This window comes from Cuculus canorus, chromosome 16 (genome assembly GCF_017976375.1).
Source record: "Cuculus canorus isolate bCucCan1 chromosome 16, bCucCan1.pri, whole genome shotgun sequence".
NCBI classification, from domain to species: Eukaryota; Metazoa; Chordata; class Aves; order Cuculiformes; family Cuculidae; genus Cuculus; species Cuculus canorus.
In genome coordinates this window covers 10002031-10123926 of record NC_071416.1, presented here as the reverse complement: position 1 = coordinate 10123926, position 121896 = coordinate 10002031, and the positions used below count along the sequence as shown (strand labels likewise).

At 42.9% G+C, this 121896-nt stretch overlaps 4 protein-coding genes across 21 annotated transcripts; 2 read left to right on the top strand and 2 right to left on the bottom strand.

The window, feature by feature from the left end:
- Window positions 1–382: 382 nt before the first annotated feature.
- Window positions 383–15540, bottom strand: YTHDF1 (YTH N6-methyladenosine RNA binding protein F1). Of its 4 annotated transcripts, XR_008452610.1 has the most exons (7): window positions 15213–15540; window positions 14560–14584; window positions 13023–13102; window positions 7882–9408; window positions 4176–4382; window positions 3898–4067; window positions 383–1880 (listed from the first exon to the last, which is right to left on the bottom strand). XR_008452610.1 is itself a non-coding variant. In XM_054081588.1 (5 exons), the coding sequence occupies exons 1-5, from the start codon at window positions 15237–15239 to the stop codon at window positions 1854–1856; spliced, it is 1686 nt and encodes a 561-aa protein (XP_053937563.1). In that variant the 5' UTR covers window positions 15240–15540; the 3' UTR covers window positions 383–1853. The 4 variants fall into 4 exon arrangements, 1 of the variants encoding a protein (XP_053937563.1); XR_008452609.1 differs by having other exon boundaries at window positions 3898–4382; XR_008452611.1 differs by lacking the exon at window positions 14560–14584 and having other exon boundaries at window positions 3898–4382.
- Window positions 15541–21811: 6271 nt separating this feature from the next.
- On the top strand, window positions 21812–30756 carry BIRC7 (baculoviral IAP repeat containing 7). 2 transcript variants are annotated; one of them, XM_054081342.1, is made up of 7 exons: window positions 21812–22641; window positions 24202–24730; window positions 26277–26376; window positions 27641–27722; window positions 27824–27869; window positions 29985–30056; window positions 30546–30756. In XM_054081342.1, exons 2-7 carry the CDS (start codon window positions 24211–24213, stop codon window positions 30746–30748), a joined length of 1023 nt encoding a protein of 340 aa, XP_053937317.1. In that variant the 5' UTR covers window positions 21812–22641; window positions 24202–24210; the 3' UTR covers window positions 30749–30756. The 2 variants fall into 2 exon arrangements, with proteins under 2 accessions (XP_053937317.1, XP_053937318.1); XM_054081343.1 differs by lacking the exon at window positions 21812–22641 and adding an exon at window positions 22663–22677.
- Window positions 30757–33139: 2383 nt separating this feature from the next.
- NKAIN4 (sodium/potassium transporting ATPase interacting 4) lies at window positions 33140–87698 on the bottom strand. 6 transcript variants are annotated; one of them, XR_008452573.1, is made up of 8 exons: window positions 86806–87126; window positions 60706–60843; window positions 60110–60190; window positions 50984–51181; window positions 43261–43321; window positions 39956–40040; window positions 35986–36069; window positions 33144–35507 (listed from the first exon to the last, which is right to left on the bottom strand). XR_008452573.1 is itself a non-coding variant. In XM_054081344.1 (7 exons), exons 1-7 carry the CDS (start codon window positions 87681–87683, stop codon window positions 35498–35500), a joined length of 585 nt encoding a protein of 194 aa, XP_053937319.1. In that variant the 5' UTR covers window positions 87684–87698; the 3' UTR covers window positions 33143–35497. The 6 variants fall into 6 exon arrangements, 5 of the variants coding, with proteins under 5 accessions (XP_053937322.1, XP_053937319.1, XP_053937320.1 ...); XM_054081344.1 differs by lacking the exons at window positions 35986–36069; window positions 86806–87126 and adding an exon at window positions 87672–87698 and having other exon boundaries at window positions 33143–35507; XM_054081345.1 differs by lacking the exons at window positions 35986–36069; window positions 86806–87126 and adding an exon at window positions 67928–67954 and having other exon boundaries at window positions 33143–35507.
- A 9130-nt stretch (window positions 87699–96828) lies between these two features.
- Window positions 96829–118540, top strand: ARFGAP1 (ADP ribosylation factor GTPase activating protein 1). Of its 9 annotated transcripts, none has more exons than XM_054081464.1 (18): window positions 96829–96951; window positions 97055–97174; window positions 97801–97919; window positions 98329–98460; window positions 98882–98966; window positions 99670–99733; window positions 100603–100712; window positions 102026–102197; window positions 103385–103485; window positions 104209–104298; window positions 104963–105059; window positions 106065–106121; window positions 106952–106984; window positions 108180–108209; window positions 110095–110151; window positions 112048–112107; window positions 113272–113348; window positions 113801–118540. In XM_054081464.1, the coding sequence occupies exons 6-18, from the start codon at window positions 99674–99676 to the stop codon at window positions 114153–114155; spliced, it is 1299 nt and encodes a 432-aa protein (XP_053937439.1). In that variant the 5' UTR covers window positions 96829–96951; window positions 97055–97174; window positions 97801–97919; window positions 98329–98460; window positions 98882–98966; window positions 99670–99673; the 3' UTR covers window positions 114156–118540. The 9 variants fall into 9 exon arrangements, with proteins under 9 accessions (XP_053937439.1, XP_053937437.1, XP_053937438.1 ...); XM_054081462.1 differs by having other exon boundaries at window positions 98882–99013; XM_054081463.1 differs by having other exon boundaries at window positions 97055–97277; window positions 98882–99013.
- The last annotated feature ends 3356 nt before the right edge of the window (window positions 118541–121896 follow it).

The following is a 121896-nucleotide window of genomic DNA, read 5'->3' as shown; positions in this document are numbered from 1 at the left end:
GGGACCTCAAAGTCCATCCAGTTCCAGTCCCCTTCCATGGGCAGGGACACCGCCCACCCGCCAGGCTGCTCCAAGCCCCATCCAACCCGGCCTTGAACACCTCCAGGGATGGGGCAGCCACAACTTCTCTGGGCAACCTGGGCTAGCGTCACCCCATCCTATCAGGAAGAATTTCTTCCTAACATCTAATTGAAATCTTCCTCCTTCCAATATAGAGCTATTCTTGCTCATCCTGTCACTACATACCCTTGTAAAAAGTCCAATTACCATGCTATTCAATCAAAACACTTCTCAAATCAGACTTAATTCATAAGCATATGCACATAGGAAAACAACTGAAAGTAGGAGGTAAAAAAATGAAAATGACATCAAACTTGCTAAATATGTATTGTTTATTAAGGCTTGTATTCTCCTAGAGGAAAAAGTTAATCTGATGCTGTCCATTACCCCTTACAGGCAGTAACAGTCCAGAGACAGAGTTATACGTTCTAAATACAAGTCTAAATGATACAGATTAAACTTTATTTAAATTGGAGGTCCTTTTGGAGTAAATAGTATTCAGAAGATACTTGCTTTCTAATATAGTAAAAGATCCTCTACAATAAACACGTGCAGATTCAGTGTGCTAGAGCAGCGGACATGAGCACCATTTCCATGCTTAATTGGAACTCCAGTTGGTGACAGATTCTCCGACGGTCCCCTCACTCCACAAAAACATGACAGCAAATTCAGTTTCTTAAAACAGGTTTTTTTACTCATCCAACAGAAAAAAATTAGACATACACACTGTCAATTTTAAACATCTGAGGCATAATCCATCATATTATCCGTACTATTAGTTCCTACGTTAAAGCTCAGCATTATTGGTATAAAAACTTTAAATGGCATAAGGATTTGGGGGGTGGGAGGGAGTAATGAAGGGAAGGATTAAAAATGATCTGCAATTAACTAATAACACCTGAAAGCTGAAACAGGTTTAAACACATTGTCCAAAACCCCTGCAATGTTGATAGCATCACATTATTATTTAATTAAGCTACAAAAACTGTAAAGCAGAATCATGGCTGAGAGAAAGCACCTCGCTCACTCCCGGCAGGATATGGTATAACAAATGCACACTGAAGCACTGGTTAACAGAATGTGAAAGGGAAAGGGTTTCCAGAGAAACAATTTCACTGACAATTTGATTCTCTACTAGACAGAAAAAAACATGGCGCATTAGCAGTTTTAAAAGTGTAATTGTACAGATCAAGAAAGAGGCAGAGCAGCTGCACAGAGTGATCCAAAATTTAGGGGTTTCATTTTAAAACTCTGAAGTGCAGTATCTTAAAAGTTTTTTAAATGACAAAAAGAAAAAAATAAAAAAAGGATAAATCAAGGCATAGTTTCCTATTTCCACCATGAGAAAAAGGGGTTGGGAGGAGGATAAAGGAAGATTTGTCATGTATTCTCCATAATCTCTATACCTGGCTAGGAACATAATTTGTGCCAAAATGAACTCTTTGGGAAGCATTGACACTTGAGTATGCTCATGGATAGGTTGACATTAGGTTAACATAACTGTTTACCAACTTAAAAAAATAAAACCAGACACACCTTTATTCATGATTTCTACAGAATTTTACATAGAAAAAAAAGATACAAATTAATGCAGATCCATCTGGGCAAAAATAAACTACAATGTACTTAAAGATGCAACAACTTAATTTCCCCTGCACGAGAAGATACATTGGAGCTGAAAGCTTTAGTTTGTCCTGATGCCAGGATAAAGCACCAGTATACTTAAATTTCGTTTCTCATAGTCGAATTTAGTATCAGTTCTAGCATATATATCAAACTGTATATGTTTATTCTTATTGTTTGTTTCGATTCTGACGTTCCTGCAAAGAGAAAAAAGTTAAAAGTTAAGAAAGATTTTAGTCAAATGAACAAGCAAAAAGTTTTTAGCAGTATAACATCACTGAAGCCATCCTAGACAATTATACACACCATCAGAACATCACTGCTACATTTTATAAACATACTGTATGTATCTGACAAGTCCAAGGACCTGATATCTTAATATGAAGTACAGCTTCAGGTGGAACAGCTGAATGAATACCTGCACAGTCATTTCAAAGACTGAGATCTGATCATGAGAGCAGATCAAAGTCACAGTCAGAAAGGTATGGAATATCAACATTCCTAAGCAGAAACAGCACCTACCATATTCTACTTTCTGTATTATCATAGTTACTGCAGTAGTAGCATAACCAACACGAGAGCAGAAAGGAGATGCTGGATTAGTGAGCTTCACAGACCTGGTATCATTCTGAAGCACTTGGATGACTTCAGAGTTTAGGCACACTGAATAAAAGTAGGACTTGAAGTCTTTAGAATTTCTGTTCCTAATTCTTCCTACCTGCTCTGGGAGGCACTTTGAAACACCTGGCAAGTCAGGGAAAAGGTACATCAGCTGGAAGAAGTTACATGCTTTTCTGAGTCTGATAAAACCCAGCACAGGCAGACTGAACAACCCACAAATTTCCAAAAGCACCCTATCACTGTAGGCTCTCTCAAAAGTCCCTGCTAGCCACAAATACTGAGAGCAGACTAAACTAACCCAAGGGGTACCTGCAGGCATCCCTCAATCTCCATCTAACTACCTGGTGCTCTCCCAGCAGCAGATGCTCTGATCCAGAGCAGCTCCGCACAGGGTGTACAGGGGCAAGTGAAGCAACCCAGTAACACAAAATGGGGGGGCACTGTCAGTTAACTGTTTCAGGAGCCTCATGAGTTGCAGAACACACAGAAGACAGCAAGACAAGCTGAATAAAATATGCTGTTTCTTTAGACCACTGCATTTTTCCAGCTAAGCCACCATGCAGACTGAACAGAAAGGGTTCAGCCTTAGTGTTTCCATCCCATCAAAAGACCGCTTTGCGTGCTGTACTTGAATACATCAATATAGCACCAAATCCCGTTTCAAGCAAGAAAATTGTGAAATGCCTCAAGCATAAACAAGTCAACTCCTGAATTAATGCCTTCAGATTTTACTTGTTTTGTGGAATCTTTCTCTACAAAATTCATCTCAATTGTTTCTGTTGTGATGTAGAGCTTATTTGCAAATACACCAAACATTATAAATATAACATGGTCTATTTGCTACTTCAGCTGTTCACAGCATAAAATCAGATGAGGATTTTTTAAAATGGAATACATTGATTTCTGCCTCTAGGCAGAATAATATTAATATTTCAATGTTCATAAAGAAATTACATCAACAAAGTCTAGCATAAATTCTTAATCTATGATTGAAGACAGAAGTAAGAGATAGCAAAACTCTTCTACTAAATCAACAAAACAGACCATGTGAAGTGGTATAATTTTTAAAAAATCTATATTTCCCCATTCTTTCAGCTCCTGACTTATGGTGAACTGTCAATGAAGGAATTTTTTTAGTGGTAGAGCATCAGAACATATTGGGTGTTGGAATTCTTAATGAAAAGAACTTACAGCTGCCTGACATTTCAAACAAAAGGCACTTAAAAAGAATCTAAATCTGAATCATATCAACCCCACTTTAGGCTCCCCAAAAAGCCATTGTCCCATCCTACTTTCAGTTTTAAAGTGGCAAACCCCGTCTACTCTGCTGCACTGTCCCACCACACTCACCAGCCCGTCCTTTCCCATTGCCTCCCTACATAACTTTTAGGTCTCTATGCTGTCACCCACTGACCCTCGTGACTCCACTTTTCTTCTTTCATTCTCATGGACTGGTCTCATATAAACAGAGAACAGGCTACTTTGACTCAGTACCTACAAAGTACACTCACAGCATTCAGAGACTCAGCTCACGAGTTACAATTCAGTACAATGTACTCTTTATTGAGCAACTTATTAGGCAGTTCCTCATACCTTGCTGCTTGCTTTCTCTCTCTGGGCCTAATCTGAGTCTTCCTTTTAAGAAGTGTTTGATATAAACTGATGCGGAGGAAACTGATGCAATAAATTCTTTGTGCTCTTGAGCATGGCTGCTTTTTAGAAGCTTTAATTCTCATTCTCTTCCTTACTGCTATTTAGCACTCCTGCAAGCAAGAACAAGCAGTTCTGTAAGCAACTAAAAAAGCTTTGCTCATTTTGGTTCTGAAGACCTTAAGGTCTTCACAGTCTCTCCCCTAGAAGGATTCCGATACCTCAGAGATGAGCTCCTGTCGATACTTCTTTGTGACATTAATATGTCTAGTCTTCAGACACAGGAAAACAAAACCTGCAGAAGCTTCCATTTTGAAGAGACTCATCCACGTGAAACTTCTGTACCCTTCATCTCAGTTACAGAGTAGCTGTCAACTTTCCAGCTAAACTTCAGTTGTTAAGGTCAGTGGGATGAAAGCATTCATCTTCTGACACAAAAATAGAAATGTTTTCTTTATAGCAGGAAACACAGTGTTAATCTTAAAAAAGAAATGTTTAACTACAGTTTTGGAGGAAGGATAATATTCCATTCTTAAAAGTTGTGTGTCAATGGATGTGTTCACAGAAAGCATACTGAAAGGAAATACACAATGCTAGAAGGACTATTTCCAAATGCCAATGCGCACTAGCTAATAGTTCACAACATTTAATGACCCAAACAGAACTGGTAACCTTAGTGACTCAGATCTTATCCTGAGATAAGATTATGCAGCTTTTCCAACACAGTACCAAGGTGTAGACCTTGGAAGTGTGCGTAGACCTAGCCAAGTGCCTGGACACAGGTCAGAGACAGCAGCACAGCAGTGCAGTAACTACGACCATCTAATTAAATACACATGAACTGCTGACAGTAGATCGACATACCTGTCCTACCACAAGATGCAAATAAAACCACCAGAATCTGCAACAAGCTAATTTTCTTACATTTTTTCAATTGAAGATTGTACAAGCATGCTTCTAGGGAATGTTAATAACTAGTACAACATTATATTCTAGTCTCTTTTTCAAGAGGCTCTCTTGCATGTGGTGCACCTTTTTCATGTTTTAGGAGCCTGAGATACCATCACATAAGTTGCTTTCTTTGCGGACACTGTAGTGGCCCTGGAAACAGACTGAAAAATGCCAGGAAGGTAAGGCAGGATTCCATGCCACTCACTATATTGCTATTTCATTCCAGGCACCAATATGCTTCTACTACTGGTTTCCCAGGTTTTGGGTCACCAGAATGGTCTTGTATTGTTTATTACTATGGCACAGTAAAAGCTGGACTCAAAACCCAGCACGAACAAATCTTCCCTCAAGTCCAGATGATGATATGGTCCTTAAACAATGCTGGTGTTACTGACGAGCCTTTGGCACTCCGATAAATTTTATCCAGCATTATACCCGCCAAATCCTCATTTGATGATTTGGTGTTAACTTGGAGAGCACACACCAGAGCTTACTCTGCACACAGTGGTTAAGGAAACACTGGCTAGCAACAGCCTGTAACCATCTAAAGAGAAGGGAAATGCTACTGGTTTGTATTGTACAGATTACATGACATTATTCTTCTCTACTAAATATTTGTGGATAAAGGAAATTAAAGCATTCAAGCTCTCCATGTGCAAGGTTTTAAGAATTCTGGCCCTTTGCAACCATAACAGTGGTGAAATCGAACCACAAAATTTCAACAAGTAATTTTACAGCTAAACCACACAGTATAATGAATAAAAAACATAGCAACTTGAAAACCAGTTAGGACGGTACATACACAAATAACCATTTGAAAGTGTCAATTAGATCACAGGATACCTTAACTGGTAATGAATAATAACTGGTTCAAAAGTTATTGTCATAGGAAGGTAAATTTTGCATAATAGAAGGCTTCAGCTTCAACAGCACAAACTTCAACAATAAGAGGTTTAAGTATGTGCATATCCTGCAAAAAAACCTCTCTAGTAATCAGCTGGACTTCTAAAACTCTAGTCAATGAAAGTGAAAATATTCACTATCCAGACAACAGTTTTATAGGACCCTACCCGACAAGCAGGATACTATACTTCATTTCCTCACCGTTGATCTGCTTTGCATCTCTAGCACTATTATTTTCAACTGTCTGTAAATTGTCCAATTTTCCAAGCTATCTGGAGGAAACGTTCAAAGAGACTTCATAGTTTATGTTCTGAATGCATTTTACAAGCTAGAGCCTAAGTTTTAAGTAAGGCAGAAAAATACACGGTTCTGAAAAAATGATCCTGTTACAAAGCAGCGACCCAGGTAATAATATTGTATCAGCACTTGAAAGTGGGAAATAGTTGTGTACACTAAGACAACCCAAAGTGAGATCAGCCCCATAGCTGAACATTAGCCCCCCAAGCTATTACAGAGCAAAGCAAGCTTGGTGTTCAGTGCACAGCCATCCAGATCTCCCTCAAGCCAGTAAGCTAACTGCTATCACCTTCTCAGTACTCTCACTCCTTAAACACTCACCTTATTCTCCCCTCCAAACCTGGCACTAAATCATAGGGAGACTCAGCATAATGCCCCCCCTCAAACAATCACACCCCCTCCCACTCTAAGTGCCAGACCAAGGAACCAGAGCCTTTTGACTTATTCAGGATTCTCTCCTACGAAACAGAAGAGCTCTCCAAGATACAGGTTGCATTAAATATTGAATTGCTAATTGTTTACTGAAGGAATGGAGTGTTGAGGTAAAGGCTTTTAGGTTTTAGCTTGTGGAACCCCACAAGGAGTACACAAGAAAACCTCCCAATCTTAAGCTTTCCTTCCCTACTGTGCTGAGGTATGCTCTGCTCATCTGACGGCTACAAAAAGTTGAGCTGAAAAGTTTAAGACACTGATCTCCTTTTCTTTTATAGTTTAAGGATACATTCTATGAAGATGCTTTAAAGCAATTTCATCTGCACTTCTAAATGGTAATAAAATTTTTAAAATGGCAACTTCAATTCAAACTTCAGGAACACGCATTTCCTCGTTGCTCCAAAAACATTTTGAAGCAAGTGTGAGCTGCACTGAACCAGCCTGTCAAAATACATGCTTTACTTGAAATGCTATATGAAAAAAAAAAGTGTACGAAACACTATCAATATCAAGCAAGTTTGTATTACTTGGCTGGTAACTACACAACCCAATGCCTAGTATTTCGTCAGTCCATTACACCTAGAATACCAAATTAGAAAAAGGCATTCTAAGAACTGAGATCAGAAACAGATGTCTCTTGAAGCAGGCTGAGCACCATGGAAGGTTATACAAGTTTGTACTATACTTTCCCAGTTACTGCCCAAATTTTTCTTACTACATCTTCACTCAAAACTTTTCACAAATTAGTAGATAGCCTAGACTTGGGCAGTGAAACACTTTATTTATCCAAATACTAATACACGTGACTTCAGCAGAAACACAATCTTTCTAACACTATTCCAGCAATTTTCCACAACTTTCATTTCCAGAAAGATCAACTGAACAAACAAGATCAGGACTCATGCTCTTAAAGGTGATGTACAAATTTCAAATGCCATCACAGGCATCAGTTCTGATAGCCCAGTTCCAGTCAAACAGTGTCAAAACACCTTATATTTATAAAGAAATAAACTTAAGAGGCAATCATTGGCAGAATCAAATTAGGGAACAAACTATTTTCTCGTTTATTAACCGTTTTAAGATAAATTAAATCAAACTCATAAGGACATGATGTTCTTTTCCTGCATTACTGCTTAGCTTTCTGCTTTGAAACTAATTAACTATGAAACTGTCACAGACAAATAAGGACCAGTTTGTTTTTTGTGTTGTTAAACACACAAAACCATCAACTTCAGATGAAGTAAAAACATTTCGAATTCCTACTTAAATTTTTTCCACCATAGCAGCCTTCACATTTCATTTTCCCCATATCTATGTATAAAACAAATTTTTTAATAAGTTTACCTTCCGTACCACCTCCTCCTCTTCTTGGCGCTTTTCATAATGAGAAAAGTCATCGAAGATGGAGGTCGTGTGCTTGTAAGTAGCAATAATTTTAAGCACTTGTTTTGCTTTTTCTAAGGGCACCTCCTGTGTATCACGGGAGTTTGTAACGGGTTTGTTGTCATTGTTCTCCAGCCTGATGTGTCGGAGCTGGTTGTTGGGCACATCCTTCACAAAGATCCACTTGACATCAAATTTCCCCTTCCACTTGTCCTGAGACCAGACACCCGCACTGGTGCCATAGTCCACAGGTGATTTCATCTCTGCTACTCCACAGAAGTGCCCACTGCCATTGACACTGAATAGCAGGTAGACTGGACCCTTGTTGTTCATGGACCGAAAAGCACTGTCCAGGCGTTTGTTGCCATGTTCCGTACTACACCAAATAGAATACTTAATGGAACGATGAATATCATCCTCAGAATAGCTCTTTATTATGAACACACGTCCATTTTTAAGGTTCCATTCAAAATCTTTAGGGTTATAGCTGTGAGCAGCTTTCAGTTTTTCAAGGACAGGATGGGATTCGCCACTTGGAAGAGGGTTAGGCTGGGTACTGCCAGCTGAGTTGCTGTCATTACCAGTTCCTCCACTTTGGCCAAAAGCTGCATTTCTGTTGCGAGGAGCTACCCAGCGATTTTGGGGTGGCTGCTGAGGGGTCTGATACTGCGGCTGAGTCAATGGAGGAGGCTGAGTTGGAACAGGCTGAACAATTTGTTGCTGTGGCTGTGGAACAGACTGAGGAGAAGGTATCTGTTGGGGGGCAGGAACTTTTGCCACAGGACCCTTGTTGTCCCAAGTACCTATGTCCATATTATGCTTTATAGGTGGAGGAGGTAATGCTCCTCCAATTACAGGTCCACTTTTTGTTTTCATTTTAGGCTGCGGTTTCGCAGGCTTGCTAGCTATAGCAGCCCAGGAGGTTGGTTTAGATACTGACAAGTTTACATTAGATCCACCGTTACCAGAGAGGGCACCCGTCATCCCAGCACTGTTGACCACAGAACCTACTGTTTTCACCGCAGAAGTTGTAACATCTCCACCAATCTTAAGTCCAACCATTCCCTGTTCAATACTGTTCATTCCAGGAGCTTTATTTAATGTATCATTATGAAATCCTGTCTGTCCATCCACAATGGTGCCACCCAGGGAACTAGGTGGGTAGCTGTAACTGCTCCCATATGCTGAACTTTGAGTCTGCTGTCCTTGGGATCCGCTTGTTCCCCAAGCTGAGAAGGCAGGATTTTCAGGGAAAAAGTTAAACCGGTGTTGATAGATATTATTTCCCAGACCGCCAGGCTGTCCAAAAACAGCATCATGCATAAAATGATGATCTCCGTTACTGAGCTGTCCATAGGTGGTGAGATACGGGATAGGAGGATCTCCTCCTGTAGACCACGGTGCTTCACTGAGAGAATAGGGGAAGCCAATAGATGGTGGATAATAACTGGATAGATAAGGATCAGTCATTGATGGATAGCTACTGTTCTGTTAAAGAAAAAGAAAGGTAACTTCAGATGCAAAACCTCCCTTCATTTATAAATAGCCTTAACACTGTTCATCGAACATAAAAGAATAATAGAGACAAAGTAATTTTAACTTCTAATTACACATCTTAGTTCACATTACCAGAAAGATTCAGGGCTAAAATGCAGTATCTGGGTATTTATAATAGATCCCAGGACTAGTGGCTCACAATGAGGTTAGTACTCCAGATTTTGAGACCACATAAGCTTAGTTACATTAGTAAGGAAGGTCAACATCTCCTGTTACCGAGTCAAACAGTAGCCAGCCTTTTTCTACTCATGAAGAAAGATTATTTTAAGAAAACAATTAAGATTTCCTTCAGACTACAAGATTTCAAACTTCAAAAAAGTATATCTGCAGAATGAGCAAAACTGCACTGGAATGTCAGTCATTTTTAAAAAAAAAATCAGGGTTTTCTTCCTCATTATAAAAATGAAGTAAAAAACCTCCTTGATGAAGAGAAACATAATACTCAACTTATAAACACTGTCATTTAAACTGTGTCATTTTTACTGCTCATTTTTCAATGACTCGCTTCCATGACATCCCAAAGCCAGAGTAATTCAATTTCCTTACTCTCCGCATACAGAGTGACACCATAAAACACATCAAAGACTTACATACCACTTCTGAAATTTAAACAGTCTAAATCTAGTGTTATTGATTCAAAAGAAATAATCCCTGACACTGTCCTTGCTGCCTTTATTTGTGTTCAAATTCTATCACTTAACAAGAGGTATACAATCCCCCTTTCTATGAGAAGATCCTCTAAAACGCATTAAATTTTCTGAGACTCCCAAGCTAAAATAATCAATATTTAGCACAAAAGACATCACTTTTATGAAAGACTTTGAGAACGCTGCTATATCTTACAGTGCTAATGTCAAGAAAATGTAAAAACAAATGCAGATGGAAGGGAAGAGACATAAATAGTTTTTTGGAGATACTTATGTTCATATATTCTACAGACAGAATTTAAGTCCAAAAAGAATAAGCCTGGAAAAAGCAGATGTTTTGTCCTAAAACATTTCTGCTGAAGGATTCTAGGCAGTTATGGAGACTGTCATTTCTATCACGCAGCCTGTGAAGTTTTCACAAGGATTCTAGCAGGATTAAAGGAAAGTGTCAGCAGACATCCTTATAAAAACATTCGATCTATTTTGACTGGCTTTTTGCCAGAGCGGGTAAAAGAAACCCTAACAGAAGTCCTTCACTGCAACAGCAGCACATTTATCTCAACAAACTTATCCTTGACCTTTCTGCATCCTTCTCTATCTTCTCTTTTTCCTTAATTAATAAAAAAGATCCAACCACTCTGTTAATTAGGAAGGGAATCCTCCTTTCTTCCAAAGTATGCTCTTGCTAGTAACTCCCTGTAATCAATAATCTTTCAGTTCTCCCTGACATTACACAGGGGATGCTTTTCTTGCCGAGAGTAACTTTGTAGATACTCTACTCCACTTAGTTCCCTTTGCACTTAAGAGTACTTTTAGTGTGCTTTATAACAGAAAGCTACCACACCTCAAACTTGATCTGTAATAACGAGGAAACTAGAACCTTTACGGAAAGGAAAGAAGGCACTACTACTTCGGTGTAGTTTTCAACAGAAAGATGGCAGACAACTATATTCCATTTGATTATATAATATACTCAATATTCATTTTAAAGACTAATTTGTATTTTTTAAAATATGAAATTAACACAATGCCACCAACCTATATTTGATCTTTGATGTCAAATATTGCTGCGTCAGCAGGGCTTTTCATTTCTTGAATTTTTTTAATTTCTTAAGTATTTGTTTAAAATATCTCATCAGTTTCAAATCTTTCTTGTAGGGCACAGACTTCATAGTAATTAACAGGCTGAATAAATCTGACTGAATAACTAGATAACAGGGCTTTGTTCAGAAACATGGTTGCCTTCAGTACAAAACCTCAGAGTCCTAATTAGTACTACTGTCACTTTCCACTTAAAATTGTGAGACAACTTACACAATTGTTTCTTGTGGAATGCCAATTTCTTACTGCAGCATAAATAAATCCTTCAACAGAGCTACACTTTGACCTAAGAAAACTTTTTTAGAACTATGGCAATTCTAATGGTCATAGCAATTTTTCTGTTTAAACCCAGTAACTGGGCTTGTTGACAGTTATGACACATTTCCGACAACTAAAATAATAGATGGTTCCACATTTCTTCTACATGAAGTTTAATATTCAGTATATTTCACATTAGAAAAACCTATCTTGGTTTTAAATAATTAAAAATAACACAAAAATGTGATGAAGTGAAATTTCAAAAACAGAGAGAAAGGTAAAAACTTCAACTCTTCCAAAACAGGTTTTGCATTAAAAAATTTTTTACTTCCCTTTTTGCACAAGTTTCCTGCTTTGATACTTACTACAATACATTAATTCTAGAGGAGAGGAAATGCTTTCCATTAAATAATTCACACTAAGTCTGGAGGACATATCTATGCTGCAGAGGACTAAGAAGCTTAGCTGAGGAGACTGTTCGCACCCAGAGCAGAGCTCAGGAGACAATTCACATCGTTGTATATACACTTGTCCTGACTTTCAGAGTGATGTCTCTCAATAACTTCCAGAATGAAAAAGAGCTCAAGTATATTGTGTTAAAGTCAGCTGCTACAATCCAAAACAAACTTGTAAGAGGATTCCATCTATTCAACTGCCCTAACAAAAATGTTTAGCAGACTGAATATAACTAATACACAGCACTTGGATGTTTTGCAAGTGATGCCACTAATACTAACACTGGCACCTGTCAGCTTCAGGTTGAATTAGAGATTTCCCTTTTTAAACATAACACTTAGCCAAGAAATATCAGCATTGCTCCAGTAGGTCTCTCTCTGAAATGGTATGTTACACTCATAGAAAAAAAACTTTTTGCATCTCCAGTTTCTACGCATTTTGCTCACTCTAAAAATTTGAATGTTAAGTCCAAAATTACTTTAACTAGAAGGTATTTTCAAGTACAATGGCATTTAAGTCATGGATGTTACTTTAATGTACCTTATAATGAACTGGATTACATTGAGAGTTTACATTACAGTGCCTTACTCTTAAAATAAGACTTTTAAAATCCTTAACATATTTCAGAGGACATGCCAAAAATATTTGCTGAAGTGTAAAGAGCAAGCAGGACAACTCTACAAGCCATCTAGAAAGCTTTGAAACCAGATTTCAATTATGCTAATTCCTAAAATTATACAACTTACACAAATCACGGGAGCCCAAAGAAGAACCTTCAGACTCCCACAGGCAACTCCCCTATCAAGAATAGTCACAGTCCAATCTACCAACAACCTGCAATGTGAGGAGCGATCAGCAGACACTAGCTGGAGCATTAACTTCATTTTCACTTGTGGCCATCTGGGTATGCAGAGTAATATTAGCTTTGTGAGCACAAATGCTAGTCGTATTACCAAGTAACACAATATGCTAGTCATTTCTTTTTCCATTTCTATTTAAGGAATTTGCTCCCTCAACACAATCCTATGAATTGAACGCAAACACCATGCCTAAGAAAACAAACCAAGTTAAAAATACACTAACCTGATTTGACTGCCCAGAAAGGTAAGGTTCAAAATCGTTGTCATGAACTGTATCCTTCTGATGTAACGAACCATTTTGTACTAGGAGAAAAAGGTTACAAGATATTAGGATGCTGCTTAGTAGCATTTTACTAAAGAGTTCTAAACTATTATCTTATAAGAAGCTGCACTTTGAGTCTTACGCTGAGTAAAAAAAAGACCAAGAGATGACGTTTCCCTTCAAATCCAGTTTCTCTTTCTATTGTTTACAAAGCTAAATTTGACTCAATTTTTAAATAAACAAATTATACAGTGAAGAGCAAACAGAACTCACATGAGTTACCTCTGAACACAAGAATAAAGCTACTAACAAAAATTCTGCGAAGCCACACCTGTTATTCTGGTCTATAAGCAGAACTCTCCAAAACCAATGCACTGTCCTCCCAGCATGTGTTATTTACTGCTTAATTTAAGTTGGCTAAAATAAGATGAGATGAAGTTATATTTAATCATGAAACAATGACTAAGTGCCTTGATATCCTGACTTTTTAAGTCTCAACTTCCCGTACATAAAAGAGATTATCTACCATAACTAAAGGCCTACTTCAGCATAAATTCATATGTGCAAAGTATTCAAACCCCATTATTAAAAGACAAAACTAAAACTGCTATTAGGTCACTTCAAATAATTTCTGTTCTTTGCTTTAAACTTAAGAAAGCACGTTAACGCATTACATGATCAGTAAATGAAGCAACTGTTTCATGGAATGGCTCAGCTGAATCAAATGCAATGCCACATAAAATAGGATGCCTAGCAAATAAGTTTGGGAATTTACCAAACTATTTCTGCAAAGTTTGTCAAGGATAATAGAGATAAAGAAGTATTTACAAACGCAGGAAAGTCTCTAACTTTCCATAACTAGAAGCAGATGGATTTTTAAGGCACATCAAGATATATAAAAAACATTTATGAGTTGAATACTGTTAAGTTTCTAAGCCTAAAGAGTTACACACTTACCAACAATCACAGTAACAAACAAGGTATTATCTCAGACACGTTACTGGATTTCAAATGAAGTACAGCAGTTATCATAAGAAGCTTTTTACCTCATCAGAAGTTAACTCTTTTTTATTTAACATTTCTTAAATAATTAAGTTTGTAGGCTTATATATAACAGCTGGTGCATATATCAATCAACAGCAAACCAGGAACACAACTGTATTCATAGAACAGGAAGAGACTACAAAGCACTAGGGAGAAAATACATATGGAATAAGCAAATCCTTGTGACTTTATATAGAAGCCTGCTTTATTTTCTGGAAATGAAGAGTACAAACACATAGTCCTTCCCACTACAGCTCAGTGGCATTAAGCGGGATGTGAGCAAGCTTGTATGAGTAACAATTCATGTTATTTTTGAGACAAAGCACAACTTCCTTTGCTCCAGATATTATCCGTAGGCACTAAGAGCAATACCTCTCTGCTCATCTACAGGTACCTGCATAATTCATCTATTACAGTAACAATTTAAACGACCAGACTTCAGCATGATCCTCACCCTTATTATCCTGTCCTTTCGGTCTCTGGAAAGCCACAGCACACGATTGGGTAATGGAAAAGAGAGAAAAAAAAAAGAAAGAAGAGAAATATAAAAAGTTAATTTTAGAAAACTGCTTAGTTTGTCACTACAAAGCATACAACTTTTGAGAAGGGGTAACAGGCTGATAAAATGGCCAATAACGCAGCAGGGTTTGTCTGAACTGGGTCTGAGAAGTGCATGTGATATTATCACAGATTGGTTTGGGTTAGGGTTAGAAGAGACCTTAAAGCCCATCCAGTTCCACCCCGTGCCATGGGCACGGACATCTCCCACTGAATCAAAGCCCCATCCAGCCTGGCCTTGAACACCTCCAGGGATGGGGCAGCCACCGCTGCTCTGGGGAACCCGAGCCAGGGCCTCCCCACCCTCATGGTGAAGAATTTCTTCCAAATGCCTAATCTGAATCTTCCCCTTTCCAATTTCAAGCATTCCTTAGCCATGCCAACAAACTCCGAAAGAGAACGTGCCGCGCCCACGGGGGCGGTAGCGAAGCTCCAGAGAGGCCGGGAGGGCGAGGAAAAGCCTTTCCCAAGCAGCCGCAGGCCCCGGCCAGGGAAACCCCCGCCCGGGGCGCAGTGGCGGCCGTCCCCGCGCTCCTCTCCAACGCTTACCTGAGGGTCAACGCTTGTGGCAGACATAATTCATGTAGGGTCCGCCGTGGCGCGGCAGCGAGGCCGGGCGGGCGCGGCGGGGCCTGGCGGCGCCTCCCCCTCAGGGGCCGAGGGAGGGAAAGGGGCCGCTGGCGTCTCTTACAGAGGGCCCGGGGGGCGTTCGGGCGGCGCCGGTACCCGCGGCTGGGCTCGCCCTGTGGGCCCCGACCCTTCACATGCCCGCCCGGGCCTGCCCGCCGCGCTGGGGCCACAGCAAGGGTCGGAGCCGGAGCCTCCCGCTCCAATGGCGGCGGGCGCGGGGCTGCGGTGACGTCAGCGCCGGCAGCGCGCGGGGCACGCCGGGAGCGAGGGGCGGGGCCGAGCAGCCAGGCGCGCGCGGAGGGGCCGCGAGACTGCGCATGCGCGGGGAGGGGGCGGCCCCTCCCACAGCACAGAGCGGGTGAGGTGGAAAGTACGTGAAAGCGTGGGATGTTCCACCCGCACCCACAGTATCAGGGGCTCCAGGAACCATCCAACCTGACCTTGGACACCTCCAGGGCTGGGGCAGCCACCACTGCTCTGGGCAATCTGATCTAGAGCCTCATTGCCCTCACAGGAAAACATTCCTTCCTAATGTCCAGTCTAAATCTTCCCCCTCCTATTTAAAGCCATTCCCCCTCATCCTATCATTCCGTACCCTTGTAAAAAGTCATAGAATCATAGAGTCATCGAATTAGAATCACAGTATCACAGAATGGGTTGGGGTGGAAGGGGTCTCAAAGCACAGCCAGTTCCACCACCTCCCACTGTGGGGTTGTTCCAAGTTGATCCGGTTGTTCCAAGCCCCATCCAACCTGGTCTTGAACACATCCAGGGATGGGGCAGCCACAGCTTCCCTGGGCAACCTGGGCCAGGGCCTCCCCACCCTCACAGGAAAACATTTCTTCCTAGTGTCCAATCTAAATTTTCCCCCTTCCAATCTTAGGCCATTCCAACCTCATCCTATCACCCCATGCCCTTGTAAAAAGTCATAGAATCATAGAGTCATCGAATCAGAATCACAGAATTATGGAATGGTTTGGGTTAGAAGGGAACTCAAAGCCCATCCAGTTCCACCCCCTGCCACGGGCAGGGGCACCGCCCGTTGAATCAGGCTGCTCCAAGCCCCATCCAACCTTCTCTCTCCTTTCACATATCCCTGCCATTTAATAGGTTTGTGTGCATGAATGCTTGGCTAGTGCCCTCAAAAACAAACGTGAGGAAAAAATGAGCACCATGGCTACAGAGCAGAACATCTGCTTGTAAGGAAGAGGGAAAGGCTTGTCGTGGATACTTGGGTGATGTGCGCTGCTCTTAGGTCCATGTGATTGTGATTGTTCACTACTCTTGATATAGAAAGTATGTGACTATGAATCATCCAGCCAGGAGTGTATGTAGGCAGAATATTAGAACTGTATTTGCAGGATACAGGGGACTGAAGCTATGAGGCTATACCTGCTATTTCAGATTTAAAGACAGAGCATGTCCAGCACACATACATATGTGTGTGCTTAAGTCTGTATTTGTGGGAATATTTTTTTTCTTTTGCATTATTTATTGCTTCTTCCTGGCAATTTTAAGAATGATCTTGGCTATCCATTGAGAAGTACACAATTTTTATAAACAAAACCAGTAAGACAAGAAGTCTCTCTTGAAGCACATAGATAAGACACAATACGCAGAATTATATCAACTCAGGGGACTCTTGGAGCGTAACACTTTAAACCAAGGGGTAACACAAGTTTTTGTTTGGCTTTGGCTTTGTTGAGAGAAACATGGTGGTATGTTCTTCTGGTATAAGAAAAAGTTAAGGGAATCTTCTTCCTTTGTTAACACTCTCTGAAATCTCAGAAGAGTTCATGTGCAAATTACAGAATGCTTTGTCTGTTTGAAGTCAGATTTTACAGGCATTTCCTGCAGCCCCCTCTGCTATGAGCAGGGAGGTAAAATCAAACATTGCTATGCTGGAATCATCTTCCTCCTGCACTCCCCACTCCCGTGGAATGTAACCAAAGCATGGATCCATCCTTAATTTCCCTGATTTTAGGGTAAAAAGATAAAAGCAGACACAGAGAAACAGTATCTGTGCTTCTCTCCTATTTTTCATGTCACTGACACATCATTTGTGAAACATGAAAAAGGAAATCATATGCAAAGATTGTGGCCCATGCACAGATGTCTTCTGACATCACCGTTGCACAACAACTTCATTGGACAGCTGTAGCAAAGGGCTGATGAGGGCTCTCCCATGTCTTCCTCTTGGTTTTCACCATCAGCCATTCTTTGTTACTGTCGTCTTGTAGTTTTCTTTAAATTGTAAGGTCAGTCTGTCTTTATTGCTTTTTAGAGTGTGGTCACCCAATATCAGATTTTTGCAGTGTCCTTCAGGTTGATCTGTTATCTTTCTTCTTCACCCTCCAATCTTGCCATTGATTATCTATACAGGGACGAAATAAACCTAATCCAAGTCAATTTGCATGGAGAAAAACAGATGATTTCCAGCATGAATAGTGCAAGAACAGATCTTTCTGTATGTCGTCCAAGCAGCGTTCAGGCAGCTAGGCACATCTCTCTGCAATAAAAATGCGTTCCAAACTATAGCAGATTTTATTTGGAAAATCAGATGTTCCTTGTTTTTTTGATAGCTGATTTTCCATCAATTAAAAAGTAGGATGAGCTCCATTAGAGTCATGACAATGCCTGACAAATCCTTCTTGAAAGGTAATTAATGGCTGAATGGTGGAACGTGCATCAGTCACAAGCTGATAGCAATCTGAAGAGCTGCTAGTTTTATTTGTAAACAACTCAGAATAGCAATGCCACCCAGCTTGTGAAGCTACCTGTCTTCTGCTCACGTACCTCCTGTCAGGCTTTGAGTAAGTGGAGGGAATAGAGCACAAGTGTGAGACCCTGTGTCAGAATAAGAAGGAATCTGGAAATCATAGAATCATAGAATCGCTTGGTTGGAAAAGACCTTTGAGATCATCAAGGCCAACCATCCCTGTCCACTATTAAATCAGATCCCTGACTACTTCATTTACCCATCTTTTGAACATCTCCAGGGATGGTGACTCAACCACTTCGCTGGGCAGCCTCTGCCAGCGCCTGAGAACCCTTTAGGTGAGGAAGTTTTTCCTGATGTCTAATCTGAACCCGCCCTGGTGCAACTTGAGGCCATTTGCTCTTGTCCTATCGCCTGTCACCTGGGAGAAGAGACCAACATCCACCTTGTTACAACCTCCTTTCAGGCTGTTTTAGACAGTGATAAGGTCTCCCCGCAGCGTCCTTTTCTCCAGGCTGCACAACCCCAGTTCCCCTTTTTTTCCCCATGATATTTTGTGTCCAGTGGCAAAGGGAAGAAAGGAAAGAAAACCAAATAAAGAGAAAAACACCCTTGAAAAAGAAGCTCAATTTTTTTCAGCACAAAAGCTGTTTAGAACACAAAAATAGGAGCAATGATCTCTAAATGGTTACCTTTTGAAAAAGCATTGAACAGTTTTCAGCCCACTCTATCTTCTATAGCAGAAATATTTTTTTCTAATGATCTGGACACTGGAATAATCAAATTATGAAACAATATAAAGCACAGTAATGGCTTGTGACAGAAACACTTTCCTTGTTCCAAGGAACTACCATGCTAGTTTGCTTTCCTTTCAAATCACATTAGGATTTTAAGGTCTCTTCTTCTTGATTTCTTGAGTATCTGCTGCACGTTGCAGATTTTTCTTTCAATATGTGCGGTGTTCTGTTCCTGTAGGCTGGTATATTAATAGTATTTGATTCTAAGCATGTCCATGAATCATATTGCAAGCTACATTTAGCTATTACTAAGTATTACAATATAGAAGGTTTTGAGGAAATCAGATGCTGTGGTAGTGGAGGCCAGAAGAAAGAGTTAGGGAAAGAAATTAAAAGGCTTAAATCCTTAGGAAATCACTTCACAAAACAAATACCTGTTACTCCCCTGTGCATTGGTTCTGGCAATGTACAGTTATCCTGTGGGTATTTATAGCAACATTTTTCAGGCTTCCTGAATTAACGAATTAATGATTGTTAATATTTAGGGGAATACATAGTTGTTTATTATTATTATTATTATTAATGTGTTAATTTGTTCTTTATTATCAAAAAATCCACAGAGGAAAGTACAGTGAGGGGAACGTTGATAGGCAGAGAAGATCCTTTTAATCCCATAGCAGTGCTCCTTATTGTAAAAGAAAGAACCATGAGCTGGAGGAAAGAGCAAAGTGAGACTTCTGAGCTCTGCCCTAAGGGAAAGACGTTATGTTTGTCTCTGGTGTGTCCAGTCACTTCTCAGTGTGTCTCCTCATTATTCACTGGGTTGGATCATGCTGCCTGTCCATAGTGCGTTTGTTTTATGGATGCCTTGGAGTCTTGTGTCAACAGACAGTGATGTGATTTGGTCCCTCAGTGGTGCCCTGGAAGGCAGCTGGACAGGCACCCACACAGATGTTACGGCTGCAGGAAACACAGTGCCAGCAACCCTTAGGAGAACAGCAAAGCGCAGGTGTTCTGCTGCAGGATGGTACCTGCTGGCCATTCTGCATGAAAGGCAATGGACAAGGAAGAGGCATCCAGAAAAGGAAAAGCAAGGCCCTCAATGGAGAAACAGAAGCAGTCTCTTACTTCTATGGCTACAAATCTAATGATTTTATCTGCTCTACTTCATTCTGGAAAGCAGTTGTATCACAAGGTCTGAATGTTTTATTCTAAAAAATGAATCCATGGAATGATGCCATGAATTTCCTTGATGTGCAGCCCCATTACACATGAGTTGCAGTGGCACTGATAGATTTCCCCCCTGTTAAAAAAGCCTTGTTTATTAACTTTTAATTTACTGATGAAAGCACAGTAGTCTTCCTTGAGCTAAACCACACAAAATTTGTCCCCTTACAGCTATGCAGAACCTCAAGGTTAGAGATGCTGAACTCTGCAGGTGTGTTTCCAGGAGCTCCAGTCACTTCAGACCTTTTGAGCTCTTTACCATGCTGTCTCCAGCTACACTCTGGCCCTTGTATTTCTTGATTGCTTTCCTTCCAAAACAGGCTGATATTAGCAAACATAGTTTTGATTATATATGTTACATTCCTTTATTCTTAGAACGTTTCAACTCACTGCCTGCTATTGGTTGCCAGTTATGCTTGAAACGATATAGGAGCTCGTATATTTCCGGACACGGTGATGGTGCTGTTGATTGTTATCACTGATCTCTCCTGGGCTGCTGGTTGATGCATACCAATTACATTTGTTTGTAATTAAAGGGATAATACTTCCTGCAATTCTTTAATGAAGAAGCTGCAGGGCAGGGTTCTTCCCACAAGCAGGCACAACTATTTCTTTCTCCCTCTGTTGTTTTGGAGCAAAGGTATTTCCAGCCTCTGTTTGTCATTAGCTCATTAAACTCTTCATTTTAAGAATGGTTCAGAAGTTCAGTAGGACATCTTAATTCTCTGAAATGGTGGTAAAATTGTATATGAATTTCTAAAAAAGATGACTATTTTTTTGTATACGACACATTTCTGAGTATGTTGTTTGCTTTCAACGTTTTGGTGTACTAAAATAAAACCCTACCATTTTTCTATGGTGACTTATTTCTAATTGCTGTCAGCACCAGGCTTGGTGTCACTACATCTTCTTCTGCTACAATCATCTCATTAGTCCTTCTGAGCTTCCCTTTGTTGGTGAAATGTTTCCCCCTAAGATCACGAGTGTATCCCCAATGGAAAAGCAACCTTAAACTTGACTTGAGGCTTGCATGATGAAAGATGCAAACAAACCCCTCTCTAATAATCACTGGCAGAATCAGCCAGATTTTGTAGATGAGCTGAGAACCTACTTTTCAGCTCTCTTGAGCTTTTATAGAGCTTTTCCCTCTATAACAGTCACCCTGGGCTCCTCTAGAAGTGGAACTGTACAGGCTTGGCAGTTGAGTGCACCTTTCCCACACCTCAGTGCATCAGTGCTCTCCTGTGCCATAAGCAGATTCCTAAGCGTGGCATGATACCACCCCTGAGAGCGGCATTCAGACTGCTGGTGAGGCCAGGGCATGGCTGGGAGGAGGGCGGACTGAGGAGCCAACCACATTCCCAACATCTCCCAACATCTCATTTAAGAAGCAAGGTGGTTAGAAGCAGTACAAGATTAGGTCATTGCTTGTCAAATGCTTCAGAATATCAGAACTATTGATCTTTCTTATCTATTAACAAGTGATTCACTACAACCCATCAGCAGAGACCCCCCCCAGCCAGTGTAAGAGAGATTTGGGTAACTCTGTATCTTATATTTTTAGGATACATTTTCCAAAAATCAATGTAGTCTTAAAAAGAACAGGATCTGTGGAGCACAAGATAATGTGCAATTACAAATAAATTCATTACAGACAAAAAACCAACACAAGAACCACATTCCCTTGGTAGGAGATTCCGTAAATTCCATACATAAGCACTGCCCTCTGCTGCTCAGGGGTTTTCGTTAGTGCATATGTAATTAAAAACAAAAAAAGTTTAAACACTGTTCTTTTTAATTAAAACATTTGTATAGGTTTGCATGTAAGAAAATGATTCTGGATCTTTTATCTTAAAAGAAAAGTGCTAATTTATCCTTTTTTTCACAAACATAAAACATCCATATTCCTGTGATAACACAGAACTACCATTTTTTCAGGCACATAGTTTAGAATGAGCTGCCTGCATCTTCTCAGTTGTAGAGGAAAACACATTTGCATATGATTACACCTTTCAAAACTAGTCTTAAAATCCTTCATTCTGAATTGTGACCACAGGAAGGTGAAGGACTAGTAAGATTTCCAATTGTGAAGATGCAATGGTAGCAAGAGAGTCAGTGTTCATCCCCAGAGAAAGGCCACTATAATCCATTCAAGATGTCTTGAGGAAATTCGTGGTGCCGCTGTCTGCTTCTCTTATAGCACAGTGCAAAAAATTAATGTGTGCCAGCAATTTGAGAAAAACACAGTGATACTGTTAGTAGAGTCTCAACAGGATTGCAAAGGCTCTTTATAGGGTGTAGTAGCAAAGGCGCTGTAGCAGAATAAAAGAATTGCAAGCATGATGTCATAGGAGCCAAGACATCATGGTTGGTACTAGGCTAGTTTTAATAAGACCACAAGGCTTTTGCTTTGAGGCTCCCAAACCTTATTTTCTGCAGAAATCTGAGCTTAACTTCGTATCTTACCCTGGTAACTCCCACTCACAAAGCCTGGAGGTAATTTCAGCACAAAGCCAACCAACTGGGAAAACGAAGCATTAGAAATAGCCTCTGTCAGGTGGCGTTCTTACACCTCAAGGGCTTCTACTTCTTTAAGAATACCTCTGTGCTGCTTGGAAGAGAAGAGGGTAGTTTGAAGATTGTGGAGTTCAGCGTCTTAGTTCTTGTAAGTGTTTTGTTGGGGATTTTTAGCATATTGCAGGTAAACTTCTGTCTGTTTTTTCTTGGTTTTTATTGTGCTGATTGCAGGGAATTGTTGATATCAGCTGTAATGTTACTTTGGAAGGGTGTCACTATGTCATGTAAATAGTGGGTAGTGGGAGAATATTGCTTTTTAGTAGTGTTTGAACTATTTAAAACATCAATTTGGTTTAGAGAGCCTTGTTAGCCAGGTTAATGGGTTTTCTACAGGGAAAATAAATGTCTTTAATGTGGGTAAACCTTGATGGGTTTCTTCATAACAAAAGATAAATATGTTTGTTCTCCACTGTTGCATCCCTTATTTAAAAAGAGGCTTGATTAAGCTCTTAAGTCTGTGTGGAAGAAATAATTTTCTTTCTTGGCGTTTTGCTGTGAAGCATTCTCTGATATGCTCCCCAAGTGGAAGCAGGCTGAGAGAACTCTGTCACTTTCTGGGTGGAAAGCTGTTGGCTGTAGTTCAAGAATAATCACTTTTACTTTATTAGGACCCAAGATGAGAGCAACACTGCTATTATGGAGCTGTGCCTGATGAACAAGTGTCTGTTGCTTCTCTGTGTTCTGAGAACAAAATCTGCTGTGCAGGCTAAAAAATTGCATGCTCATAAATTTGCTTATGTTGTGAATTCTACTGTGTATCAGTGACTAATGGGCTTTTTTTCCCTTTCTGTATGGATTTTTCTTTATACCAGCAACATGGTTCTTAAGTGTTGTATTGAATAAAGCACAGTTTCTAAACTGAACTTTAGAGCCTTCATTTCCTGCAACTCTTGTTTCTGTGATAATGATTATAGAGGAAAATTCTAGTTGCTAATGAACTTTCTCTTCCTCCCAACCTTTTACTGCGAGGTAAAGGTAACTTTTGCACCAAACTACCGTAAGCAGAAAGTGTCTCATCATTGATTCAAGGACACCTCCTTATTGAAACTGGACCTAACTATTTTAGATTTTATAGAGCTATTTCTATATATTCACTGTTTAATTAGCATAATAAGGCTGTAAAAAATATACTGATGTTCTGTGTAAAATGAATGCTATGAGACACCACTTGTTTGGGTATGGCTGTTCTCTGCTTTGTTATGGCACACCTTCTTAAATCTGTTTTTAGGAAGAAAAAGCAGAGCCTTTTTAATGTCAGTTTAAAAGCTGAGCAGAATGACTGGGGTTTTATCACACAGATCAGATGCTGAAAGCTGGATTGGCTTAACCAGGGAGGCAGCACAAGTTTTGCACTCCTCCTCCCCTTTCTGTTCCCCACAGGTGTCTCTCTTGTAAATTGGCAGAGGGGCTTGGAAAGTGCCAGTCTCTTCCCTTCAGACACTGGTGAGGACTCAGCAGAAGTTCAACAGCAAAGTACAGAAGCACCAGATCTCTGATTGGGCTGCAATTCTGAAACAAGCTCAATTCTGTCAATACCAAGAGCTTTCTGGAATATGCATGGGGATGAGGAACAAATAATGCAGGGTGGGTGCTGCCTGATGCCAGGAATCCAGCTGACTGCTCTGGGTTATCTCATCCTCTCTTTCAGAACAAGAACATGGGGGATGCTACACCAGCAGGGGAGGCTGAGCTCAGAGCAGCTCACTGTGAGCTGTTTGAATCCAGCATGAGGTCTGAAGCAGGAAGACTGATGACTTTTCAGCAATGGCCAGACAACTCACCCGTGTCTCCTCAAGATTTGGCCAAGGCTGGCTTTTTCTTTGTGGGTCCAAGAGATATCGTGCAGTGTTTCTGCTGTGGTGGCGTCCTGCAGGACTGGGAACCTGGTAACTGCCCAACAGCAATGCACCTGGAGTTCTTTCCTTCCTGTAAATTCATTTGTGGTGAGGATGTTGGGAACCAAGAGCTGCCTCCTCTTCGGCAAATCTTTGACACTGTGGATGGGCAGTTCCTCAGCCTCTTGCAGGGGATAGACAGTGAGGAGCCAGCCCTGCCCAACGAACCAGAATACCCAGAGATGATAAGAGAGGAGATGAGGCTATCTACATTTCAGAACTGGCCGCGATATACTGACATGCACCCTGAACAACTGGCTAGAGCAGGATTCTTTTACACAGGTAGGTACGCCAGGGAAATGTTTAACTCTTACTCAAGTTACTATGTTTTATTGCTTGCACAAATACTTGCAAACATAGTAGTGTAGTTAGAAACCACATCCTTCCTTCAGGAAGCCTGTGCTGTTTCTCCTGCTGCTTGTGCAGAATTCACTTCTATTGAACTCCTGTTTGGGTACTGAGGGGACCACTAGGGTCTCAGTTCCTTTACCAGCAGGACTGGAAAAAGTGTTGTGCTTGAAACGGAAGTTTTACTGGCAGAAAAGTGTGTGCTTTAAGATCCATTGACCCTTTCTTGTACTTGTACATCTAAAGGGACTTGAGGCACACACTTGGTATGTCATGTTCTGTCTAAGCTCTGTCTTGAGCTTGTCTTTTCTCAAAGCCCAAAACTGAATGAAACCTGTACGCAGTTGACCCACTTGGCTGTCACTGCCTTGGAAAGTCTGTGTAAGTGACTGATCTGTTCTTTTAACTTGCGTTAAAGGATGTGACTGGTTCATTTGCTAGTATGTCTCTTCTGCAAGATTTTCACTCAAGCTAAATAACCTGGATTTTGTTATAAATACAGTTAATATTAGGAATCTGTACCTCTCTACTCGGAGCACAGTAGCAGGAGCTGGACAGAATGCATGCCTATATAGAAGAGCATTATAAGCATAGTAGATTATCTGCCGCTATTGTCTTTTTATCATTTTTTAAAGCACATAAAAGACCAGTATGGCCAGAAACACAGAATAAAGCTGAGTCTGCTGCTACAAACCTGTGGTTTGTGTTGTTCTTGATTTATCACTTGCAGAGCAGCTGTTTGAGAGCCCAGCACAGAGTTGCTTTGGGGACTCATTAGGCAGCAGCAGTCTGTGCCACTCCCCTGCGGTCACTTAAGCAGGAAAACTCTGGAACTGAGCACTCGAGTTAAGCCAAACAGTAGGCTGAGATGAGAGTGTTAGGAAGACTTTGTTGATGACCCAAACTCACTGGCAGCTTTTACAGACATTATTTCATTGCCCTGAGGGCAGGGTGTTTGTAGACAGTTCTTCTGAGCTGTGTTTGGCTTTAATTATTTTCCCCTGTGGTTTCTGAAGGGAAAGTACAGTAGCAGAACAGAAAGCCTGGGACTGTGTTGTGGCAAATTCTCGTACCTGTGAGGAAGAAACAGTGCATGTGATTTGACTGCTGCTGCACATGGCCAATTGTGGTGAGGAAATTAAGTATGTTTATAGGTGTAATTAATTACAACTTTACTCTAAAGGCAGGCAACAGGGGCTCGGGTAGGTATGTGCATCCATGGGAGCAATGGTGCTCACATGCATGCTGCCTGTTAGCTTGTGACCAGTTCTGGAATCATCTCAACCAGCCGCAGCTTTGGGATTTCAAACTCTCATTGGATTTTCTGCCCCTATACAACTTGCACAGGGTTGGTAAATTGTCATGTGCTTATCTGTTCTCTCCAGTAGCCTGTGTTTTGTGCTGCATCACTCCCTAGGTTCTCATCTGGGCCTGCTAGAGCGTACAGTGTCTCAGATGTCAAATAATCTCTTTTTTTCAGGACAAGGTGATGTAGTGAGGTGCTTTCACTGTGATGGAAGAATAAGGAACTGGCTGCTTGGAGATGATCCTTGGAGGGAACATGCCAAATGGTATCCCGAGTAAGTCAGTCTTGGTTGACAAATATCCCTTTTAGCAAGACCAAAAGATATTGTCTATATCCTACACTGATTTCTTCTTTTATAAGATAGAAGTACCCCCAGCTGAGAGACAAATGAGTCTTGGGTGCACTGGTAGTAAGTGCTGCTTCCAGGCTCTGTTATTAGCTTAGTTCTAGATTTCTCCACGTAGCTGGAGCAGGTTAAGAGCTAGTCAGGTGTGTTCAATCCTATTTAAATGCATAAACTGTTGCATTAGTCTGTAACCTTCTGGAAATCCCCAGAATCTCAAGAAACAGCTTCTGAATCCTCAAAGTTAAAGTTGCACAGCAAAGAACCATCTTCAGATAGATTGTAGTAGTGGGTCAAGGTAGAAAGCTTGTTTCTCGCTGTGCCACTTACTCTGTGCTGTCTTCTGAAAATGTCCTCCTCTTACTCTTCTGTCATGTAAAAGAATCAAAGATTGGCCTGCAAACCTAATTGTGGTATCTTCAACTACCTCTCCTCTCCTGTTTCTCCCTTTTCTACCCTCCCCAAATAGCAGCTGGTGTATTTGGTATCTCTATGCGCACATTATCCCTTACAATTTTGCTGACTGCAGAACAGTCTGCTTCAGTCTCTTTAGTCTTGAGCATTGCCACATTTTCTGTCCTAAAGGTGGATTTAATGCTGGCATGTTCTTTGTTAATGATGAGATCTACTGGATGATGGCTCTCTAAGCTGTAACTAGTTTTTTTTTAACAAGAACTGTACAAATAGATATGACAAACCCTAAGTATTTAGACCCTCTCACTTTTAAAAGCAAAATCCAAGTTTCAAGCTCAGGTAGAATGGTGCAGTTCAGACCTGAGGTTTTCTAATTTGACCTAGAGTTCACCATCTAAAAGTTCAATTAATCACTTTCTTTGTCAAAGAACAGCTTTAGTTTCTACTACTCTGAGGTACCAAAAGAAAGATATTGTAAACCTTGTTTTTCTGTAGCAGTTCTCCATGTTTCTCTGTGAATTGGTCTATTATCATGATTTCTGTGATCTATTCCAAAGGACTTTGCAACTGAGCTCATCTTGAGTCAAACATGAAGACTGAACTAAGGGTAGGGGGATTCTGAGCCTCTTAATTTTGCCTTCATGCAGAGTGGAGGGGGAAAGACCATGAATATAACAGTCTGCTCCAAATCTGATAGTGCGCTTTGGTCCTAAAATTCTGACTACAATTGCTACTTTCACGCCAATCCTGTACTAATGTATTTCAATCTGTTTGCTTATAGATGTGAATTTTTGTTGCGGTCGAAAGGGAGAGAATTTGTTAATCATGTTCAGGAGTCCTTTGCCAATACTCCACTAAGTCCAGTGAGTAATGAATATTTTTTGTATAGTGGATGGGGGCTTGGTGCATAGCAGGGGTTTTGACCACATACTTCTCTTCTGTCACTGTCTTGTGACCATTTCAGAGGCATTCCTGGTATCGGACCGAACAAGATTCCTCTGCTTCCCGAGGTCAGTGCTGTAATTACATGGTGTTCTGCCTTCTGTTGAAGGTGATGTGGTCTTACTTCTACCCACCTAGCTACTGTGCACTCTGTAGACATGGTGTTTGAGAGGTGTTTTGATATTCTGAGAACTGTTTCACTTTATCTTTAGGAAATGGTCTCTAGCACAAGAAACAGCACTGCTTGCCTTTGTGAGACCTCTTGCTTTAAGACCAGAGATGTTTAGCTAGTCTGGATAATAATGTGACCTCTGGTGTATGCCTTTATTTCCTTTGACTTATCCATGCTCTTGATGTTCCATCTGAGGAGTCTTTCAGGCTACAGCACTTTACACGTACTTTGTAGGAGACCAGCTGAAGGGTCTAGTTGTTCATGAAAGGGCTGATCCTGGGGATCTGTTTCCATTTATCAGTTCTTCCTGGAAATTTAAGTCAGTGAAATTTGGTTCCTATAACTGTAGGAAACTGATTTTTTTCATTTTCTTGAAGAGCCCATCAGACAGGATGAGCTTAAAGCCTTGAGCCTTTGAATGGGCTGCCAGCTGAATTTAGCACTGCTGTCTGTACTGCTGAATGGTTGAGTTAGATTATAAGGTACGAGAAACTTCAGTTGAGATGTTCCACTTGATCTTCGTGAAGGCAGTTTTGAGACTTCCAGAATCTGGAAACAAAGATAAGGATTCTGGACTGGGACCAAACATGGGAGTCTTGGTTCACTACTATGGTAGAATAAAGAATCCAAAATTAGTCTCTTGGCTTTTATGAAATTGCTTTTGATTACTTTCCTGTGAACTACGATTGAAAGTAAAAGCTGTAAATCTGGATGTTGATCAAGTTATCTGTATAGTTTGAGGAATGTTCTAGAATGTATTAATGCCATTTCATATATAACAGCTTCAAGAAGTGGCATACTACTTGCCCAAAGTTCTGCCTTTTTGATAAAGTACCTGCTCACTGCTTTACAGATCCTCTGTGGAACTGGGAATTGCAGGCTCTTCGTCCTCTGCATCTGTTTGGCATAGTGCAGGAAGGCTTTGCCCGCACCCGGGTGGCTGACGTGAGACTGATTAGTTACATGATAATTTTGGATTTCTACCTGTCTATATTTGAACTGATTTTTGATCCGCTTCAGCCAGAGTGGGGAGAGGGCAGCAGTGCAGAGGAAAGCAGAAGTATGTCTGACTTGAGCACTCACATTCTTGGTGGAGGTTTAACCTCTTGCCTCGTCTTGAGCACTGGTGTGAGTGTCTTGCAGGTTTGCCTTCTGTCTTCCTATGCTGCAATTGAGTAGTAATATGCCCAAGTGTGCCTTTCTTTGAGTGGCTAAAGAATGAGGTTCTCCTCCAAAGACACCTGAAGAAGCTATGGTTACTGGGGCATTAGTAACTGTATCTGCCTCCACTAAGCTATGGTGTAGATACCTTTGATATTTTCTGCTGCCCTTAGACCTGCAGTAGCAGAAAGCTGCATGATGTGGAGGCTTGTGCACAAATTCACATCTGCAGAGACAGTTGTCTGAAACAAGCCTTTAGGATGGATGACTACTCAAAGCCTATTAAAAATTGAATCAATGACTTGGTTAGAAATAGCCATACTTTTTTTTTTTTTTGGATAATATACATTGTCAATTTCTCTGTCTGCCTTGTCTGTCTTGTGGAGTCTGTTTGCCAAATGAAGTTTATTTGAAGATGCAGTTCCACACAGGCTTTCTCTGGGAGCAAGCCTGCTTTCCAAAGCTCATTCTCCATATTGTGGTCTGCAACTGCCTTAGTTAAGGCAAAAAATAAAAGATTTCCACAAAACGGTGTGATTAAATAGTAGCATGGGAGCAGGAATGAGCAGCTGTTGTCTCCTGCTGTCTAATAAGTAGACCAGCTTGGAGGAGATGCTGTGATGTGAACGTCTTGGTACAGAGGTTAACATACATAGTGACTACAGTGCCCAGAGAACATCAGCTTCACCAAGCTAAGCGTGTGAACGTAACAGTAGAGTAAACAGGTGTTTAACCCAAGGCAGGTTAAAAAAGTACTGAAATCCAGGCTATTTCATCTTTTTAAACACCACTGTTTGAAGAGGGAGGAAAGGACTAGCATTTAATGCCATCTTCTCTCCTGGTTCAACAGATATTGCTCAGAGAGAGACAGAAACATCGAGTTCAAGAGAAGAAATGGAATCTCTGCAACAGAAGGAATCAGGTGCACTGGGCTGACAGTGGTAGTGAAAGTGAGGCTAGGTGTAATTGGGATGGTTTATAGTAATGGTATTGGTGGTCATTGTTTTAATTAACTTTTTAATCTTTAAGGGGATGTGTGATAGCTTGAATGGTAACTGAACATAAAGACTCTTATTCAGGAATTACAGTTCCACTGTAAAGCAGACTGTTATACGAAAAAATCCTTGCTTTGTCAGGGATAACATACATTTTACAGTAAAAAGAGGTTCCTGCTCAGTCCAGCATGTGTAGATAGCCTGGATCTTGTATAGATAAGCCAGAGTCTGTAACAGCTGTAGTTCTTCAGCTTCTGATATCTGCCTTAGAGGTAGTTTCGCCATCTTCACAAGCAATCTTCAAGCAAAATTACAAGCAAGTTGCAGTGTGCCTTTCTAAGATGACAGGAGTGGCACCCTGGGGCTGTTTATAATAATAACTGGGTTTTTTTTTTTTTTTGTCTTTTTTGGTAAAGAAGAATCTCAGGTGAGCACAGAAGAACAACTCCGACGCCTGCGAGAGGAAAGGATCTGCAAAGTGTGCATGGACAGAGATGTGTCTGTTGTGTTTGTTCCTTGTGGCCACCTGGTAGCTTGTGAAGAGTGTGCTTCCAATTTGAGATCGTGTCCTATCTGCAGAGCAGTCATCCGGGGATGCGTGAGGACTTTCATGTCCTAAACCTTGATAATACTAAGAGGAAAGATAAGTCTATACAACTCATTCATAACACAGCAATGACAGAAAATAAGTAGCTTGATTGATGCTGGAGCAATCTTATTTGCAGGGTAGCTTGGCATAAGTGTAAAAACTCACTAAATGTCCCTCCCATGCATGGTGTTTCTAGTAAGAGTTGCTGGTTTGCTGTATTCCTGCTGACCTTGCTGTAGAGCCGCTCCAGGAGAAATGCTGCTAGTTTCTTTCATCCTCCAAAAATGGAGATTCTCCTTCAAATCATTGTATTCTCAAATGAGTCTCTGCTCTGAAATCAAGGGCTGTTTTCAGTAACCTGTCTCTGGTTCTTTTTCTCTTATTTAGCAGTTGTTCAGAGATTATTCTGCTAGGGGTGATGACTTCCTTCAGTAGGCCCAAGTCAAAATGGGAGTATTTATACAAAATGCATTCTGTTGACAGTACAATTCTCAGCAGTGGTGTATAGTGGGGAAGAGAGAATCTAGCTTTTTCTTCTGAGCTCTTTTCTGTCTTCCCCATCCTTACCCTTTTTGAATTGTCAACAATTGGTGCAATATTTCAGTAATACTCAAATCCACGTAACTAAGTGAAAAACCTGGCCTGTTGGAGACTCTCCAGCCTCTTTGCTCTCAGCTGCCATCCCTAGACAGAAGGTGAAAGGCTCTTTGATGGTCAGGGTCACTAGATGAGGTCATGGAAGCTTCTTACAGACCCCCTTCCCTGGCTGCTGTGTACTATCCTACTAGATAATAACTATGGAAACTTACTTTTTGGGGAGTTCTGTTTGCTGGTTACACTGATTGTTCCATTTTAAATAAGAATTTTTTATTATGTAGCCGAAAAGAAAGTTTGTCAGTTCTATAGCTTGTTGACTACGGGGGGAAAGAAATGTTTTTTAAAAAATTAACTCTTCTTTTTCGTATAATAAAAAAATTTTCTTTTGTTTATCCTGCAGAGGTCCAAGTATCTGATTTTAGTATAAAGCTGTACTGGGGGAGCAGGTGTGTGGTGGTTGTGTCCTAAGAGTGGCATCAGGTTGTATATTACTTGAACTCCTGTCCTTCAGTACTACATGGGCACAAGTGAGAGAAGCAACTGTTGCTACCATCCTTTAGCTTCCTTTGGAATCCACAAGAGAGCAAGTGGATCCTCCAGACTCTGAACTGCAAAAGAAGGGGTAAGGATGCAGGAGGTTGAGGACTCGATATGTGAAGCTGTGTAAGAGTGGAATAATTCTACATCTGGACTTGATGCAGAGTTTTGATATGTAGGCTCCACAGATGTTTAAGAGCTGGAGCACTGGCTCCAGGGTTGGTTCTGTTTCGTTCCAGCCCTGGACACTGAATAGGATTATAGGCTCATCTTAGAGTAACTTTACGGTGTCAGTTATGCCATGTGGGAAGGGAGATCTCTTCATCCCTGCCTTCAGAAGAAGGTAGTATTAATGCATCTCTTGGCAAAGATGAGAGAAAGCACTAGCTGAGCAGTTTAAGCTCTCCATCTCTTAGAGGAACTGGTGGGTCTTTGCCAGGTAGCAGCTTTCACAGGGAACAGAACTGCACCACCATGCCAAATTAGGTGTTGTGTTTGGGTTCAAGCTATAATTGGCTTTATTTTGCCTCTAAATTACAGTGAAAGCTTGCAGTTTAAGTGGATGTGCTAATCTGAGAAGGGAAAACAAAACCAGCTCAGTGAGGGAATGGTGTTATTTCCTCCTAAACTTTAGCTCAGTGTGGCTGGAACCTTGCCTGAACATCAACAGGACTGCAAGGCTGTAAATACAGCAGCTATTTGAGGCTTGTTTTATTTAACACTTTGGAAATAGTGGCTTTTCCACATCTGGAAAGGTGGAGCTGTTTTTCCTATGAGAAGGTGTACTTCAGGAACAGGAATATGGATTTTTTCGAAGAGCAGTATCTCAAGTGATGCCTGTCCCCAACAGAGGGCACTCCTAACCTGGAGATAAGGAAAGCCAGTGGAGCAAAGCCTGCAGGAGCTCCTGACTCCTACAGCATATTGGAGAGGCAAACAACTGGGAGTGTCTACCTTAACAGGACAAGGCAATTCCACGGCCTTGCTGTACTTTAAGTAGGTCTAGAGAAAGCAGACGGGGAGAAAGGGTGGTCAGAGCATGAAGGATGAATGGCTCTGCTAAGGAGAACTAGAGAGGTAATTAAGTGTGGAATACTATCATTGGTAGCTTGTCTTATTTTCTTTCTTCTGAAACTGTTTTTTTTATGATTGTTAGTCATTGATACTAAAATATTATAGTAAATATTATAGACTTACCTGAATCTTTATTTTACTTCTATTAAAAGATATTGCATTACCTGTCTTAATTATAACAGAGAGTGGCAGTTATGGAGCTACTCAGTCATCACACTTGTCTTTATTTAATTGATCTTTACCAGTGTGTATTACAGTCAAGAGGCATGCTGCTAAGTGCATAGTTTGATGCTTAGAGTCTTTAGCGTACTTGGCAAGTGGTTTTGATCAGTTTTCTTAGTAGATGTGGCCTCGAGGCTTGGTCAGTTTGAGATGCATAGCATTAAAAACATACAGACCTCAAAATATTTCAGAGTTCCTTCTGATTCCATACTACCATCTAGAAGAGTTCCTTCCTGAACCTACTAGTGAAATGTTTCAGCTGTTAAAAGCTGAAACTGTGCTTTCTCCACCATCTGTGCTGGATTTTGGTTGCACTCAAACAAGGCCAATGGAGAATGCTGGTGTCTGAACAACAGTTCTCTCTGAGGCGGGGGGAAATTATATTAAACCGGAAAGTGTAAAGTCAGTGTTTTCTGATGAGGAAAGGGAACATTAATTTCAAAAGCGCCATCTAAATGAAAGCTTTAATAGAATGATCTCATTGACTAGAGGATATTTATTCTTCCATTCCTTTTTCTGCACCTCCAGGAAAAAAGTAGGAATAAGTGCAATACAGAAATGAACTGAATCAAAGAACAGGTGGACAAAGGACTAAGATTGTGTATGCACAGTTACATGTGCTGTCTAAATGGTGTAGTAGCCTGTGCTCCACTGATCTTTGCTTTAACTTGGTAGTGGCGCAGTATTGACTAAAACAGGAGGTGGTTATGTTTTGTCAGGCAGAGCCATTTTATAAGAGGTTGAGCTTTTTCTTCCTCAAATGATGACACTAGCATCAAACCAGCAACTGCCAGCTCTGTTCGGCTCAGTCAGAAGCTGTGGCTTCTACTGGCTGAGAGAAGGTAAAATCCCTACAGAAGAAAACTCAGAGCTGCACCTGGTCAGAACTCAAGATGTTGGGTTGCTGTGGGCACCTGGAATGGAAGTGGCACCAAAACAAAAAGTGTTCTCCTGGTGCTTACACTTCTGGGTTTATAGAAGAGGATTTTGCTTCCTGGGCCCTTTGGAATGGGACAAAGAAAGGTACATCATTCTGTCTTTGCCTTAGCACTTAATGATTTTATTTCTTTTAATTCTTCCCTTACGCTTCCCCTCCCTAGCGTGGCTTCTAGCTTGACGTTTCTGAAAAGCATTACTCAAAATGCCAAGTAATCTCAAGCAGATCAGGCCAGACAATGAAGAATTACTTGGCACGTAGCAGCCACGGATTGCTGCACATGGCTGACAAGTGCTCTTTTCTCTGCTTGACACATAACATGCTGGGGAGACATAGCTAATAAAACTCACATTGTAATTTTTTTGTTCTGTAATTTCTGCAGCTCATTAATGCAACTTAATTACAATTATATTCCCCCTTTCCTTGAACCCGTTCCCTCCTCTCAAAATTATCTTCTCGCATAAAAACCCTTCCATCAGGATATTGCCAGGCTGGAATAAGTGTGGCCTCTTGGTGAAGAAGGCAGGTAGAAAAAACATCCGCGATCCATGAAGAACTAGGCATTTTCTAGTGTCCTGCTGCAGGTTTCAGCTGCATATATGGCTACACCAGTGTTAATTTAATGCAGATGGGGAAACCCAGAGAAAACTACAGCTGCTCTGAGAATGGATTGGCATGTTGAAATGCAGCTAAGCTCCATGCTGAGTAAAGGTTTGGTGCTGGTACTAGTTTTTAGTTGTTCAGTGTTGTAGGAGTTGTCACGGAACACTGAAATCCAGGACAAATGCCTACTGCTAAGGTGCTGATCACGCCTAAAGAATACAGGATGAGGAAGGAAGATGTGGATGGGAAGAAGGGAAGAGCTCTCATCTATAACTTAAAAAAAAATAAAAAGCCTAAATAACTCAAATGTAGATCCCCCCCTAGTTCTATACAAGGAGGGAGGAGGTGAGGTGGTATTAGGGGATTTAGGTGCTCTCAGAACAAGGGAAAGGAGAAAGGGAAGGAAACTAATGACAAAACATGAAATGTCCCAGGATGTTAGGCAGTGCTTCCTTCTTTATGGATCCACGGTGCAAGGAAGCCACTCTGACGTCAACTGTATCTCTTGAGCGAGGCTCTCAGTGAACTTGTTCTGCCCGAGGTCTTCAGGCCCATGTTATTTATTGGCGAGTACCACCAGGCTATGGTAGGAATGGTTCTTCAGGGCACTTGGAGAATTAAAAACCAACCACGTGGCCATTCTTCTATGTACATTCATTGCATTTGTAAAGAAGACAAGGAACAAAAAATGGAATGGAGTTCACCAGCCTGCATTTCCTCTGCCAAAGATCCAGGCCACGGGGCATTGTTTCCTGCAGCACCTTTGATGGTGGAGTGCAAGGTTTATCCATCCTCTGGCTCCTCTTCATTTACGCAGGCCTGTAGGGGGAGAAAGTGGAGGCACAGCATCAGTAAAGGAACAGGTACTAAGTTGCTTGCTTAAGGTAACAGAAATGGTGTGGAAATAATGAGGACAAAATTGTTTGGTGGCGTTTTCTTTCCTGTTCTGAGCTTATAAATATGATTTGACTACAGATGAGGAATAGGATTGAGAGCTCAGAGGGAGCATTGTTAAGTAGTATTCAAGTCTGGAAAGAGTGTTATGAATATTCCAGACCTGAATACACTGCAGTTAGACTAAGGAACAGACATGAGCTGATGTTAGATCTATATATCCTCAGCATTTGGAGCTGCATAAAACTTGGTTAGGAATTTTAAAAGCTTGGGGCCATCTCTAGCATAAAATAGCTTCTTGAAATTGCGGTGATGTGCTTTTTGTGTAGATGCAGCAGTAGAAGCAGATCTACTTTTGTAGCCAGCAGTAAAGATGAATGAATGTTTTCAGCTGAAATATCACCTCTTAAACATGCAGTTTCAGGTTGATCAAAACAGTTTGTAAATTCATGTTGATGCTCAGCAAATTGTTTGGTAAAAAGTCTACCTAGAAAGGAAAGCAGAAGCATTTTGTTGTGTGTTTTTTCTCCCCTCAAAACAAAGTGGCGCTTTCTTCCTGTTTCAGTATAAGTTTCCTTTATAAAGTATTCTGGTCATCAAACAAAGTTTGAAGGTGGTGGTGGGGAAAACAATCTTAAAGGCATTTAGTTTCTTCACCCTCCCCTGAGTGTTTCAGTCTGGATTTTGATATTTTTTTAACTGAAGGTTGTTATTTGCCTACTTGTAGCTGTCAGTTGATGTACTGAAGAACTGACTTTCAACCTATAAGTGGATGACTGTTCCATGAGGCTTTAAGGCTGCATGGTCACAACTGCCTCAGGCCTGTGGCCAACAGACAGACTGCATCACAAAGGAATTGATTAGGAAGTAAAGTGAGCAATTGCCAATTGGAGCCTTAGATCATTCAATTAACCCATGCCTCCTGTTGCTACCTTGTCAATATCTAAGTCTACATCTGATAAAAGTCACACCCTATCTTACCCTATGGCCTTCCCAGTGGTAGGTTTTGAGGAAAGCAGGCAGTGAAATCTGGCTACACAACTAAAATCAAATTAAAGCTCTTTAGCCGTTAATGTCATGTAGTGTGTAGTGAGTGTTATAGACAGGAGCCTCACAACTGTGCAATTCACTGCTTTGCCTTATAAATACAGTCTTAAAAGGCAGGGAGACCTATTGCCCATCTCTCTACCCTTCAAAGAAATAGAGGCTACCTCTCATAATCCAGTGGGTTCTTGGTTTAGTACTAGATCACGTACCAAATCATGCTTTGCAACTTTCTGCTTTGTGATTGATATTGCACAGTGTTGCTTTGTAAAGCAAATTCAGAGAACGATGTCAAAAGACTGAATGGAAGCAGCAGGCAGAAAGTGCTGACAAACCCTGCTGATGATCTGGGCCTCCTGCTGTCCTGGCAGGACTTGCAGGGTGCTTGATGATAAGGGCTTTAGTCAGAAACTTCAAAGCTGTCTTGGTTAACCCTTCCACAGTTATCAGGGCAAGACTGTTTCCTCACCTCAAAGGATGAGAATTTGGTTACTAGAAGTGTAGGAGAAGAAAAGCAATCCTGAGCTCGTGTCCTTTCCTGTGCAGTCTAAGAAGAGAGGCACAGCCTGAGTTTGAGCTTTTGCTAAGAAGGGGGGAGAGGTCAACCTTTCCTTCCTGAAAACTCATTGGAAATGTTCTCTTTTGGCCTCAGGAGGATAACTTTGGTTTTCAGTAAGTGACTTACTCTCCTTTGGTTAAGTACTTTGACCCAGAAACTCACATACTGAAGACTTCAATGTATTGTTAAATAATTGGAGCAGTGCCTTGATTGGTAAGCAGTGCTGAGATTAAGGGTAATTCTATTACACAGTAAAACTTCCAGAACATTTTTTTCATGATAATTTGAGTCTCCTTTACTTAAGCTTGTGACTTGAAATAGGAACTATGACAACCAAAACCTCCTAGAGTCAATGAAATGTAGAAAGAAAGAGGCTGTGGAATCTGAAATAGAAATAACTGTACTTATAGAACATTGTTGTTGTGGCTGTATGAGTGTTGGAGATGCCAATTAAGATGAAGCACATTTAAATCATGCCTTTGTAGGTAGCACTGCAAAACTGTCGGTCAATTTTGTTACTGTTGTTGGCTTTTTTTGAAAAAGAAAAGTAACACTTGACTTGATAATTTGTGAGTTTTTCCACTAACTGGAGACTTGTAACTGATGCCAAGGAAGTCAGTAGATACCATGGTAAATCTGGGAGATAATAGGTACTTCCCAAACACAAACCAGTTATCAGTAGTAGTCAGGGGTGATGTTTTTTCCACCTAGAAGGAGGCAAAGGAGTCGTCAGGAAATGACTTGCACAGCATGACATGGGCATCTGGGACTCGGTGCCCCAGAGTGCAAAACTCCATGTCATCATTAGTTGAGAGTCAAGTGACCATTCCTCTGCTGACTCCCATTCATACACGTGGAAGAAAAGCAGGAGCTAGACTGAAGTAAATAAACAAAAATTGCTATTTCGTGGCTGCTGTGAAATTTATAGAGCATCACTTTATCTACTGCTCAGCAGCTGCTTTCGCCTCCCCTTGACCAGAAATAAATATTATATTCTGCTGGCAGAAGTTATCAATACCTAAGTGAGCATCTGAAGAATAGGACTGAAAAATGACAAAATTATCTGTGTACTTCATTAGTAATTTACAATCTTACTGAGACCCTTGTAAGGAAGACTTACAGTGCCAGCTTCTGTTCGTATTACAGTCTCCCCACACAGAAAATGTCATTTATGAGCCCTATCTTTTTTCACAAGCCGAATTTGTCATTTTAAGGAAAAAGCAGCCCCAATCCCATACTATGTGTGGTGTTTCTTCGGCACGTTGCTGGATCAGGCTTGTAAATCAGGGAGCTGCTTAAAGCTCCACAGCTTCTGCAGACTGGAAAATTCCATCCTACTGACAGAATGAGAGGGAAATCAATATTTAATCTCCTGTATCATCCTTTCTAGTAACGCTATAGAACCCCCAAAGTTACAGGGAATTTAACTGCTTTGCAAAAAATGACCTGTTCTCCTGGTCTTGTGGTGCAGGGACCAAGTGAGGAGTAAGTCCGTGCTCTGTTAGAGGAGCACATCCACAAATCTATTTGGGAGCACTTTTTCTTGTCTCTGCTTTGCTTTTTTTTCTCCTGTCCACACATCCTTCTTTCTGGCAGGACTGTCTCAGAACATTACTCCCCCCCACACACCACCAAAACATCCTTCCTTAGCAGCTGCTTTAAAATTCTGCACATTGAATTGCCTTCTTGCAGCTTGATTTAGGGAGTATCAACTTTGCTTTGAACAGATAATACTGGCCTTTATTGTTTGAGAACCTCATTAAGAACAAGCTTTTACGTGGAGTGTGTGGCAATGTGATCTTGTGCCTTCAGCAGCGGGAAGGGATTATCAGAGGGCAGAAGCTGGCGTTCAACAATGGATTTCTATGGATTTCTATTAGTGTTATGAGAGGACCTGCTGTGGACAACACCCCTTTCTGCTCCCTGCTCTCAGCTGAACTTTTGGGATGCCTCACATATAGAAGCCTCTGTTCTTGTAGGCAACAATTGAAACAAATATGAAACCTTAAGAACAAGCCCGTGCCATCCTGCATACAATCCATCTAATGTTTAGTTGAATGTAATTCACTTGGGCAAATTAGCTTTGTACAGTACAGGTTCTCTCCAAGTGCAAGCAGCTACAGAGAGACCTGTACTTTTTAAAAATAGAGTCAAATTTTGCAGTGCCAACATGAGAAGATTGTTGGAAGATGACAGAGACACGGCCAGTGATGAATACTGCATGGATGTATCCAGGTCAGTTCAGATATTGACTAGCCACAGAGCTAAAATATGGTTTAAATAAGTAGATGTTGCATAGATTTTACCCCAGTAAAGGTCTTTAATTAAGGCTCTGCCTGACAGACTGGAATATAACCTTGAGATTAAGGACTGTATTCTGCTATCACTATGGTTTACTCTATGTCCACCCACTGAGGCTGACCCTTCCTCGCAGCTCCCACCTTTACCCTTCACTGCTGAAAAGCCCCTCTTTGCTTTCTTCAAGGATAAAGCATCCCATAGTTTGTTTACGATAACATCCTATAGCTGGCCCTGCTGCTTCCTATCAAACAGCACTGCCACAAGCAAGTACAGCAACACCAGCTCCAGTCTGGGGTTGAGCAGAGACACTTTCACCACCTTTTGGTGTCCACTCATTTGTTCCTTCCATGTCTAAAAAGCCTGCTGGAGAAATCAGCCTGCAAGGAGGAGAAAACCCAAACCTGTGGCACCCTTGAGCCATCAATCTGAGAGGCATGCATCGCCTCTTAGCACAGGAGATGATACTTACAGGTATGTCTGCTTGAACAAAAGGTTTGTGGGTTTTTCATTGACATGGTAGAGAGGAAATGGATCAAATCCACCAATGAAATCAACTGAAAAAAATCAAAACTCAAATAAATAAACAAACATGGCCAGAAAGTTGAAAAGAAATGAAAAGTTGGTGCTTGTCATGGCATAAAACAAAAATTAGTGAGAGAACAGAAAAATGATTTTCCAGCTATGGAGTGCCTGGTGGAAATCTCTGCCTGTATAGACTTCTTTTCTAGGATCTCCTGGAATAGGCAAGTGTGCCAGGGAGGAGAGACTCAGCTAGTAAGACTCTAGGAAAACAAGAGAGCCTGACTCGTCCTCCTTGGACATTGCCACTGTGCTGTGGCTCCACATGGGAACAGAGCTGGTGATGCCTCAGCCCATCAGCGATGTTCTGAAAGACAGAAGCTGGGGAACAGCTCCGCTCATGAGTGAATGTCATCAGAGAAGCTGACAGCACAGTAATACCCATGAAGGTTACATAGTCAAGTGAGAATTTTCCTGCCTCACTTGTCTTCCCTGCAAGACAAGACAACAGCAGCTTTCGAAAACTGCAAAGACCTCATTATCTTCAGCTCGGATATTTTTCATATCCTCTCTGCCAACTCAATTTCTTTTAATTGTAGACAAATAGGAACAATGCTTCCCTTCTCCAGCACTCGCATAAGGGCAATGCAGCTAAACAAGGAAAGCTTTAAGTGACAATTCCCTTAGTGACCACAGAAGAATTTCCCATGTCTCTCTCAGTTCCCCTGAAATCAGGCCAAGTCTGTGCTCCTGAGCTGGCCAGGTCGGCAGGGTACTACACGGTGTGATTCGTGACCGACCTAGCAGGCTTTGCAAAAACCTTTACAACAGATCCAGCTTAGACCACTGTTTGGTGCCAAGTTAGTGCATTTGGTTTGGAAGTGTGAAAGCTATCCAGTCCAAATTCCATTCAAAAATAACAGGGAAGTCTTATTAACTATATAAATGCCTACTTATTTTTCTTTCCTGAAGGTGGCACTATCATTTTAAATTTAGGAAAAGAATGTTGCTGTTTTCTTAGAGAACGACAGAAAAAATATTTACAAAATATACTGGAAGTTCAAAAAAAAACCCTCTTAAAATACTTTTAGAAATCCAAGGACAATATATTCCATCTCAATGGATTGCTTCATGTTGCCACTGTGATTTTGGAACAACTCTCAGTTAATGAGCAAAATCTGTAGAGGTTCTAAGTTAATTAGGGGAAATAATTCCCGGTAGTTCCAGAGAGACTTGACCTTTTCTCAGCCACTTGTGAAAATGTTGGAGTATTTTACAATCAAGTCAGTCTGCAGTTTTAAAAACCAGATACTAACTGTATTACCTCTGTTGTGGAATGTCTGAATTAGGAAACCTTAAACAATTGTATGGGGTGTTGAACAACCAGATCCAGTGGGAGGTGTCCCTGCCCATGGCAGGGGTTGGAACTGGATGGGCTTTGAGGTTCCTTCCAACCCAAACCATCCTGCGATAACTGCAGTTCTCAGTAACTCTCTAGTACCTTGAACAAACAAAAGTCCTCTATCTGAGAACTCAACCATGGAAGCACTCAAATCCAAGTCACTTAAACAATATCTTAACCATGATTCATTGTTGCAATATATTACGCTGCATTAGCACATCTAAAATATTCTTGCCCACAATTCAGCATTAGTAGATCCCCACTGCTGTGTTTTCTCATGAAAATCACGTTAGCACGAGCTTCCTGATTAATGTGCCTCAGCACTCGTAATTACTTCATGCTGCATATCAAAGCAACATTTAAAGGAAACCACAAATGGAAGAGAAAATTAAAACGCAGCTCAAATTTGTTCGGGTCACTGGAAGGATCTACCACTGTGAGTGTGAAATATTGATGGTTTGTCATTGTTAATTATTCAAGCTGGCATTTTACATCCAAGCTGGGAAACTAGGAGGGAAAAGAAATTTGTTAGTGGAAAAAAACATACATATCCTGAAATTAACAGCTCTATGCTTCTAGATAATGCTTCCTTCCTTGTGGCTGCCTCTCCTAACACATCCCTGCTATAGTAATGAGCTCTGTCAAGTTATTACTTTACAGTATTCAAAAGGGGCTCAGAACTCAAACTACTCAGCTAATAGAAGAGCTGTAGTGTAATTTAAAATTATTACTTAGAAGGTAGCACTTCTGCTAAGTGCGCTGCCAAGCTTTAAACAAATGATCAATAAAGTCAGTAGAATGAGTTCAGCCACACAGGAAGCAAGAGAAAAACATGAGGACAAGTCAGACAAGCAATGCATCTCATCTCGCTCCTATGAAACCAACATTCTTCACATGATTTCAAATATTCCATTCAAAGCTGTTGCTTTTCAGCTGAAATCCCTGCCAGTCGCTCTTCAAAACAACAGAGCTACTTGCAAAGCCTAATGAACATACTAAAGAAATGATACTTGGATACTAAGCCTTTGGATCAGATCCTTACCCGGAGTGAAACTGCCCTAGAACCACTGATATCAGTAAAACCTTACTGATGAAAACATGTCAAGGATTCAAACACACAAAGGCAAAATATTGCTAAAGAAGTAAAACATCACATTATTTGGACCCTATGTGTCCATTATTTTGTTTGCAAAATTATCGCTCTCAAAGGGACTTTCAGAAGGGCAAAGTAGTCCAGAACCAGGGTATAGATACCTGGATAGATCCCACAGATCCCGCCACCTGTGTAATTTCTCTGAGTCTTTGCTCTTCTCTGACACATCTTGACACTTAAGATATTTGTATACCAAACACGAGAGAGTCAGCTCACTCTTCCTTCTTGTAATTCAGATACAGTACTTTCTTTGCTTTTAAATTGAGTGGTCAGGTTGGTTCTTGGCAAGAAATCTCACGCTCTGGTTCATCCTTGCCTTGTGGCGTATGATACTCAGCAGGCAGCCTACTTGAGTACCGGGCTGTGTTCCTTGTTCGTATTCCTAATTACAATGGTAATATTGCAGTGGTGTTAAGCTATGTTAGCTTGAAACAGTTTCTCTAAAGCCCAGCCTGAGCAGGTAGCCAGCACAAAGCATTTTTGGGCTGAAAGAGTAGCAGAATTACATCATCTAACATGTGGTGACATGGGCTAAAAAAAACCCTTACAGTAAAAATAGCTGATCCTTGAGAGGTAGGTAGTGCCATATCATCTGGATGGAAAGAAGTCTGATTGCAACTCAGTCCTGATAGACAAATACATGAGAAAGAAATAAAATGTAATAAAATCTTTCCCAAAGGATCTGTTGGTAAATACTTACAGCTGTCTTCTTCTTCTGTAAAAACACTAACAACGTAACAGGCGTAGACAAAGCCCACCAGCTGGAAAACAGAGAGAATAAATCACTTTAACATTGATCTTACAGGAATGGTCAAAACCCACTTGGCAGCACTTCAAGAGCCAACATTTACTGTCAAGTAGCATTACTGCAACGGTGGACCCAAGTCATATTTGCTGTAAGGCAGGGAGTGCAGGTGTACGCTTGGGGGAAGACATTGTTGGGAGCATACTCAAAGGTCCAAGCAAAAAACTTGGAAGACCCATCCTCACCTTCAGAGCAGGAGCATGATGTTGCTAGAATGATTGGCAAGAACAGAGGCTCACTTTGTTGACAATGAAACTATGGTGCCAAGTTTACTCTGTGAGGATGCAGGAGAGCACTTTACATGACATTTTAGACAACTTCATATGGGACAGAAACACAGAGGTAGGTTTATTAACAGAGGTCCAGGAATAAGAACTTATCAGCTCTTATTCCTGTCACAAGGGTTGTGCAAAGGAAGGGAAATTACTTTGGTATAGGAGCTACCAATAAGATGCGAATAGTTATTATGCAGATGGGGTGGAAGGTTAGTTAACCATAAAAATGGTGATGAACTGCAGCAACTTTCAGAGATACTGAAATCTTTCGTAACTTAGGCTTGGAGGTGAAAAATTAGTTGGAAAGAAATGCCAGTCTTACACTAGTTCTACAAGTTCAAAAGTCTTTCTGTCTTTGGATAATAAACACTCCTGCATGGACTAATGAAGCATCAGACTTGCAAAGTAAACAGGCCGAGCACGGTGAGAAACAGACAAGATGATAGCAATGGTCTTGATTCACAAATTGCATAGGTTAGCAGTAAATTGCCACCTCCTGGGAATCAGTAAAACAACAGGATGCTCCTCAAATAACAGCCATCCTGTCATGGTATAGCCCCCACATCAACCCACTGCCCAGAGCAGTCTTTAGAGCAGAAAACTAGAGTGAACATTAAAAAAGCAATTTAAACTAGTCTGCTGGGTCTGTCCTTAGTTGGCAGTTTGTAGCACGTCTAGAGCATCAGAACTGCCTCATTCAGTTTCAGTAGCAAGTCATTACCCAGCCTGAATAGAGAAATAAACTTCTAATACTATGGGAGTTAAGCATTCTAGATCCAGCAGGGGTTTATTTTGTTTTGCCTCCTTCCAGTTAATTAAATATCATCTCCATCCTTCATTTTGCATCTTTACATAACACCCCACTTAGTGAGATCTTGGTTGACAGTAACTGTATTAGTAAAGTTATTGTGAGACATAATTGTTTTCCACTGTGAACTCAATTCTCCTAAACAAGAGTTAGAATGTAACATACAGTGACTCACTGTAAGGGAAGACAGAATGATGCATGGTAGGGCTTGAAAAGTAGAGTCCATTCATTTTTAATATGACAGAAAAATACATCACACGAGAAAACAAAAGGCAAGATAATGAGATTTCTACTGGGAGGTTATAAGGCATTTGTGATTTCTCCAGCTCTCCCGACAAAACACACTTTGTTGGAAAGAAATGGACTGTTTTTGTAGCATCAGTAAACCTTGTCTTTCCTCTACAATTTTATATAATTGTCTGAAAGACAAGCCATCTCTTTCCTTTCCTCTTGGGTGAGCCTTACGGACGCATGTGCCAGGACCTCCGTGGAGGACAGGTAACTCTATGGACTCACTCATTCCCCTGCTGTGCATTTTTGAAACCAGGGCTGCTTCGTGCTAAGTTTCTCTGAGCCACCGAGGACTTCATGCAGAAAATTAATATCCTCCTGGGCATGATGGTAGCTGCAAAGCCACATGCAATGACCCATCTAATTTTACCTGCTGATGTTTAGAATTGCCTCTGAGTAGAGCCATTGCTTTTTAATGGCAAATACCCAACCCAACCCAACCAACCCTGAATAATCAGAGATTTTTCTTCTCTTCTATTGCTTGTAGGGTGCTAAGAGAAAATCTGGGGGATTTTTTTTCATTTACTGAAGTTTGTGGCCATCTGGGGGTGGTTTTGGTGGCCGGGAGAGGACTAAATGACCATGGCCCAGGAACTGGCCGTGTGCTGATGCAGCCCCGAAGCTGCCCCCATTGCCTTGCATCACGAGTAGGGTTGACAGCGAAATCACCAATTAGTGCTCATCAGCTGGGCTGTGGTAGCTAAGGACGTGAACACTGGTAGATGCTCTTGGGAAAACAGAGTGCTTCAGCTTAAAGCCATCCCAGCACTCAGTGAGATGTCCAACCACTCATCTGTACGCTCTGGTCTCCAGTGCAAGCACGTTTGTGCTCATCCTAGGATCAAATTAGGAGTGTAGTCACACACATTCTTTGTACTTGCACTATCATTTTTATAGCTTAAAAATCCAACCTTTTATATTTTACAGGATATACGGTCAAATCATGCAATTTACATCCACACGAATATCCAAATAGGAAAGATTCATCCTGAATATGCTCTCTGATTACAAGGGAACTCTAGGAAGGTTTTCTCTTTCCCTAGGATTTCCATCATGCCTCAGACAAGGAACTTTGGGCTAATAGCCATGCAAAGCGGTGGCCCAAAATCCTTTAACTGTTTTTATACTGTATAATGTACACACAAACCTTATGTCATATCTGAGTCAGGGAACTCCTGATAGTACTAACAATGAAAATTACTTACCTGCCCAGTTTATGGGCAGAGTGCACGAACAATTATCAGCTGTGCCATCACAGGGAACCTGTTAAACCTCTGAAAGTTGTTCATGGTTCAGGAGCACCAAGCAGGCAGTAAGATTAACATGCGAAGTTTGTTTTGTACAGAAATTAGTGCCTTATAACCCTCAGCCATAATTCCTCACAACTCATATATTTGTTCCTTTTATGACTAAGGTGAACTTTTGTATTCAGAAAAACAAATCAACCAACGAACAGCTAGGAATTAAGTGACCTTTCCTAAATCTCTACTTCCAGCTCTACTGGAGTGGATGTTTTTCTTTTTAATTTCTTCTGCCTCCTGCCTTTGTTTCAGAATTACCTGCTTCGTGTCTAAATTTTACTTTTTGACTTCATAATCCACTCCCTCCTTACAGAAGTTTCATCAATAAAAAAATTGTTTATTTAATGGCACTTCTTATTCAAAAGAGCTTTGTTAGTTTTGTGACCTGTCCGGAATAGGAGAGTTTCAGTGGCAAAGAAGGAAAGGATGTACAACATAAACATGAATAGCATTTTTATATGGGCTTACCTAAACTATAATTAAATATATCACCTCAGGGATGAAATGGACTCCTGGGACTCCCTATGTCTCACCTTCTCCGTGACTTATGAATGAAATATAGTGGCATTTCTCCTCTGTAGCTCCTATTGTCCAGTCCTTTTCACTGGAAGAGTCTGCAAGAATGTAGGAAGAGCAGACTCCGAGAGACACCAACAGTTGGTTCCCTTTTGACTACATTCTTGATGAAGATGTATCGAGCCCTAATACTTTACTAATTTTCACAACAATTAATGTAGAACAGAAAACTTCACGGAGACCAAGAATTCAGAAGTAGTCTCACTCTTGCTCAAAGTTCAATACAAAAGGGGTTTTAGAGCTCCACTGACTCGGGGAAGTAGCAATAATTCTTAGATGTTTGCAAATTATGTAGGAGAGGGAAAATAGTGATGTAAAATGACTCTAAGCTATTGCTCTAATTCCCCAAAGAATGTTCTTGGGCTTTAGCCTCTGCTGCCGTTTCTCTGCTTGTTCTGCATGTTCAGTACCAGCTTCCTCCAGGCTGCAGGAGTATCCGATTAAGCTTTTTATTAGGAACACATGTTGTAGGCAGGTGTGTGCACTCAGCCTGTCAGACAGCCTGGGAACACACATGCTGCTCAATAAAAGAGGATGCAGATGGGATGTCCCAAGCATTCTGCAGGCAAATGAACAGACAGGAAGAGACAAGTGTGCCCAAAAGGAACGAGGAAAACATAAGTCCGTACATCCCTCAGTCATCTGAAGTTAACTTTTTAATAGCAAGTTGAAAAGTGTTCACAAAACAGCAGCATTGAACTAAAGTGCTGGAGCCAGAAAGACTGAATTATAACAAAATCTACAGAAAGGAACCAGCTGGCTGTGCGTGTAAAGTACGTGAAAGATGGGAAGTCAAGTTTTAGGAAGCGTTACTGTTGCTTATGTAAGATCTTAGCTTTAGTCTGCATCTGTCCTAGTGAAGATTTGGGGCTCTTCAACTCTTCTCTAGACACAAAAACTTGCCATTGATTTTTCCACGACAGAGAATGTGCAGAGTCTCCCCTTCTGGGCAGATGTATTCTAGGTCTCACTCCTAATCAGAGCTAATGAAGTGTATATGCTCTCATCAGTGCAAGAGGGGGGGAAATGAAGAGATCTCTTACAAGAAAGCAAAAAGCCAGTTAGTGAAAGAGTTATTGTGACCATATACCCCAAAAGAGGCAATCGGAATCCTTTGATTCCTTGACTTTTACTCTTTGGATGCAGTTACAACCACTGAAAATCTAGCTTCTGCCAACAGCAAAGCATCTCTTGTGTGTTGCTTCTCACATAACATCTGCTGTCAAGGCTTGCACTGCTGCCTTCCTGGGAACTTTCCAACCTGTCAGTCTGAGTGAAAACAGCAGACAGGCAGGCAACGAGTGCTCTCGGTTGGGAAGACATTTCCCATTTCCATCCCATTCAATGGTGCCTCAGGAAAAGCCTAACCCTCCCCACTCCCAGAACTACCATATGGACAGCCCAGAGCTATGCCAGGTATTTCAAAACTAGAAATCACTCCTTTCCTTGCTGGCTGGCAAGTTGGGGAGATGGAAGATGAATCCTTGCTAAGATAAAACCAGAGCAGATTTGATTTCTTGACAAACCAGTTGCTGTTACATTTCCTAATTGGACTGGTAGCATTAGTTTTACAGTGACATTTTTATAGCAGAATATACTTTAAGATGTTGTTACAATAAGCTTTTTTTATCCAACATGTTCTGTGCTAAAGCATTGAGACAGATTTTCATGCTGGGCCCTACAGCTACTTCTGTCATGCATGGCAACTGATATGCTCAAGTTTGATCCCATTCCAGATTAAAGGAGTTGCTTTTGCCTTCAAGGAGTACAGACAAGCTCGGAGCAAAAACAGACTGAGACCTTCTGTATCTTCAAATGTATGCCCAGGAGCAGGATGATAAAGTCAGCAGGAGTCAAGTCGACAGCCAACACTGCACTCACCATATGGGCTCAGGTTTGCTTTCCCTCTCCTTTGGCATGCAAGATCAAATTCAGTCAGGGGAACTCAGCCTTCCCCCAGGTACACCATACGCTGCACTGCAGTTCCTCACTGGTCTCAAAGAATTGGTATTTCCAGAAAACAATCAAGATTTCCACAGCTGGGAACTGAACAGTTAAAGAACATGGATTTCACAGTACCATATCTGGAATAAACCCTTCCCAAACACAAGACTCCTACCCCAGAGCTTCTAAAAGCCATTAAACGAAGCAGAAAACTATAGAACACACAATTTTGCCCGTCCCTTGCCCTTCATAACAGGGAACAGACTATTCCAGTCTCAAGTGTGTGGCAGACAAAGAGGGAACTAGGTCATGTCCCTTGCTGTGTCCCCTGAGCCTTCAAGTTCCCAGTCATGTTTTTTGTACTATTGATCCAGTCTCCCTGCCTGTCTGCAGTACAGAACCTGCCAGGCGCTCTGGGAAGGACAGCAGCCTGTAATAAAATCTGCCTTAAAGCGAGATAAAGAGGACAGAAAAAGACACTGGCAGAGATCAAAGTGTTTGACCCTCAGAGACTAAAAAGGGAGAGAACTGGCTGACTGTTTTCAGGCAAGGTCTGAATGAGAAAGTGAAAAGGCTTGCTTTGTGCCTTACCTCAGCAAAGCAGAAAGGAAAAGCTCTATTTCTCCCAGTACATGACACAGTTCTATGAGCATTTCAGAGCTGGCAGGAGTTACAGTACTGGGGCTTCTATACTCTATGCCTTTATTGCAGGACAAGTAGAAATTCAGTTCGCTCTGCTCAGCCCATGTGGCTTTCTTGCATACAAGTATTCTAGCCTCATTTCCAGGGTTTAGGATTCAAAAAAACATTGCAAATTAAACCTCAGGGAGAAGAAGGGAGAAAATATTTACCTAAATCCTATTTTATCTTACAGTTCCCTCCTTGTCTCCCCATCTGGCTCTTTGTGGTGTTTTGCAGATGTACAGAGAATATTGTCATGTGCCTTTGGGAAGAAACAAAGGAGAAAACATTCCCAGAGACAGACTTCTATATATCAGTCTGATCACTTAGCTCAAGGCCACGGCCCTAAGTTAAAAAGCTGCCATAAACCAAAGGTCTATTCCAAACAAACTCAGGACCAATTGTTGGCTGAAGTTCTAGCCATGGGCACAGGGGCTCATGCCAGCTGAGGTGTTTAGGAAGGATGCTGACAGTGACACACTTCTGTGCTTTAAAAGTCTAGGATATTCTGACTTCAACGACTGTGGATTGTTTCACCAACCTTAGGAATGGCACCAGCTCAGCAGCATCGATCCTGTCCCAGCTAAGAGCCCTTTAGAAGAGGCAACACCTCTTTTCTTCTGGACACGTAGCTATGCTTTACTCATATACATGCATCAAAGCAACTCTCGGGCAGTTTAATGCAGATCATTTTCCCTGAAGGAGAACTAAGCAAATATTAACAGCCAGCACACGCGCCAGGGCATCCGTCCAGCTCAGGAAACAGGAGCTTCTCTGTCTGCCTCTTTATTGGGACATGGCAAGAAAGGAGTCAGTCTTATCCCTCCTTGCAGTTCACTGGGTCACACAGATCATCTCAGCTAATGGGAAATGCAGGATCCAGACGGTGGAAAGTTGTACCAAAAATGTGCAGAGAGGTACTTGGTACCCCAGAAGCTTCGAGTTTATTTGTTATCCTGTAGCATTAACTCAGGACAAGTTACCCTTCTTTTCTAAGGCAAAGCTGAAATGTGAAGGTTTTACCAGTGCACATCCATTTGTACTTAAAGCCATTAACCACAATGTAACAAACAGAAGCAGATTAGAAAGATGCGGCTGCTAACTTTAGCAAAGCTACAAAATGCAAGAGTAAGGAGGACAATGGACATTTTGTTTCAGTTAATTTCACAGACAAGTGAGACACAATTAATGAACAGCAGACATTAAGCACTTTGAATTACTGCAGAGCACTTTAAAAAGCCTGTGGGAGACTCTGATGAAGAAAGAGTTGATGAAAACATTTAGCATATACATCTTAGGTGTCAGCAGAAAGAAAACATGCTGCTTTCTGCTCCCTTTGTTTTCTGGAGATAAGGATCTTCTCACTTTTATTTCTTCATGACAAATGTGCACATAGTGCTCTGCCACCCATCACTGAGTCACCTGGAACAAGAGAAATCCTTCTTCAGAAGGGTCTCTGTCCTTGGCAAAACATGACTTCCCACACCATTATTGATTCCCAAACCACTATTATATGGTTGCATGTGATGCATTACTCTGAGTGTTAGATTGTTGGTATCTACTTCCAATTCTTTCAAGCAATATTGTTCATAAAAGAACAGGAGAACAAACAAACAAACAAAAAACATTTACAGAGGCTTCTGGAATCCGATGATAGAAAACGTGGTGGAAAATACAGGCCAGCCTGAAAATAACCAAACAGCATCCCCTCAACAATCACCGCTGCATGGTGAGGTACTCACTGCGATCAGGATCTGGAAGGAGCTGTGCATGACCTCTATGTACCGATACTCCAGGGCACAGCCTATCACAGAGATGTAGGAATGACTGTCCAGCCCTTTGATGCCAGACATTGAAGCTTCCTTCCTTACACAACCAGGACCATTTTCACTCCACCATGACTGGTGCCGGGAGATGTTAAATGTCAGGAGTTCACTGTCCTAAAGACAAAAGTTTCAGAGAGATCACAGTTTACTATAAAAACATCGGATGCACTGTCAGATGGAGGTCATATTAAATTAATGGAAAGCCTGAAGTTTCTGAGACTCCACTCTCAAGAAAGACTAGCATAGGTCAAAGTACATTGGCTTTATACCCATTATTAATAGCACAGGTCAAAGTACATTGGCTTTATACCCATTATTAATGAGCGTTTCACAGCCAGGCTTCTGTGGTGGGAACCATTTCAGTCCTGCAGCACTCCAACAAACCTATTTCACCAGCATGTAGCACATTTCGGAAGCAGGTCTGAACAGCTTCTAAAGCAGAAAAGCATTTTCTAGACTGCAGACCCGAGAACACTTTGCTAGTGGTTCCTGCACCCAGAAAAGAACCTTCATGTTTTGGGTTTAAGGTTAACCTTACAGATGTAGGAGAAAAAGGTAAACGAGGCATCGCTAAGCATACTGTCACAGAACCATGTGTTATGGGTAGCCTCTTCCCAGCACAGAGAGCTAAGAAATATGAACTTCATAACCCCAAAGTGAGTTTCAAAATCCAACAGATCTTCCTCTATTCTAGCTTTTAACACATCTAGCAAGTTCTCTTACCATTTCTGTCTGATTTCCTTCCACATTCTTCACATTTGGAGCTTCTGCATCTTCCTTTGACCTGACACACTGTCAGCCTCAGGTCAGATTACCCAGCTGAGCTGACCTCAAGATGATGATTGAAGCTTCTTGCAAACACTTCCCCTGCAATTCCTTCTCATCTGTGCCCCAGGAGAGGCTTTATGTTTTTCTCTTCTCATCTCTGCTAGTTCCATAATTCAAACCATGTGTTTGTGGAGGTTACAGAGCAAGATGCATAAAAGTAGCGCAGGAGTTTTCTATGCAAACTCTCACACTTGAGAAAAGAGTGGTACTCGCTAGAATACCCTGGAGAACTTTGGGATTTTGAGCTTAGAGGATATAGTAAAGCCCTCCCTACAGACTGGCAAAACCAAACTCAGGGCTGGGTGAATAGATCAGCTGCATCACATGATGGATGAATGCCAAGTGCTGGGTGCCCCAGCAGCCCTCCTGCATCACTTTGATGTGGAATCAACAACCCCTCTGACCACAACACGGGGAAAGGGGTTGGAAGTTTTATTCTGAAGCATAGATTATAAAATGGACCAGATAGAGAATCTATGTGTTTCTCCAGGGTAGACATAAATATTGAATATACACACCACACCTAACCATTATGAAAGATTTTAGCATGTTCTGCATCCCACTGCTCCTGCCAGAGTCTTACACGATCCCTGGTGGTGGGGGGGGGGGGGGGGGGGGGGGGGGAGGAAAAGTGACTCCCAAACCAGCAGCAGTCAGAGCTTGGGGTATTCACACTTCCTAACATGGAAAACCTCACATGGCAGCTCCTCTGCCTCAGCTCCCAGTAGAGTCAAGAGGGAAAATCAGATTCAGGGATGCTAATCCAGGCTCCTGCTCTGAATTAGAAGGTTTGTCTCCACAGCCTGTCCAGGGGACCTAGCCAGGTAGTTCTGCCGATACAAACATGGGCACAGAAAAGCGTGTTCAGGGGCAAACTTGAGTTACAGGAGCAGAAAATTTGAATGCCAGCCAGATAACCTGTCAACAGAAACCAACCGCCCAGCTACGCACGTTCAGTAGGTGCCCTGCACTCCACCACAGACCCCCAACAACAGTTCGCAGAGCTGTTATTCGAATACGCTGTAGGAAACGCATGTTAAGAAATGGGGACAATTAAGTGAGGAGAAAGCTGCCAAACTTCTGACAGAATCACCACAACAGATGGGATGTGTTTTACAGTAGATGGAGGAGGGCAGGGAGGTGAAGTGTGGCACCGGTGCAAAGGCAGCCTCAACAGCAAAGACAATGGGGGAAACTCTGTTAACAGTTGGGAGTTAAAGGGAGCTGCCTGCATTTTAAAGGCTATAGGGAATAATTACTAGATTGGCAGCTACAGGATAATGCTGACAGAGCAAGGTGCTGTGCTGTCTCCATTACTAGAGTTTCCTCTCCCAGCTTCTCTCAGTTTTGGCGGGAGAGCCTTTGGCTTGCTCCCTCTGCTGGGCGTTGCTCTCCCGTGGCCGCAGACATCCCACACATCCACCAAACCGCATCTTTTCTGCAAAGCTGGCTCTTTCTCTCCCAGGTTTGCATGTTCTGAGACACATGGATCTTCCTCAGCAAGAGCTTTTCCTCCTGCAGACAGACAGCCCTCCAAGCTGCTCTGCTCTTCTCCCTCTCACAAGCCACCCGCCACTTTGGGTAGGGAGGGAAAGAATCATGCTTCTCAAAAGAAAAAAGGACTCGATTTCTGTTTCTTTGCCTGCAGCTTCCTCCAGTTAACACAGAAACAAAGCTTTTCCACAGGGCACTGCAGGATCTACTCTTAACCTCGGTCCCCAGGGCTTCCCTCCCCCACCTCACAGATGGTGCCTTCCCAAACCTTCTGCCTCCCTGGTGCGAAGAGCCCAGTCAGTGCCTCCTCTGCTCCTCACAGAGGCAACTACGCATCCCTGGCCAAGTAAGAAACAGGCGGCTTTCCTTCTTGAATCTGCCTTTTGTCAGTCCTTATAGAATTGGTTCTGGCTTAAACTTTGCTGCAGAAGCTGAACTGGCTTGCGAATTAAGCCTGAAAAAGCAGAGCAGGTGCTGGGCTGGAGGCAGGCAGGTGGAGGAACAGGAGGCCCTAACCAGCACTCGCTGATTCCTGCCCGCAATCGCACCCCGGCTCCGTGCAAAAAAAATTAAAAAAAAAAAAACCAAAAAAAACAGACTTCAGTTAAGAACAGATTGGGAAAACTGAGCACATTTGGATTCTAAAAGCAACACAACGACTCGCACACATGAGCCATCCATCTCACAGATGTAAAATGAATACTGATGGCACACGGGGACTGTGGATGCCCTCACGTTCACAGAGACACCTTTCTGAACAGGCATCTGTCTGGAGCAGCGCAGGGCATGAGGGCAGCATGAAAGAAAGGGTCTCAAGATGCAAAACAATGCCTTTCCTTGGCTTGTGTCCCCAGCTGGATGTCCTTGGAGGGTACCTGCTCTGATGGGGCACAATAAAAGACCATTCAAGAAAATCACTTAATTGACCTTCAGTTGCTCAGTGCTTGCTAGAACACCAGGGAAAAAAAATCTCAGGATGTCTCCTGTGGTTTGCCAGCTTCCTCTGTGAGGAGGTGGTTGAAGAGAAAGGAAACCATGAAATAGGAACAGCACATTAATATCAGGAGAAGGGAACCGGTTACAAGGAAGCCGAGGGAAGACTTGCCTCACAAAACCTTTTTGCAACGCATTTGAATCTAAACAGACTGAAACACTCCCAGAAATGGGATGCAGGTTGTAAGATACTAATCAGTCCTAGAAGTGAGCAAGCCCTGCTGTACGGAGAGAGTACTCTCACTTGTTTTGGGACAGGCTGTTCTTTGAAGGGCTGTGGCTTCCTCTTTAACCTTCAGCCTGAAGGGAAATATGAGCAAAGAGTTACATGAGCTCCTTCTCAGGAGCATGTTGAAGGCCAGCAAAAAAATCACGCATCCCTCTGAATGGTTGTAGCACCTGGTTGCCAAGCATTTGCTATGACTGTGAGAAGGAAGACAACAGCATTAAAACTGTAAGACCTACACTTTACAGAGTCTATTTTCTTCTGCCAGCCTTAGCCCACTGTGTCCCACGGGAAGCTCACACCTACCTCTGACACCCACAGAGCCAGCTGTGTTCCTTTCCTAAAATGATTTTCTGAAAGCTGTTCTGAAATGATTTTCTAAGGGATGTTATCAGAGATGGTTTTATTTCTTGTTTTTAACAGCCTCTGGAAGCACCTCCCCACAAATTTCCTTAATTATCAAGCAAGCCAGCAATCTAACGGCTCTGGAAACAAACTGAACCCTGTATGGGAGCTCCCAGAGCTTACAAACAGAATAATTTCAAGTCTTCTCAGTTGGAAACATTTCTTATCAAAGTAGGAAATATAACGTTTCTCATTTAGTTGAGTGTGCTGAATAGCTGCATCGCTCCGAGACCACAGAAAAACCCGTCCATTGTCAACAAGACTGCTGAGAAACAATGCCACAGCATTTAAAGGTCAAATCACAGGCTTCCAGTTTCTAAGTTTAGATGGAGTTGTGGGGCACTTGTGACTATGCATGCATTTATCCATCTGCCTCACAGTATTTTTTCCAGGTACAAAGTCATCCCAAGGTGCCATCCAGATTCTGTGGAATACAAATAACCCCCATCTGACTAATAAGGGCTGCTGCCATTTCGAGAGGAGATTTAGACCACCATAGCTCTGGATTCACATCAAAGTGCCACATAGACAAGAGAGAATATAAAGGAAGGGTAAAAGATGAATAATTCCACAGGGAAAAGACAAAGGAATACATTGAAATACACAATACCGATTCCTCAAGACTCTCTGAGCGTTTCTTAAGTACAAGATGAAGAGTCAATCAGCATGGCAGCTGGATAGACAGATGCTCATGCATCTTACCAGCAGGATTTTAATAATTAACTCAGACAAGGGGGTGCAGGAGGGAGTACGTTTCACACTTGAGTAGAGAGGGAGAAGCTTAACATGTGGTTTCAAGCACAGTCTAGAAACTTCAGAGACAGCTCCCAGCAATTCACCTAACCAAACAGATGGACAAAGAGAAAAGGAGGAGATGGAACAGAAACAGGCCAGAGGAGGAGGAACAAAGTGGAAATTCAGCTGTGAGCCTCAGCCAGAGCAGTAGTACAGCCCTGTTGGAAAGGCTGTATTTCCCCCTAGATGCTGCAGTTATGCTCAGAACTATGAGCACAGAAAGGCAGGAAGGTAATGCTGCCAAAAGTAACTCAGAGACACATCACCACCTCACTGCCAGTGCTGAGAAGCATCCCTCCAGATTGCTGTATCTCTTGCCTGCTCATTGCCAGAGCACTTCCAGGAAAGCTGGCATAGGCTACACACTTCAGGAGGCGCTTGCAGCAACAAAGGCAGGGCTTTCTTAGGCACTTCTGCTGTTCTATTTGGGTCTGGCTATCTAATGAAGTTCTGCTATGCCATATTTCACACCCTTATTCCTACTAAGAAGAGACTGCAAGATAAAAAGTGACATGATAGAAAAACAGAAGTCAGCCCAGTTGAGTTCTTCCAAGATGTAGAGAATAGATTCACAGAGTGGGAAAGAGCATTTTCCTTTTCAATAAAAATTACTCAGCATAGTTATAAGTAGTGATAAGGAGGTAGAAGGTTCCTGAGTAGTTATAACTACTCTGAGTGGGGCTGGCCAGAATAGCCATTTGCAGGGTTTCCATAGCCTGGTGAGAGCAGGTACTGCTGAAGGAACCTGGAAGATCAATCACAGAATCATAAAGTGGTTTGGGTTAGAAGGGATCTTAAAGATCATCTGGTTCCAATCCTCTGCCGTGGGCAGGGACACTTTCCTCTAGATCAGATTGCTCAAAGCCTCATCCAACCTGGCCTCTTGTAAGAGGTGCTTCAGCCCTTGGATCATCTTCATGGCCTCATCTGGACTTGCTCTAATAGATCCTTGTCCTTCCTATACTGAGGACTCCAGAACTGACTTCAAGAAATGATGTGAAAGACAGAAGAAAAGAGGGTAAGAGGCAGCAGGTAGACAACCCAAAGGAGGAAAGAGGCAGTGAAGGAGGAATTGATGGTAAAGAAAGGCAGAACCAGCCCTCAAGGTCCAATTCAACAACGATGCATTTACCAGTCCATATTGACAGAGTTTATATCTGGCAGGTAGTCCCTTAACTCCTTTGCTAAGTAGCTTATGGGCTGACTTTGGACCTTGCCCCACAGCCGTGGTGCTTCTAGTTTCTGTTTTTCAGATCAGCTGGGCACCTTAAGCAGGTGTGCACAAGAACCAGTCTCTGTGCTCAGCTCAGCCCTGGACTGCACAGCGCTTCCCTGCTGGTGTACTGTACTCCCTTTACCACTGTGAAATCAGATCTAGGCACCAGAGGACAAGGAATTATTTGCAATAATTGCACATAATTGTTTCCTCATTTTCTTCAATTCTCCAGGCTTTTCCTATACTTGTTACAGCAGAAACACTTGGATCCTTCCTCACCCTACCTGAGTTATCATCTCTCTCACTTGCACTGAGCTGTCATTACCAGCCGCCAAGTTAACAAACTCCATTCATTCTCCCTCACTGCCCTTTCTGCATTTTGTCATTACGAATTAGCCAGCTGCTGACAGAGATCTCCCTGGCAGGCTGCCCTGGACAGCAATACAGAGGGGTGAGCACAGGGCTGGCAGGAATGCAACCCTCCCACAGGCTCACCAGGGATTAGAGGAAACAGCACCTGAAGACCTTCCTCAGAGCTATCAGCCCCTTAAGCTACTTGCACAGGGACAGCACTGTCGGAAACACTCCCCAGTTTACTCACACTTAGTCTGTGAGGGTGGGGAGGCCCTGGCCCAGGTTAGCCAAAGAAGTCCTGGCTGCCACATCCCTGGAGGTGTTCAAGGGCAGGTTGGATGGGGCTTGGAGCATCCTGATCCAGTGGGAGGTGTCCCTGCCCATGGCAGGGGGTGGGACTGGATGGTCTTCGAGGTCCCTTCCAATCCAAACCATTCTATGATTCTAATAGTTAATGAGTTAGTGTTTACCTGACCCATTCCATCAGCCTTGCTCCATCAATGCTCTTCTAACATTTTCAGTTTTGCTACCAGGCTAATTACAAGCTTTGACTTCTTACTAGGAATTAAAGGACAGCTTCCTCCCGAGTCCCCTGAGGGCACACAGAGGTACCTGCTCCTCTGCGGCACCACTGCTGTAAAACTCTGGGCTGATACTGCCCTGTCCTTGCCCCTTCCAAGAGCCTGTCCAGCACTTGCTCATCCAAGCCCAGGTGTCCTTCTGGAGCCTGATCCCAAGGACACAGAGATCAATAGGACGTTGCAGATGTCAGCTGGCTTTGGATCAGGTTGCTAGAGATGCAGCAGGAGAGCAACACTACTTGAGTCCAGCCTACAAACACCACCAGTAACTTGAGTTAAAGGGGAGAAGGAGAAAAGAAATCAGCTTTGAGCTTTTTTTTTTCCTTACAAGACAGCCTTTTCAAACAAAAATAACTCATTACGAACAGTGGCAAGTCTGTAAAGGATTTTACCACTAAACAAGCACAAATACTCTGATGTCTTTGCCAGTTGCCACCAAGCTAACAGCATGACTTTCTCATTACAGCTCTAGAGGGAAGTCCACCGAGTCGATAACAGCTTACACTGCAGCCCTATTCTATTCAAAATGTCCCCAGTCACAAGCATCATCCTGGGGGCTAAATAAAGGTTCTCTGCCTGCTGGCTTTTGCTAAATAAAATGAGCCAAGCGCAGAGCAAGGTTATGAGGTGAAGCTCCTCTGTTGTAGGGCAAGCAGAGTTCGCTGTGCTGTTTGAATTGACGAACAGCTACCTAACATGTTGTAGGGCAGATTGGGATTAGTAAACACAAGTAATCACCTGGCTGGAAGCAAACACAGGCTGTCAGAGAAGCTCCCAGAGCAGTTTATCAAGCCAATATTTCCTCTGCAGATGGGAGTGTTTAAATAGTTACATAAAATTCTTTTTTAGTTGGTCACGACCAATACAGAGATCATCTCAGACTGAGCTTTCAGACCATATGTAATCACTGTTTTGGGCAAGAACTCTCTCAAAGTTTATGTGGATAACCGTGAGGGGAAATGGAGATTAATTGAGGAATTAGGAAGTTACATTTTCTTATCTGCAAAAGATTTATGCTGTCACTCAGGACTTGCTTTAGGCCTGATAAAAAAAACCCCATAGTGCAGTTCCAATTATGCCTGCAACTTAGATGTATGACCTGGGAATTTAGGCCAGATGTAGAACAGAGTGCTCTGAAATGAACCTGCATCCTATAATCACCTGGAGTCTGCTAAGCTACAGCAATATTCAGTAATTCATTGCTTACAGCCCAGGCTTAATCTAGGGCCTGCCTCCCATTTTTATTATTTCTGACTCAGCCCTCATTAAGCAGACAGCAATACTTGGCTTATCTGGCCTTCAAAGAGCTTCGCATATTAACTCACAGCACGCCTGGACAAGAGCCATGAATAATCACCGCTGTACTTAAGAAGGATGAATCAAGACAGGGAAGCCACAGCACCTCCAAGGCTGCACCTTAAGGAGATGTTCCAGCCTCCCCAGCATCCCTCTGGTTTGTTCTCCGTTCAGCAGGGGCAGGAGCCTTTCACAAAAGGTACAACAGGAAATATCTTACTTGGTGTGGCCACAACCAAATACCTGCCCCTGCTGCTAAAGTGCTTTAAGTCTTCAGTAGGTCCAGGAGGCCAAAATATATCAGGAACTGGTCAGAAATGGAGTTACAGCAAAGTCCTTGGTCCAAATCAGCCCAGATAGACTGAACCCCCTGTACACCTCTTCCTTGGGATGGGCTGGCAGAGAGAGCACGCTCACTGCTGCATGAGAGCCTTCCCCTCCATCACACACACACCTTCTTCCCAAGGTGTTAGCAGGTCACAAAAGGATCAGCTACAATCTAGTTAGCTCATAGGCTTCCTCAGAATCACCATCTCCCCTCAGGATGGCTCTGCTGCCAGGCTTGTTCTCACCTTTAAAAAGCAAAAACTCTCTACCCACTCTAAGGGCAGGGTTTAATCCAGCCACCACCTGCACTGACCAGCAAAGGGCTCCAGAAATCACTGTTACTTCCCTCTTTTTTACCACATAACAAACAGTACTGCTCCATCCCCCAGCACAGCAGCAAAAAGACAGGACCTGCTACCAGGCAGCCTCCTGCCACTCACCTTAACCACCCCCTCCATTATCTCACAGCTAAGCTCCATCGCCTTTGATGCAAAGCATGAGCACTCACCCGTAAAGCTCCTACTCACCTTTGAGAGCCCTCCCACTTCTAAGTAAAAGCAGATGATGAAGATGTTCCAGGTGACCCAAATTGCAGTCCAGATGGCATACTAGAAGGGAACGGGGGAGGGAAGAGGTGGAAAGGAACAATAAACATTAGGAAGTCAGTGGAATTAGCTTATATAATGTATTTTAATCCAGCTGGGGGCAGTTAAATGCCCTCAGTCAGCACTGCAATCATTTTCTCTTGCTCTGTGTGTCTCCCACATGCAGATGCTTCCTCATCTGATTACAGACACAGGGGTAGAAGTTTGGAGGCAATGTAAGAGCCTCTAGCATGCATTTGTCCAGCATCTAGTTTTCCCTCTTTGCTGCATAGGATCTCTCTGTTACTTTGGTACCAGTAATATCATCTGAAAACTTCCAGGTTTGGCGTAAGCATAGTAGAAGTGCAGCACATGGAACAATGTGTTCCTAAGCATAGGCACCTCCTGCTATAATTGTTTACAACACTCGTGCCTGATTTCCCAAGGGCTTTTCTCGTCTCCTCGGCACTTGCCATATCCCACCAGAGGAAAAGCTGCAAAAGGCTTTGAACGGCTCTGAACAAAAGGGATTTACTTACCACCACTATGTAGCGAGGTCTGTATTGAATAGTGCCAAAGAGGCCAAGGATAACAATGATGATGTGAAGGAAGTTGGCTAGGATGGGGGCCCACTGGTATCCCAGGAAATCAAACACTTGCCTCTCTAATGCAGCAAGCTGGAAGGGAAAAGGAAAAGGAGAGTTACAGCTTCTGGGCTCATGACATTCATTCTCAAGGTTTTGACATGCTCCCTGAGCAAATCACCGCAGCAGCTGAAGATGCTACTCCATTCCCAAAGCAATTTACTGCCTATGAGCCAGGGCAGTAGGATGGAACATGTGTCAACACACCTCCCCTTCTGCTTTGTCCTCGTCCCATCTCCTCTGATGGCTAAGCTAACGCAGACCAGTGAGCTCCAGTTTCTATGAGGGAGCAGGTTCTCTGTTCCGTGCCCTTTGCCATGGGGAGGTGGCCCTGGCAGGGGTGACCAGCGGGACAGTAACATCTGAAATAGCTGCAGCAGGACTTTCAAGAGCTCATTTGTCAGAGCCTTCAGCATCACTAGATCATCCCTGACACCTCTCATGTTTCTGCTCTCCAGCACACATCCATCAAAGTGAGACAGAGCAGGAAACTCTCTCCCCTACCTTAACCCTACAGAAAATGCTTCCACACAGCAAACAAATCCTGCAAACATACCAGTTTTCCAGGAGGATAGGCTGTGTTCCTTTCCCGCACTAATAACATGGTTCCAAGTTAGTACCATGTTCCAGAAATAAAACTCCATTACTATTGAAGTGCTGGGCCTGATTTTCAAATCATATCTGCATAAAGATGTTTTTTTCCCCTGGAGCCATCATCTGTGTATCAGGCAACAACCATCAGGCATCCAACCTGGACCTGAGTGCTGGGACTGCATCTGCAGAACCTGGATCTGCATGCTAAGCTTTACATCCCATCAGCCTTTAAATACCATATCTATAGGTGAAACGGGGAGTGGAGGGAGCAGAATGGTTCCCATGGGTTTTCCCCCAGTGCCCAGGCTTACACAGAGAGATCTTCTCTTTGCTTCTCTTCTCTAACACTGTGACCAACCTCCCCCACTGGCCAGTGACTTCCCTGGTGCTGCGGCACAGCACATGTCCCTGTCAGGGTAAGGCTTCAAAGCATGTTTCAATGTCATAGTAGAAAGCTGGGAATGCATTATGACATTTCATATTAATCTTCACCTAAAGAAATCATTACAATTTACCATCAATAGTCAAAATGAATTTAACTGCTAATTAGACATTAGCCATGGATGATCCCCATCCACTGTGTGTAATCAGCTATATGACATCTTTTCCTGGCTTGGCTTTTAAATGGCAGCTGGGGACTGAGCACTGGAGCATCTGTAATGCATTAAAGCATTTAAGGATGTGAGTGGTTGCAGGTCCCAGTCAAACCACACGACAAGAGAACCACATCTATTAAACAACCATTATTCTTCCTTCTTCCTGGGTCAGTGGGGAAATCACCTTCACACCTCTCTTGGGCTAGGAAGGTGTTGCAATTCTCAACACTACCTTGGAAGTTCAATAAAAATCTGTATTTCAAAGAAACTTACAGCAGGCTAAGGGAGATCCATCAGCGTGGGATAAGCAGCTTTCCCTCTCTGACATCTCTCTCCCCTGGCAAAGAGGCATGGAAAGCAGGGATGGAACAGAGGCAGTCGCCAAATCTATCTTTTCTGCAAAATAATTAGTCTTCTCTTGGAAGCAACATCCACTGCCCTGTTTTGATCAATTTGAACCACCAGGAAGATGCTGGGAGATGTGTGGCACTGCTACTCCTGGGGGTCTGGGGCTGGAACAGGGCAAGGATTGCTCATTTCACAGCAGATTTTCTGTATCTCATCAGAAACAGCAGTAATAGGTTAAATGCTTAATCTTTTAGGAAGGGATTAACGCACATACCTTAACGATATTTGGAAATTTGGAATCCTGATTGGCTGGCAGTAGGTCACTTGACTGTGACCGTTTCACCCAATCAGGCATTTAATTGGCTTTGGGCGTTACATTAGCATGGGAGTATGTGCCACACAGAGCCAGCTTGTGGTGTGTTAATTAGCAGAGGGGACACAACAGGGGTGTGTTCTGCAGAGATAACGTTCTGCTCAGCTTTGCCTCTTGCCTTCAGGCCCTGGAAAGGGGATAAAGATAGAGCCTTCCCACCCATGCCTTCTGCCATGAGCTTTCCCATTCCAGAATCGCGGCATTCATGTCTGGAGAATTTTCTTCTCACAAATGAACATTTGCCATTAAGGCTGTGTAAAAAGGGAAAAGCTTGTCCTTCTACAGCTTCGTGATGTTTCCTGGCTTGTTTGGACAAGGGAAAACATCAGTTTGTGATGTGAGATGTACCCAACCATTCTGGAGATGGACCTGCCAATCTACACTGACTTCAGATTCGGGCACGGCTTTTAAAGAGGTCTCTGGCCACACCAGATTTTCCCCATTATCCCAAAAGTCAGCTTCATGTCATACTTCCCTCTTCATTATTGCAACTCCCCTTGTCTCCGGGTTGTTTCTCTTCTGATTTACATTCCTTTGCCACTTTTTCTGCATCTTTTTATGGGTTTGTGTCCCTCAGAGCTGTGGGTATGGCTCAGCTGGTGCAGAGATGGGCTGTGCCCGTCTGCTGGTTCAGCTAAGGGGAGCAGGAGCTGGGTCAGTATGCTTTTGTGGGAAGTGTGAGCCCAGGCAAGCTGGTTCCACGTTTCTAAAAATAAAAGCAGTTTTCTGTAAGATGTGTTGTGTTGATGACAAGCACTAATGCTACTGATGAAACCCTGAATTACTGACACGCAGGCAGTGATTCTGTGCTGCAACCCAGCCATCAGAAATGCAACCGGAAGTTAACCTGGGCTTGTCCCTATTCCCCCAGGAACCTTGCAGAATTAAGAAAATGTCTGCTAAAAACAGGTGATAAACACCCGTTTCACTTATCACACCACGGGTTTGCGTTCAAAGCTTCCCCATTAAATGCTGCTGAGTCTTGCAGGTAAACTTACTTTTGTTGGCATGTTGGTGTTGTGTTGATGGTTGGACTGGATGATCTTAGAGGTCTTTTCTAACCTGCTGTTAGCAGGACTCATGTTTGTGCTAAGCTGGGCTTGATTTAGTCTTGGGATGTAAAGAATGAACCACCTTCAGGCATGGTTCCTTTGATATGCTCAGGAATGGCAGGGTCAGAGTTTGCCCCTGCCTACAGGGGATGATCTCTCCACACCCTCATACTGAACCTCACATGTCGAGCAGGGGAAATGCCATCTTTCTCTGCTGCTGCCAAGTTTCTGTAGACCAATATCCATGCTGTAGCGTTCTTTACGATGATTCACACTACTCTATTCAGAAAACCTATTATATTCTGGAGATATTGGTTGTAAAGAGAAATTTCAGAGATTGTGGCACAAGTTTCAACCCATTCAAAGCTGACAGGACCTCTCCATCAGGGAGAAAAAAATTTTTCTTTTTTATGACTATTCTTATTAAAAATAGGTTTCCTTCTGCTCCTTTTGCTTCTCTAGCCCAAAGAACATTTTTACCTTTCATTCTTTAAATGAAATGATTTGTTGTAGTCCTAAAATCTGAAGAATTGTGGCAGACTTTACTCTCCTGACATAAACTACATTTCTGCTGATCTGAGTGAAACTAGAATAGGAAATAACCACGTGAAGCAATTGCTAGCCAGGCAAACAAAACAACCCAAAGTTCTCTGTTGGGGCATCGTTCATTTACATGGATGGGAAAGATAGGAAAGGCAGAGAAGATGTTCTGCTATCACAAAGCTCATGCACAGTGAGCAAAGAAAGGCTTTGAGAGCCAGCACGAAGGGGGATGCTCAAGGCCTTTGCACCATTGCCTGATGGATCTCATTGCAGAACAGGAAAATGGTCTTAGAAAACGTCTCAAACTGTGGAAGGGTTTCTTGTTGGAGGATTCAAATCATTCCAGTTGTGTTTCTGATGGCTCTGGCAGGACAGCATCACCAGCAAATGTCAATGCCAGCGGAACACTCCAAGCTGATTTCAATAAGGGCTAGGGGGAGGGGGGAATGTTTAAATTCTGGTCCCTCGAAGCTTTTTTATCCCCTCATCTTTGTCTTCTGTTGCTCCTGTCATGCTGATAAGCCGGAGTGTCCAACCTGTTCCCCTTGTGCCTCCACACTGCTAAGGAAGAAGGGATGATGATGAACAAGTCAGTTCCCTGTAATTCTTTAACTCCCTGTCCTTTAGAGCCTACTATCAAGGCCATGTTATCAGCTAGATTTGCTCTTCTTAGTTTATTAAGCTTTTAAAGCCTTTAATCTTATTTGGTTTGGATTTGTGTCTTTCACTGCATTTCTGGAATCAATTGGGACAGAAAATAACAAATATCACTTTCACAATGTTGGCATGACTCGCACAGAGGCAGGAAAGGTGCTCAGTGAGCCCAATGACAGGTACAGATACACAAAGAGGACATCTTGCCTACCCATACACATGTCCGTATGAATAATTTCCTGCAAGAAAACCTGCTTTTTTACACTTTCCAAGTTCAGTTTTAATGAGAGATTCATTTCTAAAACTAAATGTTAGAAATAAATTTACGAGCATGCAGTAAACAGCGTGAATGGGAAAGGCTGATCCTACTGCTACGGACTGAAGGGAGATGCTCCTGCAAAGTAATAAGAAAAAATGTTCTACACAGAAACCCAGACAGTTTTCCACTTGGCGTGTAGAGAAGGAACTTCAGAACTCTTTAGCTACTCCTGCCTTCCACCACTATAAGGACACACAGCCTCACAGCCTGCTCCAACTCCTGCACTGCCCTTGTTCAGAGATGTACGCAGCCTCCTTGGAGCCCTATGAGTAGATCTACAGCTTCAAAATGGGCAAAATGTACCACTTAAACCTTGATATTTACTTTCTCTTCAGCCTCAGCTGCAGCCCTCAGTCACCACTGCTCTCCTGTGATGTTCAGAACTGCCTGGCTGATTCCCGACACATTGATTCAGCCTTTGGTTTCCTGCCAACTGGCTTCCCTTCTTTAAGAAAATGCTCTTTGTTTGTCTACTGTGCAAATACCCTCGGAGCGGCCAAGACTTTCACTGAAAAAGGTCACGGGTCATTTCTTGAGGAAAAACTTGCATTGATTTCCTGAGGTGCTTTGGCCATGTAGTGGTTGATGGCTTGAGTTCAGGGCAAAGTCACAGTACTGCTGTCCCTATGAGACATCATATGAGGATGAAAATCTAAGTGCAGCAGGAGGAAATTAAAAAGTCTCATATGTATAATTAAAAAATATATATCTATTTAGGTTTTGAGCACAAATATCTTTCCATTTCGTTCTTTCAAATAAGTTTGTCAAGACTAAATACCTGTCTGCTCTGTTTATTATCATTATCAGTATTATTGGTATTAATATGATATATCATATTACATATTATTATTATACACAGTCCTTCTATACAATTGATTTGTGTTTGTAAATTGTGAAACAATACTAGAACTAAAGAAACCTAACCCCACGGTGCAGTGTGATGAAACTATCAGTAGTGAGCAGAAAATTCCCTTCTGCGCCAGCGCTAATTCAACCTAGAGATTTTGTGGTCCCAAAAATTATTAAGCAATCAGTCTGTTTTTTACCACGGTGACTGCATTTCTAAATAAATACTAATGGTTGTAATAGCTGTTTAATGCTGTTTATCTGGAAAAGCAGTTTGGTGAGCCACTACTTCTCATCCCCCTAACGGAGGGGCTTGTTCTGCTAGATGCCACGTCCTTGTCTCTTCTGAAGTCAGCCTCTCACGTGCTAATACCCACTGCATTCATGAAATCTCATTTTTCTTCAGTAAGTGTTGTCAAGGAAACCTTCCTTGGGGCCTTGTGATCCACAGCTCCTCTGCCAGCATCCCTCACTGAACCACAGAGGTCAAGAGACTAATTGCACAGGAGGTCTCTGTTTGTCACTTTGTCTCTCAGACATCTCTGGTCACTCTGGCCAAGGGATACAATAAGCCCCGTTCTCTGCTCAGTTTGGTCCCTTTCCTCCCCAGGAGTTGCTTAAACCCCTTCCTTTCATTCTTTTCACACAGATACAGAGCCTGCCAACAGCACACCATATATCTTCAAATCATTTATGTTTCAGAGGCAAACTCTGGTCACTGGGATGGCCTGGAAGACCAATGCCTGCCAAAGGTCCCTGCCATCCCAGTGTCACCCTCCTGCCACAGGGACTGGCCACTCCTGGGGTGTTCACCCCAGCAAACACAGCTTTCAGGCTGCCCCATGCCATAGCTGAGGATCAGGGCTTCTCTCCCCAGTACCATCCTGTGCAGAGCCTGGGCAGAATTAACCACTTGGTGTGGTTCAATGCAACTTCCCTGCTGAAGCCCAGGGCATCCTGCTGTCAAACAGCCTGGCACTGAGTCCTCACCTCCTCCTTCCCCCTGGCCTGGCACCTTTGTGCTCTGCATTCACAGCATCATTTTGTGTGTTGGCAACGATGCTCTCAGGAGTATCGATGCTTTGACCTTCATCCCTATGCTTTGTGCTGCTGATGCTTTTCAGAAGTAACCTAGCTTCAAAGATATGTCATTGTTCAGTCCCACATGCCTGAATGCTGTTTAGCATTCCAGGAAAGGCACAAACCTTGCTAAACATAAGGCATGAGACTGGCACTGCAGCAGTGTGGATGCCTGTTTGTTTGTGTCTGGAGTTGAGGTTCTGGCTTCACAAGGAGAGAGGTTTCCCAGCACTTCACATACAGCCACCAGCCTTGCTCAGCTGAACACACGAGCGGTGCACAAGCATTCACACACAGAAAGCTCTTAAACAGCAGAGATATGTGAAGGGAGAGAGAAGGCACTGGCCTGTAAGGCAGCAGTCGGCAATACTTTTTCTAGCAAGACTTTGTAGTCTATGGTGGGGAGGGGCTCTTGATCAAGGAGGGCAGGGATAGTGCTAGGGGAGACAGTTTTCACCTGAAAGAGGGGGAGATTTAAATGAGATCTTAGGAAGAAATATTTTGCTGTGAGGATAGGGAGACCCTGGCCCAGGTTGCCCAGAGCAGTGGTGGCTGCCCCATCCCTGGAGGGGTTCAAGGCCAGGTTGGATGGGGTTTGGAGCAATGGGATCCAGTGGGAGGTGTCCCTGCCCGTGGCAGGGGTTGGAACTGGGTGGGCTTTGAGGCTTTTCCAACCCAAACCATTCTATGATCCTATGATGATCGTCCTTACCAAACAGCACATCCCATCTGCAGCACATGGGCGACATGTCCTCTTCTGCTCCACAACACTCTAAACAGGCTAATCAGCACTACAGTTAATTAGCTGGCTCTTGCACATAACATTGCAGAGGAGAGATGAGGTTGCCCAGCAGTGACTTCCTCACTGGTGCTCAGAATACAGCTCCCAGGAAAAAGACTGCTTCCTAGGAGGAATGTTTCAGTAACATTATTGTCCTATAACTACCTAAACTTCTCCCAAACTGGGGTTAGTTACAGGCCTGGTGAGGGTTGTGCTCTGTACACCCCAGACAGTCTCTGGCTTGTTTGTTTTTTCTGGACCACATCTTGCCTCAGAGCACAGGGATGGAGAGAAATGTCTATGCAGCAGCCTCAGATACTGGAGCTCCTCTGTTCCCTCTACTCCTGCTCCTGTCTCCTGATAGCATCTAAGTACCGCGTGCTGCTGTGATTGCTGATTGCCAAGATTAGCAATCAGGCTAAATTAATAAGCAGGTGCCTTTGTGATCCAGGCAAAAAAAGCACTCTGACAAGAATGACAAACTTGTTTTATTTGTAACCTACATCAACACTCAAACCTAAGTTTCCCAAACATAATTAAATTAATCTGTTGTGCCCACAACACTCTCCTCCCTCAGTTTTTTTCTCCTCCCTGAGTTTCTTAGCTCAGCTGTGGCTCTCCAGCTTGGCAGTGGAGAGGAGGCACTGGAACAACTGGGACGTGACTGTATTTGCAACAGACATAAAACATAAATTTCTTCAACAAGTGCCTGACGTTTCTGTCAGCCAGATGCTCTGTAAGGCACAGCCTTACCCCAGGCTCAGGCTCCACTCTTGTGGCACTTTCCCTTGGCTGTCGGAGGACCTCTTAGCCCACCTCATACTGATGATCGCGGACAAACATCCTTTCTGCTCCCCACAGACAGCATCCTGGCATGGCAGGCACCTTTAGCAATGGGGGAACCTTCTCCAACCACTAGCACGAATTTGCCTGTTGAGCAAAGTATATTAAAGACGTGCCATTAACTCACCAGCTATTTCCCGCGGGAGATCTGCAGCCGTTTATGAAGCCATCTAAACTCTATAAAGTCTGTGAGGCAGAGCAGTGTTGGAGATCAGTAGGAATCTAATTTTCTAATAGAGTGATTTACTTCCTACCAACAGGGCATTATGTTCCATGGTCCCTGCCTCTGCTCAGCCAGGAAGGCTTTCCAGAGTTTGGTCTTATTTGCTTGACAGGGACACTGGGAAAAAGTGGAAATAATTAAAAATTAGCAAGAGGGTGGTTTGGTTTAGGGAATATACCCTATACCCTCTGGACCTGCTATTTTAAGTGGTGTCTGCTTAGCTAAAAGATCCAGCTCTGCTGTTGGAGCGAGAGAACAAACACATCGACAGGACTTGCACAGAAAATTCAAGGCTGTACTGAAGCACCAGTTAGGCCAGGATGTCAAACCTGTCTTCTAACGATGCAGCACTCTGGGATGTCCTGGATGTGGGGGGCAGTAGTTTGAAAACAGCTCAGAGATCCCTGGGAGTTCTCAAGCACAGTAGAAAGACTTCAGAATCATCCAGGGATCGGAGCTAGACCCACAGGATGTGTAAAGTCCAGGATATACCAGCTGGACTTGCCTGGTTTAGATGAAATTATTGTTATCCTTTTTATTTTACAGGCACTTACTGCAAACTGCAATTTTATTATTTTATTTTGCCTCTGGTTACCCCGAAGTTGAATTATGACCTTAAATATACTGCTGTCAGTTTCCCAAAGGAGGAAGAAACTCTTGCTTCAGGCTCAAAAAGCCAAGCTCTGGTTTTTTCTCTGTCTTGTCCACACACAGCCCAAGAACGACTCACTGTGTCCATATGACACCCAGAACATCCCAGCTTTCACTTTATGAACCAGAGTGTTCACATGGTGTCCTCTGCGAGTCTAATTCATGGCTGGCATCTTCAGCACTTTCTCTTTAGGAAGTTGTGGCCCCAGTTACAAAAATGCCTCTCTGAAGGCATAACAACCTGTAGAAAGCCACCCAAAGCCATTTTTCTCATCCAGTGGAAGATGAGGATGGGAGTTTCTTGGTGTCCATGCAGCATGGTCAGCAAAAGCCCACTTTCTGCATAGGTCTGTGTGCCGGAGCACTCCCCATGTCAGCTGGATGCTCCCCAGTATGCTGGACAACGGTCTCTGTGTTGCTGGTCTTTTGCAGAACCCCTCCAGACCTTGCTAGATAAAAGCTCCCTTTGCCTGATGGACCCTATCCCTCTGCTCCGCACCTTCCACCCACCCCGTCCTGGTCCACCCAGCTCAGCGGCCGCTCTCCCCCGTCTCCCTCCTGCACATCCTACTGGGAGCTCTAGCAGCTGATCCCCTTAATTAGGTCACGAACAGATCACGCGTAAAACACTTGCACCAGCCAGATCCTCTGAAGGAAAAACATGCAAGCTCTGCAACTGGAGTAAGAGCTCAAGAGAGGAAGGATGCCAAAGCTGAAATAATTCTTCAAAACTTTGCCTGCAGGAGCCCTGTCTCAGTTTCTGCTCAGCAGCTGGGTCCCTGCTCCCTGACCCTGTAGCGGAGTGGTAGTGTTGCTTTAATTTCCTCTTGCTCCTGCTGCAATGCCAGCTTGCTTGGATATTCGTAAACAGAAGGAGTTTAATGAAAATTATAATTAGAGCCCTGCAGTGCTCTTGCAGGTGCCTTTACACTGGGCTGCCGATTAACATTACAAATCAGGCTGGTGTCACTGCGGAATCTGCAGCGAGAGAAGAGAATTCATTAAAAGAGAAGTGTGGGGCGGGTGAGAAATAGGGAAGAAAGAAAATGATATTGTTATTAATAATAATCAAGGAAATTGGGAGCTGCCATGGTCTTGCTGCAACTTTGCTCCTAGAAGGAAAGCCCATTTGTAACCACTCGGCAGCAGGAGGGCAGAGAGCACAGCCACCTCCACATCTCCAGTCGTAATTACCGCACAAACGGACACTGTTTCATAAAGCAACTGTTTCTCACAGAAAGAAAACTGGCAACGAAGACTTTATCTCTCCTACCAGGAGACAGGGAAGTGCTCTTAGCACTTCTGCTTCTTAATATCTAGCTGTGAAATTGTGCGCGTCTGGGAGAGACAACATGGGAAGCCAAAGGGATGTGTTTCACATCATTTTACAGCTTTCCTTTTCCACCTGCCAGCAACTCTACATGATGCTTTTTGCCCCAGCGCAATGCCACGAGCAGCAGCTCCTTGAGAAAGACAGAAGCCTTCATTCAGTGAAGTACTAGAGCATCTGCTGACTTGAGGCACAGCGTACACCCAGCTGTAGTCACGGGCTGAAGGGCTCTGTACAATCTGGGTCTGACAGGGCAGGAGAGAAGATCCCATGGGAACAACACGAAAGCATCTGAGCATCAATGCGCTGACATCCATCCCCGCTCCTGCACATGGCAGCACAGACTGGTGTCTGATCAAATACAGATCAGTCTCCTGGGTTTGATCCCGCTCCTTCCACCAAAGCCCTCCAGCACAGTTGTTAACTGTCTGTCTCCCCATCTGTACAGTGGATTTAGAAATAACAAACACCCTCATTTTGCACAGAGGACTGCTGGACACTCGGATGGTATTTGTGAAAAGCTTCTTTAATATCTCCTCCTAACCATCCTTCATCAGCAGAAACCGCATCCTCACTGCAAGTGTTTTTATTGGATGCCCACCCACTCATAATGATAAAAAAAGATGGCGTTTTAGGTTGGGAACCTCCCCATGATTCTTGCAGCACAAGCCTAAATCCTTCACCTTTCCTATCACTGTCACATTCTCAAAATGAAGAGGTAAACTCGTCCCGCTCCTGTGCCTGCATCCCCCCAAATTCAGCAGTGGTGATGCTCCAAGCAATACCCGGCAAAGGTTGCCCAGTCCATCCACCTGCCAGACCTCCACTGCTGCTCATCTCGGCTATTAATCTTACGTCCCCTCCGAGGGCAAAGGATGTAACTGTAGTCTAATCAACAGCTGGGAAGCCAGGACAGAACAGACGAGTTAAGACTGCAAAAGTGATTTGGTTTATACATCAAAACCAACCCAGGAGACTTTCCCCTCTGCACATCATGGCAATAAGCAGAGAGTTTTCAGGCAAATTAGAAACTGGAGGTATTTTAGGAGTTTGGCTGCAAGCTGGCCGAGGAATTTGCTTGCATTTCATGCACACTATCATCAGCATAACATGACCCATACTGCGACAGCTGAGTTTCAAGCATCGCTAGTAAGACCCTGTTGTTTGAGCTTTGCCAAGAAAACCAACACAACATAAAAATGTGCTTATTTCAGTTAAAAAAAAAAAAGGACAAAAGAAAAATTTCCCTTGAAATACTATAGTTGAGAAAGCACAAAGGCATTTTTTTTTTCAGCTGAAAAACAAACATCAGTGAAGAAATATTGACCCTAACAAATGTACCAGCAAACTTCCAGGCCTGTCATCAAAGCATGAAATGAAAAAAGAGCTGAAGAAAAGAAGTAGTTTGGACATGAAAAACATTCAGTGGTCCAGCTTCTGGTTCCAGTAAAATGCTTTTGATGGGAAGGGTTTCAAATTGGAACAAACAGGAAAACGACTATTTTGTTACAAATAAGGACTGTCAGAGGCTTCTGGGGCATTGCAGCAATCTTCCAATAGCCACAGTCCCCAGAAAGGACTTTCCTTCTACAAAGTGGCCAGAAAATGAATCAATCACTACTGCCTTCAGGGAGTGCAGGGATAGGATGAGGGGGAATGGTTTTAAGCTGAAAGAGGGGAGATTGAGATGAGATATCAGGAAGGAATTTGTAACTGTGAGGGTGGGGAGGCCCTGGCCCAGGTTGTCCAGAGCAGTGGTGGCTGCCCCATCCCTGGAGGGGTTCCAGGCCAGGTTGGATGGGGCTTGGGGCCCCTGATCCAAGTGGGAGGTGTCCCTGCCCATGGCAGGGCGTGGAACTGGATGGGCTTTGAGGTCCCTTCCAACCCAAACCATTCTATGATTCTATGACTTTCATCTTCTGATTGCTTCACTGGAAGAAAATCAATTGTATTTAAATAATTGATTGATTAACTTAGTAATTACAGGTAACAAATCTAGCTTCCCTTCCTTCCCTCAGGACACATAAAGTAGGGATATTTCAGTTTTCCAGCCACTTAAGGAGGCAGAGCCAATTTGTGCTACCCAAAATGACTTCTGGGCTGCCATCCACATCCCAGGAGTCACCGGTACCCTCAACACAGCCCCAGCAGTGAGGTACCTGCTGCTCTCAGAGATGAGGAAGGATGACCACCTCTTGGGTTCCTTCCTTGACTGCAACCTCCCCAAGAGCATTAAAGGCTGGGAAACAGAGATCCAGCTCTGTTTTTCTTAAGTCAATAAAAGCAAGAAAACAGAGACACATGTAATGCTCAAACAGATTAAACCTAAGTAAGTACCTTAGGATGGAGATGGTGAAAAGTTTAGACACACATTTGAGGCTGAAGCCTAGGTTGATGAAACATCTTGGGAAGCGCCATCTCCTCTGGGTGGTCACTAAAGAGTAAGAATGCATCTCTGCTACAACCTAGACAGAGTGCTGGAAGTAAGCGCTTCAGGCAGAGAGTTTGGGGTTCAAAACATGCTAATGAGCTGCAGTAGAAGTCAGTAAGCCCATAATTTTCTTATGCTGACCATTCCCTGCACCACTTTGTTTTCCTGCTATACTTGAGAGGAGTTCAATGAAACAAAAGGTTCTCATCAGGGATTTATTAGCAATGCAGTATCATGCTAAAAAATAACCCTAAGGTTTAACAGCTTCTCCTGCTTCTGTGAATAGCATTGACCGTATCGCTTTTTGTGCAGCATTCTCTTTGTTTTTCGCTCTTCTGTCCTAGATGATGAGACCCATGACGTTCACTCTGATGGAGGTGAGCTACCGGCTTTCCAACAGTGTAAATAAAGATTCAATGCCTTTTAAAAAGCATCACTTTTAAAGGAAAGCCCTTTCGAGTGAGGGCTGGAATGGGGTTATTTTCCACATGACCAAACGTCAAAAGGAAAGCGGCAGCCCCGTTCATGCTCTTATCACCCTCCCTGAGTCACACACTGGACAGATTTGTCACAAGGTGAAATAAGAGCAAGTCCTCAATTCATTATCATTTTCTACTTGTCCTCCTTAATGCAGCTCCTGCCAGGATGAGTTTGCTGTGGGAAAGGGGAATGAAACCAGGCTTTTCAGTTTGCTGCTAAATGGGACTGGGATGAGGCTTTCGAGGGGGGAGGGTAAACCTTCCTCATTATAAAGGGAAAATGTGCAACGCAGAGTTTTCATCGGATGCTGCCCAGCCTTCCAATTAGGGTGACTGAGACAAACAGTGGTGTTATTATATGTAACTGCTTATCCAGTGTCACTCAGCCATTGTTTATTTTATGAGCATAATTTATCTCTTCTGTTGTGCTACCCAATTTGTTTGCATTTTCAGTCCAGTCGAGTGTCTCCCTCTCATTGTAGACATCTTTTGGCCTCCCACCAACTGACTCTCCAATTAAATTTCCAAGAGTATCGCACAATGGCCAGGCTCCTCCTGCGCTTCATTTTTCACATGACGTTTGTGTCCCCTTCATTTCTATGCTGCCCCTACCCCTCCCCTGCTGACTCACAGCTCCTCAATGGTTCATGGTTTATTCAACAGCAAAGCTGAATTTCTTTTTTCCCCTCTCTTTTTTCCCCTCTTCCTCCCCACTTTTAAACTAGAGGCTGGTCAATAGATGCCACTTTGGCAGCTCTGGAGAACAAAGTTCAATTGCAGCAAATATTTAGCGGTTGTGTCTCTGTGGTACAAGAGTTGGGTGACCTTGCAGTGACTGAACCCCAAACCACCAGGCAGCCCAGACGTGGGGCACTTGTGAACTCTTGTGTCTCCTCTGGCCGTGAAAGGGGGCAAAGACTTGCCCTCTTTTAGCACGTGTTACCAAAGCCTCATCCACACATGGCTCTACCTCCCTACTGCTGTTATCACTCCCCTTGGAGCTGTGAGACAATTCCTCATCCTTGCAATGGTGATGCCTTTTGCTTTTCCCTACTCCAAACTTTCCAACAAGCTTTCTTCAAGTCTTTTGATCTTCTTGCTTGCACGTCTGTCTGCAAGGATTAGCTAAAATAGAAAAGTGCTAAACTACATACATTGTGGGAATCCTTGCCACTACATTAAGTAATTTCATAGAATCATGGAATGCTTTGGTTGGAAGGGAGCTTTACAGGTCATTCAGTCCAACCCCGCTGCAGTGAGTAGGGACATCTGTAACTCGATCAGATTGCTCAGAGCCCCGTCCAACCGGATCCTGAATGTTTCCTGGGATGAGGCCTCTGCTACCTCCCTGGGCAACCTGTGCCAGTGCCTCACCACCCTCACAGTAAAATATTTCTTCCTGGTATCCAGTATAAATCTAAGCTAGGAAGCTTAATCTGGCAAAATTCTGAGGTGAAATACATGACAGTGGTAACAATATCGCTTCTTCCACTCGCATGACAACAGTGCCTCCAGAAGAAGCAGCACTTTCCTCCTTATCGGAGCAGGCTCCAGCCTACCACTATTTGTGATGGAGTTCTCAGCCTTGGGTTACAGTTGAACAAGGGGTCTACTGCTGCATTCCCACTGTGTCTGCCAGGATTGGTTTCCAGGAATTCTGCTAGAAAACCTGTACAACATTTCACCACCAAACACTGGGGCTCCATCTGAAATGCCCTTTGTCTGCCAGTTAGTGTCCCAAACTCTGAGCAAGGAACTTTACATGGCCATGGAAGCCTCTACGAGGGAAAAACTTGGCAGCCACGAAACCTGGGTTACATCTCATGCAAAGAAAGCATCCTTTGGCTAAACGATCTGCAAAGGAGTTTACTACTCCTCCACCTCCTGTCACTACGAGCTGCTTCAGAAATTCATTGTACTTTAAATGATTCACTCAAGTATCCATTCAGTCCTAGTTCATAGATTGCAGAGCCTTTATTACACAGCCATATATTTAGCACTGGAATAGTTCTCAGCAGTATTAGCAGCCCTGTCATCTAAGGAATAAAACAAAGAGCCATTATTCATCAGAAGGGAGACAGAGTCTTTATTGTCTGAAGCCATGGTAGAGTTTTTCTATCACCCTATCTATTCTTTCAGGCTGTCACACAACTCAGTTTTAAGCTGCTTTGGTGGCAGTCCTGGAAGCCTGAACGCTTCTGTAGCTTCTCATAGCTAACTTCCCAGTTAAAGTTGATCCTGAGCACACTGAGTGTGGCCAGCGATTCAAAAGCAGGAAGGTTAACCTTCAGAAAAGCCTGATGTAGACATTACTCTCTGGCTAGGTCAGGAATAAAAGCCACGCAGGGTTATTTAAAGACATGAGGAAGGATGGCTGCAAGGAGCAACGGATGAGTGTGTATTTTGGGCATTGATTACACCCAGAAGATCTGGGTTTGGGCTCTAGTCTGATGGCAGAGATTTGTGCAGACCGTAGGACCCAAGAACACACCGAGCTGTGCATGCCTGCTGTCCTGACCTCACACTGGTGTGGATCCTGCTGCCCTCCTGTACAGTGTCATGGTTTGCTTGGTGGGTGTATGTCCAGCATGGAGCTGGAGGACTCAGCCTGGTTCTCTGTATTGAGACACCTGGTGACGAAGTACCTAGAGATGTACTCAGCATAAACCACCTTCCACCCTGTCTAGCATCTGCCTGACTTCCTCTGCATCTCTGGGAAAAGCAAGCTGGGTTTTGGGCCAGAAGACCTCTTCTAACATGAACTTCAGTGATGCAAATGAGTGCATTAAATGCAAACCAAGCAGCACCATTCACCAAACCAACTACCATCACTGTCTCCTCAGGCTTCTTGAGAGCATTTGAGAATCTGCCTGTGTCAGCACAATGGCAGGATAAAGAGCACGTGGAATAGATACCTCTGAGAAGGTATCATGCAGGGGTTCTCACCAGCTGCTTGTACAGTGAGGCAGCCCCATCCTTCCCTCGAATGTCTCCTCAGAATAATAGGATGAGAAACCTGAAGACCCAGAATCCTAAAAAGTGGGAGACATTTGAAAGAGAATTGCCTTTTCCCAGCTTTGTAATTTGTTTTAAGGCTCACAATCCCGTCTCCAAAGCCCCGTGCTTACTTTTCTCCACATGCTCATAAAGCAAAGGACACATAACAGTCTGTGAACTCCCATTACGCTTCTCCCAACACCCGCTCTCCTCCCTGCTGAACAGTCAGGCTAATTAGCCAAACTGTATTCTGCACATATTTAGCATTTCTGAGTAATTAGGATAATCAGATTTCTCCCCTAATTCTGTACATATACGATATAAGCAGGTGTATTGCTTTTTCCACAATGATAGCACAAAAAGCGCGTTGTCTGCCGGTGCCAGGCATGCCAGCCGCCTGTCAGAGCTCATTCTCATCTCACACATGGAAATCGGCTGCTAACGGATTACCAGTAGCCATGGGAAATTAGGAACTGGGTTTGATTTGGCTTAGTAGCCAAATCATGCAAGCTATTTAAATGCAGAGTCTTCAAATCTGGCCAGAGATTTGGATGTTCTTTTCACTGTCCTCCAGTGAAGAGCTACAGGAGAAGCTCTTCTGCACTGCAGCTAAACAAATGGTGTTGGGCCCAGAAATTCAAAGGTGTTTAGGGTTCTGGGGAAGTGCCATAGTCCATCCAAGTCTGAGAACTCATGTCTTGGTCATCCTCCACAGAGTTCATTAGCTTACGGACCTAGGCCTTGTCTCTGTGGAACTGTTGTCTGATAAAGATGTACCTGTGGTCCCTACTGCTTTCGAGGCTTATAAATGAAGGTCAAAGACAGTCAGGCCAGGCCAACTCCATTGTGTCCTGCTGAGGGAGGATCTTTAGTTCAAGAGGAGCTTTTCTCCACTCAGCTTCACTCCATAATTCTTTCTCAGGGAAGCAGAAAACCTTTTTTTAATGCCCATCCTAGTTATCGGAGCATTTGGATGTGGGGCTTCCACCAAAGTGAGGCTATATCCCTCTTAGTAAAGCATCAAGGGTCCAGCATCTCTGAAAGGAGGAAAGGACACTTCCAAGCTCCATAGCATGGAGTTAGGCACTCTTAAGTATCTGGATCATAGCAGTAATACTAAAGAAAAACCCTGGAACATGCCCTCCACAAGAAGACCATCTATCTGCTGAGCTTCACGTAGGAGAAATGTTTTGTAGACCTTAGAGAACAACCCAATATACTCATGACACAACGAAGCCATTTCTAACATGAAGGGCTATGCTCTTAGTGTAGCGCTGTAGAAATAATGTCCAACCCTCCTAAATATAAACAAACCCGAGTAAGGCCAGGATTGAGATTCCTCCTGATCTCCAGGGAGGTTAACTGTCCTGGTACTGAGATTGATCTCTGGTTACTAGAGAGGTAATTTTCAGGTGAAGCTGAAGAGAGACAGTGACAAACTGTGAATTGTGGCAAGGCGTTTATCTGTGATGGATGAACACACCACACAGAGCACTCCATGCAAGGTTACACTCAATATTTTATAAATTCTGTGTGGGTAATAAAATGCTCCATCCTCTTATTTAGTGTCCTCTATCTCACCTTCCCTGTTCAGATGAAACGGTGCTCACAGACGAACAATCTCCAGAGCACAGCACTTAGGAAAAATAATTCAGCACCAGATGCTTTAATGGGACCAAGGCTGTTGTCAAAGTCACCACAGACACAGGACAGGTTCCTGTTCCACAGAGAAGGGTCACAGGAGGCTTCTTCCAGACTTCGTATATTCAGTGTTACTGTATATTTATCTGAGCACTAGGATTCATTTTTCACTGTCTACTTAGCTCTTGAGGAGAAACACAACCCAACTATCCTCAGTAATAGTAAATCGTTGTTCTTTCGCATCTTTGACGAGGTGACTGGTTGCTCAATGCTCAGTACTGAAGGAGAGAGTCTGTCCTGCATCATTTGGACCTACCTCCATCACGCCAGTGATGTCCCAGGTCAGTTGGGGATGGCACAACAGGAAAAGAAACCAGGAGAACTGTGCTGAGAAAAAAGATCCTGTTGCAGAGCAATGCCCTCCTAGACCTGGGAGATGAAGTTCATGGGCAGCTCTGCAAGGGTGTGGGGCAGAGCCAGCTGGGATGAGAAGCCTGGCCCATGCCTCTCCAGGCATCCCATGTCCAAGGATCTCATCAGGGAGATCCTCAGCTGCTGACTTGTCTCCACTGAGGGCAGTGCAATGAGCAGCAAGTCTGCATGGTGAGGGCCTGCCCGAAAGTGCCAAAAGGGCATGAAGGTTGGATGTCTCACGCTCACTCAGTCCTCTCACCCCGCCACTGCGCAGCGGAACCGCCTGCTGCCTTAACAGCAACAACTTGTGTTCCCACACTTCTGAAAACCAGGATGTGGGTGGACATCTGTGTGCTTGCTCCGTTGGTGTAGAAAAATATGATGGTGCTTCTGGTTTTCTAGAATTTTGAGCATCGCATGGAAAAAAATGGAGATAAAAGAAAGGAGGAAGCAAGCAGATATTTTAGTGGCAGGAGAGCCAGGAGAGCAGGTGGGATGCTGCCTACAGGGCTGGCCAGTCTCTGAAAGGTGGCAAAGGAAGCTGGCACAACGACTCCTGACGTCTGCCTTCTCCAAGCAGGTGATGAAGACAAGCTGTTGCCTTGATTCCCACAGTATATTTTCATTAAGCCGTGGCAGATGGCAGCAGAGGTCACCGCTTCCACACCATCATCCTTTCAGCCGAAAGGCGTCAGGGAGTGTGACACCTCAATTACCAAACCTAGATTCACCCAAACAGCATCCACAATGAAGGGAGAAGATGGATCAGAAAAGCTGCTCTCCTAATTTCCATGAATCCTCACCTTCGAGAGAAAATCTGGGATGTGCACTTCCCTGATAAACAACATATTTGTGTTTAACGTCCTGACACAGAGGCAGCTGGGCTGAGAACAAGCCACAGACATCAGGAAAACGGCAATTAAGTCCTCGTGGAAATGAGACCAAAAAGCATCCCTAAGAAAAGACAGCTCTGTTCAGGAGCTACAGCAGAGACAGGGAGGCTGTATCGATCTTGCCCCAGCAGAGAATTGCTGCTTGTTCTTCTTTAGCCTGTGAAGCCTCAGAATATAAAGCAAAAGAACAGTTCTGTTTTCCACTTCACAAGCACTTTCAGATGTGGGCCTAGGGCTCAGCTAACCCTGGGAGAAGCCAGAAAAACATCATCATTGGCTTTTCCAAGTCAACAGAGATCCAATACTCTAGTGAGAAGAAGCACCTTTGTTGAAACTCCACCTCAAAGATTCCGCCAGGTATTTCAATCATTTCACCTTTTCTCATCCCCACTATTAGTACCTGCTTTCCTATTATTACTCTACTACTACTGATTCCCTACTTTTCACTACAATTAATCCTCGCTTTTGTAATCTCTACTATTATCCCCAGCAAGAAGAAGATGGAATAAGATTCAGATGCTTATCAGAATCAATAAGCAAGTGAAGCAGAAGTCATTTATTCCTCTCCTGAAATCTCATGTCATGATTTCAGTAATATTATGATTGTGGAATGATTATGAAACATCTCAGCTTGGCAATGCTGCAGGGCGTTTCTCCAGCGAGTTTCCTTCTACCACAAAAATACCAAAACCCAATGGCCTATGAGTCGATAATGAGTCAACTCAGCAAGCTGCTACCCCACAGGAACGCCCAAGCCTGCACTTTCTCTTGAGGACTTCTCCCCGTAAGCCCCAACACAAGTTGGGGGAGACACGGTGACATCAGAAATATTTGGAAGATTAAAACTTCCACTGAGTGTAACCCCAAAGGCAAAAAAACCCCACCAACCAACTATTTTTACTGAGACTTCTCAATTTTTTTCCAGAAGTCTGAAAACACTTCTGAAAAGTTCAAAATATTTGGGGTTTGGCACAATAGAGCTCCCATCATTGTCAGCAAACATTGCTAAATGCCAAAATATTTTCATTTTTTTGGCCAGAAATGTCCCTTTATTTCCTTCCTTGTGCTCTGGAGACAGGGAATAAGAGAAGAATGAGCTACTTTTGAGACAAAAGTTTTCACTTTGTTGAAAACTCTTTTTCTTCTAAACTGAAACCCAAAGACACGGTAAGGCGTGTTCCTCACATCTACTGCAGCCTAGGAGGAGAGAGGACAAAGGGAATCCCGCAGGCTTAAGGACATTAAATCACAAATTATCTCTGGTGTTGTTTTTACCAAGAAAGAAAGGTTTAGTTCTACTGACCTCAAACCCAATGTTTTGTTAATGGGAAGGGAAAGCTACAGCTGAGGCACTCTCTGCTCACTGGATTGTATGCATTTTCTTAAGTGCTCAAAAAGCAATGGGCTATTCCAGGGTTTTCCTGGAGGAAAAGCGATCACAATCTGGCCTTTGTTTTCCAGTTTATTCTCCAAGATTTCCTACTTGAGGGCCCCTGGAGCAGATTCTTGGAAGAGCTCCATTTTACACCCCAGCCAAAATGATCTGACTTTCCGTATATTATTAGCACACAATAGAGCAACGTCAGCTCGGAGCCGGCAAGCGCAGTGCTCCCTTAACCCCACACCAGCCAGGGGAGAGGTTCCCCATCAGGGGAGAACTGTCTCCACCTTCTTGCATAGCCCTGCTGCTCCAAGAGAGAAAAAAAGGGAAGGCAAAGGAGCAGAGAGTGGAGAAATCAGAGAGCGGTCAGGCAAACATACCGTGTCAGCCAAAATAAAGTCTTGGTTCTCCACAAGGAAGAGTTGACTTCAATACCACCCTATCCTCAGCTGCTTCTTGGCTTGCCCTTGGCCGAATTGCATTCCTGGCCTGGAAGTGCTGGCTGGGTTTGGTTAGGGGTCACAAAGAAACGTGGTTCTTGTGAGTCACTTGCATTCTCCACCACCGCGATGAGAAACACGGATGTGGGCTGTGGGGCAAGGCACAATCTGCAATGGGGCATGTCTGAAACACACACCCATGCACCTCTTCCCTTGCGCTTCTCAGAAGCTTTTGGACTTAGCCCATTGTGCTGTAGCAGTACTGACTCCAGCTGCTCAGGAAAAGGAATTAAAATAAGAAAAATCTCATGCAAAAATTCAACTTTTTGTAAGAAAAGCTCCACAACTCCAAAATGAAAAATGATTCTCAGGACAGCAAACATTTGCCAGCACATTTTTGATTTTTCGCCAAAATATTCTGTCCAAAACTTGGGAGAAAAACTCAGAATTGTCTCTGGAAAGCAGATACTTCTCATGAAAATATTCGTTTAGTCAAATCCCCAGGTTTCTACTGAAAGTCAGCTTCAGTGGAAAACACTGAGGAGCTCTATTATTGGCACAGCTTTAATTTTCCTTTGTCTGGAGCAGACAAGGAGAAGACAGCAGCTGTCAAACCTACTCTTTAGGCTCATGTTATTATTTAGTCTGGAGTATTGTTCAAGGTCTTCAGGCAAGGTTCGAGCCACCACAGTGCTAGATGCTGTGCACGAACATGAAAGGTAGTCCCATCCCTAGAGGGATTACAATTTAAGCATGAACCTTGGATGAGATAAACAGATAAACAGCTAGGGAGAGCACAGGAGAATTTTGGAGGGGTCCTGAGCAGCGTGATGAGCAGAGGGACACAGAACTTCCCCTTGCACCTGCTCTTGCCTTGAATGCTTTGTGTTCAGCCGAATCACAGCTGCGTGCGCTCAGTCCTCCCTCAAGAGATGCATCAAACTGCCCCAGCTCCAGAGGCAGCGGCAGAGGAAGGGAGAGACAGCTTCTTCCATCCTCACCCTGCCCTCAGTTCAAAAACTCCCTGGGAATGGAGAGGAGAAAGTCAAGAAAGGGATCTCCACAACCCCCAAAGTGCAGATGCTGCAATCCTGCTTGCTCCTTACCCTGGGTAGGAAGATGCTCCACCACCCTCCCTCTTACAGCCCACATGTGCTGATCCAATCAAACCCACCTATTTTAACTCATGCTTTTGTTTTTCCCAGCTCCTGACTTGCTTTGCAATCCCTCCTACACGTCTGCCACATTCTCCTTGGGCCCTCACCCCTTACATGCAACTTCATCCCTTTATAACTCAACCAAACCAACACAATCGCTTTAGTTACAAGAGTCGTTAGAGAAAGATCTGTGCTGCTTTCAAATAGTTTCCAGAACTGGTCACCCCCTTCTGTAAGAGATTTAAAAGGCATCGCTAAGGAGGGAGTGAGGGAGAAAAAGAGCATGAGAAAATAAATAAATAAATAAAGGTATATAGTTACTTTTGATTAGACTCAATATGCAGTCCCATCCCAGGGCTCCTTGTTCTGTGCTCATTTGAAGTATTAGTCACTTTTTCCATTAGAAGCTCTTATTCTAGAGGGATTTATAACGTATCTGTAAAATTGTCTCCAGGCTTTTCTTGGCATCTGAGCTCTCAATCCTCGGACAGAATGTAAAGAAACTACAGTTGTTTGATTTATTGGGACAGGGCATGGGGAGGGAGGGAATTTTTCCATGCTTGGTGGAAATAAATTCACATCGTGCCTTCAGCACATGATCACTCACTGCTCCAGAAAATACACCGTTTGGCTGCAATCTCACGCTGGCAAAGAGGAAAGAAGAAAATCGATGACTTTTTAATATTTCCCTGCCTGACATCCAGCCCTCGCTTGTGGTTTCTCACTGTGACGCACCCAGTCCACTGTCCTGCTGGGTGCAACAGTCTATCATACCACTCGGGTTTGGAAATCCTGCCCTTGACAAGACTTTTTCAACTCTACTTTCAACTAGGGACATTTCTTAGCCCTTTGCAGAGGCTCTCTTAAGAGTCTTGATTTTTCGCTGGGGAAAGCCTAAGCTTTACTTAAGTTTTGCTCGTGTTCCTTAGCCTGAAAGCTGGGAGGGATGAGCAAGGGCTGGCAAGATGCTGTAGGTAACATCAGTGCCTGAATGGTAGAGGTGTTCAGGCAAAGCGAGAGCTGGGAGGTGACAACACCCTCAGGATGCACAAACTCTGGGCTACAACCCCCCCACCCCCTTGCTGATGGTCCTCCTCTACGCTGTGGCTGAGAATAAACCCATCTGCAGAGTGGCCTTGACCTGTGCCAATGTTCATCCAAACTTCTGCTGAAGGAAGGGGTAGATCGGGGAGAAGGGAAGGATTAGGAACGGCAACACACACTGGGATCAGGGTAGGAAGAGCCAGAACCTTTTCACAACCTCCCTGCAGCACCAACTGACGATGCAAAAGCTTAATGTGGACGTTTCAAGGAAACAATAACCTCAAACTGGAACATGGCAAATTATTTATTCAAACTACAGCTTTCCCTCCCCCTTTGATTAGCAAACTGCTGGGGAGTCAGCCCTGATTTTCTTCAGACAGACGCGTACAGCACTCCTCTATCTCCACCACAAGCTCTCAGCCCGTGGGGGGCTGAAGATTTAGTTGGTATTCGCGTTGTGTAGCAGCTCCTTGAATTCACACGTTGTTCTGCTTTCCAACTGGATCACAAACTTTTTCACTGGGAGCACACACTGCAATGATGAATATGTTTGTTTTCTGCCTTTTTTTCCAGGGAAACCTTTAGACTGTAGCATGCAAACACTTCCTCACACAGCCAACTACTTGCACCTCATAATAAAACTGTCTCTACGAAGCACTGCAACCCAAATTCCTAATTGGATTTTTTTTTTTTGGGGGGGGGGGAAGGAGTTTTATGTTTCCATTCATCATTTATAAAAAGCCCCAGTGAAACTTTGAGGAACAGACAGGAGTACATGTAAAGAAACATTGGAGGATGCTGCAAAAATGAAGTGGAAATCCCAGTGCTGAAATCCTTTCCCCCCTTTAGTCAGAGGCAAAACCTTCACTGAATGTTTAAGAGCCGGGGTTTCACCCCTGGGACTGTGGTAGTGGGAGGCACAGAGCTCAGCAACATACAAGGAAGACTGTGAAGGGTTCAAAGTATCAAATGAAGCAGAGCAGAGACATGAGAGGAACAAAGGAAGTTCACGTCATTATAATTTATTGATGATCTTGGCCTGATCACTTCAGTGTTCTGTCTTAACAGAACCCACCCTGAGCAGCAGTGAGTCCTGCAGGTCACTGAGGGGGAAGTGATGTAACCATTTACAGACAGTTTGCTCAAATTATAAGAAATCAAATTTAAAAAAGAACCAGGCTGGATCTCACCCTCACCCAAGCACTTGCTGGGAACCATCCAGGATCTCCTGACCTCACCCCCATTGGAGGGCGGCTCCAGGAATTCCCTCACCATAGTTCACATTTTTCCAGCCCTACCAATTCACCCAGCAAGTGCCATGGGAAATTGCTAAGGCTGAGGCATCCAAACTTGCTTAAGAATGAGCCAAACTGATTCTTTTCTTCAAGGAGGAGGGTCTTAAGGAAAATAAAATGCTGGGGGTTCTTTGTCCCTGTATCTTGGATACAAGAAAACTCCCACGCTTGTCAGAAATAAGAACAGCACTAGCAGCTCAAGGCTTTTTCTCTTTCCTATTCCTTTTTATTTTCTCCAGTGTGTGTGAGTGTGTGCTTTAGAGCAGGATGACATCGCGATGGGTTTAAAAGACAGTGAGTGTTGAGGTGCCAATTTCTAATGGAATACAAGGTTCAGCCACTTTATTCTGTGATCACAGGCGATAAATCAAAAGAAATAATCCAGGAGGCTAAATACACTCCCCAGCCATTCAACTCGCTCATAAATACGCCTAGAGAGACGCTTTGTGCAAGAAAACCCCACCACTTCTATTATGGAATTTGTTTAACTACAAGTCAAATCTTCCATCCCCATCTTCCGATGGTGTTAGGCTGCGTTAACAGCGGTGCATTCCCACCTTTTCCCCCTTCAATTTTAGGCTGACCTTTAAAAACTAACAGACACCGAGTTTTTCTCTCCCACCTTGAGCAAAGTGCCCCCCATCGCAGAGAACACTCTGCTGTCACTGTCAGCAACTCCAAAACAAAGAGTTTTAACTGGACGCACCCCTTGGCACCACCTCACCATTCCCCAGGGCTCAGCAGGAAGCCTGCCCTTTCCTGCAACGCCGCTAATGCCCCAAAACAAAGCAAATTTGGGAGAAGTAAACGAAACGAAACGCATCGAGGCTGTCATTTCCTTTTTAAGGCTGGAGGAGCCCTGGAGCCCATTCGCTATTGACAAGAAGGGGACCCTCCAGATCCCGGCTGGATGCAGAGACACTCGGAGGGAACAACCAGATCTTTGTTTATCCCGTTATCATCTACACAGATGTCATGAGGACGAGGAGCCCGTGCCCATTAGGAACGACGCTTTCGGCACACCGGGAAGTTTATTCCTAAATAAATCTCTGTATATTTACAAGCGCAATCTATCCGAGCCCTTCAACCCGACGAGGTTGAGCATCACTCCTTGCAAGCCAGCCCAAAGCCCTCCTGGGTGGGCGAGCAGGGTGGGATGCTGGAGAGCCCTTTCTTGCAGCTGTGGACATCGAAGAGGCTGAAGGTCCCGGTGGGTTTCGGCACGAATGAACTTTGCTTTGGCTTGGTTTGGTTTAGTTTGCAATCGCCACCAAGTCCTCCAGGACTCCTTTGACAGAGTGGTTCTGTTCAGTTGTATTTTATAAACTCAAATGTGTGAATTCAGAACTTTTTTTATTCTCTCTCCCTACGCGTTTCTCAGAGTTTGAGGCATCCCTTAATCGCCCCGCGGAGCAAAACCTCTTCGGAGCGCATCCTGACATCCCTCCACCTCCCGAGATGAGGCTGAGGAGGGACCGGCGCTTTCCCCATCCTCGAGGAGCCGATTATCCCCATCCCAGCCGAGAGGAGCCGAATCCCCCCCCCGCTGTCCGCCGCGCTCCCCCCGCATCCCGCATCGCCTCCGCTTACCAGCTGCAAAGTGCAGAGGAAAATGAGGGTGCAGCGCCCGGTGCAGCATCCCATGGTCCCCGAGCGGCGGCAGCCCGGCTCTCCGCGCCCCGACCCGCAGCTGCCGGGAGCGGGCAGGGAGGGGATGGAAAAAGGGATGGGAGGGATGGAGAGAGGGAGGGAGGGAGGTCGCGGCGGCTGCCGGAGCCCCTCCGGGAGCCGGGGAGGAGGCAAGTGGGGCCACAGCTTAAAAGGGCAATGCCCCGCCGGCACCTCCGTCCCAAACGCGGGCAGGGATGGGGATGGGATGCAGCCTCGGAGCGCTCGCAGCCCTGGTAGGATGCTCCCGGCCAGAGCCCTCCCCGGGAGGCTGAGCCAGGAGCCGCGGGCAGCTCCTTCCCCACCCCCTGAGCAGCCCCTGATTTTTTTACCTCCATGGTGGGATGCTTTTCTTGCGGCGGTACTGGCTCGGGGTGCCCGGTGTTGGGGGTGCTGGGCATCCCTCACCATCAGCTCTGGGTATGGGGCACAGAGCCTATAGGGCATTCCAGGTGATGAGAATCAGGAGCTCCACTCTTCCTTCCACATATGCCCACCACCCTCCTCCCAGTGTGAGCTTGTAGGCTCACCCTAAAAATCACGATGCCTAGAATTAACCTAAAATACAATGGCTCTCCTTGTAAAATTTGTCAGTGAGAGTGCACGTGGAAGACAAACTCAGAAAGGGGACAAGACAAGCACTTATTTAAAATGCACAATTGTGGGTATTTTAAAGCTTATACCCAGTCTTGTGAATGAATCACAGCTGACCGGTAGCAGAAGGATGTAGGGAAGCACCTTTCTTCTTCCAAGAACTTCTACCTCATCACTATCTACCAACCACTCACCATACCCTGCATCTGTAGAAAAGCAAGCCAGTCTACTTCAATTGCAAATAGTAGAGTGAAATCCGTGGGCACAAAACCACCTCCTCTACATGCCTGAGTCCTTCACATTGCCCTCTCTCCGGAAGAAGAAGCAGTGTCCAGAAGACACAGGATCGTGTCAGCCAGCCCTGCCGTACCCATCTCTGGTCACCTGAGGAGCAGGTCACACACCACATGCTGTGATTGGGACAGACTTGTTGCTAAGCTCAACACAACAGGATAAGAAGCTTTGGGAGACACTCATCCGATGACGATGCCGTCTCTTTGCAGTCTCCAGTGACTCCAATAGCTGTGCGACAGTTTGCTCCCCTACTCTTAGGCCGTTCCTTCTTACTCTGAAGCAAGTCAGGGTTTTGTTTCCATTCCCAAAGCAGGGTACAACTTCATACCAAGAGTTCCTTTTTCCTATTAAATAGGCACACCAAGCTGCTTCTTACAGTGGTGTGAGAAGGAGATGGTAGCCGAAATGATAGTTCGACTATTTTACTCGAGGAAAGCATTGCCTGACTATACTCCAAGGAATCGGGATTAGTCCTAAGCTGCTATGAATGTTAAAAACTTTGTAATAACAACATTATTGTTATTCAAATCAGCCACAGGGATAAACAGAACAAACAAACAAGTAAAATCCAAATACCTGAGATTAGGAGACAGACTCTGAATTGATCACAAATCCTACTGGTTTTAAATGGTAAGTATATTGATTATCTGACCTGTGCACTATGCATAACCAGGGTATCAATTAATGCAGTCAGATACAATAAACAACATTTTATTATAGGTGAAAGGAATACACCCAGAGAACAAACCAATTTACTTCACCCAGAGAACAGTGGCCTGAAGAAGTCTTGTCAGCGTTTATATTTCTAGGAAGATGGTTTGGGGGTGACATAGGCAATGGAAACAAAGACCGGTTTGGTTTTTAGTGAATGCAGACGAAACATTCCTTACAAACTGCACAAGGAGGTCACACTCTGCATTGTACAGTCAGGCAACCTGACATCAGAATTAAAACAGGAGCTCAAGTGCCAAAAGGAGGCTGAGGTTTGGCTGTTGCGTGTTAGGGGCTCTGGAAGCTGCTGGGAACAGCATGGGGAAGGCTGGGTTGCAGCCATGCAGGTTTGTACCTGGCCTTTGTGCCATTTCTTAAGGTTTCCTGCATTTCCTCTGCTGCCTCCTGCTTCTAAAAGCCTCTCATAACCATAGCTATTTTCCAACTCAATTGTACTACAGACACCACGTGAAACAGCCAAAGGTATCGCAGCTGAAATATGAAGTGTGACATAAACAGGATTTTTTCCACCTGCGCTTTTATCTTGATAAGCTAAGTAAAAGGCAACCATGTGTTGGCTGGGACTCCACGTGCATCTGAAAGAGAACACACGCTCCTTAAGAAGGGTGAAACCACAGGGATAATGTAAACTGTATTTCAAAGGTAGAGACTTAAAACTCTCAGAGCCTGTTCTTATAATCTTCATTTGTGTGATTTCTTATCTGTGCTGGGATAGCACGAGGGCTGGACACAGAGGGGGTCTGCCTTTAAGCATCCAGGTAGCCCCACTGAGTTTAGTGGAGCTTCTCACACGTTGAAAGTCAGACACTTTCTTCAGTACTGTGGTCTCCAGCCTCTTTTGATTATGGACACCAGTGGAGGTGCATTGAGTTTGAATCTCCTGACAACAGCTTTGGGGTTTTGGTTACTCTTTGCAGGCCAATTAAAAAATCTCCTGCAGACTTCCCTTTATTTCTGTGAGATGAAATATTAAGATAGCTGAATTTGGACCTAAGTGAATAAACCACATAGAACTTAGAGCCTAATCAGGTTTATTTAATTTGTAGGTGGATTAACAAGGCACCATTGCAGGAAGCAGTGCAGAGGCTGCCAAAAGACAGTGTCATTGCCGATGGGCAGTGGACCACCAGTGATCCCACACGTGCACTTGGCTTGGCATGGTCCCAGCAGCCACCAGCACCTCCTAGAAATTGTGTGAAGTCCTGATCACCTGAATTCCTGTGTGAGAGCTGCAGGGCCACACATCAACCCTGAGAGTTTAACCCATGAAACCAACTACAGGTTTAAATTAGCAACAAAGAAAGAAACCCAAAATTGTTCAGTATTCTAAATTTTTTACTTCCTGAAGCACAACTTTCGATGGGCAATATGTTGCTTCAAGAGTCTAGTCTGGGCATCAAGAAGGATTTCTCCTGATTAAGGGGGTTTGGGTGGGATGTGAGGGATTCTCAGCAGGGATATTAATCCTGATGTTTGTACACAGACCAAGCAGGCAGGCAGCTCCAACCCTCTCCTTGAGACAGCCATCAGGAGAAGACCAAGAAAAGGGAATTGGTCAAGCAGTCATTATTACAAAGGCCGTGCCACAGGTATGTTTCTTTTTTCCTTCTTGAATTCCTGAGGATGCCCCTTCACCTTAAGACCCTGATGCACATGCTGGTCACATCCTGACTTCATGGCAGGAATGAAACCCAGTTGGGAATCATTCTCGGTTCAAATGATGCTCCATAGACTGAATGTCCCTGTTTTCAGCCACAGTTTGAATCAGGACCCTTTTCCCATCCAAATCTGCTGTGCTGAGCGGGTTACATAAATCCAGCTGCACAGGTAGGGTAGATTAACCTGTGACAACAGGACCTTGTTAGTCCTTGTTCCTGGCTGATTACATCCAAATTACTTCAAGAAGTCACAAGTTTACTTCATAAGAAATCAAGAAACAAAGTTAGCAAGCTTGAAACAAAGCCACGGTACCTTACCACTGCTTGTTATCTCTCATATCCGCAGCCTCCTTGCTCTGACAGATCAAGATGAACAATAGAAGGTAAAAGTATTAGCTGGGGATATGTCTCTTCACAGCCCAAACCCTGTAATTGTCACAGCTGCTGAAAGCTATAGACGGTTTTACATCCCACGGTACACATGGGGTGCATTATTCTGCTCAGTTAATTTACATTCCCCTCTTCTCCATTTTAATAACCCCTTCTGGGTCACAGTGCCTTTACAGATATCTGATCAAACGCAGAGGTGTCAGTGTACTCCAACCTTATCAATGCCACATCAAAAAGGCAAAGTGTGCCTCTCCCAGTACTTTGTGGCCTTACGAGCTAATCAGCCAGCCTGCTCCCCTCCTTCAGGGCAGACAGCAGCCTTCCCAAAGTGGCATGTCACATCATATTTCTCTATCACAAGTTAGAAGTAAGCCCCATTGCCAGTCGTCTGACTGATGGCAGCTTTCCATTCCGCACAGCAGTATTTCACAGGGGACACATTCAAAATGATCAATGGAAAGTCTTCGTGTTAGAGGTGGGTGAGCTGGGAAGCTTCATGCCACAGGACACTGTGGATGCCTAAATTGTAGATGGGGTACAAATGGATCAGGATAAATCATCTTCCTGTGTGGGAGGACGAAAATGCTTTAGCCTCTGCCCTGTCTCCTTGAAAGATAATGCTGGATGGAATAATGGGACCTAACTGCTAGTGACCAGAGGTTGCCCCCACTCACCTTGGGCAGCCAGGCCTGGCTGTAAGACCTGCTCTGTGTGATGTTCCAATGTGTCTTACTGAAGATTTTTTACATAGAAAAGGATTATTGAACTAGCTGGAAAGAGAGATCATGAAAATAAGGGCAAGGGCTTTGGACCTTCTAATTTTAGACTTATCATTTTTTAAACCTCCCATTACCCTGGGGTAATAACTAGAGAGTTGTTACAGAGCTCAGCTGCTCTGGGACTGAAGCCAGCTGAAGCCAAGACTATCAATGTAGAAGATATAAGAGGGGTGGCAATAGCACAGACATGTCCTTCTTCTCTCTAGAGGGATGGGACAGGCAAAGAAGCCCAAACTGAGCAGTATTGTAGCAGTCCAAAGGAACCACATTCTGCTGTTCCGTTGCTCTTGCAGCCTGGTGAATATATTGGAGAGAAAACCAGCCCTCTGAGAGCAAAGCACAATGTTTTAAAAATTGTTCTCATCTCTGCACAAGAAAGGAAACAATCTCAATGACTTTTATGCTTTGAAATGGTTCCTCGGCAGCCCAGGGCAATCTGTAAAATTTATCAGAACTGGTGTGTGAAATCTCATTTTCTCTCTGATCCCTGTGAAGTCTTGGATGTTGGGGGGAAAGCAGCTCCTAATCAGACTTTTTGGCATTTCTACACCACCATCATCTACATTCCACATTTTTAATTCCCTAATACTAACTTGCTGAGCCGCACAACAAATTCTCATCGCTCTTTGATGAGCAAGTGGAGGATGGCAGAGGTGGAAGGCAGACTCACTAAGCTCTCTGATGCATCAGAATAATAGCAAGGTGAACAATTTGTCCACATCTAGCAGATACAGCCACCTTGTTTGTATGATCAAGGGCTTGCATGAAGGAACAGCTAGTATTGTTCCTCTTCTGGATCAAACACAGAAGCAGCCATTTTATGCTACAGTGGAGTCAAGGTTCAAATTCCCACTTTACAGCTTTAATAAGATACCCCGTCAATTCTGCCATAACATCCCACAAGCAGCCCTTCAAATAATTCTTTTTTTCACTTCTTCTTGACTGTAAAGGAAAAATACAGGACAGAAACACTCTGGAACCTGCCAGCAGTTTTAGCCTGAGGAGGGTGCCTTGTGCCTCTGACCATCACCTCACTGGAGCAGCAGCACTGAAGTCTTCTTCATTCACTGAAATTCCCAGCCTGTCTTATTTACAGCCTGGAGACTGAGACCATGAAACAACTACTGAACTGCTATGGGAAGAGGTGCTCAAATTAGGGTCATAGCAGCTCTGGAGATTGCGTGTCAGTGCTCCCGGGTATCCAGCGCAGGTGGAGTGGAAAGGAGGGAGTGCCTGAAGGGTTAATTCAGGCAGGAAAAGCAAGCTGTCACAGCTGACACCCCAGCATCTTAGCCCATGCAATCTGAGTAGCTGGCATGATTGCAGCCACATTTCCAGCTGCAATTTCACTAGGCAGTGTGACCAAGAAGTAATTCAATGCAGCTGCCGAGGTCCCTGGGTATCGATACCCAGTGATTATTCAGGGCTTCCATGCAACAGTTGCATTTCTCAGATGCTATGATTACAAAAAAGCCAAAAGGGTGAGAGCAGTCTCCAATCCTGGGCAGTGGCTTAGGGCACTCTCGGACAAACTACTTCCCCATTTGCTTAGGAATCATTTTTTTCCTTTCAAATGATTACAAAGTCTCATATGATGTGATAAGAGAAGAAATTAATGACAAGTTTCTTTTAGTGTCTTTTGAAGGATATCTACAGCCTCATGCACGCATGAGTGTACAGTGTCAGGAGCTGGTGTATAGGAGTACTGCCCCAAAGCAGGTACAAAGTGCCATCAGAAGCTATTCAAACACGTGCACACACAAACCAGCAACTTTTCTGCCACATTACCAGTGCTATTCCTTCCAATCCTAGCCAAGAGAGCTAATATGTACTAAGAAGTCAGCAGTGTCAGGTGCCACCAGGCTCAAGGAGCATTTTTTACACACATTTCCTTTAGAAAGAATTAATTGTCTTGGAAATAAGCCACTTGAACCAGCCTCCCATAGTTCATTCTGAATATCCACAGAGCAGATTGAGGCACCTAGCAGCACATCCAGGCTTTTTCATCCTGCTCGGACCATGCCAGATGGCTTCTTTGGTAGCTTTGATTGACAATGATAGAGTGATGTGACACACACATAGGTGACATTAACACAAAATTAAAGCCATGTGTGGTAATATCTATTTGTTAAATAAAAGCTTCTGCTTTTCCCTTCTGCATCTCATATGCAAACTTACCAAATTTTGACTTATTCCTGAAATGAAAAACTGGTATATAAGTTGTTCCGATGGGGGTCTCCAAGGACAATCATTTGCTTGAGCTTTCCTTCAGCTCTAGCTATGGGGAAACATAATGGTAGGATGTCATATTCCTCATTAATAGTGGAAATGCATGCATTAAAATGCACTCCCAGCTGCATAGAGGAGTGGGCACGGTGAACTCAGATCATAAGTGGATTTCCTATAAATATGCAGTGCAAGGACCACCAGTAGGGCTGTGCTGGTAATTAGACATAGTTACAGATTTTTCCAGGGTCAAGTTATCAGAAAAGCCCTTAAACACAGGTTTCTTAGCTGAAAACGAAGGACAAAGTAACATTCCCTTGTACAATGAGAGGGAAGTCATTAATTTTGCATGTGATGTAGCATTTCCACAACCTAACGGTAATATTCATTGTAGCTCGGTAAGGTTGCCTTGCTGTGGCTGCCAAATGCAATGAATATCAACAACCCTGACTGCTATAATTAATAATAAATAATAATAAAAATTAAACATTTAGTAACAATTGAGCTGATGTTTCAGCCTATGGCAGAAAACATTTCACATATTACTTTTCTAATATTTTTTTATGTGACATAATGTTAGTAGGAATGAGCTTCTGTCAAGATTTACAAAAACAAAACACCCTCCAAAGTCACTTTTAGTTCCCAAGCCCTTTAAGTTAAAAGTGTGGTTCAGTTTTTGTTGACTTGGGTAACAACTTGCTTACCATTCACAGAGTGCGATCGGAACAAGAAACATGCAGAACTACCAAAAAACCCTGGCAGGAAAGGGTGTTATTACATTCTCATCAATTAACGAGGCTACTCAAGGGGCTAAAAGTGCTGAGTTTGGAGTTTTATTATTATTCAGACCGTTATAGTTACATAAGTCATAAGTAATGACAACACAGAACTGGAATGGTGACATTTATCATACAAACAGGTCTATTCCTTGCTCCTTGCTCTTCAGATTTACTAAATAGATTTATCTAACAACGGCATCTAGGTTTCTTTTTATTCCCCCTCAATTTAAACGTTGTGACATTCTGAACATTATTCTGATATACTGGCTAATCTCAGGTGTGTTGGGAGAGAAAAAGGCAATAAAAACTCACGACTTCTCAGTCAACCAGAAGAGCTGCTAGTTGCCAGCATTGTATTCAGCCCACATTGGTGTTAATAAACAAGTCAAAATTGGGTTTTGTTATTTCTTTTTTTCCTTTAGTACTTGAAGAGTTACAAGGAATTCCTCCCAACCCCATGCTCATGCTATCAGCTATTCCAGAAGAATATATTTCAGTTATTCTTGAGGAATTTCAATTGAGTGGCCACTATATTTATGTCAGGTACTATAACATTTAATAGCCAAAATCAAACTAATTAATAGATTAGAAAAGGGTTGGGAAATCTGTAAAAGAAGAAAAAGTGAAAATTAATGTTCTTCAGTTTAAATCCTTTTCCAGAGACTTTTTTTTTTTACCTAAATCATTAAATTACAAGCAAAACTACATCCTGGGTAGGTTAATAAGCTTTCGCTCGCCATTAGTCTTCTTCACTGCAATTAGGATTCACATATTTATGAAATCTTTGCAGAACTGGCTCCAGTTGTTTTCTGTGATCTCAAATCAGACTGCCCTTTACGTGTTTGATTATTATTCTTTCGTAGGCAAGAAAAATTAATTCTATCTGAAAAATCTTAACATGGAGAACAGCTCAAAGAGACTACGCCTGCCCTATAGTTCATTATTTTATCCTGTAATTTGTTCCTTATCAACACAATTCATATGTGCCTGGCAATTATAGTAACAATGGCAATTGTGCTAAAAATGTTTGTAACTTAGTTTCAAGCTCGAATGGATTCATAACTAGAGAAAGGGAAGAAGTAGGGAATACAATGCAGAACGCCTTGTAAATGTTTCTTGCTGGCATTCTCTATTATCTTAGACCAGATAATTGCCACATGATGCAAAGATGGGAAAACAGCTATGCACTCATCCCAGATTCCAGGAACAGAGCAAACCGGACTTGCCTGGGAATGGCATGCAATTATTTGCTTGCTAAGAAAGGGAAATGTTTGTGGCTTCTCTTCATTCCTGCTGAAAACCAGACAGTGCCATCCTGCAGCCTTCACTCGTATAGGTAAGTCTTCACTGCTCACTGTAAATCACGGGTGGAGGATGACTCCTGCTACAGGGCAGAGCGCAATATTATTACTATAGTGAAAACAGAAGCGTTATTTTCTGCTCCTTTAGTGATAGCAGTTCTGATCCCAGAAAGACAAAGCTGCCACTGCAAGAGTTTGCTGCCCAGGCTGAGTGGGAACATGCATGTTTGGTAAATTAGGACCACAGGAGGCATCAGCCTCCTGGCCCTGTACCACAACAGATGAAAAACGTTGCTCAACACTGCTCCCCTGAGGCTGTGAACACAACTATTGAAGCTGCAACACAAGAATTGAATCTGCAATAGGAGAATTGCATCTGCAACAGGAGAATTGCATCTGCCGTGTGTGCCCTTCCAGACTCACTGGAGAGCCACCACCGACTCCAGTCGCTGGATTACCTACCGATTATATGGGAAAACCAAAGATTAATAGTCTCCTTAGATCTTGTAATACAGCCTCTGTATAATGGGAAACTCATAACCCGTTAGTTACCAAGAAATAATGGTACTCATCAGAAGAGACCACTTTTCTCCTTAACTGGAAGAGCAAATGATTTAAGCTAAACGTGCTTTGTATTTCATCCCCCTCCCTGTCCTTTAGATGAAGGCACATTTCAGGTCCCATTATCTCCTCGTGGATGCAAGTGGCTTATGGACACAGCTACCATTGATGGTAATGGTATCACAGGGGGCTTGGAACTGGATGGGCTTTGAGATCCCTTCCAACCCAAACTAGTCTATGATTTAACCCCTGTATCTGCTCTGGTGAGACCTGACCTGGAGCCCTGTGTCCAGTTCTGGAATCCTCACTATAAGAAGGATATGCAATTGTTGGAAGGGGTCCAGAGGAGGCCACAGAGATGACCTGAGGGCTGGAGCACCTCTGCTATGAACACAGGCTGAGTGTTGGCGTTGTTCAGCCTGGAGAAGGCTGTAAGGAGACCTTAGAGCGGCTTCCAGCACTGAAAGGGGCTTCAGGAAAGGTGGGGAGGCCTTTATACGAGGGCTTGGAGTGACAGAATAAGGGGGAATGCCTTTAAATTGCAAGGGGGGGAAGCAGCTCCCCCCCACCCCGGGCAGCACGGGGTTAACTCGAACACCCACAATCCCTTTCGGCCCTTGCAACGTAGCGAGGGGAAAGGGCGGGGCCGGGGCTGCCGCGTCAGGGCTGCCGGGCCGGAGAGGCTGGAGCCCCTGCCTGGGGGGGATTGCTCCTCTTTCCTTTGGGTGCTGCAAGAGGACGAGCCTTAGGAAAGGTAAGAGGTGCTTGGTTGGCTTAGTAGGGGTTTAAGCTGCTCCTCAAAACAGCTTCACCCCACTCTCTGCATTTAATCCGTGCCTTTATTTTCTTTTCCCTAGGAAGGGGAGGTCAGGAATCTGGCCAGGTTCCAAAGGAGGCTTCCAAAACTCAGCTTGGATTGGGATATTCCAGGTGTGCAGGAAGACGTGGACCTCCTTCCCTCCCCTGTGGAGCTTTCGGTAAGGAACCTGTGCTGCTCACTGCACAAACCTGCTCGGCGTTAAAAGCATTCAAGGAAACTGGGGGAGGGTGTAGAGAAGAAGTCTTGTGACAAGTTGTAAGGTTGGCTGTGGCATTGTGGACAGAAAGCTCTTTCTAGGGTCCTCTCACCTGTTCTTGAGTAATAACTCCTTCTTTAGCTCTAATTAAAGATATCTGGAACCTGTGCTGCTTACTACGCAAACCTACTAGGCTTTAAAAGTGTGTAAAGAAGCTGGGGAAGGGTTTGGAGGAAAAGCTTCGTGTTGTTAGGTTGGCTGTGGCATTGTGCACAGAAAGCATTGCTCTTAGTAGGGTCAGCTCACCTGCTCTTGGGTAATAACTCTTCTTTTACTCTATTTAGAGACATTTGGGTGTATCAGTACTTAGTTTCCCTTCTGTGCTTTAGCTTGGGTGCCCTGTTGCATTTGAGCTGGCTCTAGCTCAGTTCTTGAGTAGTACTGCATCCAGTCTACTCTCCTGGAACAGTATCTGCCCTGGGGAAGGCAGGAGGTGCTTGGTTCATGTGATAAGGGTCTGAGCTTCAACTTGCAACAGCCTCCTCTAACCCCCTATTTAATCCATCCTTTTATTTTCCTTTCCCTAGGAAGGAAAGGCCTGGAGTCCGGCCGTGTTCTAAGGGAAGCTTCTAGGACTCAGCTTGGATTGAGATATTTCAGGTGTGCAGGAAGAAGTGGATCTCCTTCCCTCCCCTTGAAGCTTTTGGTAAGGAACCTGTGCTGCTTACTATGTAAAAGTGTGCAAGGAAGCTGGGGAAAGGTCTGGAGAAAAAGCCTTATGAATTGTTAGGTTGTCCGTGGCAGTGGACAGAAAGCATTGCTTTTCATAGGGTCAGCTCACCTGCTCTTGGGTAGTAACTCCTTCAGCTCTGACTAGAGACATTTGGATGTGTCAGTAATTTGTTTCTCTCGCATGCTTTAGCTTGGGTGCCCTGTTGCACTTGAGCTGTCTCTAGGTCCATTCCAGAACAGTACTGCATGCAGTCTCCCGTCCTAGATCTTCCTCAGGGAAGGCGGGAGGTGCCCCGCTGCTGTGGCAGAGGCCTGAGCTTCTCCTCACACAGGCCTCCCCCCTACTCTGCATTTAATCTATTCATTTATATTTATTTCTCTAGGAGGGAGAGATCAGTGTGCTCACCAGGAGCTTGGCCATGTTCTGAAGGAGGCTTCCAGGACTCAGCTTGGATTGGGGTATTCCAGGTGTGCAGGAAGAAGTGGACTTCCTTCCCTCCCCTGTGAAGCTCTTGGTAAGGAATCTGTGCTGCTCACTACGAAAAACTGCTCGGTTTTAAAAGTGTTCAAGGAAACCGGGGAAGGGTCTGAAGGAAAAGTCTCATGAGGATTTGTAAGGTTGGCTGTGGCATTGTGGTCAGAAGGGTCACCTTGCCTGCTCTTTGGGTAATAAAACCTCTTTTGCTCTCATTAGAAATATTTGGATGCGTCAGTACTGTTTTTTCCCTGGCATGTTTAGCTTGGATTCCTTGTTGCATTTGGACTGGCTCTAGGTCAGTTCCAGAACAGTTTTGAATATGGTCTTCCCTCCTGGAATGGGATCTGCCTGAGAGAAGGCAAGAGGTCCCTCTCTGGTGTGGCAGAGGCCTAAGCTTCTCACGACAGCCTCCCCCCAAGCTCCACATTTAATCTATTCCTTTATTTGCCTTTCCCTAGGAAGGAGAGGCTAGTGTGCCCACTGGGGATCTGGCCATGTTCTGAGAGAGTTCTCCAGGACTCAGCTTGGATCCAGATTGTGCAGGTGTGTGGGAAGAAGTGGCCCTGCTTGGTTCTACTGTGAAGCTCTTGGTAAGGGACCTTCACTGCTCACTATGCAAAACTGCTCAGCTTTAAAAGTGTGCAAGGAAGCTGGGGAAACGTCTGGAGAAAAAGTCTTATGAGGAGTTGTTAGGTTGCCTTTTTGTCTTAGAATTCAAGTGATAAACTCAATACTTCTGAAATATCATGATGCTTTTGTACCTTATAGCAAAGCACGCTTTTAGCAGTGTGTTCTGCACTCTTAAGTGAAGAGTTTGTGCTGGTTTTGCTTAGGTCTGTTTAGGTGTATCTGTGTGGTCCTCTGTAATCGTGGATAATTATGAAGTGGTGTCAGAGGGGGCATCAGATGGGTCTGAAAGTATCATAGAGTAAGAGCCTGTTTGGATACAACATATGCCATAGAAGAGGTTCCACATTCAGCTCCTTTTCAGCTCTGCCTGAGTTACACCTTTCTAGTAAATGAATGAAGATGGCTAAATCCACCAAAGCATAAAAAATAAATTCAAAAGGAAACTTTTGTGGGGTCTTGGGGGTTTGATTTGTTTTTTCCCCCCACACAATTGGCTGCGATGCAGTAATTTAGACTGCAAACTCTCTTTCGTAGAGATATGCTTGTAGGACACTGAACGTCTTACTAGTATCAAATCCTTGATGATGACTTAATTTTTTGTTTTCTTCCTGTGCAGAATTATGGCAAGTCCAAGAACAAGGAAAGTTCTGAAGGAAGTCAGAGCACAAGATGAGAACAATGTGAGAAAATTATAGTCCTCTTTAGATGAGTGTTGTAAAATGGAATTTTCACTTTACCTACTCCAGATGTCTGTTGCAGTCCATTACACTTCTCATCTTTATAGCGCTAGCATGGTTAACTCATGGTAACATAATTTAGGATATCTCCTATTTGTTTGAGTTCCAGTAACTTTTATTCATATATATATTATAATACATTACTGCATATTTGACACAAGCCTTTCAACAAGTTCCAGTAGTGCTGTGACTGCCAGAGTCTGTTGAACAAGTGATATCTTGGGCACAGTTTAAATAAAATGGGCTATTTCAAGTAGCTTGGGTTATAAGCTACCTTAAATGTGATAGCCCATGGACAGGTTCAGTTTTATATACATTAGCGCATTAAACCGTGAATGGTGATTCCACTGTATGAGCAATAAGGCTACTTTGAAGAAAAAACCTTTGCTTAGATCTGTTGTCATTTACTGCCAAGTATGACTGAGAAATGTTCCAAACTTTAAATGTTACATCTTTATTTTGCTAAGGAAACTTCATGAATTCAGTTTGGTTACTTTCTCCTCCTTTAAGGCAATATGGAGATGAAATCAAGTTGAATTCTTTGCTCATTAATTTCAGTTTTCTGATCTGCTACCTCACTGGTAGTCAGTTCAGTGATTTTTATAATCCACATCAGGCAAGTTAATGATTATTTATTTCTGTGCTGCATAAATAAATATTTCAAGGAATAGGAATTGTTTCCAAACACTAAGAACTCTCCCTTCTGAAATTATTTTCTGCATGTAGTGTTTTTGTGATTTGACTTTTTGAGCTATACTGTCACCTGGACCAGTGATGACTGAGTCTTAAAGGCAATTGTTCTTCTCTTGCAGGTCTGTTTTGAATGCGGTGCATTTAATCCCCAGTGGGTGAGTGTGACCTATGGAATTTGGATCTGCCTTGAGTGCTCAGGAAAACACCGAGGCTTGGGAGTTCACCTCAGGTCAGCCTTTCAAGCAGACCATGGATTGCATTGGGTTACCTCAGAGTGCATTATGGCTATAAGCAGAATGTATTGTTTTTGGGGAGGGTATAGAAGGTCTCGATTCCAGCATGTCACTGGCGGTTTTGCCTCATGCTCCTTGAGGTTGTGTGGTGGTAATTGGTAATACTGCGTTGGTCTTTGCACTCTATTCTTTTAATCTGGTATAATCTTTGCCATTTAAAACTGAAGTAGTGCTAGAACAGCTTCAAAGTTGAGCAGAAAAAGTCAGAGTATGCTTACAGAATGTATCTGTAGTGTATGCAAGTGGTAGCACATTTTTGTTCTGTCCAGGTGATTCTTTTTTTTCTGAGAAACTTGCTCAACTGAGATGGGAATCTATGGAATAAGAACTGTTACGTATTCTGGAGATTCACAGCATGTGTAGCTATAATAGAGGCAGAGCATGGCATAGTTACTCAAATGAGAAAGGGAAAGAAAGTCCAGGAGGCAAATCAACAAAGCAAGGAGGCCATTCAAAAGTACGTGCTTTGCTTCTCAAGAAGTGATTTGGAGCTCGTTAGCATAAATTGCGTAGAAAATGAGGATTTGGAACTATTCTGTATGTTACATGAAAGAAAAAGTGACGTTACTGAGATGAGGATGTGATGAAGGGTATTTTTTTAGGACAAAAAGAAACAAATTGATCAAGATGAAGTTTGTCCATCTTGAGGATGTTTCACTTTTCCTCTCCCTTGTAACCTTATATATAACAACAGGACATTGTTTGGATTTTGTGTGGTGTTTTTTTTTTCTTTTTTTGATGTAGTTTAATGAGCATTAGCAAGAATTTATGGCTCAAAGCAGAGTTGAGATGATGCCTGCAGTCATAAATGCCCAGGCATGAGGTCATGCTGTAGGGTAGGCTACTTGAAACGGTTGAGCTGTCAGTACCTGATGTACAGGTAGTTAAATGTAACAATGAAAACAGACAGGAAAGGAAAATCGCAGAGTAAAGAAGTACAGGAAAAATTTCTTCTAGATAGTGGGTTAGATTAATTTCTGGACTTGAAGAAAGCTGCTTTTTTTTTTGCCACTTGCCTTTTGTTGACTGCCTCCTTTGACTGCCAATAAAGGGCATGATCTTAGTTTATTTCAGTGAAGATATCACCATCTTCATATGATGATCTGTCTTCTTATACTTGCAGAGTGTTCTCTGACTCCCAGCTTTTGAGATGTGTTGTTATAAGCCTTTTTTTTTGTCCCCGTTGATCTAGCTGGAAATGATAACAAGCTGTGATTTTAATTGTTTTTTTTTGAAATCTGCTTTTCAGTTTTGTGCGTTCTGTAACCATGGATAAATGGAAGGATATTGAGCTGGAGAAAATGAAGGCTGGAGGTAATCGCAAATTCCGAGAGTTCTTGGAGTCTCAAGACGACTATGATCCCTGCTGGTCAATGCAGGAGAAGTACAACAGCAAAGCTGCAGCTCTTTTTAGAGATCAGGTCAGTTCCATTGTGGCATCCTAATCCCCTCCTCTCTGAAAACATCAAACTATTTTGTAAGCACTTATTTTTGAAGGGAGTGAGGGAGGAGGTAGCAACATTTTGAACCTCCACAACGGTTCTTGAAAGGTCCAAGTCTTACTTCTTCCCTACTCTTGTAAGAATTTTCTGTATAAACTTTTCTGCCTTTGGCTGAGGTGGCTCAGGCTTCAAACAGCTGCAGTTTGAAGCAATTGGTTATTTAGTGGGGCTGTCCCAACCCACAGCGGACACTCCTCTTCTTCAGCAGTATAGTTCTGTTCAAAGTGATTGCCGATAAATCTTTCGTGTCTCTAGTAACAAAATGGTAACAGCAGTCCTATGAACAAATAAATTAGTAATTGTAATGGCATTACCATTTTGTTGTGTGTTGGAATTTCCAAAAATGAAATGACAAACCACTTGAACTTGAGCATTTCAAGGTTGCTTTTTTTTTATGGTGACCACGGAGGTAAAAGAAAGGTACGTTCTCACTGGGATGTCCATGCAGCTTTTAAGTTTTTTGCTTGTGTTATCTCTTTGCATCTTTAGAAGTTACTAGGAATAGTAGATGGTCAGCTAAAGTAGAATATCTTGCTGAAAGCAAGGAATTCGTAAGTTCTGTGCTGTAGGCCTTTTAGTGTGTGAAATGAGGATGTCTGGCTTTCCTGTGGGAAGGCCTTTGGAAGTTTTTTATTAACCTGCGGAAGTGATGACTTGGATCAGAGGAACAGTATAGGGTGAAGAGATGTAGTTCAGGTCCTTTCTTTGAAGGAGGCAGAGAGGACACTTAAATTCTCTGTATGAGTTTTAGCCACTGTGTGCTAGAGTGTAAATTCACCTTTCTATCCTTCTATTATTCTGGGATTTGTTCTTGCATTTCTGTATTAATCTAGACTCCCCTCTTTGAACTAAACTTGCCTGTTGTTGCCTAAGATGACTCAAGAAGTTGCCTAAAATCAGTTGCCTGAAATAAAACCAGTGTTCAATTCCACATTGCTAGCCTGAGACTCAGGAAAAAAGTCAGTTTCTTGTGAAAACATTAATTAATCGATCTATGTAGCTGGCAGCAGACTGGAAAAAATGACTTGTCTTCACTTTACAGGACTGGTGAATAACTTGCATAAAAACTTTGATCTAGCATTCTGATTTTTTCCTACATCTTCCAGGTAGCTACAGTAGCTGAAGGCAAGGAGTGGTCCCTTGAAACTTCTCCTGCCAGGACCTGGACCCCACCTCAGCCTAAAATGTCTCTCTCTTCCACTCATCGGTATGGATTCTTGTTAGCTAACGTTGATGTAGCAGCAGCAGGATCAAAACCTGAAGTCTGAAAGTCTGCGAGTTTTATTCTGTTGATGGTGTTGTCTGAACAACCATCTTTTGCTGAAGTTAAGGAAGCAGGGCTTTAATTTCTGCAGTAATTCCCAACCCCTCCACCTGGATCTTAAACCATGGCAGGGACAAGTGAGTGAGAGGACAAGCCATGTGTATTTTCTTTGCTTGTAATGCACCTGAGTCCAGTCATTGTGTCATTCTCATCCAGGGTGTCACAGCCTTACCTTAACTGCAGTGCTGTTCTAGTTTGTGATCGAATGCCAGTGAAGAAGGAACAGACTTTGTTTATGGGGCTTATTACTAATGGGAGCACCAAAGCTGGACCGCAGCAGTTTTGTTTTCTGCTTTTGTTTGTTATTTTTTACACTGGAGAATGAAATTAACTGGAAAAGCAATTGTAAATCGAGCAGACAAGTGCTTCATGCCTGCCATCATCCTGCAAGCTTAGGGGCCAGCTGTAGTCTGAGTAGTATTGGCTGTGTCTGGGTCTGTCATTCACTACTCCGGTGGCTTTTAGTGGTTGCATTAGAATTCTCTATTTGATAGACGAAAGAAATAATCAATTTTGCACCTGTATTATGATGATTTATGTTGGGCTGCTCTGCTGAGCTAGTGGTTTTTGCTTTACACGGTTTGAGTCTTAAATCTTTCATTTCAGGAGTTCTGCTGGGCAGTCTCAGACTGCAACTGCTTCTTCTGACAAGGCTTTTGAAGACTGGTTAAATGATGATGTCAACTCCTACCAAGGGTAATGCAATATTTATTACCTTCCTGAGTGCCTGGCCTTCAGGCACAACAAAGACCAGGGTGTTTTGTACAGCTACACAGCTGTGATCCCGATTCACTTGTTAACAGTTACAGTTAAAACCGTGTTGGTAATATACGATAAAGGTTAAAAGGAAGGGAAGTACCTCTTAATGTATTTGTATAACAGAAATGTTTGTATAGCACTGGAGAAGAGCTTGAAAGTCAAAATGTTACTGTAGTGGGCTCTAAACTAGGAATTTGTAGTATCTATAGTATCTTAAAGTGATTTGAGTGAATCATAGGCATTTATAAAGCTAACGCTGTTTTCTTCTTTCTTTCCTTTTCCCATTTTCATGTATCACTTTATTAGGATTTAATCAGACTTCTGATATCACTGATCTGTTAAACATGGAGAATCATTAAGACCACAGTAGCTTGCGTGGGGGACACTTTAATTTGCAAGGGTTCCTCGGTGGATCCTTGTTGGTGTTATGACTTTATGAAGTGAGTGGGTTTGTATTTTGGGTGCTAGGTGTTTCAGGTCTTTTTCCCTAGGTGTATTTTAAAGTCTGTTAAACAATTGTCATTCTTTGATGCGTCTCATTTTTTGTTTAATAGTTGTAATGGTTTCTTGCTATTGCAAATACTGTTTGTTCAAATGGTAGTGGCCAAGAGAATCGCTACGTGGGGTTTGGAAACACAGTAAACCCTCCGAAAAAAGAGGATGACTTCCTGAATAATGCTATGTCTTCATTGTACTCGGTAAGGAAATGCTTAAAGCTTTCTGTGACCTGAATTACTATTTTTTCCTATTTTATCCTCTGCTATTAGACAATATAAATGGAGAAGAGAAACTAAAGACTGCAAGTAGATAAATAGATGTAGAGTATTGGTTGTGTTCTCAAAGAGTGAAGGTGATCCTGGTGGACATTAAAAGTGTAGGTCTGAGAATTCCCTAGCTATGCCATAGATTGTAGGTCAGAGTTCAGAATAGAAACCACATCTGTAATGTATTGCGGGTGTGCTCAGGCAGCAAAGGAGAGGTGACACCGTGTAGTCCAAGTAACTGTCATTGCTGGAATCATGGATCCAATTCAAATTCATGGTTAAGATGCCCTCTTGTGACTGCAGATACACACTACAGTGCGATCTTAAGTCATTTATTGTAGTGAGACTGAACATATGCATGCATATTCATCCTAGTAAGGAAACCCAACTTCCCCTCCACTGCGTATGCTTGTTTTTCCCACAAATGCTACGTTTATTTGTAGACCTTATTTTCTGCCGCTAAGTATCAGAAGGAGCATTTTCTGTAGAATTCATACCACCAGACTCATTCTGTAAACCGATATAATTGCAGTTGAGGTTTGCCTTGAGTCCCTTGAGACTCTGCGTAACAAAAAAACTATGAGAATTACTTGTTGAAGAGCCGGTTTCTGTTTATGAAGATTTTAATGCCTTTTTCTGTTCTCTAACTTTTGGGAGTGGGAGGAGAATTCTTTTTCATGCATCCATTTTTAGTGGAGTTAACACCTGAAGCACTCGGGTTTCTTCCAATTGTAGCTGTTTTGACACAAATAATTCAAATTTATCGCTATATTACAGTTAAGTGAAAGACTGTCACTTTGCTCTTACTAGCGCATAATTCTTATGGCTGCAGAACAAACTGTATTAGAGAATATTTCGACTAAATTCAAGATGTAATAGCAAACACTTGATTGTTCACTATTATTCACACAACTTACAGCCTTCTTGCTTTCTTTAAAGGGATGGAGCAGTTTTACAACCGGAGCAAGCAAAATTGCCTCAGCTGCCAAAGAGGGTGTAAGTAAACAAAGTGTATTTTGGCATAATTCTTGTAAACTCAAGAGATTCTGTTAGTATTTTAATAGTGATCAAGAACATCAAGAAAGAACTCAACTGCCATGTCTATACTTCCTTCAGAAAATAAAAATGGATTTATAAAGCAGAAATTTCAGTCTGTGCCAGATAAGCCCAAATTGCATTCTTCAGCAGGAATTTAATACCCAGTTACAAACTGCTGATGGTTTTAATGTTTTTTTCCTTCCTTTGACTTCTCTCTAACTAAAGCATTTTGTGTCAGTTTAAATAGGAAGCTTGTTGAGCAGAGGTTGTGCTTTGAGAAAAACTGAGGCATGGTCTTCCCCTTCTGTATATTCTGCAAGCTTGCGGATTTAGATCACAATCATTGAACTAAGTGTTGATCAAAACCAGAGGAGAGAAATATTTACTATGTTTTACATAGATAGTGGTGGAAATGGATTGAATAGTTTTGTGAAAATAATGTATTACATATTTTTTCAGTTTTGCTTATTATTCTTTCAAACTTTAATGAGCATGACTGTTAGCTCCTACTTTGGGTGACATTATGAGAGACAAAAATACTGCTGCTCCTCTGCACTGGCTCACCCAGGTCTGGTCTATATTGAACACCCTAAGTTGACAAAGATGGATCCTTTTCCATAGCGACCTGGAATGCCAGAGGTGATAATGTGGATATTCTCTATTCAATGTGAAATTCTGGCAAAGGTCCATTCAACTTGGGGAGAATGATGCAACATTTCTAAATGCGTGTATTTAAAACCAAAGGCTTTATTCCTAATACACTCAAATGTACTTGCTTCTCTTCATAGGCTACCAGATTTGGATCTCAAGCAAGTCAAAAGGTGATTATAGATTTAGCTCTGTCTTATTGACTGTAATTGGCTTTAAATGTCACGTATTTGCCTACATCAGTTGATTTGGACTAGACTATCACAAGATCAGTGTATTTTCCCTTTGTAGCGCACAGAAATTTTTAGATTCTAGCTTTTATTTCCATGGGAATTCTAATCATCTGCAGAGATCGAATTAAGCAAGAAAGAAACAGTGATACTATGCTGTGTGTAACCATCAGTATATTGGAGAGGCAGTAGAACAAAATGCTTTAATTCATGCTTGCAAAGTTAAAATACCCTTTTTTTTATTTTTGTGAACCTTGAAATAGTCAGGCCTGAATTACACAGGCCTGTGTAATGACACAACAAAAGTCTGTCTGGCTGGAGAAGTTTTGAATTCAAATGTAAAATGTGTACTTAGTGAACCAAAGCTCTGGGTGAGAGAGGGCTTATGTTAGTTAATAGAGGATACAGTGAGTTTTACTTTGAACTATAACTCTCCTCGTACCTGTAGCAGTAGCCTGGCACGCTTTTTCACACGCATAGGATGCTGTTGCTCAAAACAAATGTGAAACTGCAGGTGTTGGTGTTGAGATAGGTGTATGCAATAAGGTATTAATGCTCCAAACTGCAGGTGTTGGTGTTGAGATAGGTGTATGTAGTAAGGTATTAATGCTCCAACTTGTGCATGTTTTGCAACAAAAATGTCTTGTTAAGTCACCCAACCTTAATACTTAAAAGCCTTAAAGTATTTGCTGCTTGGCTTATGCGAGGAAAAACTTAAGTGTTTTACAAGTCTTCCTCTTTCACGCCTTCTGGCAGTTTCCCTTTGAAAAACTGATTTTCGTCTATTATGACTAGAAAATGTAAATATAATGCTAAGTGTAAAAGCTCATCACATCTACTGACAAGGACTACAGCAACATGGTCCTCTAAACTCAAAGCTGTGTTACAGAAGCTTAAATTTTCTTCCAGAAACATCTATTTTTTCCTCTGTACAACAGATTTAGCATCTTTTTGACGTAATATGTTGTTTGAAAGTATATTTGGTGTCCAGTGGCCAAACATATTCATTGTCTTGTCAGTAGATGTAAAAGTTGGAAAAGGTTCACGCTACTTAACTTGCCTGAAAAAATGCTGCCAATTTTTTGCTAAAAGCTGCTTCTACCTTCCTTGCTCTTTCTCTTTTGCTGTCTGGGTAAAGTTTTGGGGCTACAAGCAGCAGCCAGAGCCGGTAACACCCTCACGTATATTCTTGTGCATGGACTCCTTGTCACTGTTGGTGCTGAATATGTGCATTTGCTCTTGAGCTGTCTTTTCTTTTTTTGCCTTGAGTCAAACCCATTTGGAGTAATGTTGTGTGTTTCATCCAGTAATGTTTCTTCACACCTATTTAAATGAGGTTAAATTGTTGAGAGATATCTAAGCTCTGTACTCTGAGACCAACTAAACTTTTGTCCATGGTCTTCATAAACACAGATGACTTCAGGATTTCCATTTGCGTGTCTGACCCAAGAATGCAGTATGCCAAGAACTATCCTGGGATGTTGGAGGCAGACCCTCTGAGAAATGTCCCATTATGTAGTGTTGGTATTAGAGATTAAGATGTTATCTTGAATTGAGTGATAGTAAAGATGAAGATGATTCAGCTAGAAGCACAATTGTACCCAAATCTTTCCTTTCTTTATTTATAGAAGTATATGGTTGACTAAATGGGATGAGAATTATTCCTGATTAGCTATGGCTTCACTTAGCATACTTGAACTGTTAGTCTTGGTGAATGATTACACTTTTTATTTTTATACAACATAAACAGTTTTCCGGGTTTAATCAGCTCTGAAGGATTTTTCAAAGATGAAAAAAACCTTTTCTTGTTTTTCCTTAGCACTTTCTAGCCTCGCTTCCAGTGGAAAGAGGCCTTATGTGATTTGCCTGTATGTTTCTTACTAGGTGGAAATAGGGTTACCTTTTGCCTTTGTCTTCTCAAATAACTTTTTTACTGGTAAGGGGCAGAAGTAGTGGAGATAATGGGGTTGGGAAGAGGGGAGATCCTGGTAGTACTGGGGCTAAGGAAAGGCTTTTTAGATACCTGGGAAGTTGTGAAGTAAAGATGCTTGAGTTGCTCCATCCCCAGGAAGGATATGAATGAAGGCTCACACCTCAGCCGATGTTAGTTAGAATATAAAAGCTCTTAGAAAATGAAACATCATTAGTCTCTGCTAATGCTTTGGAATAATGCTTGTCTCACAAGCAAACTGGCCCTTCTGGATTAATTGGGCTAATTCAGAAGGTAGTCAGAATAATATGGCAGTTGTAAACAAGTTAGTCCATCAAAGGTTTGTTATGATAGAAGGGAAAGGAATGATTTCACATGAAACATTTGCAAACCCTGCTGTCCATGTCAATATTGTCTTACAGAAGTAGTTTTGTGACGTAGACTGTGGGCATACATGTCTGTAAGATGCCTCTGAGGTGCCATATGCTCATGCATCTTGTTCTGGATTGCAGTGGATATCGGAATTTTGTTGTCTTTATCCCTGAAAAGCTGGAGCTGTAAAAGAAATCACAGAAATTTTCTGTCACAGCTTTGCCTCTTGTGTATTGCTTAGGAGCAATTGGGCTGCTATTAATAGATGACAGTAGCAGCACTACAAGACAGAAAAATGGGTGAAAAAATGGCCAAAGAAGATCTAATTCTATAAGTAATTCCATTAGTAAGGAAAAATAAGAGTGGATGAGGTGAGTTCTTCCAAACATTCAGCTGTGGCATTAGCAAGGGGCCCATCTTCTAGGCTGTTGCTGGTTGAACCATTGCTTCTGCTACCAGTACAAGGTCAGATTTTGCTTTGGCTCTGGGCATCTCCAGCAACCTATTGCCACGTGCATCTGGCTTTAATTTACTTTCTTTTAATGTTTTCTGCAGCACTGTACTGTGTGTGCTTTTCAGCTCATTCTGCTTGTACCAATCAAAGCTTAAGTCTTCATGTGGTTTTGGAGATACCTCTGAGAAACTAGCCTGCAGAAGATGATGGCTGTATTTTTTTGGCTTTTTTTGGTGTGCTTTTTTTGTTGTAAAGGAAAGTATAACTGACTTTGTTTTTTGTTTTGCTTTTAAATAGGCATCAGAGTTAGGTCAGACATTAAATGAAAATGTTCTCAAACCTGCACAGGAAAAGGTAACTTTGGAACGAGTAAATTACTTGCAGAACATGGTTATGATGATTTAGGGGAGTGGTTTTCCTCCTACCACAACTGCCTGGTTTCTCAGTGTTTTTTCATATATTAGCACAGTAGCAACGGTGACATGTTGTATAGTTCAAAGCTAGTCTGCTACTTAAGAACCATTAATGAGAGCAATATCCGTCCACCAATCTTACCTGTGTCTGAAAGAGTCTGTAACGTTCTTACTTGCTCGTTACCACTTTATAAATGTAATGCTTTCAGTGATGGAAGATGGGACAAGATGAAAATGCACCCTAAACTTATATAAAAATCAGTTATTTAAAAAAAAAATGCTAATAGTACCTTTGAGTGTTATGTTCATAGTGTTTTACCCATCGGCCTGCCAGCATTGTTTTAATCTAGCAAACCATCTTTGAGCCACTGTAGTTCATCTCCTGCCTCATTGGGGGCCATAGAACTTGGAGCTAAGTATGTGTTTAAGATGAGTGGGGACAACTTATCAATAGAATTAACATGTCGTTGCAACCTTTATTTAGTATTTGTTCAGTATATTCTGGTAGTTACTACCAAACTTTGCATGCATTCATACACAAAGTGTGGTCTAAAGCAACATTTTCAGGAGCTGTTCTAGTTGCTGTCTTGTTTCTAGGAAACCAGTTGGAAGCAGATTTTCATCTTCCTTTCACAATTGGCAGTGTCCAAACCGGTGTCCTACGGGCACTTCCAAGAGCAGCTGGAGAAAAGCACATGTGCTGACCTGAGTGAATCACAGTCACTAGTGCATGTAAACAAAGCAAGGCATCCTCCTAAGTCACCGGTGATCACCGACACTGCAGATTATAGGCAAAGATTCTCCTCGGTGTCAAATGCCTTCCTCTTTCATATCTTCAAAAAGTACTTTTACATCTTTCCTGTTTGGCTTGCACTTGTTCTCTGCTTCTAGAATTTGGGATCAACTCCAGAATTTTGCAAAAGCCTTTTTTTGAGAGTGCGGTGTTCTACTGCCCCACCTACCTTTTCCTGAAATACCTTGGTTTTGATAAAGCAGACTGATTTTGCTCTCATGAGAGAAGCGGTGCCACCACTTTGGGATATGGATTAATTTTCAGTTTTAAAAGAATGGCTTAATCACATTAGAAAATAATTTCTCTTGCATTACCTTTTATTAATTCAATGTTCTGTGCATAGCATTTCAAATCACAGGAGCAGACTCTTAATGGGTTTCCTATTGCCTAGAATTAGGGACTCATCAGAGCGCTTAGGTGCATTATTTTCAGTTTTATTTTTAGGGTGCATTTCCTCCAGCTGACTTTTATAATGTTGCGTTCTGTATTAAAAAAAGAGGGTGTTTAACTTGGGATTTTGTGCTGTTAGTTCTAAGTAAGTGTTACTTTCTGCAGTAAGTATTCAGCAATCGCTGCCTGGCACAGATAAAGGCAGCTGTTCCAAAGCAGGTGATGTGGTGAAAGACACTGGTTGTATTCTGGCTGACTCAAAGCTCTTTTAATATTAAAATATTTAAATAAAGAAGGTAAAGAATAAAGTGGATTATAGGCTTTAACTTCTCCAAAACAAATCTTTTTATATAGTAAAATATATGCAGACATTTTTGTACTGGTGGGTTTGTGCACAGCATTGGTGTGATGATACCTTCAAACTGTAGGTAGATCAGTGGAAAATGCCCACAGACCTCAAATGACTGAAGTTCACTCCATGAGAGACCAATGGAATTTAGATGTTATTTTCTTAACTTTGTTAATTTTTACTTTTATTCACTTTCTGTTTGGGATTTCTTTTTACACTTCGTTTTTACCTGTTAAGCACAAGTCACCTTGTCTTGAGGCTTCAATGTGCTTTATGACTAATTACCAATACTTTGATTTATGTAGGTGAAGGAGGGGAAAATATTTGAGGAGGTCACCGTGGGGGTATCGCAGTTGGCCAGTAAGGTATGAAGTGGCCTGTTAAGGAGGCCAAACAACAAGCCAGTCTCCATATTCTTCTGAAATATTTGTAGTGAAACAAAACCTTGAGGCAGCTTTAGTCTCCGCTTGTGTCAAATACAGTTCTGCCGTTGGGATGTTAAAAAGCTGCATAGGTAGGATGCAGTCCTCGGAATGGTTTTGTTGAGGGCATGATGTAGATTTATAAGACAGCCAGTGTTCCAAGCACAAAAAGAAAACCTTTGCTAGAGAATATGGAGACAGCTTGTGTTACATTTGTATGGTTAAACTTACTAATGTTCTGTACCTTTTTTCTCTGTTGTCTTTTGCTCTCATTGCTTGGTAACGTGGTAAGTGCTCTCCACAACTGCTGAGTACACAAGTCCTGCATGACCTAATACCTGTTTTGATAAGTTGTACAGTGTTACCTATGAGGATCTATCTCTAGCACTGTCAAAGTCAGCACTGGAAGCTCTGTCACATCCCAGCTTAGTGCCTTAGATGTTGGGAGTACTTGAATAAAATAAGGGATCTTACCTGTCCTGTTCACAGCCTGGTGACTTTTAAGTCTGAACTCTGGTATTCATCCTCCATATCTGTGACTTAGAACAGTGACTTCTTTGGGTGTCACTTCAGAGTATGTTTTTCTAATCTGATGCCAGTCCATAATAACCCCCAAGGGATTCTCCTGGCATTCATGTTTTTTCTAGAACGCAACTGTCATCTTCTCATACATGGACAGTGAAATAATACTGCTGAAACGGGGTGAAAATAGTTATGTACAACTGTAGAAACACCAATACTACTTACAGCATTCGTAACATCAGAACATCAGTGCTGTCTTTAAGTTTAGTTTTACGGCAGGAGTAATTCCAGCATTATTATCAAGGAAGTCTGGGAGGGAATTCAAAACCTGTTACTGACAGTGATGGGTGAAAAAGCTAAACCTGACCTACTTTTCATATCTTCCAGCAGCATGATGCTGTCAAATGTATGTTCTTCACACTAACCATGTAACCGCCCATCAAAAATACTGATAAGTTGTAGCTGAAATTGTCTGATGAAATGTGTTCTCTTTATCTAAACAAAGGGGGAAATGTGTTGTGGCTTTTGCTGTTGGAAGAGGTATTGGCTCAGTCCAGATGAACGTGGTGTCTTTTTTTTCTCTAGGTTCAGGGAGTTGGAAGTAAGGGATGGCGTGATGTCACCACTTTTTTTTCTGGCAAACCAGATGATAATTCTGAAAGGTATTTTTTTTAATTATACCTGTGTCTTCAACCACCTGATTTTATCTCCTGTGTGTCCTGCAGCATAGTGGGAACAAGTAGTTTTTAAATATGAAGAAATTATTCTGTCCTTTCTAGTAGTCCTCCTGTACATAATACAGGAAGAATCAGTCTCCTTGTTTATGACAATTGTTAAACCAAGAACATAGTGCACAGTACCTTGGTTTTACTTCTTTCCTAATGCATATCCATCCCCCATCCCAGGCCTGTTACTTAAGACCGATAACAAAAACCTGTGAACTAGAATATATAAGCTTTTACACTTTGAAGCAATGTATTTAATTGTGCCTTCATCCTCAATTTTGTTTAAGCAAATGGCAATAGCATACTTGTTTTCTTTGGGTTTGGTCATGTATTTTTTATTGTTATATTATTAATTTATTTCTACCTTCCATTTTTCCTCGTCATAAAAGACCAGCTGAGGGAGACAGCTACCAGAACAGTGGAGGGGAGGGCTACCAGAACAATGCTGTAGATCAAAGCTTCTGGGAGACCTTTGGCAGCTCAGATCCACCAAAAGCTCACAAGTCTCCAAGCAGCGAGAGCTGGACCTATGTGGACAATTCCACAGAGAAGAAGAGTTCCGATAGCTGGGACGTGTGGGGCTCAGGAACAGTCTCCAACAACAAGAACAGTAACAGTGACAGCTGGGAGAACTGGGAGACCAACTGGGAGAACGCAGGAGGGGAGAGCAAGACCAAAAAACCTCCTAAAGCAACAAAAAAGGCGTCTTCAGCTGATGATGGGTGGGATAACCAGAAATGGTAGAACTCTGTTAACCCTGTTTTGCACAGCTAGGAAAGGGAGGCTGTGCTGGCTGATTGAGGGGAGACAGTTTTACATGCAACTGGAGTATCTTGGTTGACTTTCCTGATCTTTCCTTTTGTGCTTCCCATTCATTCTCCTTTTTGCTGTCTCGGTTTATGGAAAAAAAAAAAAGTAGCATCCTAGTCTTTTATTACATAGAGGTGGCTCTTCCTCTTTTGGGGGTGGAGATAATTATATTCTCCTTGCACTATTGAAGCTGGATACAGTGACTTCCTTAACATGAACGTTCAAAAGAAAAAAATCAGTGCAAGCATGCTTTCATGGCACAACCTTGCATGCATAGGTTAATAGGTGTTCATCCAGTCCTCATGTACTTTGAGGTGACCTGAGATGTTTAATGCAAACAAAGGTCAGGGTGTGTCTTGAAAAGATAGCCATTAAATAAGCAAACTGCAGCTGAGTAGATCTAGATCGAATGCCTTATGAATTGCTCTGACTGTATTAAGTCTGGCAATACAGGATGGTCTTTAAGATACTTTTTATTGGAGCTTTGTTTTTAATCTTTATGAGATTTTTTTTTTAAGTCTTTTAAAACTTTTCTCCCTTTAGAATTGATAAGGAATCTAGAGCTAGATTTGAGCTGTCAAGGAAAGGAAGATCCAGAATGGCTTTACTTGCCCTTCTTGCTCAATGGGTTAAGAGTTCAGCCAGTGCAGCTCTCTTGCACAGATGAAATGCAAAGCTGTGATCTTCTCCTTCCCTACCTACGCCCTTCCCCCAGTCTGAGTATTTTATACAGTCTATTTTTAATCTGTCTGTCTTCTTTCTACCCATTTATTTTATCTATTCTGATAAAAATGAAATCTTCCAGCTGTTTATGGCCTTTTGGACAGCTATTTGGCAACTTGGTAGCGAAACAAATTCATAAAAAGATTCCAGTAAGAAAAAATGAGTGGCAACTATGAGAACATTGAGGAGCGAGGCTGGCAGCAAGCCTCTTTCAAGATGAGTAGATGTCTGGATTTAATAGTAAAATATAAATTAAGCAGATGTTTTCGAAATTAATCTTTAATATGTCAAACCATATCTCTGTTTCTGTTATGTATTTCTTCACATTTTCTTTCTGTAGCTTGTTAAAGAAAAACTACTTTGAAAACTTTAGGAACTCCTTGTCAGCATTAAGGGATGGAATTGAAGAATTGGTTATTTCTCAGTTTTGACCCAACAAATTGCTTTGCATGATGCAAACCATAACTTCTACAGAGGAATGGTGACTTTAACAACAAAGGTCTCCTATGTATTCCACTTTATTTTAGGGGACTAGATTGTAAATCTACACTCAGCCCAAAACCAATCGGCTCGCTTTAAAACGTCAGATCCTGATGGTATGTAGTTGGCTTTACAACCACCGTGTTCTTTACTGTAGATCCTTTAGATCCTACTACATACCTAAAGAGCCTTTTCTTTTTAAAATGAGTTAATTTGTTCAAACAAACAACTTCAGTTTTTAAAGTTAATGCTTCATTTCTTTTTCTCCTTACAGAGGTTTTTGAGCTTACAGTAATATCAAGAGGTTAAAAAGGAAGGAAAATCATGAATTGCCTCAAAAGTAGCAGATTTTAAAGGCTCATGTTTAAGTAGAAGTAGCTCTGTTTATAGTCTGATTCTGTATTTCTATTAGTAGGATCTTTCAGATGGCGGACAACATATTTTTCTAGTCTTCTCTAGCCCTGTCTTGCAGAGTTGGGATTTCTTTTTTCCCCTCGCTTCTCCCAATAGTGTGGTCTCTGAAGCTCGTGCAGCAGGACCCAGTGCTGCTCACGACCCAAGCACTGCTCTAGGCTGAGCCATGCGAGGCACCCAAGGCGTTCACTGACCTTCTGGAAGTGCCGAAGACACGAGAGATCTCAGTTTACAATGCTGCTGGTGGTACCACTAGCAGATGTTTACAGCCTGACTGTAAAACAAGGATTTAGTTCTGCTTTTTCTCCAATTTCGAATATACCTTTCTCATAGCTTGATTGCATGTCAGATGTAACTGTATTTTTATGCCTACACCTCTGTTGGCTGCTTGTCATTTGTCTGCTGCCCAGAGCGGAACTGTAACGCATGTACTCCGGAGGCGGTGCTGTGTGACGTCTGTGAAGTGGCGCTGCTCCATCCTCCACTAAAGGTTTGTCTTTGTGAAATGTCGCAGCAACAGTGACGGCAAAAACCATCCGATGGGGTTGCGCTGCCTGGCTGCTGGTGTCTGTCTGCAGTGATGTGAAGCTGATTCAGCTTCCTATGTACAAACTTATTACGGTTTCTCTTTCATAAGCCTCCTGAAATAGCTTGTAGCAGGTTAAGCTTTATTTCAGTCCATTCGATCAACAGTATTGTGATGTGTACATGCACGTTCTCCTCAGCTGTGTGGTTTGCCTAGGAGAAAACTGGTTTATTTATGTATCACTTGCAGCTACAATCAGCATGAGCCATTTGTTTTGTTCTTCTGGTTTTATTTTTGTATCTCTTGAGACTTCATGTTCTAAATTAAACTAAACAGCCAGGGTCCTACTCGGGCAGAAGCTTTTGGTAATGTTTTTTCTTACAGTTGAGGAGATGGTGACAGAAAGTTGCTGTCTCTTTTTTTGCTGTGCTATAGAGAGGCAACAATACACTACAACTCCCAGGGAGGTGTTAATAGAACATAGTAAAAACCAACATAATGGCAGAAAGCGTGACTGCAGCCACAAAACCAGTATACCAACAGATCTTGGTTTGACCAGCAAATCAGTATTTTTTTAATGACTCGTCTGAATCAGAACGCTTTACTACATCTTCTGGAGGAGACAATGAAGTGAGGGCATTTTCTTTTGCAAAGCTTCTGTTTTATTGGATTTTACTTTTTTTAGAGTAGGTGGCTGGGAAGTTTCTGCGGTTTGGTAGAATTCATGCAATCAAACTGCATGTGTGAAGCAAGTGTTTGAGTTACTTTTTTTTTTATCCTCCCTCCAATTCTTTTCTGGCCTGATCATAAAGTCTGTAAGCAGAGGCATTGAGCGCAGCCTGCAGGAACTGAGGGTCCTGTCTGAGGGAAGATACAGCCCTGAATCTGAGTGAGTGTGTGGGTTGGCAAGGCTTTAGCGTCACTGTGTGACACTGGTGTGCTTCACCTGTTGGGTGGATGAACAGGGCTCCGCTTCCCTTTCAATCCCACACCATGTTTTAACCATTTTAAATCGTACAAGCAAATTGTCAGGAGAGAGCCCGGTAGGTGAAGTGACTGCCACAACAATTGGACGTTGCAGTGTTTGGTTTAAATCTCCTAATGTTTCAAATGGTTTTAGTTCTTTGTATGGCTTCAACTTTGGAAAATACAGAGCAGCTGGATTCCTACAGGTCTTCTGATACAAGAAAACCTTCAAGACATTCTAACTAAATGCCACTTGTAAAAGAGTGCAAGTCTTGGAGATGCATGTTCCCAGACCAGGAACCTAATCCTGCGAGTTAAGGATTACTTTAAAATGTTCCATTTGTGTCTCGAAACCGTTTCAAGAAGTGCTTGGCCAGCTCTCCCTTGTGGTTCAGACCTCGAGGATAATGCTGCTGCTTTTATTTTCCAGGCCAGGCTGTGCAACATTCCATGAGTTCATAGTGTATTTATCAGTGTAATGATCTGTGCAATAATTTAACAAGTGTAGGTAAAACCTTTGTTGTTTAATCCAGGATACATTTAAAGATACAGTCATCCTCTCGGTGAACAGGAGTCTACCAAGATATTTCAGTTCTCACCTTACTTGGGCAATACTAAATTTCAATAACCCCATTGAGAAAGGCTTGAGCAATCAGTGATTGATTTAAATAGAAATCAAGAAACATTTCAATGTCCGTTATTAGAATTGAATTGTGATGACTTAGCATCCTTTAGCTGTAGAGCCCTCCTTCATTTTCATGCCAGCAGAGACCTGGTCATTATGGACTACTGTATCTTTAATTTTCCTGATGTGTTTTTTGTGAAGTTCACAGGAATGGCAATTTCGGTGAACACTATTCATTGTTCTGTAGAGTGGTACCGGACTTGAACTGCGGTGTCATCTTTTAAAAAGCATTATAATAAAGCAAAGAGATATGGAGCAGGATGGTGTTCAGCCCTTCTTTGGGAGACTTCAGTTCCTTTTAAACCCAGTGGCATTAGTGTAGCTTTTGTGTGATGCTAGTTACATGGTTAGCGTCACGGATAAACTCAAAGTGGGATGCTTTGTGATTAAGAAAGTGGAAAAGTATTCTTACTATATGAGTATAAAATTGTCTGGTTGGAGGAGACTGCATGAGGCTATGTCCTGATGGGCCCATGTCGTGCATGTTCTTCAATGCCAGCAAAGAGGGATCAGGGAAGCTGCCACTGTTGATGACAGAGCCAAAACTGAGTGTTTCAGCTTTCAGTTTCATAGTCTAACTTTAAATACTAATTTAGAATCTATTTGAATTAGGAACAGTTTTAAGATGATGTTGGTTGCCTCCTTTAATTAAAGAGAACTATAAAGTAGAGACTGAAATGGTTGCAAATAGATGTTTTTACTTAGAGCTTTTCATTAGCTTGTCAAGGAAGGCACTTGCCACAGGAGAAAAGGTAACATTTAAAGCAGTTTTCCTTTCAAGAAGTGAGATTCCTCTGATGAATCCTTCAGCTGGGGGTGATGCTTCACATTCAGATTCAGTTTTCTTCAGCCACATGATTGCTACGGATGATTCATCACTGCACTGAGCTTCATGCCAATTTAAAATGTTCTTGGTCAGCAGGACTGAATCCTAGTTGCCTTGTAGAAAGAACTATTGATTTATATTTTTTTTACACAAACAAGTGGGCATTTGGGTTGGGTAACAGCACTGATGCACTGTATCTGTTCTTGCCATAAGGTCCTGCGTTAAAGGCTGCTCGGTGTGTTGGATGCAGAGTTTTCAGCTGGGATTACTTCAAGTAAACAGGATATGCTGGTTCTGGAGGGAGGTGGTTTGGCTCTGTTCTGACAGCAGATGGAGGCCAAGGACCTAGAAACGTACAAAATGCCATGGGAAGCAGTCCTGTGTATTCTGAATTCCAAGCTGAGCAGAACCAGCAGTAGCTGATAGAGCAGAATCTTGATCAGAAAAATGTCATTGACTTGAGGGTGAACAGATCACCACTACCTCATGACACCCAACTTGCTTCTTTGTCCCTTCACAGCTGTATTCTGTGTGCTCTGATCCAAATAACATGAGCAAATCCAGTTTAAGCTGTTTGATCGTTGTATAGCTGTTTGTGTGTGCTCTCATAGCAGGTGCAGGCTCAGAAGATGACTACCTGGGTTTCCTGAAATGTGCAGCTCACTGATTTTAAGGAATGAGACGTTTGTGTCAAACCAAAACATTGAACCAAACACTCTCAAGCTGGGGTGTTTAAGAGCAGGTGGTGAGGATGTCGTGGTTTCCCTTCTTGTGCACTGTACCTGTTCCAGCAGGTTCATCAGCAGGTGCTCTGCTTTTTTTGCAGCACGTTCTTGGCTCCGGGAAGGTGTCTGAGCACTGTGACCTTCTCTGAACTTCCTAGGCTTAGAGCAGTACACAGGTCAAAATGGGCATCGGGACAGAGTGAAGGCTGATAGCATCTCCACTTGCTTTGACAAAGGTTTGCAGGACGTGGCCGTTGGGTGAAAACTGGAAGTGCTGTAAAGAAGACTGAAGTGGAGCTGGGTTGTCCTGTTGGGAAGCTGTGGAAGCCAAAGCTCTGATGTACATCCAGCACAATCATTCATTATCTGTAAGTCAGTAATTTGCAAGGAGGCCAAGACACATTGCTTGTCAGTCTTGGCTCCTGCTCTTTGTCCTCTGTCAGCATGAAGCTGCGTCTTCTCAGAAGAAAAGTTTGCTGGCTCTTCTGAGCGAGTTATAGAATCATAGAATGGTTTGGGTCAGAAGGAACCTCAAAGCCCATCCAGTTCCAAACGCCTGCGATGGGCAGGGACACCTCCCACTGGATCACAGTGCTCAAAGCTCCATTCAACCTGGCCTGGGACATCTCCAGGGATGGGGCAGCCACAATTTCTCTGGCAATCTGTGCCAGGGCCTCCCCACCCTCAAGAGAAAACATTCTTTCTAAACTAAATCTCCCCTCTTTCAGCTTAAAACTGTTCCTCCCCATCCTATCCCTGCACTCCCTGATCAAGAGCCTCTCCCCAGCTTTCCTGGAGCCCCTTTCAGCACTGGAAGCTGCTCTAAGGTGTCCCCTGCAGCCTTGTCTTCTCCAGGCTGAACAACCCCAGCTCTCTCAGCCTGGGCTTGTATGTGGGGTGCTAGAAGGCTCTGATACTTGTTTTGGGTGAGATGAAATTTCACCGTGTGTTTCTGTCCTCCAATGATGCTCTGCCAAGCTCTAAATTTCTCCAACATTGCCACAATGGCAATGCTTAAACTGGCTAAAAATGGAAAAGATGAAATGAATGCTGAAAAGACCCAGGAGGAGCCTACTTTTACTTGCAATTGCTGAGAACAAGTGGGAGAGCCCAAGTCCCTCTGGCTGGGCTGGTGACAAGGACTGCCAAGACTGCAGTTGTTGTACTTCACCAGGACCATGAACGCTGCTCGAGGAGGAAAATCCAGTGCTATCAGCTCTTCACAGTTTGTAAACTGGTTTTTGTCTTTCCCTTTAAGCTCTGCCAAGCGCGCTCCCTCTGAGAGGCTGCTCAGCTTTGCTGAGGCTGTTGAATTTTACAATAGATAAATCAGCTTCTGCCAGGAAACACAGAAAGGCTGGAGTGGAAAAAAAATCCCACCACTTCTGATTGAAGTGCTGCTGCCTAAATCAGCAGTTCGTCACTGGGTTGCTCAAGTTGCCTTAAATATAACGGTGTTTGGCTACCTAGGGCAAACCCCACTTTTTTCTTAGTCTGGCTGGGATGGTTAGCACATGTAAGTGGATGTGCCAGACTATGTAGGTGCTGTTGTGATTGAGGTCAAACTAGGAATTTTGTTTACAGAAAGTTTTCCCTGTGTTGTTATTACATAGAAGAGTGAATTGCTATTTTAACTCCGTGTTCACCGATCTCCTATTGACTGCAGCCATCCGCTGTCTCTGTTGGGTTGTATCTCAGTGCAGTATGTGGGACTTGAACTTCACATGTAGCCTACCTAGACGGGCTCACCTCGAGCTCGTTGTTACTGCACTACAGGCAAGAGTAAATCTGAACCTAAGACTGCTTGCAAGTCTCTTACATCTTGGTGTGGACAAGAAGTTTGTCTCTAAGCTGGTTATAGAACTTGGTGGTGGAGTGAAGACTTCGTGTGTAACCTAGGCTGCTAGTGATCTCCGAGTGAGTTAAATTAAACCTCTGCAGAACAGACTTACCTGGTTCCACTATCTGTCCTCTCTGCGATGGTGGTTATGAAGAGCTTTGCTTCTCCTGTAAAGGGCCATGCACGCCCTGGGCTCTGCTGGTGTTGCAGTCCAGAGGCTTACTTGCCTTTCTCTGTTCCTGACCCATCTTCTTTCAAAACCCATGAGATGTCAGAGGTGAAGTAGCTCAGCTGTGCTTGGCTGCTGCTGTCAGTGGAACAGGTGATGCAACAAGAAAACTGAAGCTGCTGTGTTCCAATGAATGGTGTCTTACTATCAGTGCTCCTGCTGTGAGCAACTCCTGCATGGCACCAGCTCAGGACCAGTAAATCTTCCTTGGGCGGTTGTCTATTTGCTTCTATGCTCTTACCACAAGCAAGGCTCTGCAGG

What these genes read in the sequence shown, in the direction of transcription:
- BIRC7 (XM_054081342.1), top strand. Translation starts at nt 24,211, where the DNA reads ATGGGGGATGCTACACCAGCAGGGGAGGCTGAGCTCAGAGCAGCTCAC. An exon ending in CCAATACTCCACTAAGTCCA is followed by an intron (nt 27,723 to 27,823) that starts GTGAGTAATGAA and finishes TGACCATTTCAG; the next exon opens with AGGCATTCCTGGTATCGGAC. An exon ending in AGATTCCTCTGCTTCCCGAG is followed by an intron (nt 27,870 to 29,984) that starts GTCAGTGCTGTA and finishes CTGGTTCAACAG; the next exon opens with ATATTGCTCAGAGAGAGACA.
- NKAIN4 (XM_009563057.2), bottom strand. Translation starts at nt 86,859, where the DNA reads ATGGGATGCTGCACCGGGCGCTGCACCCTCATTTTCCTCTGCACTTTG. An exon ending in TCCTCTGCACTTTGCAGCTG is followed by an intron (nt 60,844 to 86,805) that starts GTAAGCGGAGGC and finishes TTTCCCTTCCAG; the next exon opens with CTTGCTGCATTAGAGAGGCA. An exon ending in TACAGAAGAAGAAGACAGCT is followed by an intron (nt 40,041 to 43,260) that starts GTAAGTATTTAC and finishes GATTTTTTTCAG; the next exon opens with TTGATTTCATTGGTGGATTT.
- YTHDF1 (XM_054081588.1), bottom strand. Translation starts at nt 15,239, where the DNA reads ATGTCTGCCACAAGCGTTGACCCTCAG. An exon ending in CCACAAGCGTTGACCCTCAG is followed by an intron (nt 14,585 to 15,212) that starts GTAAGCGTTGGA and finishes GTGGCTTTCCAG; the next exon opens with AGACCGAAAGGACAGGATAA. An exon ending in TTTCTGGGCAGTCAAATCAG is followed by an intron (nt 9,409 to 13,022) that starts GTTAGTGTATTT and finishes TTTCTTTAACAG; the next exon opens with AACAGTAGCTATCCATCAAT.
- ARFGAP1 (XM_054081464.1), top strand. Translation starts at nt 99,674, where the DNA reads ATGGCAAGTCCAAGAACAAGGAAAGTTCTGAAGGAAGTCAGAGCACAA. An exon ending in CAGCTCTTTTTAGAGATCAG is followed by an intron (nt 102,198 to 103,384) that starts GTCAGTTCCATT and finishes TACATCTTCCAG; the next exon opens with GTAGCTACAGTAGCTGAAGG. An exon ending in GATGTCAACTCCTACCAAGG is followed by an intron (nt 104,299 to 104,962) that starts GTAATGCAATAT and finishes TTCAAATGGTAG; the next exon opens with TGGCCAAGAGAATCGCTACG.